The sequence below is a fragment of the Trachypithecus francoisi genome, unplaced genomic scaffold (genome assembly GCF_009764315.1).
Source record: "Trachypithecus francoisi isolate TF-2019V2 unplaced genomic scaffold, Tfra_2.0 Lachesis_group0, whole genome shotgun sequence".
NCBI lineage: Eukaryota > Metazoa > Chordata > Mammalia > Primates > Cercopithecidae > Trachypithecus > Trachypithecus francoisi.
Window position 1 is genome coordinate 193,052,539 of NW_022681453.1, and position 144,179 is coordinate 193,196,717.

Genomic DNA, 144,179 nt, shown 5'->3' on the forward strand with positions numbered 1-144,179 from the left:
ATTACTTGGATGGCATGTGTTCCTTTATCCACGCATTGATTTCACAAACATTTACCGGCTTACTCTGCGCAGGAGACAGGCCCCGGCCTGGAGTTGTCCCCTTACTCAGCAGACACCGAAGAGGCCCCTCTCTCCACCAGACGCCAAGCCAGGCACAGCCGGGCAAGGATGGGCCCAACACAATCCGGCGCCCCCAGCAGTGTCAGCGCACGCCCGAGAGGGAGGGAGCTGGGGAGGGCAGGCAGCCACAGGTTACAAATGTAAAGCTTAGTTTCGAGGAGGGCGGGGTGGGGGGGCAGACAGAGAGAGGAGGGATTGCGGACCCGTGAGAACGCAGAGCGCCGAGCGGGGAGGGGGAGGAGGAGGGAAAGGAAGGCGTGGCAGTGGGAGAGAAGAGGAAGAATGAAGAGTGGGGAGGGGACGGAGAGCAAGACAGCAGCAGCCCGTCTGGATTCCCCTCCGAGCCACATTCTAAATAATTAGAAGACTTTCCCATTGACTTCACCAAGAGCTCTCTCTCTGATTAACTTTCGAAAGAGCTGGCCAATTTTAATCATAGCAAACACGATGATCACGGTGATCAAGGCCTGAACAGCTAAAAGCAGAAAATAAAACCCCCAGAACGGGCTATGATCTTGATATTCGCCCGTGGCCACGGGCTGGGGCCACATCCAGGGTTCTGAGCTGTTGGGAGCCAAGGCTGGATGGACAGGGGTTTCCGAGGAGCTGTCCGCAGCGGGGTGGGGAGGCGGGCCCCGGGGGCCCGGGCACTCCGCGTCAGCCCCCGGCAGGGCCCAGAGCGGCAGGCCGGCGAGCTTCCCAGGGCCTGCGCACCGCGGGGGCTCTTCCAGGCCCGCGAGGCCTGCGTGCTGCCGAAGCCACCCCAGGAAGGGCCCCAGGCCACAGTCGCAGCGCCAGGGGTTGTGCCCCAACAGGACCTCCTTCAGCCGGGGCAGAGCCCCAAACGCGTCGCCAGGCAGGGTCTCCAGCTGGTTGTGGTCGAGCTGGACGCTCTCCAGGCTGCTGAGATTGCGGAAGAGCGCGCGGGGCAGGGCGCGCAGCCTGTTGCGGCGCAGGGACACCTGGCGCAGCCGGCCGAGGCCGCGCAGCAAGCCGTCGGGGAGGGCGGTCAGGCCGTTGGAGTGCAGGGAGAGCACCCGGAGCTCGCCCAGGCCCTGGAAGGCGCCCTGCGGGAGCGCGCTCAGCCGCGGGCTCAGAGTCACCCCTAAGGACCGCAGGCGGCTCAGGTTTCGGAAGGCGGCGGCGGGCAGGGTGCGCAGCTGGGTGCTGTTCAGCCACAGCTCCTGCAGGCCCCCCATCTCCCCGAAGAGCACCCCCGGGAGCTCTGCCAGCGGGTTCTCGAACAGAGTCAACAGAGTCAAATTGTGCGAATGAAGAAAGAGCGCAGAGGGGAGAAACGCAAGGTGGTTTCTCGAGAGAGTCAAAGAACTCAGGTTTGGGAGCCGGTCGAAGGCCCCGGGTGTGATGGAACGGATGTGATTTCGGTGGAGCTGCAGTTCCGTCAGGGCACCCAGGCCGTTCAACAGCCCCGAATCCAGGGACACAAGCCGGTTCGAGTGGAGCAGAAGTCTCTCAAGCTTAGCCTGTGCTCCAAGCAATCCCCTGGGCAGCTGGGTCAGGTTGTTTCCCGATAAATCCAACAACTTCAGGTTCCCCAGTTTCGTGAAGAGACTGGCAGGAAGGAAATCGAGCTGATTCTGGTTCAGAGCGAGCTCCTGCAGGTTAACCAGTTTCTGAAACATGTTTTGGTCAATGCCCCTTAGCGCATTGTGGTCCAAAAACAACTGCTCCAGGAGCACCGTCTTATCCAGCAGCGCGCCTGGAAGATGAGTGATTTTGTTGCGCGACAGCCTGAGGGTTTTCAGTTTTACCAGGTCATTGAAGGCACCGGGGGCAACGGCGGAAATGTGGCTGTCGGAGAGCATGAGGCGCTGCAGGACGGTCATGCCACTGAAGCTGTGGTTCTGCAAGACGCCGCGGCCCATTCCGAAGAGCAGGATGTGCGTGAGGTTGGTGGGCAGACCCAGCGCGGCGATGCGCGCCACGTCGCCCCCCGAGCACTGCGCGGCGTCCCGGAAGACACACTTGCAGGCCGGCGGACAGGTGAAGGGCTGGGCGCGCAGAAGCCCGAGCACCGCGCACAGCAGAGTCCTCCTCAGCATGTCTGAAAATGCAACAGTGGGAACGTGGTCAACACACGGGAGCGTTCGCGCCCATTCTGAACCCTGGGATCCTGCACTTTGTGCAGAGGCACAATCCTTTGGCCAGAATTCTCACTCCCTCTTTTCTTAGGACTACAGATTTCCCTACGTAGTGAAAAGACATTCATTCTACACACTGCGTGGTTTCATTCTTTCGCTTTATTGATTTTCTACTCTCAGTTTAAAGCATTGAGATTAAAGCGTTTTCAAGCTACTGAATAGCCAATACTTTAAAATCCTTACATAGAGAATTAATTAAAATAGTCATTCCCACATTCAAGCTCACAGACATCACAAAGCAGTGTCCATTGTGAAAACAGCTCTGCTCTTGACTTTATAACTTATCCTGCATTGGCTATAACCAACAGTCAAGAAGGGAACAGCAAAGTCTGCAGCCACCACCATCTGATTCTTTTGCTCACAATCATGCTACTTCCACAGTAAGAAGTTACTCTATTAAAACAAAGGACATCTCCAAAACAGCGAACACCTTCAATCAACAGCCAACAAAAGCCTATAATAGTTCCTATCAGTTTACGCCATGCATTGTTCTCAGCGCTTTATTTATACTACATGCATTTAATCCTTACAATAACCTTAGGAGGTAAGTAAGTTATCCCTGATTCAAGGATGAAGGCACAAAGGCACAGAAAGGTTCAATAGTGTAACTAGGGTCATATAGAATTCGGGGGGTAGTATTTCTGACTTAGCCATAAGTATAAAGAGCCATAAGTATATCTAAGATGCTTAAAGGTAATACTCATGGCACTGAATTTTCTGTGAAATGCACACCATGCTACTCATCTGCCCAATGGTTCCCAAGTGCACTTTTCCATAAATTGCTTCTTGTGCAATTTTACTTCTCATGCACACACAGACTAATGGAACCCTCTAATTTCCTATACTAACGTTTAAAATATTTGCCCTTACCTGAAATGGTTCTGCACTCCAAAGCAACTGAAAGACTTAGCGCTTTGCATGTGATTCGACACTTTCCAAAGGAAGGGGGTGGTATCCTTGCATCCTGAGGATAAAGACTTTACCAGAATAGGTCAGGAAAGGACCCTAGCTCAGAGCCCATGTTCTGGTTTTTAATGACAAATATCTTCAAACTGAGAGACCATATATAACCCGATTCCTCCTGTCAAAGCCAAGAGCAGTGGGGAGAGTTTTTCCATAAATGGCACACTGTAACTGTGATGCCAGGGAAGTTTAGTGACAGCTGGATCACTGCAGTAGCCACACCCCTAGATAGACCACACTTCCCTTGGGTCTTCCTTTTCATGCCATATGGCCCTAATTTTCCACCCAGGTTTTTTTTTTTGTATGTGTTGTTTTTCTTTCTTCACTTAGCAATAAAGCTAAGAACATTCTCAAATGCTCCATTTTTTGTTTTTTTTTTCCTTTTGGGACTAAGGCTGAGAACATCTTTGAACATGTTCAATAGGTGGCAGGGTGCTCACTTGTTCCTTTTTTGGCGGGGGAGGGGGCTCTGTCGCCCAGGCTGGGGTGCAGTGTTGCCATCTCGGCTCACTGCAAACTCTGGCTCCCGGGTTCAAGCAATTCTCCTGCCTCAGCCTCCCGAGTAGCTGGGATTACAGGCAGACACCACCACGCCCGGCTAATTTTTTGTATTTTAGTAGAGACGGGGTTTCACCATGTTGCCCAGGCTGGTCTTAAAACTCCTGAGCTCAGGTGATCCACCCGCCTTGGCCTCCCAAAGTGCTGGGATTACAGGTGTGAACCACCACGCCCAGCTGCTCACATGTTCAGTTTAACTTGGGAACATCAAACTGCTCTCCAAAGTGGTTGTATTGGTCTACAATGCCACCTACCATTTATGAGAATTCCTGTGCTTCCTCTCTGCCCACACTTGGTCCTTCCTAATTTTTGCCATTTCTAAGAAAGATATCTCAGCATGGTTTAACTTTTCCTTGCCCTGTTTAATGATGAACTTGAGCACCTTTTCACATAATTAAGGCCCACTTGCCCTTCATTTGAGAAGGCTGGGGTTTCCTTTTGCCCATTTGTCTATAGGCAAAGCGTGTCTGTGTGTCTTTTGAGCTCTCTGATAATGCTGTCTGCATTAAGACTTCTATCCTTCAAGACACCATAAAAAAGGGGAAAAGATAAACCACGAACTAAAGATATTTGTAACACCTATAACTGACAAAGGCTTAATACAGAATACATAAGGAATATCTGCATCATGGGATCCAATCACCTTCTGATGTAGCCAAATGTAGTCAGAGCCCAGTACATGCTGAGTTGACTGAAATTACCTTCAAAGTCATGCAGTCCTGGACCGCAGGGAAGAGCCACTGCCTCTGCCAAGTATTGCAGGAGGTCTTTCAGTTCTGATCAAGGAATGCAACTCCAGAGCCCAGAGCTGCTACACTGGTGACCTGGCAAGTCTGTCATGCATAGGCACATCACGTGAAAGCTCCCCCCCGCCACCGCCCTTGCCCATGAAAATGCCAGGGAGCCAACCTGACAGCCTGGGAAGGCGAGCTGTGAAACAGTAAGCTGCTGCAGGCTCAAACTCCTGTGGCCCTTCTTTAGCCGATTTCCCCAGGAAAACCTCCAGTCAGAATGGTCTCTACGTTTTGCTCCTTAGGAAGACACTCTGATTGTCCAGGAAGGGAAAAGTAGGTATGGAAGTTGCAGAGAGTGGGGGGAACAGTCTTAGTCCATCCACTGAGCAAGCTGATGAGGTAATGAGAAGTGTTTGGAGCAATGAAGTTGACAGCTCCAGTGCTTCCGGTCTCAAGATTCTGTGTCCATTATCAGGTCAGAAGTCTGCTGTCAAACAGTGACCTGGCTTAAGGGGCTTGGCTATTCAAAAGCAGGTCTGCCTGGGTGAGATAAGCCTCTTTCCTCTGAGGGAGACTCAGTGGGCAGGGCACAGTAGGGAGCAACTGCACCCCAGCTTGGACCACAGACAGTCTCACTCAAGCCCCTAGGACTCCCTGTCCCTTCCTGCAATATACGTTCAAAACAGAGCCCTTGGCAGCAATACAGGGGAAGGAGAGACATGCAGAACTGTGCCCACACCAGCAGGCTGTGGGGACAAGATCATACATGCCGCACAAACCATAGCGACTGCTAAGAACTTGAGGTAACAGCAGGCAGGCCCTCACCCCCCGAATTCATCACACCACAGCCAGCCACATTTCCCTAGCAGAGGCGCCATGCCTCCCGAAGCTGAGCTCCATGGAAACAACTCCCAGCCACAAACAAACGTCCTGTCTTCTCTGGGATTTCTACAACCATTTTCTCTCTCCATGGTATTAGCTTCTGGTTTGATTCTCCCAACTATTAATAGATTTTAAGTCCCTACTCTTCTGTTTCACCATTTCCCTCAGACCTCCTCGCGTTTAACATTTGGCTCTACACTACATCTGACTGAGGGGTTTCCCCAGGATGCTCACACACACGGTATGATATGCGGAATGTTATTTCCTTTTTTTCAAAAAAAAAAAAAAAAAAGAGGAAATGGGGAAGTACTAACAGGCATGAAAATAAATCCGCAAAGGGCAGTATTCATGTGACTAAAAAGCAAACAAATGTATCAAGACACAGAACAAAAGTGTTATTTCATTCATTAAAATTTTTATTTTGAATAGCTTCAATCAAAAAAGGTTTCATAAGATTATTTACAATGCTGAATGTACAATTATGAATGTATGCCTTTTTGACAAGAGGGTACCATTCTTGAGCAGCAATACAATTTTAAAAATATAAAGATGCAGTATCATTTCTGATATAAAGTTACTTAAAAAAATCCAAGGTCTTAGGGAATTCACAAATCATAACCAGAAGTAGCTATTTTATTAATTTAATGTACACATAATTACCAAATTTTAATACATTAAAAATGTGTAAATGCCCACAGACTGTACAAAAATTAACACCCCATTTTGTTAAAAGTTCCCAACCACCTCCCACCATAAATATACAAAAATCTATTTTTAGATATGTCAAAATTGCATGCATATTTTCTAAAGCTTGAATTTTGCTTTTCACTGGATAATGTTATCTATAGCTGTTTTTGTAACAGACTACATAAAACATTGATATATTATTTACCATGCCTTTGAAACTGTGCAGGACTTTCACAAACATGGGGAACAAAATAAATAAAGTAAAAACTGCAACAGTTTTGTTTAGATGCAAGTGCAATTTGGAAAGCTTTCGAATTTAAGGATTACAAAACTACTATAAAAAGTATTTATTTTGTTGTTGGCTTAGCCACTTTTATTCAAGCATTATTTGCAGCATTGCTTTACAGCAGTTGGTGCTAGAAGATACAAAACATATAGTTACCACTATTTAAACTTGAGGGAGAAAAAAAACTTGAAACAACCCTGAGGGAGACACACATTAAAAATCTTGTTATTTATTTAAAAAGTTAAAAAGTTACATATCATTATTTAACAATTACTTTCCCAGACATTTCTGTCCTTTAAGTATGTGCATAAATAAAATTTAAATCAGCAATATTTATTCATCTTAATACATTAAAATAATATATGTACAGATTTTAAAATTTAGGTCTGTATAAACTCAAATAATTTAATGTGAAATTCAGAATCAAAATTACTATGTAATGGTGGCCTACAAGAGAAGACTCAGTCTATCTATGGCACTGAGTAGAACCCACACCTGGCTTCACAGGCATTCTTCAAATAACATTCTCAACGTGAATAACTCACCTTGTCTATATTCAAATCTAACTTCCTACAAATGCTTTTCCACCTACCTAAACACCTCATTCCTTTGAAAACAATATGGACAGAAGAGATATAAAACCCTTATTAACTCTAAATGTTAAAAAAGTGGGGAGGGGGTTGTCAAAAATAGCTCTTTATGATCATGCTCTTAAAGATGTTAAATACAATCTGATAATTGAATTTTTAAGCTGCTACTTAGCAATTACTTTCATTATATGCTTCAGTACTTAAACCAAAGAATAAAATGCACAATTGTGGAAATCACTGAAGAATAACACGAGCATATTTGAAATTAATATGGAAATTATAAAATGATCCAGAGAATAAGTAACTATAGAAAATAGTGCTAATTCACAGCTCAAGAGGTCTAAGATGCATAGCTTCATAGAATCACTCATGGAACAATTGTCATCATCTAAAGTGTATTAATAGCATATTATACATTTGATGGAAAACTTCGATTATATTTTTGCAGGAATCATCAGTGGCCATAGCAGTTAACAGTGATCCTGAGTGTAACTTCTATTTTTCTATAGTTACCAAACATCATCCAGGTCTTTGCAGCATAAAGAGTGAGAACCATTTGGTCCTAAAATTCTAGGTAAAATTTGGTAAATTTGTAAATATACGTTGGGAAAAGAATGATCAGCTAGGAGTAGAAAGCACGAGCAAGCATGTTACTGGCTATGAAGAACAGAGAACAATGTCACACTGTTTTAATAGTTTAGTGTCCATTTTATAGCACTATCAGTTTTCTGTGTTACGATAACTGTGGGCATTGCCAAACTGCTGGATCCTACCTACAAAAGGTGTTTTTTAAAAGTTACCTTAATTTTGGCAAGAATTTAAATGTTAATCAGGCCAAACAGAAAGGTGAAAAATGCTTCTCCACATTTCTTTTGGCTCAATGAATGTCAATTTTTTAACTTTATTTCCTCAATTTTTTTGTCTCCCAGAAATTTCCACATCAAATATGCTTATTTGTAACAATTCAAAACAGACATGCTCTGACCTCTGGCGCCACCTAATGGCACAAAACAAACTCATCAAATTCATATTGCTTTGAAAAAACGGCAGCCATTCAAATCCAATATTTTTAAGCCTCATTATTGACAAGACAGAGACATACATCAAACCTCAAAAAAATCTTATGAGGTAAAATTCTAACTTAAAAAAACTATTATCCTATGTCTTTAGGTAACTAAAAACAGAAAAAAATTTAAAAAACCATTTAAAATAACACAAAGCCTGACAGAAACACATTTGAAGAAACATTAAAAGATGAATCTACATCTACTGCCAAAAGAAATGAATCTTATTTCCTAGTGAAAAAGGTTCTACAACATTTAACAGAAGCAAATTAGACTACTGACACCACACACAGCACAGGAGCCGTTTAATAGCTTTGAGAGGCGTCTCAAGAAGGCAGTGAAGCACCTTGCTGATTAGAAAAATAAAACCCAGGCAGTTTGTACAGAAAATATAAAACCAGAAATGGAAATTACCTGAGTTGTTCTATAAGAAACACCATAAAAACTCATTCCTAACTCTAGACCATCTTAGGGTATTGGCATATGTTTATAAAGAATTCTTTGGAAGAAATCTTGGAATCAAATGAAAACAGGCTTTCAATATATTTTCACTGGAAGCTAATTAACACTCACTTTCTTTTAATCAATCACAAATTTAGAGCCTGTATATAAATACAGACTTTTCTAATAAGGGAGTTGTGAGCATAGATGTGAAGAGGTAAACTGGTCTCAAAAACTATTGTTGAAAAACCTACCAAACTTCTCCTATACCCAATATAAAGAATATCACTGAGAGTAACAATCAAGAAAATTCTGGAAATGTATGTAATATTTTGGTTACTGAATGAAGATGCAGGACTTGATGGATTGACTGTTAATTTAACTCTTAGGACGATATCTTTTTCTGTTTTCATGTTTAAGAAAGAGCAAAGCTCTCAAATAAGCGACTGTATCAGAAGGGACATAAACTGAAATAGTGCCATTCTGACACACAGGATCAGAAACTCCTAAAATCATGTATTCCTGAATACTGTTATCAGCGATACCACTGAGACTGATTCACTGCTATGTTATGGTGATGATTTGACATGATCCATTCTCCTTAACTAAACCTTTCGCTTCTGTGGTTGTCTGCGGTTTTGGTGGCCACTCGGGATCAACCAAGAGCTCCTGCGCCAGATACATGTACTTTGCCTTTGGTGTCTTCTTTCCACAGCCTAGGGCCCAGGGTAAGCAGCATTTTCCCCACCGATCCATGGACTCCTAAGGAAGTAAGAAAAAAAAACACCCCAGTTGATTAAAGGCTTGTTGTTTTAAACAGCACACATTAGCAGAGAGAAATAAGAGGAGATGACTTCTGAGCACACCAAATGGGGGGAGAAAAAAAAGGCAGCTTTGGCCGGGTGTGGTGGCTCATGCCCGAAATCCCAACATTTTGGGAGGCTGAGGTGGGAGGATTGCTTGGGCCCAGGAGCTCGAGACCAACCTGGGCAACACAACAAAACGCATGTTCTTTTGTTTTATTTTTTAAAGGCAGCTTTCAATTATTTAGGAACTGATTATTCTTTAGATTTTTTTCGGGGGTTATCAATATGATTTACTTCATTTAGTTTTATATACCTATACTCTTGTATACTAATACATTTTAAATAACTTGCAGATATGGATTCTTTAACACAATATCTAGTGTATTAAGAAGAACTTTAAGCCATTCAGAAAGAGAAAACATTTTTAATTTTTAATTTGAAAATCTTCACATTCTGTCCCAAGCTATCTTTCCATACTATTGCTCCTGGCAACTTAGCCGCATGATCGTTTTTGGAAGAAAGCTGTGTACAAGTAGCCTCGTTACTGTTAATGTCATCTCTCAAAACATGAAGTAAGTATCGTTTGGTCAAAATTAGGTTCAATCATGTTTAATGACAATTATGTCTTTTAAAACCTCATCCTTACACATATAAAAAGAATACTGTTTTATAACGATGGTCCCACAACTGGAAAGGGTTTGTATAAAACAAGTACTACTGCTTCGTATTATTTCATTGCAAAAAGATTCACTGTCACTGAAATTCTTCTGATCAATCCTGATGTTTTTAGTGAATGTGGCCTTAGAGAAATGATCCTTGGAGAACAAGAAAGCAAAGTCCCTGGTTAATGCATGGAAATGTAAACTCAACAGAGGGCTGAGAAGGGCCCTCAGAATTTGTCTCAACTGAAATTTGAAGTAAATGTAAATGACTATACCGGGACTCATAGTAGTTACATTTATCTCTAAAGAACAGCCACTTCTTAGTTATTCTGGCTGCTGCTTCTCCAAAATGAAATTTAAATTCCAGGTCATTTTGTTTTGCCAATCAACATATAACCCAGGCTACCACCAGCTCTACATGAAGTAATCTCACAGAGTAGAGTATAACATACCTGAGATACATATTCTAATGTCATCTAAAATGCCTCATGATTTAAAAAGGCAAGTTAGCTAGAGATGTATTTTGAAACATGTTTCTAAATTAGCCAATGCAGAAGAGCAAAAATACTTTAAAATCAAAGCTCTTAAAGTTTTTACATAGGTCACTTGATAGCTCTTTCTCATCCAATTGAAACCACCATCAGGAACCTACTACTCTTCTTCTCTTCTCCCCAACCCGCTGAGAGCATGGTAAACAGTAACTCACCGCTCTCAATGTTAAAGGTCCGCTAGCTTAAGTTTGTCAACAAAACACAATAAGCTACACTGCTACCAAGAATTTAAAGGCAAAAACGGTGTACAAAAGCAAGCTACATCTGGGGTGGGGGCGGGGGAAGTCTGAAGATTACTCGCCTAGTAGCCTTTCCACTGTCATAACTAAAGAGAGTTATATTAGTATCACCTTAAAAAAAAGTCCACAGGAAACCATTTAGCATTAAGGTACAGAAGTCACTATTTATAGGATTCTTCAGGTGATCCAAAATAACAGATAATGCCTTTCCAGTACAGGCACACAACAAACATAATATTTCATCTGAGATGATAATTTACTACTTAGATCTTACTTTTTCCCAAGGTGTCATTTGTCAATCTAATTGTGGAAAAAATCATTGTTCCTAAATCAATTCGAAAGCTGTCACTTTTTTTTTTTTTTTTCAGATGAAGTCTTGCTCTGTCAGTCACCAGGTTGGAGTGCAGTGGCGCGATCTAAGCTCACTGAAACCACTGCCTCCCGAGTTCAAGCGATTCTCCTGCCTCGGCCTCCCAAGTAGCTGGGATTACAGGCATGCGCCACCGCATCCAGCTAATTTTTTGTATTTTAGTAGAGACAGGGTTTCACCATGTTGGCCAAGATGGTCTCGATCTCCTGACCTTGTGATCCATCGGCCTCGGCCTCCCAAAGTGCTGGGATTACAGGTATGGGCCACCGTGCTCAGCCAAAAGCTGTCACTTTTAAGTAGCACTGTTAGATTATCACAGAAAATAAGCTAATGTTGACTGTTGACTTTTTTTAAAAAAGCAGAAACATAATAGGACTTGTCTGTCCAAAGAATCTGCCAGGTTGAAGGGCAATGTGTAGCAAGCTGAGTTAAGGAAAGCCAAACACACATATTTCAATTCATTGCTCCCTACTTGTGGAAAGTAAGTCAACCAATAAAATTAAAATTAATTTAATTGTAAATAGAACAACAACCGAATAGGATTCTTTTTATGCATTGAAAAAAAATCCTCACAACCCTATTACAAATAATGTACACTTGTCACAATTTTTAAAAAGTCATGAAGAACACTAAGGATCCCCCTACTGTACCATAATTGAAAACATTTTGTTCCTGTACCCTTACCTTCCCCAAGTATCATACACAGAAAGTACACTATATGCAAGCATAGGTTTGTTAGTTTACAAACACTAACATACCACACACATTCTCAAACACAATATAATTCAGTAGAAGAGAAAATAAAAGGTGCTACAGGCATGCTGGAATGAGAAATCAGCCAGCGGGGGGATGATGATGGTGCAGGGAGAAAGGCAAGCACTGTGTAACACAAAGGCCATGAACCAGGGCATCGGGCACAGGGTGAGCACGTGGGTCTCCCCAAAACACCTACAGCACAAGTCCCTAAAGCAGGACACAGTAGCTATAGCAACTGCATCTTTCGGTTTGTTTCTGAAAGGAATGCTTAAGTGACCAAATTTATCCCCTCAGAGAAGGAAAGAGGCTATCATGCATAGTTTAGCAGAGAAACTAAAAAAAACTTTCAAAAATGTCAAGTTTACGCTTAACAATATCTTTCAGGAAATGTTTTCATGGGTAGTATATAAAACAGAATGCCAAGCTTGAAGGAAAAAATGTTACAACGGTGCTGTGGTTTTCATAAGTCTTCTTCCATACCAATTCTGAATATAAAACAAAACAGAAAATCAGAATAAACATTCTAGCTATGCAGTTCAAATAATATTCTAAGTGGCATAAAGACTACCACTACACCATAAAAACTACTTTTTTGGATTTTTTACCAAATAAGAAAACATGAATTGGGCACAAATCCCCAGGCATGATCAGATCACAGGTGGTATGATCTAGTTCCACTACTAAGTACCCTCAGTTTACAGACACAAGGTGGGCACAAATGCTCCTAAAGAGAAGATGTGACACAGATCTCCTCAAACAGGGGTAAAGCTTTATAGAAAACCACAGATGACAGGGGTCTCCACTGAAGACTTCCATCCAGTAGGCCAAGGGTGGAGTTCAAAGCATTTCTGATGAATAATCTTGCTTGAAAATCACTGTTATAAATTTTTTTTTTTTTTTTTTGGTCAGAGAGTAAGTATGAACACCTGGGGCTGCCAACTGTGACAACCAAAAGTGTCTCCAGACACTGGCAAATGTCCCCTGGGGGAAATCATCTCTGACTGAGAACCTCGCTCGGCCTTACGGCAATATGATGAACTAATGACTGGCTCTCGAAGGGCCACAAACATCAACAGTGAAGCAACACTACACACAGAAGTAGCAGAGAGTGAAAGCATGCCACTTTGTGCTGGGAGGTTGTAAGAACTCTCTTTCCTAAAGCTAGTAAGTTTTTTAAAAATGCACCTTAATCATGACCATAGAAACGGAAGACTTCAATTCTCACCTACTATTTGATGATTCTCAGAATCAGCTGACACACAGGGTATGCTGGGGCCCACCTGCTCTGGACCACTCTCTACCTTCACTCTCCCATGAACGCTTTAGAGGCAGAAACACAAACTCCTAAAAATTAGAAGGGCGGGCCGAGTGTGGTGGCTCACGTCTGTAATCCCAGCATTTTGGGAGGCCGAGGCAGGCAGATGGCTTGAGCCCAGGAGTTTGAGACCAGCCTGGGCAACATGGCAAAACCTCCTCTCTGGAAAAAAAAAAAAAATTGCTGGGCCTGGGATGGCATGCACCTGTAGCTCCATCTACCCAGCAACATGGTGAAACCCTATCTCTACAAAACAAACCAACAAAAATTGCCAGGCACAGTGGCTTGCACCCGTAATGCCACCTACTTGGGAGGCTGAGATGGGAGGATGATCTGAGCCTGAGGAGCTCGAGGCTACAGTGAGCCATGATCACGCCACTGCACTGCAGCCTGGGTGACAGGAGTGAGACTCAGGTCTCACAAAAGAGAAGGGCAGATATTTATTAAATTTTTTTTTAGAAAACAGAGACAAATAAAAGAATTTTCTGTCATTTAATTTTGGTTGAAAAGCAAGAAGAGACCCCCAATCCAAATATTTTTAAGGGGTCTTATGATACCTACTTTCAACTAAACCAGGGTATTACTCCCCTTCAAAACATGCAATTTCTTGTTCAGATCAATAGTCAGAGATCTCTTTGGAGAATATAAAAATCTAAATGTTTTCCTAGGCCTAGGAATACAATACAAATATTTCACATGAGAATTGATGATATAAGCCAAAAATAACCTTCTGAAGTAATGCAGTGAGGTAACTATATATACGGGGGTGGGAGGGTTGGGGTGCTGGGGTGTGTGTGTGTGTGTGTGTGTGTGTGTGTGTGTGTATACACAGACAAGATTTTGCTAAAGGACTTGAGCCCCTTGTACAACCCTAGTCATACCCACTACTAGGGACAACTGGTATTACACTGCTTTCAGGAAAAAAAAAATGAGGCTGACTCCAGATGCTGCTGCATTCCATCATTATTCACCATAAAGCACTAGAAAACAGAAACAGCGCTCTGCAGGCCCTCTTTGAAAGCAACCCTGTGGCATCACACCAGGGCATCAGGCCCGCTGGATTACCAAAACAGAGCTCAGGAAGTCACCACTTAGGTCAAAGCTGGCTAAAACGAAGTGGGTAACCCAACTCAAAAATGCCAGGGAGTCCTCTTCACCACCACCAGCTTCCTGCGGCTCAAGGCTGAGTGAAAGACTCAGAGCTCTTATCTGTAAAGCATATCACCCATCTCTAAAGAAAAGTGGGTAAGGCAATGAAGGGATGAGATTTTATCAAATTCTCTATGACGAAAAAGCTACCTCAAAGAGCTCTGACTCACAGCATGGGTTTAAAAAATAAGTCCAATCTGTATCTGTATCAGGAGCTCTACTTGAACACCCTAACACTAGGAAATGCGTTTTATTCTTCTGTGTCTCTTCTCTCTTTACCACAGAACTTGTGATACCTTTCAAATGATAGGCTATTTAACAGACCCAAAAAGTCAAACGTCCTAAACCATGGTTTGTATGAAAAAAGGCAAATCATCTTCTGAATGAAATGGTATATAATGCTGGAGAAAGCCAAAAAGGCACTCCAAATTAAGGGACAGTAACTGACAAGAAATCAGGAATAATTCTTCAAAATTCTGGCCTTTGGACTCTGATCCAAGAAGAAACAATTTTCACTGCAAATTTTGTTTATATAAATCTCATTTAGCTTCTAAGGGGACTCATGAAAAACGAAAACATAAAATTGATAGTAGACTGAAATGGAAAAATGAACTCTCACCTTTGAGGACAAGCCTTTTACATACAGAGAGGATCAGGATTGGCATGGAAAGGAGACTTGTGAAATTTCTGGTCTCAAAAAGCCTCTAACAAATGTTTGCCATGAGTTTTCTAGGACTTCTTATAAGAAATGAAATGCCAAGCACAGAGAAAAAGGCTGAAGTAACACGTAACAGAACAAGAACACGCCAGAGAATAACATGTAACAGAACAAGAACATGCTAGAAAATACAGCGTACACAAGCAAAGAGTCTAGACAGACAGGAAGAATTGAGAACTGAAGTGCTGAGTTCCAACCTGTGGTGGCTGTGTGGTGCTGAACCGATACTCTCCTTGTTTGTCTCGATTGAATACAACTTTCCAAAGGACCATGTCAAGGAAGAAGCTCTGAGAGATAGTCCAGCGAGTTAAGAATTAACAATGACTAAGTCATTTTTTATTAATGTGCACCTTTTTAATGAATCACACAATGCTGCATAATTGATGAAAAACATATTTTGATTTTCATATACGGAATTTCAGTTAATACTGCCAAAGGATCAAGAATGACAGGACTTTTGTAACAAATATAAATCATCATTAACATTCTTGATAAAATGAGACTTCTAAATTTTCCATGAAATATGATGGCTTATTGTATAAATAGGTCTTTCCCATATTAAAATGATGCTTATATAATTTGAAGTCTTTCTTCACAATGCTTATGTTCACTGAATATCTAGTATTAATTCTATATCCATATCTATAGATATATAATTTAATCAGCATCCAACACAAACCATTCTTTAGATAGTAAGAGTAAGTAACATTTCTGTGAAAAGATGAACTTATACTGTAGAAAAAGAAACACTTTAAGAATATCATATCTTACATGTGCTTCCTAGTACCCATAAAATAGAAAAAAAAAAAAAATCACATTGCACTGCGCAACTTCCAAAGGTCAGTACCATAATATACATGCTGCCCATCATATCTCAAATTTAAATACCAAGTCATCCTTTAGGGGGTAATGAAATTAAGCGTAATTTCTAAGTCCAGAACTATTATCACTAAAATATATGGATATATATTTCTCAAAAAAATGACCTTTATTTTAATCCAAAAGCCTGTGCTACGAAACTCTTAACTTAAAAATCACAACTGTATCTCCCTCTTCCATTTCTTAGAGTTACTGTAACAGTCAATTACGATAGTAGTTCTGAGAGCAGACAAAAGCCACCAATGAGAACTTGCTACCTCCTTTTAGAGACTAACCTAAAGGCAATCCTAAGGGAGGGTAACTACACAATATACAATGAATCAAAGGGTACTTAAAACCTCTAGAGGTCACTCAAAAGCAAATATCAAGGAGGACGTTCTAGTAATCCATGCTGAAATTAAGTAAGTCCATAATGATAATTATTTTATACTTTCATTAAACTCTCTTGCTATTAATATTCACTGTGTTTCCTGGAGCATGGCCCCCCACCCCATTCTTTCCTTCCTTAAATGGGAGATTTTACTGTACATCACAAAACACAGGTGGCACATGCCAACTCTGATTTCACAATCACTGAGTCATCAGTTCATGGGCCACCGAGTCCCCGAACTTCTCTTCTTTCTACTCGTCATTACTTTTTATTATCACATTGCTTATTTTCTCCTGTCTGTGTGAGTGCAACTAAGTCACATCCCTTAATATGACCACTATCAATTCATGGAGAAGTTTCACAAGAGAATGCTAAATGAATTTGCCTAAGATGAAACTGAGACTCTGTGGCTTTCCATTATATTACCTGTCCTCTTCTCCCATTTACCATTACATCACCCAAGAATTCCAAAGCAACACGGTAGCCATTTGACTATGGAAGTGCTTACCTCCACTGTGATAGATACAAAGGCATTGACAAGAACAATGATGAGCATAGTTACACGCCACTGATATGGTACACACACTATCTGTAACGCAAAAACATTTTAAAGTTAAAATTGCTGTATGTCGTCAATATTATAGCACTATATCATAATTTCTAAAAGTATTGAATTCCTATGATGTCCCAAACACCTTCATATATCTTAATAGATCTACTGAATCCTCAACACTGACTGCCCCAGGGTATATATAATATTCACTTTCAGATGATAAAACTTAAAGTGTAAGTAACTCAAGGTTAAAGCAAATATTAAGTGACTGAGGTTAGAGTCAAATCCTGTTCACTGAGATTCAAAAGCCCATGCTCTACTAGATCATGAATGTCTAACAGTTTCTATTTTTAAAATAAAAGTCCATCTTTAAACAATGAGGTACCAGCCGGGCACAGTGGCTGACGCCTGTGATCCCAACATCTTGGGAGGCAGAGGCGGGCAGATCACTTGAGGCTAGGATTTTCAGACCAGCCTGGGTAACATGGCAAAACCTCATCTCTACTAAAAATACAAAAATTAGCCAGGTGAGGTGGTTGTGTGCCTATAATCCCAGCTACTGAGAAGGCTGAGGCATGAGAATCACTTGAGCCTGGGAAGCGGAGGCTGCAGTGAGCCGAGATCCTGCCACTGTACTCCAGCGTGGGTGACAGAAGACTCTGCCTTTAAAAAAAAAAAAAAAAAAAAAGAGGTACCAATCTAATAATGAAGTACTGGTCAAAACTCAATTATACAGACAAATTCATAAAAGAACTATACAGATGAAGTTAAGAAAAAACAATCTACCTGTTCACTTTAAAATCTGATTAATTTCTAAGGCCTAAAAAATGGGATAGTAGTAAAGACAGAAAGAGGTTTAGAATAAGAAAACCAAAAGAATCTAACAAATGGCTGGCTACGGACGGAGGAAGAAAAGGCACGGATAAACAGACACACATGTACACACGCACGCACACTTCTGACTTGGATAAATAGTGGTACCAAGAAACAGAGAAGAAATAGGGTTGAAGGAGAACATGATGAGCTTAGTTCTTAAAATGTTGAAATTGAGGGATCTGTTGGATGGAACACCCAAGTAATAGTCAATATATCAGTGTACATGCAGGTCTACAGCTTAGTAGTGAGTCAGGCGCAGGGTATACAGGTTGGGAGCCTTTGGCATATAGATGGTAATTACAGGTGAAGCCATGACTCTAGGGGACATCACCAGAATGTACTGAGTGACCAGAGGGATAAGAACAGAAATGTAAGGAACTCTAACATTTAAGGAATGGGCAGAAGGAGTGGAACCACAGTAGAAAATGAGACTGAAGAGTAATAGAGGTAGAGAAAAGGCCAAAAGACAGCAAAGCATCACAACATTTTAGAAGAGAGTATCTTAAGAATGATGACATGGCTAACTCATCAAATACTGCTGGGGAGTCAAGTAAGACTGGAAAAAAATAAATTAAGGAGAAAAGTCCATTGGATATAACCAGTAAGAGGCTAATGGCCTTGCTAAGGGCAGTTTCAGTACATTGGCAGGGGAAGATGCCAGACTAGTTGACAAATGTGTGGGAGGTAAGCTGAATGTGGTACTATTTCAAGAAAAAGTTGGTTGTAAAACCGAAGACATGTGCAGCAGAAGAGAAATAGAATGCATTTTGTTTTCTTCTTTTACTGTAAGTGCTTATCTAACCCCCTCAACGAAATATGCAGGGACACAGACATACACTGATGGTAAGACTACAACCTGGAACACCTTCAAAGTTCAATAATGCAAAATTTATGATAATTAAATTTATAAATACCCTCAGACCAAGCAATTCCACTTTTGCATATTTAGCCTATAAATATATATTTGTCTGTAACTGAAGTGTGCAAGGATTTACAATACCACATTGTTTCTAATAGCAAAACATTGGAACCAACAACCTAAATATCCAGCAAAAGAGGACTAAACAAATTATGAAAAAGTCCATGCAATGGAATACTCACTTCACAAACTTTGTAAGTTTAAGTTATATAACTTTAAGATCAAACCTGTCCATAACACACAAGAAAGGAAAATTAAATCTGATCTCATTTATGCAGAGGCAAAAATCCAAAACAAAATCATAGCAACCTAAATCCAAATTTCAAAGTCTGCATCATGACCAAACTGAATTTATTCTAGAATTGCAAAGTTAGTTCAATATTTGAATACTGATCAGCTATAATTCATCACATTCTTCAGGGACAAAAACTGCGTGACCATTTCAATAGCTGCAGAAAAAGCATTAGATTGGCTGGGCATGGTGGCTCACACCGGCAATCCCAGCACTTTGGGAGGCCCAGGCAGGTGGATCATGAAGTCAGGAGTTCGATGCCAATCTAGCCACATGGTTAAACCCAATCTCTACTAAGAATACAAAAAGTTAGCCAGGCATGGTGGCGCATGCCTGTAATCCCAGCTACTTGGGAGGCTGAGGCAGGGGAATTGCTTGAACCTGGGAGGCGGAGGTTGCAGTGAGCCAAGATCATGCCACTGTGCTCCAGCCTGGGCAATATAGCAAGACTCCATCTCAAAGAAAAAAGCATTAGATAAAAATTTAAAACCATTTATGTTAACAACACTGTACAACCAAGGAAGCTTCCTTAACCTGACAGACTATGTACTAGAAATACACAGCAAACAGTATATCTAACGGTGAACTATTAGGAACATTTCCTTTAGAGACAAGACTAAGACAAGAATATCACTATCACTGTAACCAATATATTAAGACATGAAAAATACAGAGAAAGCATATAAGGACTGTGAAATGTCAGAAACAAACAGCTTGTAATTACTTATATATGATGCCTCTCTAAACAGAAAATCCTAGACAATCTAAAATGTGTCTGAATAAAGTCTGACAAGGCTTTTGGGAACAAGACGATATCTAAAACAATTGTATTGAATTCAACAACATAAAAAATTAGAAAAATGTCATTTTAATTATAATTTATCAAGGGATCAAAAACTGTATTACTCCAGGAATCTAACAAAAAATGTGCAAAAACCATTAGGGAGAAAACTATCTGACTTACTGAAAGACATTAGGTCAAGAAGACAGAAACAGAAAGAGATACTGTTTGTGGGAAGGAAAACTAATCAATTCACCCTCAAAATTTATTGATCAACTCAGTGTAATTCTAATAGTTCCAAGAGGGCTTTTCCTGGTATTTGACAAACTAAACTTAAAAGTTAAGAAGAAAAGCTTGGCTGGGCATAGTGGCTCACCAAGGCAGGGAGATCACCTGAGGACAGGAGTTCCAGACAAGCCTGGCCAACATGGTAAAACCCTGTCTCTACTAAAAATAGAAAAAATTAGAGCCAGGCATGGTAGCAGGTGCCAGTTACTCGGGAGGCTGAGGCAGGAGAATCACTTGAATCCGAGAAACGAAGGTTGCAGTGGGCTACACTCCAGCCTGGGCACCAGAGCCAGATTCTGTCACACACACACACACACAAAATAAAAATAAAAAAGGGGCCGGGCGCGGTGGCTCAAGCCTGTAATCCCAGCACTTTGGGAGGCCGAGACGGGCGGATCACGAGGTCAGGAGATCGAGACCATCCCGGCTAACACAGTGAAACCCCGTCTCTACTAAAAAATACAAAAAACTAGCCGGGCGAGGTGGCGGGCGCCTGTAGTCCCAGCTACTCGGGAGGCCGAGGCAGGAGAATGGCATAAACCCAGGAGGCGGAGCTTGCAGTGAGCTGAGATCCGGCCACTGCACTCCAGCCTGGGCGGCAGAGCGAGACTCCGTCTCAAAAAAAATAAAAATAAAAAATAAATAAATAAAAAAGGAAGAAGAAGAAGAAAAGCTCAAGCATAGCCAAAAAGGTCATGATGAACAACAATGTATGTGGGGGTAGGAGTCCTACCCAACCATGTATCAAGATTTCTTATAAAGTCATGGTCAACATGGACAATATAGTACTGGCACAAATAAAGAGAACTAAAGAACAAAATATGGAGTCCCTAAAACACTATTAGTTATATATATGCAAAACTGTGGCCAGACGCCATGGCTCATGCCTATAATCTTAACACTTTCAGAGGCCAAGGCAGGAGGATCACTTGAGCCCAGGAGTTGGGGGCCAGACTGGGCAATACCGTGAAACCCCATTACAAACCCCATTTATAATTTTTATTACAAAAAATTTTTAAATTTGCTGGGTGTGGTGGCACACACCTGTGGCCCCAGCTACTCAGGAGACTGCGGTGGGAGGACCACTTGAGCCCAGGAGGTTGAGACCACAGTGAGCTGAGATCATTGCACTCTAGCCTGGATGAGGGAAGGAAGCAAGGAAGGAAGGAAGGAAGGAAGGAAGGAGGGAGGGAGGGAGGGAGGGAGGGAAGGAAGGAAGGAGGAGGGAGGGAGGGAGGGAGGGAGGGAGGGAAGGAGGGAGGGAGGGAGGAGGGAGGGAGGGAAGGAAGGAAGGAAGGAAGGAAGGAAGGAAGGAGGAAGGAAAGAGGGAGGGAGGGAAGGAAGGAAAGACGGACGGACGGACGGACGGAAGGAAACTGATATAGGACAATGGTATCACTGAATATCAGCGGGAAAAGACAAACTTCAATAAGCAATTGCTGAAACAAATGGGTATGCGTAAGAGAAAAAAGAAAAAGAAATATGATCCCTATTCAAAAGCTATACTTAAAATTATTTCCAGATGGATTAAAGACCAAATGTGAGAGTATCTTTATAACTCTGAGATGGACAAGTCTGCCAAACTGAGACACAAGGAACAAATAAAGAAATTAATAAATTTGCCTTGTCAGATTATAAATTTGTTTTTTAAAAACAGGTATTGTAAACAAAGTAAAAAGACAGGCCACAAACTGGGAGAAGATATTTATCACTATACAGTCAAATATAATACATTAAGAACTCTGAAAACTAAGTTTTAAAAAAAGGCAACATCCTAGTAGAAAATATTGGCCAAAGGCATGAATAGGCAGTTCACAGAGAAAATTAAAATGGCCATTAAACATATGAAAAAATGCTCAACTCCATTAGTAAAGTTAATTGGCAAAGTAAAACCATCATGATGTAACATTTTACACCCACTAGACAAGATGAAGTGTTGGCAATGATGTAAAACAACAGGATGTCAAACCCCGATGGACGACTGATAAAATCACTTTGGAAAACAACTTGGCACACGGTAGCTGAAGAGCAGTACATGCTCATCATGATACCAGATTCACCAGAGGAAACTTCTGTCCCTAGTGGTTTGCCAGGGGTACTAGTGGAAGGACTATACTACCACTGCAAGTGTTTGGAATTACCAGCACATGGCAATATTTAAAAAGCAGATGGACTTCTACTGGGCTTAATTACTTTTTGCAAATTCTTTACAGCATCGCACCACTGTCTCACTGCTTGTACCTGGGATAAACCACTCCTACTCCACTCTGGCACACTATTACTTACCCCCATACACTGAAAGACATGTAAAAATATGTTCATAGCAGCAATATGTTCAGTAAATATTTACCAACAGAGGATGAAGAAATGAATTTAATATATTCCTACAATTGTATACTATAACGCAGTGAAAATAAAATACATGTATCAACAAACAATGTTGATGGGAGAATGCAAGTCACAGAAAAAAGGGAACAAGTTAATATTTTCATAAAGTTCAAGAGCACACAAAACTATCTTTTATGACTGCAAACATACATGGTAAGTATATAATGAAAACAGGGAATGACAGGAAAAATCATCGAAACAGGTACATGAGAGTGCCTTATTGATTGGCAATGATACCTTTTTTTGTTTTCTTTTGTCACTGACTTGTGCTCAGGTAATGTTCATTTTTTTAGGCTGGATGATACACTCAGGGTGTTATTTCTTTATCATGTTTTAATTACAGTTAACAACTTAAATATGTGCGCATATTCTTTCGTATGAAAAACAAGTATTTCATTACTCATAAAGTTTTTAATGAAAAGAATGAAGAACTAAATGGCCAAAAAACAAAAGGGAGCATGTGCAGACTACTCAAGCAGCAGACTGGTAGAGAAGAGAGGAGGAACAGGTACCAGGATCAACGCTTTTTTGTTTGTAAAGACCAAGGGCTATTTAATTTGTTTGCAGACAAATGAAAATGGAACCAGAAGCAGAGATTAAACAGGTATAGCTAATAAAAGCTGCTATTTTAATTAGGTTCTTTATTCTTTGTAGAGTATCTCTGAGTTAATATAACAGCATCTTAGAATAGAATATATAAAAAGAAGAGATCCTGGAAAAAAAGAAACGTATACAGGTTAGTCTTTTTCCCCAAACAAATGATGTGCTTAAGTCTTACCTGAAGAACCTGGTCAACAGAGGCAACTGGATACAACATGATGAATAATATAAAAACATATAAAAAAATCACAGAAAAAACAAAAAAATCTGGAAAAGAAAGTGCAAGTAAAACAAGTAAATTAGGAAATTCCTTTATATAAAAAGGCATCCAATAACAACTGGCATACTATCATTTCTAACTCTGGTTCTGAATACTTTCACTTCGGTTGATGAAATAAAGTATGTGCTCTGTTGTTTCCTAGAGTACGAGACATTGTTCGGGGCACCCAAAGATTCATATACACGATGTGATGTTATATTTAAACTCCACTAGCTTTAACCATAAAAGTACTTCAGAAAATAATCAGCACTTAAAAAAACAAGACTCAGACCTTCATGGACATCTGCATGTTGCCCAAATGGATAGCTGCTTTGTAAGATAGTAAAGTCAATATATAATGTACAAATAAGAGACTAAACTATGTGTGGCAAAATGAGATTATCATTTAAAACATGTATTCAATGACAATTACTATTGATTGTAAAAATGCTGAATAACACTTATTTTCAGTATTAGGTATGTCTTAATCCTAAACAGAGGCATTCTAACCTAAATGTGAATATATTTCTAGTAAGTGAATCCCATTTTTTCACTGATTTACACTGTGAAAATGTTTCACAGAAAAAGCCAAAAGCCAAGAGACCGAGTTGATCCACTATTTTTTAAAGTGGGCTGACCTTATGGCTTGCTATGGGAGCTGGGAACAGCAAATCCACCCAGTAGTACTTTGTCTCACTTTTCTAACTCAAAAACCAAACTGCTTGCTCCCGGCCATTTTCTTAAGTGTGTACATACACACATATACATGCATGTATATAAGCATATACTTGTATAATAATAAGCCATAAAAGCGGCTCCAAAATGTCCTAATTATATTGATAGCCCAAACTTTTTCCCGTTTTCCTTTGATCTGGACATTTATTTACAAGTTCCTATTTGAACTTCACTTCAAACTCAAACTTTCCTAAGACCACATACAAAAACTTTACCACGAAGCCTCCAGACTGGGTAAAGAAGTCACTCTCCTTCTACTGACTGGAAATGAAGGGTCTCAGTGCTACTTTTAAACGTGGAAGTTATTTGTAAATATAAACTTCGTTAATATCAATTCAAAACTACAGGTAAATATTTATCATTCTACAGAAACTATACTATATATTAATCATTTTTATGTTTATATATACCAGTGTGTAGGGGTATATATACATAGTTTTAGTAGCTTAAGCTGAAACTTACACGAACACTTATACCAAAAGTGGAGACACTTTTTTTACTATGCGCCACTGACCAAAAGGATTAAGAAAAACATGGGGCCAGGTGTGGTGGCTCACGCCTATAATCTCAGGATTATAGGCGTGAGCCACCACACCTCTGGGAGACCGAGGCGGGCGGATCATGAGGTCAGGATATCGAGACCATCCTGGCTAACACGGTGAAACCCTGTCTCTACTAAAAATATAAAAAATTAGCCAGGCATGGTAGCGGGTGCCTGTAGTCCCAGCTACTTGGGAGGCTGAGGCAGGAGAATGGCGTGAACATGGGAGGCGGAGCTGGCAGTAAGCTGAGATCACGCCACTGCACTCTAGCCTGGGCGACAGGGCGAGACTCCATCTCAAAAAAAAAAAAAAGAAAGAAAAAAAAGGCGGGACTTATATTGCGTAAAAAGCAATTCTACTACACTGTAAATAGGAAATGTGACATCCTGTTTCACAAATGCAGCAACTAAAGTATCATATAAGTTCTATGGTCACTTAAGTAGTTATGGTCAGATAAGGAAAAAGTGTTTAGAAAGTGGTGGTTGGAAGTATATAAAAACAGAAAAGAAAAAAGACAAAATCAGAAAAAGTACAAAAAGCAATGGTCAGAATATAAATGGCAGAGAGAAACAAAGAGACTAAAAAAGAATTTCAATGAAGTAATACTCATACTGCATGTTTTTCAAATCCGACTGCAGTTTTCAACCCATAGCAAAAACAGATTTGCGCCTGGTTCTTGACATGTGCGTTGTTGGCCAAAAAACAAAAACAAAAAAATAACTTACTCAAGCACAGAAGTGTCTTTACATCTACCTAAACAATGTTTGTTTCCCAAATGTTCATGTCTCTCCCACAGCCACCTCTTGGATCCCACCTCTAAAAATCTGCCAAGATTTCCATGTGAAAGAGAAAATAAGTAACTGAATCTATCTTTGTTTAGCCTGGAGAAAAAAAAAGGCACTGTTCAAAAAAGACACTAAGTGACAGGGGAGAAGGATGGCTGGTAGACATATAATCATACCAAATTTTAAAATCAATAAGGATTTCAACCAAGAATAGAAGAATTAGGTATTCACTTTAGAGAGGTATGAATTTCTCGTAGACTATGCTCTCAGCTCCTAGATTCTCCTAGCATTATAAGCAATGGCTTAGTAATTCTACTAACGTGTAAAATAAACATTCTTCACCAGAAGACAGTTATCAAAACAAATTGTGTGTCACTAGTGACTGCAGGCCAGGGACAAGGGTGTTCCTTAAGATTTAGATTGTTTTAGATTGATTCTTCCACAAAGCTATGTGAATCTGAACAAGTCATTTACAGTCAAATTATTTTATCTATAAAATGGGGATATAAAGATTCCTTAGGAAATAGTAGATTTTTAAGTATTCAAAGTATATAGCAACATTAAATTGAAGTTATTATGAAATATTTTTCAGCTGTGGCAACATATGATGTGCTGTTCATGATACCAGATCCCACCGATGGACTATGGTATCAAAATAAGGTACCAGAAAGGATTTCCTTCATATTCTCCTTAGTGACTCTGAAATAAGGTAGACACACATACAATATTCATCCCTAATATATATCTCTTTGTTCCTTCCCCAAACAATAACTAGGACTAACTAACCTACAGCCACAAATCTTAAGCCTTTTTATTCCTATCCCTCTCCCTCATCCAGTTATGTCTTTTAAAGGTCACCTTATTCTGTAGGGCCTCTAGGTATCTGAACTGCTTCAACCAATTTAGGCATGCTAGATGAATAGGAAAAAGATACCCAAGCCCTGAATAGGAAAGATACTGGCAATTCAGTAGTAATGCCTTCATAGATAGACAAAGGGATTAGGTAGCACAAGCAATAAACTGTAGGGCTGATCCAACAAGAAACTGCATTAAAAATTGAAGCCAAATCCAAGAAATCATGACTAGTTAAAGGAGAGTGTTAAGAATTAAGTGCATATCATCCTTGAAATGAAAGCAGCTGAATGAGAAAACGTTAACAGTGAAGCTCAGGTTGAAAACAGAGAACCACACAGACTGAAGTAAGTTTAATTTAGATTGAAAGTGAACCAGTACAAGCAAGGAAAAAACTCAAAAGAGAGTTTCTTAAATGCCTAAGGATGAGATTAATTCTTAAAAATGTAATTTCAAAACACATTTAACACATTACACAACATTTATAGAGAGCAACAACTGGCAGGTCCTAGCAAAGGACGCTGCATGGACTCCCGCGACAGACAGACAAGAGGTGAAAACTAGCAGAATGCCTGCATCAACTGTACTGCTCCTTTTGTGCTTTTGAGAAGGCATGTTTTATAACAGAAAGTGCTTCTGTTTACCCACTGAGAGAAGTACACTAGCTGATAATAGGAAAGGCAATCGAGTTTTATGCTTATATTTCTGCTAAATATAATAATACATTTTTAAATCATCCAGTGGCCAACAATAGTGTTTATTATTTATTCTGGTACATTGGAAATTAAACGAGAATACAAAATTTCTTAACGCTTTTTAAAAAAGTTTTCCAAACATATAGAAGATGCATTTTTAGAAACAGGCAACTAATATTTTCCCTTTCTCTTTTTTAATTGTAACAGTGTGGATAGGGTAGATCTCTAAAATTAACTTTCTTGATAGAGCTGTTTTGCTTGCAAACCAGTCTGAATACCAGTTTTCTTCAAATAAAAAAAAAAAAAAGCAATGTTTTTTCATAGATGTTTTTAGCTACTCTTAAATGTGTTCAATATTTCCTTGAAATTTAAAAATGTTGAACTAAAAATAAAACGTATACCAATGTTAATGATTAAATTCACCTTATAATAAGTTATCTGTAGTAAAAAATCCTTTTAGAAATACCATGGCAAACCTTCTATGGAAGGTTTTTCATCCCAAAGCATGGTTCTAATACGGTTCTTAGTAACATAGTTATTAGTATGGTTATACAGCAATATATAACTAATAAATAATAACAGTTATTTTTTAAAGTTATTTTGTACAGTTCTTAGTAACAGTCATTAGTATAGTTATATAGCAATATATAACTAATAAATAAGTGATAATATAGTAATTTTTAAAATAAGAAACATCAGTTCCAAAAAGAGGGCAAATAAAGGAAAAATTACCAGTAAGATCAGATTTTAATCTTACCTGTCCAAAATAGAAAGTAATAAAACTTGCCCTACAAACCAACAGGGTAGAAGTGACAAATAAGATAACATATGAGAAAATGCCTTATAAATGCTAATATGAGACAGAGACACTCACAGTTGTGACTCCTACGACATACCGATACCTGTGACCTGGCATCTTGCCAACTAGAACACTGCCACCTCGTCGTAACTACAGCAAAAGAATAATTGCTATTCGCTCCAAGATACTGCAGAAGTCTAAAAGTTTTTCCATATATTAGTGTATTCTCCATTTTTTTTTAATTGGCAATTTATATGTAGTAACTGATTTTTTCCATAAACTCTAATTTTGATCAATCAAAATGGTATATTCTACTGCCATAGACAAGTCCACAAGGGCACAGGCCCCCATTCAGCCTGTGCTGAATGACCCTTTCTTCAGTAGCAAAGACACTAGAAACGAAGAATCCCAGAGGTGAACACAGGCCGTACCGGTGTCGGAAATGAAGAAGATGGCCGATGCTGTGCAGCCCGCACCGGAGGAAAGTGTAATACCTACTGTTCCCACTGAGGAACCTCTGTCTCTGCTTCCAACCCTAACTCCCTCCGCAAGGGGTTGAGAAACCTCTGTCTCTGCTTCCAACCCTAACTCCCTCCGCAATGGGTTGAGGAACCTCTGTCTCTGCTTCCAACCCTAACTCCCTCCGCAATGGGTTGAGGAACCTCTGCCTCTGCTTCCAATCCTAACTCCCTCCGCAATGGGTTGCAGAAATAAAAGCTGCAGCCAGAGGCAGTAGGATGTGAAAAACAACAGTGTTTAACACTGGTGACTTTAACTTTAAATTTAGGGTGGCAATTACCAATGAAAGTAAAACAAAACAGTAAACATCTAAATCACTAAGTTCACTCTATCTGTGAAGATCTGGTTTACTGTGGAAAAGACAGTTATAATTATTCTCTTCTACATTAGTTTTAAAGGGGCAAGGCAGGGTGGAAATCACAATAAATGCCAAACTTACAATTTTTGTAGCAAGGTTGCCTGAAGGGTTTTCCTTTTGAAAAGGCAATTGCCACTATGAGGTACTGAAAACTGGAAATAAAAAACACTGTGGTATTTTCATAATTTTGTATATTATGTTCATCCAGTTCGGTTTCGTTGTCTAAGTGTGAAGAATTCCAAAGCAGGCTTCCTGTTGTATTACAAGCACTAGAACACATGCAAAAAACGCTTGCATTAGTAAACATAATACTCATTTCCCAAAAGAAATCAATCTTACTTTAATAGCCCTGAATCACTATCATAACAAACAGAAATATGATGATATTTATAGCAAAAGGTCCAACAATATCAAAATAAGATATATAAAACAGGTACAAAGGTACAAAGAGTATGAAGAGTTTTCTCTTCAGTCAGACATCTCGATCACTTAAAAAATTAGAATCAAGTAAGAAATATTTAATAAGCCTCCCTCAGTTTTTTAATTTTGGGAGGAATTTTAGCAGAGTAAAAGCAGACAGACAATGGGCTTGACCCAAGCTCTATCACTTTTCAGCGCGAACTGAGGAAACAGTATTTACTCTCTCTGAGCCTACCTCCTCGCTGGTCAGTGTTGGTACCTACATCACAAGTTGACATGGGGACTAGTAGGATGACTTGTGCAAATGCCTAGCAAGCCCCCAGTGCTTGATGGCCCTCAGTATTCTCCAGCTGTGGCTCTCCCTCATTTCTACTTTCAGGTAGGCAGGACCATGAGGCACACAAACAACTCATTATGAGAAGTCCCAAACGATCATTACTGAAGCATTAACTATAAACACAAGTAAGTGCTCACAAAATGTGATTAACATTAACAGATGATGCTGCAAGTGAACTATGAAAAGATTCTCAAGAAAATTCCACCTCTTTTCTTTTTCTCATGTGCAGTGTTTTTATGCACACATAAAAAATGTAATGTTAAATCTCTTAAAATCTTCTAAAATGTTTAAAGATAATACCCTTCAATTAAGCAAACTAGAAATAAATGTTTACATCTGAAAATTTAATTCTACAAAATTAACACATTTAACTAAAATGATGTTATAATTTGTGATCTATAGAGCACTCTACACTCTACAAATAGCAAATGCACCTAATTTATTTTTCCCCATAAGTTTCAAAATGCCATTTCCTAAACTGGGCGAAGAGAGATTAGAAGTACAAAACACTCTGGGTTTAGAAGAGGCCCCAGAGATTAATTCCAACTTTCTTCTTTTACAGATAAGTAAGGCTCAATATTAAGAAACTGATCTAAGATCCCCATCTTGGTAGTGATTATTAGGTTTTTGCCTGAACATCTCCCCAAAGACAGGAGTGACCGTGATACACAGGCAAATACAGGCCAAATTATGCAAGTGTTTAAAGCAGTCGGCATGCAAACTTTGTCTCAAAAAACAATCTCTTGGCTCGCTGCAGCCTCTGCCTCTCAGGTTCAAGTGATTCTCCTGCTTCAAGTCTCCCAAGTTGCTGGGATTACAGACAGGCACCACCATGCCTGGCTAATTTTTGTATTTTTAGTAGAGACGGGGTTTCGTCATGTTAACCAGGCTGGTCTCGAACTCCTGGTCTCAACTAATCGAACTCCTGGTCTCAAGTGATCTACCTGCCTCGGCCTCCCCAAAGTACTGGGACTACAGGTCTGAGCCATCGCACCTGGCACAAACTTTTATATAAACTTCTACACTCATTTTTATATCATACATGTTGCACATATTTTATATAGATTTTTACACAGATTGACCAACTTACTCTGATTTTGGATGCCACACTTCATACCAAGGTTGCTGCTTGACCCAAAAAAAACCCAAAGATTGAAATCCAATGCAGATGATAATCTGAGACAAAACGGAGAAGAGAAGGGCCCCAGATATAAGACCCGAAGGTGGTCTTTGTGCTACAAGTTCCTTCCAGGCAGGATTTAAACTCACTATATTGAAAAGAAAAAGAGGAAAGGTTTGTATCTACATTCATCTGTCACTACATAAGGCATAACTAGATTCATTTATGAACTTTAAAAATTTGTTTTTGCCTAGCAACTCTTTAATATAAAAAATCTCCAAAAACCAAGTCACACATCGTACACATTTACATAATCTGTAAAAGTAAACAGTGTAGGCTTTTTGAAAAATGCCTCAGGAAGAATTTTTACATTTCTATTGAAATTCAGCAGTAATATTAACAAATAAAAGTAAAACTAGGCCAGGCATGGTGGCTCATGCTTGTAATCCCAGCAATTTGGGAGGCCATAGTGGGAGGATCACTCGAGCCCAAGAGTTTGAGACTCGCATGGGCAACATAGTGAAACCCCATTTCTACAAAAAATAAATAAATAATTTTAAATTAAAAAAATAGTAAAACTAAATATAAACACAATAACTATAAAGTTGATCATCTCATATATTTAAGAGACCATTATTTTCCGAATCTTTAATTGCAAAACTACAGTTAAAATAATACATACTTCTTCCTCTTACGATATTAACAATGTTTGAAGCAATATAAACACAGCAGAAACAGTTTTTAAAAAGGCTTTCATTACTTATTAAGGTGGTATACAACACAAGTTTTCCACTATAAAGTTTCTGTTTTTCAGCTGGGCACAGCGGCTCACGCCTGTAATCCCAGCAATTTGGGAGGCCGAGGCGGGTAGATCACTTGAGGTCAGGAGTTAGAGACCGGCCTGGCCAACATGGTGAAACCCTGATTCTACTAAAAATATAAAAATTAGCCGGGCATGGTGGTGTGCACCTGTAATCCCAGCTACTCAGGAGGCTGAGGCAGGAGAATTGCTTGGACTCGGGAGGCAGAGGTTGCAGTGAGCCGAGATCGTGCCACTGCACTCCAGGCTGGGTGACAGAGCCAGACTCTGTCTCAAAAAAAAAAAAAGAAATTTCTATTTTTCCTTTTGTAACCAACACCTTGTGAAAAGATACTTTGAGATGGTGAAAATCCTGCTCCCTATCAAACTTTCACTAGTTTTATCACCTACTAAAGATAAGTGGTTCTCAACCAGAGGATTTTTGCACCCCAAGGGAGTATGTGGCAATGTCTGAAGATATTTTTTGTTCTAATCTAGGAGACTATGGGAAAATAGGCATAAAGGACATTGTTGAGACTAATGACAAAACCTGAATATGGGTTTTGGACCAGATAATATTACATCAATGTTAAATTTCCTGATCTTTACAACTGTATTTAGTTACATAAAACAATGGTTTTGCTTTTAGAAAATATACACTAAAATTGTCAGAGGCAAAAGAGCATACTGACTCAAAACTTATTTTCAAATATTTCAGGGAAAAAAACAATAGAGACAGAACAATAAAAAAAAACTGGGGCAAGATATAAACAGCTGGTAAATATATTTACAAGGAATCTGGAGAGGTGTGAGCTATGTTACAACTGTTGATGTAAATTTACAAAAATTTAATAAGTCACACATCAGAATTTCATACACTTTAAAAATCAATAGCAAAGCAAAATACTCACTTGTAAATACCACTACCAAAATGATTGCCAGATCAATGAAGAGAAACTGGAAGTCTCCTAGGTTACTTAAGATCTATAGAAGTAATTTTAAAAACATTATTAGGTTTTTGGAATTATTTTTATAGTGTCCCCAGGTTTTATTAATAGTTTGGATTTTCCCAAAAATGACAACTTAAAAATGACACTTGGACCTGCTTAAAAATTGAAATATATGTGTCTCTGAAATTAACTATAATATATATTTGCAAATATTTGATTTAGTATATTAGTATAAAAGGCATCTCCTTAAAATTCGTTCAATAGGCCAGGCACAGTGACTCACACCTGTAATCCCAGCACTTTGGGAGGCCGAGGCAGGCGCATCACGAGGTCAAGAGACGAGACCATCCTGGCCAACACGGTTTTTTGGCGAAAAGAAAACACTAACATTTACTCAAAATATTCAACGTTGTAAATTAGTATCCTCATCTAATACCATCCCTTCTGATACTTTCTACAAATGATAAAATGGGATAGTGTCACCATGAGTCTTTAGGATGTCAGAACACTTTGATTATAAAATCTGACAGGGTACCTGTGGCCATTGCTGTTTATACTTTTTCTCCAAATGCAAACCATTCCCCAAATTCAACAAACCACTGTTGAAACATCTTTTCTCATTTTAACTTTTTCAATCTGCTACTCAAACTACAGTAAACTGAAGGTAAATTTATAGGTACTACTCACATTAACAATTACTAATGGATGCACTCAAAATCAAACATATATACTCAACATCTTAATTTACTGTGCACATTAAGTGTTATCTCTGCACACAATGTTAATACTCACAGAATACAGGAGAGTAACACTGAAGTACTGGATAATGCTGTACAATGCCATAAATTTAAACACACAGAAGGAAGTTATTAAAGCAGCACGGCCTTCTCTGTGAAAAGAAATCAAATACTGGCATATGAATAAAAGCCATTTTAAACTCCTTTTCCAAACCACAATTTATCTTGACACATGAACATCAACATTCAATGGCTACAACAAAGTGCTTACATCCACCAAAAGAACTAAACCAAATGAGGAGTAGCAATCAATCTGTTACTAATAAGTTATAGCTCAAATGTGCTAATCTGCTAATATTAAACAAATTCACATGACTTTTTGTAATTTTCTCTTCTGTATTATTAGAGCAGGAGAAAAGGGATGAGGAAGATTGTAATTTGTACTACCTGATAAGGTTTGGCACACAGGAAATACTAGGAGTTTTAGAGGTGAAGGGAGATGCCACTGAAGCTTCGAGCTCTGATAAGGAAATGCCTCCGTGTGCCCTCTTCAAAGCCTAATAATTTTAAGACAACTGGTTAAGTTTTGTGAATATGATTTAGGCTAGAGTAAGAACTACAAAAGTAAATCACAAAAACCATACTTACGCCACAATCATTTGCACCATCACCACACATCCCAACAAAATAACTAAGAGACAAAACAATGTTAAGATTTTAATTAATTTCTTAAACTACAAAACATTTAACTTACTAAGATTTTTCTATTACAGTATTATCAAGAGCTAACACACCAAAATTGCCCCAGTGGAACTACTGAATCTTTTTATTATAATGAACACAGGCGTGCTGCTTTGCAAATAGCACCAGACCGCAAGTGAAATGAGCTAGGTTATTGTCCTATTTGTCACATTATTGGCAAATCATTTTGGTGTCTCAATTTCCTCATCTTCAGAGCAAAGCGCTTGTGCCTACAGTCTTTAGTATGGCTACTTTTAAAGTTATCAGTGAAAATTTATCCCTTAATAACCTGAAACATAACTGTTTACTAAAATGATTAGCCACTTCTATCAAGATAGAGCACCTGAAAGAATGAAGTCACAGGTAGCACCTGGAGAAAAAACTGTGGCTACTGTACTTCAGCTAAATAAAAAGCATATGAGACTTTTTTAAAGAAGCACTTAAAGTTCTCGTCTACCTTACAGATCACAATTATATAAATATGAAATATTAGTATAAAAAACATATATAAAAATTATTTTTCTGATTTTGAAATGAAACTATAATTCATCAAAAACAAAAAACAAAAAAGACACCAATACTTACTCAACATTTTGCAATGCTTCTATCAACTGTGTCTTCTGATCAGGTGCCATACGAGCAAACACGGTGCCATGTAACATCAACTGGAAAAAAATCAAATACATTTCTTAAAAATATTGCTCACGATGTAGTCATGTGAACACATACATACACCCAAATTACTTACCTTAGGAACAAGGTCTTGAAAATGCTCCAGTATCACTGAAAATGATTTTCCATTCATTGCAAAATGGTAACGAGTCATTTGAAGATCCTCTAAGCTATCATGGACCAATTTAACTGGAATAGCCTGTGTATGAGACATTGGGAACAATATTTAGGCAACCAAACCAAGTAAAAACAATTCTATTTTAAACATATTTGTTCTAAAACCGAATTCTTTCATTTGATATGTTCCACAACATACTGAAAGCCTGACATTTATTCAAAGTAAAAAGAAACTCAATTAAATATCAGTTTCAATTTGAAACGATGCATGAACTGAGTATGATGGACCACCTGCATCATTTACCACTAGTTATTTGAAGAATATGATAAACATCTGGAATTCTTGTACTTTAAAACTATGCTTCTCATCTCAGCTAAATATCAGAATTTGAACATTGAGATTCCTGGGTCTGCCCCAGTCCTAATGAAATATAATCTCTGAAAAAATAGCCCAGACTTCTGTTTTCATTTAGTTTTTGCTTTACTGTGTTTTAATGCACCACTTTTTTTTTTTTTTCCAGACTAAATTTAAACCAACAAACTTTAAAAGGGACGATCAATTTTGACCTTACCTCTGAGGCAATTGCTGATGGATGACTGCACTGTGTGAGGGAGTCTGCATAATGCCAATTTATTTTGGCAACTTTCCCATCCTTTGGAGGTAATGCTTCAGCAATAATCACTTTATCCTGAGGTAGAATCATTCCACAGTCTCTGGCCACAGAGACAGCAGTCAACATATTGTCACCTAATTTTCAAAGTATTTTAAATGCATTAAAATTAAAATGGAAACGTGAACATTATCAAACAAGTACTTGCTGAGAATCTACTCCAGTCTCCACGCCTGGGCTGGCGGAATCACGATAATGTATGGTTCTTCCCCTTAGAGTTTAAAAATCACAAAATTGGAGCGTACTTAACAAAAGAAGCCTCAAATAATTCAAGCATGCATATGCTAAAGACAACATCTCATCCACAATTTTTAAAGCCAAATGCAATTCTCGGTCTTTTCCAGTCACGCACTATTTGTATCTACACAATACCTGGCACAGGGCTACACACAGATCAGGTGGCTCAATAAGTCTTTACCGAAATAACTTGGTAGTGACTAGTGGTCTGTGCAAGAACACCAGCACTATACCATAGGAAAGGATGAATTACAAAAGCAAGATTATACAAAACAAAAAGTTAACAAAGGTAATAAGAACAGATGTAAATGAGAAACGAGAGACAACTTCTCAGTCATGAGAAGAAAGAACAGAAGAGCAGCAAGAACAGGATCTTAAAGGAGAAGCAGGCAAAGGTTTGCGGATCCCACTGCTACCAAAACAGAAGAGTGAGATATTTCTTTCCTCAATTTCCACACATTATTTCCAAGAATATCCTCCTATGACTTTTGGTGTACAAAGTCATATTCTGGCAAGGGGAAAAAAATTAAAAAATAAATGAATAAATAAAAGAGGAGGACAAGGAATGGGTGAAAAGTGCCTTGACAGAGAAGACACAAGAACTAAGAATTGCTGGGATGTTAACAGACTTAGTTATCTTGAGTTATACGGTAAAATTATGTTATTAGATAGATCTCAAGAGTCTAAAACACAAAAATGTATACAGACTTTCTTCATATTAGTCTTACTGAACACATAAGTGCCCTTAAGTATCTTAAATCTGATTATCTGCTAAGGAAAAAAACAAAAACCAGCTACCACAATTTTACACAGCTAAGGAGTAAGAGTTATCTAATATTATTAACCGTATAGTAACATCAGGAGAATCCCTTAGATGTACTAGAAAAAAAAACAAAAAACAAAAAGTAGGCTACTTCACCAGAATTCAAGCTAGGGTAATAAACAATATCTTACATATAAAAATTTCATGCTATCAAATATCTATTAATCATTTTCTATGTACTCGACAGTTCTAAAAATTGCAAAGGACCCCAACATGAGTAAAACGTAATCCTAACCCTCAAGAATCTTATATTCTAGTAGAGAAAACAAATCTACAAATAACATAAGGTATAATAAGTGGTGTAAGAAATACATGAATAAAGACAGAAAACAAAAAGGATTCAAGTTTAAATTTTTACAACGTACTTTTACTATTCTACTATATTTTCTATAAATAGGATTTGGTAGACCTCAAAAAGAATATGACAAAGTTATCTTGCACTTGGGAAAATATTCAGAGCTAAAAGAGAACTTAGGTTGAAACCACTATAGAATCTATAATATTATTTTATAACTGATTATCCCTCAATATTATATAACTTCAACTCTGTCACACTCCATTTTGTTCTGTGTTCTTCGATAAAGTCTAACCTGTGACCATGACGGTGCGAATGTTGGCTTTATGCAAATCTTCAAGTACTGCAGGGGTTTCTTGCTTTAATTTGTTCTGCATTATAATTAATCCCATAAAATCCATGTTGTTCTCAATTGCATCTCTGAAGAAGAAGAAGTTTTAACACATAATGGTTTAGTCAAGTGAGTAAGCAACTTATGTACACACACTTAAAATAGCTAAGCAATTAAAAATGTCTAAGTTATAACACAGTTTAAAATATATATAAATTAAAACATTTTATATGCTGAATAAACCACGTGTTCAGGAGTTCAATATCTCAATATAATAATCATTTGGAAATGTACGTCACTGCACACTAAACAATTCTAGTACTAAGGAATATTCATCTTGTATATTATCCAAAAATGTGTAAGCATAAATATACTCTTTACCGCCCTCTACAACATATCCTAATTTAAATGTTAAGTGAAAAAGAAAAAACTGTGCCACAAGCACATTCAATAGTTTTCGTGGATTCGTTATCAAGTCTGAGATCAATTCTATAAAACAATTACTGATCCTGAAAATGTGACACAAGAGCCATTAGCAACAATGAGACCTACTTGGGACTCAGAGATGGGTCTTTGAAAATATTACTAATATAGTTATTTATTAATTGATAACTAAAATAGTTTATTATTAATTGATAACTATATTAATAATATAGTTATCAAGATGCTATTCTTTAAATAACTGAGTATCAAGAATGCACCAGGCACTATGCTAGTCACTGGGAGGTTAAAGACAAAAAGGGATGATCTCTACTCGCAAGAAACTTGGGTGGGGAAACAGACATGCACCCAAAGAGATGCACACAAAAATAGTATGTGCTTTAGCACTGTAAAAGAGATGAAGTCTGCTCAGTAATAGTCACGTTCTTAAGAAATCTCAGGTCAGGCATGGTAGCTCATGCCTGTAATCCCAGTACTTTGGGAGGCTGAAATAGGAGGACTGCTTGAACCCAGGAGTTTGAGGACAGCCTGGGCAGCATAGTGAGAACCCATCTCTACAAAAAATGAAAACACAATTAGCTGGGCATGGTGGCCTGTGCCTGCAGTCCCACTATGAGGAAGGGCTTGAGGAGCGAGGGTCATTTAAGGCCCAGGTGGTCAAGTCTGCAGTGAGACGGGTTTGTTCCACTGCACTCTAGCCTGAGTAACAGAGAGCACGCCTATCTCAAAAGAAACAAACAAAAAAGGAAAACAAACAAAAAACACCTCAACCGACCTAAACTATATCATAGAAATTTTTTTCTCACTGGGGAAGGAGGAGGGTTTGAGGTCAAAGACTAGAAAATTTCAGACTTGGAATAACCAAACGATTTTTCTAACAAAATTCCAATAAGAGTTGCTTGAAGTATGTATCTATGAAATCTAAAATCTTTGAAACACCTAATTTCTAACAATGGGTGGTAAAGATATTAGAGAATAGTTGAGAAAATTAATATAAATGGGCCGGGTGCGGTGGCTCAAGCCTGTAATCCCAGCACTTTGGGAGGCCGAGACGGGCGGATCACGAGGTCAGGAGATCGAGACCATCCTGGCTAATACGGTGAAACCCTGTCTCTACTTAAAAATACAAAAAAAAACTAGCCGGGCGACGAGGCGGGCGCCTGTAGTCCCAGCTACTCAGGAGGCTGAGGCAGGAGAATGGCATAAACCCGGGAGGCGGAGCTTGCAGTGAGCTGAGATCCGGCCACTGCACTCCAGCCTGGGTGGCAGAGCAAGACTCCATCTCAAAAAAAAAAAAAAAAAAAGAAAGAAAATTAATATAAATGAAACTGCTGGTGGTAACAGCACAAAAAAGCCTTGAAACCTGAAATTGTATTTCAAAGTGCAAAGCTGTATCAATGTGAAGACACTGTGTCAAAAGCACTAAGCCATTTTCCTTCAGGCACTAGTTTCTGGCTTCAGCTCGTCTCCTAACTCTCTCATACCGTATGAACGATACAGATCATGGAAATCTTACCCTCTAGTTAGTGAACAGTCCAATATTCAAGAATAAAGGCTTAGGCTATAAGAGAAATGCTAAAACCCATTCCTACAAGGTAAAATGGAAACACAGAGGTCTCAGTGGAAGGGTAAAGAAGAAAGGGAGTAGAGAAAGAGAGGAAAGTTAACAAGGAGGGACAGAGTATCCTCAGCACAAGGAACGGTCTATCCAATGGCATGGAAGGATGTCTCAAGATGACATGCTCAAGAACTATAGGCGACTGGATGCAGCGGCTCACACCTGTAATCTCAGCACTTTGGGAGGCCAAGGCGGGCAGATCACGAGGTCAGGAGTTCGAGACCAGCCTGGCCAACATAGTGAAACCCCGTCTCTACCGAAAATACAAAAATTAGCCAGGCATGGTGTTGTGCACCTGTAGTTCCAGCTACTCAGGAGGCTGAGGACAGAGAATCACTTGAATCTGGGAGGCAGAGGTTGTGGTGAACTGACATCGCGCCACTGCACTCCAGCCTGGGCAACAGAGCGAGATTTCGTCTCAAAAGAAAAAAAAAAAAAACTGTAGGCAATTCAATAATTAGTGTTTATGGGAGAAAATGGCAGAGGCATCCATTTTCTTATCCCCTAGCACCCTTGCTGGTGTGAAGCTATAAACTAAGAAGAGACTAGCGTGTCCTCAGTAGGAATTAGGATATAATACTGAATACATTTGTGGTTCCCGACATGCATATGAATCACGTAATTTGGGTAGAGGTGTTTCTTTTTTAACTCATGCTTAGACCATCTCCCCCATATAGGCAATTTAGCAGGACAGCCAAGTGACACTCCTTTCTGCTTACAAAAAGCTAGGTACATCATGAAGTATTCCTAAACAAAAATGCTATCCTCAAAGGTAGGTCTGTATCAGTTACAGTCAAAGTGACAAAACTTGAATATGACACTGTCATTTGATGGGGGGAATGGAGAGCACTGGGGATTAGGAAAGAAGTGGAGTAGAAGGAGCTTGGTTACTATGACTCATTATATTCTGACTGAATTAGTAGTTAGATCTAACCCCTGGGTAAAAGTGAGAAGATCAATTGGAGAAAATAAACTTCTATAAAATTACATTTACTGTTCTTGGAATGCGCCTGACACACAGTGGGCACACAATAATTAACAAATTGAAAATAGTTTCAAAGAGCTTTAAGAAAAAAACATATGATGTCACAATAACATAAGGAAACAGAGGTCAACAGTCAATACAGAAAGATCACTTAAGGCCAGGAGTTCGAGGCCAGCCTGGCCAACATGGCAAAAACCCCGTCTCTATTAAAAATATAAAAATTAGTCAGGTGTGGTGGCACACGCCTATAATCCCAGCTACTTGGGAGGATGAGGCACAAGAATTGCTTGAACCTGGGAGGCAGAGGTTGCAGTGACCTGAGACTGAGCCACTGCACTCTAGCCTGGGTACAGGGTGAGACTGTCTCTCAAAAAAAAAAAAAAACTCAGAATGAAAGGAAATCAGGCAGTGGGGAAAATGTACTTTTACTTCAATCACCTAAAACAATATTGTATTAGATATCTTTTCATACATTCAATAAATACTCAATTACATGCAAATTACTGTGCATGAATGATATAAACATGAATGATGATGACTGGGAAACTAGGAAAGCCATTCAACCTCACCTGCTAATATTCTGTACTTTATGCCACGTCAGTTTTGACTCTAATTTTCTGTGTGCAAGAGCAATCACACGGAAGCCCTGTTTAGTGAAGTCTTCCAAAACGTTCTGAAAATCGACAGGAACTTTTTAAAAGAAAGAGCAAATGTCATTGTTAGAGTTGCTAATACAAGTTTACACAAATACTAGAATTTTACCCAAAGCACAGATATTTCCTTACCTGTTTCAGGTTTACAAAGACTGGCAATGACCTCGGGCGCTCCTTTCATGTAGGCATCCATTTTCTTATCCCCTAGCACCCTTGCAACCACACTCATACGTTGCAAAGCAGAAGAAAATGGAAACTGGCGAACAATTCCTATCTCATAAACAGCCTATACAATTTCAAAAGATGCACAAGCACTTATTATTCTTAAAAAATCAAAACAAATATACTTAGGTAACAAGTAAACATTCTTCACTTACTGGAAGTTCAAACAGCTCCTAAAAACGAAACAAAACAAGAAGAAATAGTACAGATTAATTCTATTAACATACTGAAGTTAGAAAAAGTTTACTAAGCATCCACAAAACATTATTTGGAAAAGAAACAAGCGACTGTTTTTCAGAGTCAGGATTCAAGATTCCTTCCATACTATTTCCCATTTTTAAAAAGTATGTTCTTAAAATATTTTCAAATGTTCTGCTATCCTGAAAATATTAACATTCAAGTACTAAAATAAAATAAAGGGTGCAAGCAAGTGTACATACCAAAAAACAAAAACTAAAAATTAAAAAAATAATAAACTGGCCAGGCACAGTGGCTCATGCCTGTAATCCCAGCACTTTGGGAGGCCAAGGCGCGTGGATCACTTGAGGGCAGGAGTTCGAGACCAGACTTATCAACATGACGAAACTCTGTCTTCACTAAAAATACAAAAATTAGCCGGGTGCGGTGGTGCGTGCCTGTAATCCCAGCTACGCAGGAGGCTGAGGTGGGAGAATCGCTTGAACCTGGGAGGTGGAGGTTGCAGTGAGCTGAGATCTCACCACTGCACTCCAGCCAGGGTGACAGAGCGAGACTCCGTCTCAAAAAATAATAATAAACTCTGGAAAGAACAAATATAAACAGGAAGGAAAATGAATTATCCAGAATCTTGCCAACCAGTTAAACAAATAAGATAAAGTGGTGTTTATTAGAATCTTGGTAAATTTCTTGAATATGTAATAGTTATACACGTAAAAAAATTTTCAGGTAACTTAAAAAACAATAATAAACTAAGGGGAATATATTTGAAAATTCACCTGAAAGTAAAGCCTTTCATACATACTTTTTATTAAATTCTAGGAATACAGATGCAATTTAAGAGGATTAACCACCAGCTGTATAAATCACAAGGCACTAAGCTGCTCAGTAAATAGGAAGGAAAAGTGATAGGACTGAAAATTAAATCTCAACATAGAGGTGTAGTTTCTGAGAAACGCAGTTAAAATATTCCTATCTCTGCATGAGAGTTAAAGGACTTGTGACTTCCTCTTCTAGCAACATTTCAAAATGAGAATTAAATGTAAGTAAGCAGGCTGGGGGCGGTGGCTCACACCTATAATCCCAGCACCAGGGGAGGTCAAGGTGGGGGATCACTTGAGCCCAGGAGTTTGAGACCAGCTTGGGCAACATAGCAAGACCTCATCTCTATAAAAAATAAAAATTTAAAAATAAATATAAGTAACCACCAACAGTTTTATTTAGCTTTAAGTGATTTCTCACCATTTCTTGGTTTCCTGCAGGGGTAGATTCAGGAAGCAGCTGTTTGGGAGGACGAACCACTGTGGGCATAATTCGATTATGAAGTGCTGTTTCTTCTTCAGTTGCTTCTTCCAGAATCTGGGGAGAAAAAACAACAACAACAACAACAAACAACCATTCAAGCCCTGCTTCATAAAATTGAATTCATGGTTCCATTTTTAAATGGAACATTATGGCCATTTTCAATAATTAAAAAAAAAATGTATGTCCAAGGAACAGAAGAGCACTACTGGATCACTAACATAAGTAAAAGAAAATATGAACAAAGATGTTGAGTTAGATAGCTAGCAACCCATGGGAGAACGATTGCTTCATTCAGGGTTAGAAGCAGAATAAAGAAACAGAAACTTATCTTGCTTCACTCTTACAACTTGTTGGGTTTAGAGACTAGCTCTGCGGCCGGGCGCGGTGGCTCAAGCCTGTAATCCCAGCACTTTGGGAGGCCGAGACGGGCGGATCACGAGGTCAGGAGATCGAGACCATCCTGGCTAATACGGTGAAACCCTGTCTCTACTTAAAAATACAAAAAACTAGCCGGGCGACGAGGAGGGCGCCTGTAGTCCCAGCTACTCGGGAGGCTGAGGCAGGAGAATGGCGGGAACCCGGGAGACAGAGCTTGCAGTGAGCTGAGATCCGGCCACTGCACTCCAGCCCGGGCGACAGAGCGAGACTCCGTCTCAAAAAAAAAAAAAAAAAAAGAGACTAGCTCTGCAAAAGACAAAAGGTCTTGCAGTCCCCAGAATTTTCAGTCTCATCCAGGGATTCCCTTCTGCTACCAAGGAAGGATTCAAAAGTACACAGAGCTCAGATATGGTTAGCAGAACCGCTGGGCCAAGAACGGGCTAAAGTACAAAGATACGAGTTTAGAGTTTTTCAGCTTGAATACTTCTAGTTAAGCTACTACTTTGAAGAACCTTTTTTTGGTGAAAAACGTTCAAAGAAAAACCTATATTAAACACACTATAACTAGTGGGATCAATAAATGAGAAAATGATAGGGAACTGTGAAAAATTAGTCAATTTTGTACAATTCTAAGACACTTTTTTCGTATCTTAACATCTCTAAAATTGGGATGCATCTTGTATCATATGACATCAATCACATCAAGTCACAGTTGTGACTGGCTATGTGAAACCATTTCATTGATAAGTAAGCTCTGGTAGGATCAAGCATCAAAGCAACTCAAGGCCAATGAAATATGCCATTATACAAATCTTCTTAATCAATTTCTTTGAAGATCCACCAACACTGAACACTAAATCTACTGAAAATCTATTCAGTTGGAGAACAGTTTAGAGAAGAAAGATAAATCAGCCCATTTTCGTTATTCTCTCTACAAATGAAGTGAGGCCTCCTTTTTGGAATTAAATGTCAAGAGTGTTTACCGTGGACTTTCAGTAGTTGGCAGATGGAGCACTTATCCAGTCACCTCTCCCTCTCTCCCTTTCAAAATGTGGGGAGGGAGGGAGGGGGTTGAGGAGACAGGGAAGAGGGAGGGAGGATCCGGTAAATGTAAACAGAAAACAAACCTGAAGGAAGGGACTTCAAATATGGAAACAAAGGGCAAACTGAAACCTATGGATGGATACAAAGGGGAACGAAACAGTAGACCAGAAAAAACACAAGATACCAGGTGAGGCAGGAACATTTATCAGCCAGAATAGCTGAGCTAAAGAAAGCCAAACAAAAAACTAGGGAGTCCTCCTCCAGAGACATAAACTGAATGTCTGACAGGAGCAAAGGCTTCTAACATGAGGGTGAGGATTCCAGAGTACAAAGCTCCACATGTGCCAGCATGGTGAGAATGGGTGAGGAAAGCATCGGAAAGGCTAACTCTGAAACTATTCCTTTGAAACTTTAAGAACCCCCGTCGCTAAGACCCCACTAGACAAACAGCAAGCACCATCCCCCACCCCCAACAAGCCTTCCCGAGCAGAGAGACACTTCTCAGAAACACTAACATACATACGGGCAAGGGTAAAAGTTTAAGTAGCTCACTGCAGCTCTGCAGAATTACCAAGTCAGATCTTCATTTTTACAGTAAAAAAGTGCCATCCAGATGTACAACGAAAACCAAAAGCATGAAGGAGAGACACCAGGCATGGGGTGGGGGCCAGAGGAGACCGTAACCCCAGAGAAAATAAATAAATAATTAAGAAGCCAGAATGGAACTCTAAAAATGAACTTTGTATTTATAAAAGAAGAACTGAATGCTGTAAAATGGAGCAGGCACTCAGAAATTAAAAGTACCAATGGCAAAAATAGAAGGAAGTTATAAACAAACAAAAACATGTGCATGTGTGTGGACACAGTAAACAAAAGACAGGTAAAAAAGAACAATGAAGACAGAGGACTTTATACTCCTTTGCCTGTGGCCAAGAAATTGTATCAGTTAAGATCATCTTACTGGCTCTGCTCTACCGCCCCAAGTTGCTGACCCCTGCTTTATCTCAAACACAAAGCAGGCGCCTGAGCTGGTCAACCTCTATTAAAGGAGTACTAAATGGGTTAACGAAAAGTTACTTTTGCACGATTTTAAAAATATTTCTCTGGTGATATAGCTTTAGAAATTACATAGTTCCTTTTAGGGTACAAGATAGACTGTCATTAAAACAAAAAGCAGAAATAATCCTTCCATGAGGTAATTTAATTTTTAACTACTATTTTCCTAAAGTTATTTGTATTTTAAAATATTTGACTTACCCATCCAATGGCCTCAAACATTTTCAAATCAAGTGGATCACCAGAAAGCACTCCTTCAATTTTTGTAAGTGAATGACAAGTAGCCAAACAAGCAACAAACTGGGATTTTACCAACATCTCATTGCACACATTTTCTTCTGGTGAAAGAAATCTAAGCAGAAGATACATTGAATTAGTTTCATAAATCCTAAGATTCAAGATAATATTCTGATAGGGCTTTTCTGGTTTTGTAATTTTAAAAATATATATATTTTAAATCCCAAACTGAGCTTCTAAGAAAGAGAAACTGCCAAGTGCTAGAAATACCAGGAAAAGAAAACCAGAGGGGTAAGGAACTTGAGCTGACGCTATGGCTGCTGAGGGAATGAAGGCAGGAGGCCATCTCAGGAAACTAAGAACTTGGGATTTAACACCCACAAAAGGACAGGAAACCAAGTTTGGCCCCATGCAAAGTGGGAAGCTGGTACTGAAAGGATCCCTCTGACTCAGGAAAGTCAGTACTCTTGAAGAGCTACACACTCTTGGGAAAAGGGCTGACAAGAAAAAATTCACCCACAGACCTAAAGGCATTAATTATGAATAAGCTTGTCTATTTCCTCACCCAAAGTCTAAGAAAATAGCTAATACCTGCATAATATTTACTATGAACCAGGCATTATTCTAGGAACTTTAAATTTATTGACCCATTATCCTCACACTATACAAAGGCGTTTTATTACCCCCATTATAGATGAGAAAACTGAAGCAGGGTGTTTAAGTGACTTGTCCCAGGTTACACAGCCCGTAAGTAGCAGAGCAAGGATTGAAACACAGGAGGTCAGTTAAAGCCTGTATGACACCGTTGATTACCACTGGGGCTCTTAGCCAAGCAAAGTCAGAACTTCTCCAGAGGGGAGCTCAAAGAAAAATTCTGTTAAGAATGAGTCCATAATTTAAAGATGTGCTAGCAAGCAATTCACCAAGAGTGTCAACAGACATAACAAAGACAGAATTAGAATCCTATAAATTTGGCCAGGCACAGTGGCTGATGCCTGTCATCCCAGCGTTTTGGGAGGCTGAGGCAGGAGGATCATTTGAGGCCAGGAGTTCAAAACCAGCCTGGGAAATATATCGAGACACCCATCCCTACTTTTAAAATAAAAAAAATAAAGAATCCCGTAAGTTTAAGATAACAGAATGGCAAATCTGAAAGAACGCAAAAAGAGCATTTTAAAATTAGACTTAGAAAAAGAATAAGACACTGTAAATGCGAGAGTGGGGGTGGGAACAGACTTGGAAAGAACTAAGTAAACTGTCTCGTCCAACACATGGTTAGGATTCCCAGAAGGAGAGAAAAACAAAACACAAGGAAAAGGCCATAATAGAAGTAAAAAAGGCCTGAAAATTTTCCAGAATTTATGAAAAACATGAATACATGAAATCAAGAAGCTTCATGAATCCTGTACACACAAATAAAAAGATCACGGTGAATCTGCAGAAATTAAGGGTGAATAAATATTCTTCAAGCCACCAGAGAGAAAAAAGATTACTAAAGAGACTAAGATTTATCAGTACCAATTAACAAGAGGTATTAAGAGAAATGAAATCACATGTTCAAAGTACTGAGCGAACACAAGTGTCAAACCTAGAAATCTGTACAGTTACACGACCACCCAAGAGTGACAGTGGGCTGCTCTGCCTGTGGAGGAGCCATTCTTTAGTCCTTCACTTTCTTAATAAACTCGCCTTCACTAAAAAAAAAAAAAAAAAAAAAAAGAAAACAGCGACAGTGAAACAAAGCAAATGAATGTAGTTACAGAAGATGGCAATTTATACAAGATGCAATGGTTAAGATATTTGTATACCTAGGTAAATCTAAGCATGCAGAATGTGTAAGACCAAAATCATAATCAGAAAATATTATGCAACAAATACATATAGGAATAGAGGAGAATAACCAAAAGTATTTTACAGTCCATAGGTTTGTTTTGGGGGGCAGGGGGTTGGTTAAAAGGCAGTATTGACACCCATGAACTTTAAGTATAAATATTGATAATGTAAGAACAAGCAGTGTTAAGATTAGGATGCATAAACTGAGAAAAGGAGAGAAAAAATGAGAATATGAAAATGTGTATGTAAATTGGGGGAGCAATGGTAGAAATAATTTCAAATATATCTGAATAAATGTGCACATCATGGCACAGAAAGATTGAAAAGTAAACAGGTGACAAAACACATACTAGGCAAACATCAGGCAAAAGAAAGCTGGTATAGAGCTACATAATTATAAGACAAGAGAGAATTGAAGGCAACATGCACTACTAGGGATAAGAAAGGTCGCAATGTGACATACTATTTTCCAAGACATAACAAGTCTTGAAATTACATTAGCCAAACAATACTGTCTCTCAAGCTATATAAACCAAAATTTAGCAGACTTTTGGGGCGGAGTGAAGACATAAACAAAACTACCAGAGTAAAACTTTTGAGCTTCAAAAAGCAACAGAAACAAAAGTAAAGAGATGAGCCAGAGACTAGTGGGATAATTTTCAACACACAGTATTGAAAAAGATTACTATCCAGAAAATAAAAAAGACCGCTAACAAATGAATAAGATAGACTTCACACGAGGATATAAACACACAATACACAGAAGAATGCTAAATGACCCTCCCTCCAAAAATGTGAAAAGATGCTCAATTTTATAAGAAACGAGAAGAATGTAAGTAAAACCACAATGTAATACTCATATCCATCCATCTGGCAAAAATTACAAGTCTGACAATATTAAGTTTGGCAAGAATGTGGAGCAAAAAGATCTTTATCCACTGAAAGAGAAAGTAGAAGTAAGCTGAAGCTGTGCCCATGCTCTGGCCCAGCATTTCCATTGACGGGAATCTAGCATACTGAAACTCAGCCACATGTCTTCAAGGAGTTGTGTGTAAGAACTTTAATTGCAGCACCATTTGTAACAGTGCAGAGAAAAAAGAAGAAAAAACAGAATTGTCCCTTAGTAGAAGGTCAGACAAGGTTTAATCATACAGTGGAATAAGACAGAGCAGTTAAAATTGATAAACTAGATCTGCACATATCAACACGGATAAATCCTGAAAACAACATTTAGAGAGGGGAAAAAAGTAGCAAAACATATGTACAGTATATCATTCGTGGATACTTATTTATAGATTTATACTTAGAAAAAATATAAAATACGCAAAAATAATTTCAGAATTGCAGCAGGAATTGGGGAAGGGATAGAGTGGGACTTTGGCAATTTCTGTAATATTTTAATCTTTTAAAGGAAGAGATCTGAAGCAAATATGGCAACATGTCCACAGTTTAATCCTGGTGTGGGTACATAGTTGTCTATTACATTACTTCCTTTATGTTTGAATGTTGCATATGATACAATATTAAAAATAAACTAATAAACTATCAAGTCTAACTAATATTTACCGTGCATTTTCCACTCGTTGAATCCCCCAAAGATCTAAACCATCTTCAGTTAGAGTTCCAGTCTAAAAAACAAAAAAGCACACATGCACAAAGTATGGATGATGCCTCAAAAAAACCCAAAACAGAAAAATAAAAAACCACCACACAGCATTAGAAACTATGCTACATATAACATGATGGAGTTCTACAGAGTTAAAAAAAGAAACAGGTGAGATCCCTGATAGAGAATGGCTTCCAGGACATACGGCTAAAGTGGGAAAGGGGGTGCAAACAACGCTCACAAGTCTTCTACATAAGGGGAAAGGGGTATATATTTATGTGCTTATACTATCAAAAAAAATCAATGGAAGGATGCATCAATTAACCTATCTTATCAATCAATAAAGGATGCCCATAAAGGAAGGAAGGATTACTGTACAGGGAGAGCCAAGAGGAACAGGTTAAAGTCTATCAGGAGGAAGCAACTGGCCAAATCCACAAGGTAAATGACCTGGTTTCTTCAACAAAATAATTGGAGATAAGGGGCAAGTAAAGGCAAATGTTACATGTTAATTGTAAGCAATGCAATCCCTATTTGGATTCTGACTGAAAAATCAATTAGTAAAAATTTGAGATTTGAGGAAATTTCAACTGGATATTAGAAAAACTAAAGAACTGCTAATTCTGTTGAATGGGATAGTGGTATTTTAAGTATCTTATCCTCTACACACATATTGAGGGAGTTATGGGTGAAATAATTTGTCTGATGTTGTCCCCTTCAAAATGAGCAGATAGATAAAATAAGATGGACAATGTGTTAATAACTGATAAAGCTGGGTAATGAGTAAATGAGGGTTTATCATACATGCATCTTTTCTCCACTTTTGTCTGTTTAAAAAATTTAGTACAGTTTCCAAAAAAGACAAGCATAAGTGAAATTTTTTGAACAGATAAATATGAAATAATCATGGCAGTATGTGACATATTTTTTTCTAACAGAGCATGTTTCCCATTTTTTCTGTAATAATGAAATGCACAAAAATCAAACTCGTATCACATCAATTACCCAGAAAGTTTGATAGAAGATTTTTTGGTCAAAGTTTAATTCTCAGAAAACCTTAAAGAAAATTCCAGCTCAGGAAAGGCAAAATCTTTCTTTTTTTTACTGAGACAGACTCTTGCTCTGTCGCCCAGGCTGGAGTGCAGTGGCGCAATCTGGGCTCACTGCAAGCTCCGCCTCCCGAGTTCCCGCCATTCTCCTGCCTCAGCCTCCCGAGTAGCTGGGACTACAGGCACCCGCCACCTCGCCTGGCTAGTTTTTTGTATTTTTTAGTGGAGACGGGGTTTCACCGTGTTAGCCAGGATGGTCTCGATCTCCTGACCTCGTGATCCGCCCGTCTCGGCCTCCCAAAGTGCTGGGATTACAGGCTTGAGCCACCGCACCCGGCCAAGAGGAGAAACCTTTCTAAGAGGCAAGTTATACTTCACACAGGTACATAATTTGTCATTTTCACATCAAATCAGTGATCTTCATAATTCTGAGACATATTCAATAAAATCATACAGCAAATACTAAACATACACACTTACAAGCCAATAAAATCATAATATATAAATATATGTGTATGGAACCTATTGTGTTAAATAAGAATTACTATCCAAAAAATTAAAGATCATATAATCTTTACTACTACTACTACTAGTACTACTGGGCCTAATTCTGGATATAATCAAGTTAACTGCAGCTCTGAGCAAATAAGCAATATCCAAAGTATTAAAACTTGAGAAAATAAGAAATACAGCATGTCCTCAAATACCACTGTTTTGTTCGTTTTTTATAACATGATGGGGGCCAGTGGTGGGGAGAGCTGAGGCCCAGCCGCGACTACTATCCACATGGAGTTTGCATGTTCTCTCCCTGTCTACGTGGGTTTCACTCCAGGTACTTCGGTTTCCTCCCACATTCAAAGCTATGCAAGTTAAGTGAACCAGCATATTTGAATGCTCCCAGTCTGAGCGAGTGTGAGTACACTCTGTGACACGATGGCATCCTGTCTAGGGCTGGTTCCTGCCTTGTTCCTTCCACCAGTTGCTGAGATAGGCTCCCACTACCCATGAGCCTAAAATAAAACAACTGGGTAAATAATTACCTTACTTGTTTTTATTTCTTTCTTAAATGAATGTATAGCTCATATTTATTTCAATGATTAGTATCACAAGTGTTTTAGATCCTTATTTAGAAGTTTGGTGATTTTCTGTTACCGAAATATGGCATAGGAACCGAAATCGCATTTGTATCAAGTAGCCTACGGTAAAACTGGTTTCATTGCATTGAAAGTTGCAGTTTCCAAGAACCTATCAGTAATGTTAAGTGACAACTTACGGTATAGAAATACGATGCATATACCAAGTAAGTTGAGGAAAAGGAAAATCAGAGGAACATGACAGAATGTGTGCAAATTTGTGACAAAGAAAATAAAAAACATTGATCTAAATATTTAAATGCTATAATGTAACCTTTGAAAGTAACTATTAAACTGAACCAACCTTATCAAAGCAAACAAGATTCAGCTGTCCACAAATATTTATTCTTTGGGGACTGATACAGAAAATACCGATTTTTTTCAGTCTTCTCTGAGCATACACAATACCAGCAGTCATTGCAGCGGGAAGTGCGGGGGGCACAGTGATTGTGATAATATCAAGAGACTCGATAATTATGACCCCAACTTGTACCTACAATTAACACAAAAATAAATGTCAAACCCCCAATATTATTTGCTGATTTAATATGGGTATTTCTTTAGTGAAAATATGTAAGTCATTTTCAATTGTGTATTTCATTTTTATGTATGTGTGTGTATATACATATCTATTAACCATTTACAATTTTTTCTTCAGGTATTTCTGCAAAATAAAAAAGCTCAATGGATTATAGAATGACAGCTACTTTCAAAAGAAACTTATCTCATTTTCATAGCACTACATACTTCACACATGACACACTTCAAAGCCGGTCAACAAGCTTTATCAGATATTGACTCAGCATGCACACACCTTACTGTGCCAGTCTCCGCTTCTGACAAGCGGTGCCTTCAATGAAATAATCAAAAATCATTTTAACACTGTATATTACATCTCAGAGGTAAAAAAGAGAAAATAAGGTTTTTGGTGAGTATGTGGGTTTTTTTTTTTTAAGTCACAAGACCAAGTAAAAGACCATCTAAACCAGAGCCATCCAAAAGAAGTGTCCTTTACAATGGAAATGTTCTATAGCTGGACTTTCTAATATCATAGCTACTAGTCTCATGACTGTGTTAGCATTAAATTAATTAAAATTAAATTAGTTTAAAATTTCAGTTCCTCATTCTCACTAGCCACATTTCAAATCCTCAATAGCCGCATGTGATAAACAATTGAGGTTCAAACCCTATTAAGAGTCCCACATATATACCTCATTTAAAATGCTGTTAATAATAGTATAGATAAATCCAATGCCAGCAACTGCCACAAGACATAGTAGAAACAAGTAGGCATCTCTGTAGAGTTTAAAATCAGTTGGTTTAGGATACAATATGGAACGAACAAGCTGTCCTTTGGAAGTACTAAATCCTATCAAGAAAAGAAAAGAATTATTTATATTTTTATAAGAAAATGAGAATTATCTCCCATAACAGAATCTCTTTTATTTATTTATTTATTTATTTTTTGAGATGGAGTCTCGCTCTGTCGCTCAGGCAGTGATAAAATCTCGGCAATCTCGACTCACTGCAAGCTCCGCCTCCCGGGTTCACGCCATTCTCCTGCCTCAGCCTCCCGAGTAGTTGGGACTACAGGCGCCCGCCACATCGCCCGGCTAGTTTTTTGTATTTTTTAGTAGAGACGGGGTTTCACCGGGTTAGCCAGGATGGTCTCGATCTCCTGACCTCATGATCCGCCCGTCTCAGCCTCCCAAAGTGCTGGGATTACAGGCGTGAGCCACCGCGCCTGGCCCAGAATCTCTTTTTAAACATTCAGTAGGTATCAAATACGCTGAAACATGCAAAAAGAGATTAATTAAGAGGTTTCTTACCTGTTCTAACTACTACGGCTTTGACGAGTTCCCCGGTGTAGAAGCGAGTCTGAATAACAGTTGTCCCACAAAACAAAGTATGTCGTTTATGTGTTTCTGGATTATATAATTCAGCTCCTATTCCTTTCACATCCACCGAAGGATTGGGCAAGTTCGTCTTTGTCACTGGAACACTTTCTCCTTTAAAAAAAAAAAAAACAGCTTACAGATTATTAAACGAAAGCACAGGAATCAGTATCAAACACCAAAAAATACTGTTAAATATTTTTAAATGCTACTACACTGTTTACAATAATCACTAAGAGTTGTATATGTGGATAACATGACTTAATTTTTTGTCTACCAATTTCCTCACAGAGAAGTATCAAATATTATCTCCCACAATAATTCCAGAAAGTGATTTGTGGCTCAAAGGTAGTATTTGTTTATATTTAGAAACAGTTGTGTTGTTCAGTTTCAAATAATTTCAAAAAAGTAGTTGCTATAGTCCATGCACCTGTTTTCTTATCTCTAAGAACTAATGGTAACAGTGGAGAGCACTGTACAAAAGAGATGTGAGGGCCTACCCCTGACCCACCCCTACACACACATACACACACACACACAAACACACACACACACACACACACACACACAGAGAACAGAAAAGACAGGCAAAAAAGAGATGTGGAAGTGAGTAACATGGTGGTTCTCTCAACCACAAACAGTTAAATTCTTTTTAAAATTAATTCTCTGTAGCATTCACATTTCTTGCTTCAAAGAAGGCATGTGTATCAGATTATGTAAAAGTTTGTGTGTGAGACATGTATGTGTTTGTGTGTTTTAAGACATGACTTAACAGTTTCAAAATGTATTACATATAAATCATTTTCTAACCAGACTATGACAATTAAAAAAAAACTCACACGATTGAAATAAGATCTTGGACAGGCACAGTGGCTCACGCCTGTAATCCCAACACTTTGGGAGGCCAAGGTGGATGGATCACTTGAGGCCAGGAGTTTGCAACCAGCCTGGCCAACATGGTAAAGCCCTGTCTCTACTAAAAATGCAAAAATTAGCCACGCATGGTGGCACACACCTGTTAGTCCCAGCTACCCGGGAGGCTGAGGCATAAGATTTGCTTGAACCTGGTAGCGAAGGCTGCTGTGAGCCAAGATCGCACCACTGCTCTCCATCCTGGGTGACAGAAAAAGGCTGTCTCAAAAAAAAAAAAAAAAAAAAAATCAAGCTCTATCTCAAGACCATGAATTTCCAAAGGGAAGTCATTTTAAAGTCTGTATCTCCCCAGTTCAAGAAAAACATAAAAATCTTTCTTTATTCCCACTTTTTACATTTCAAATGGGGAACCAAATACTGTATGCCACATTCTCTGTGGGAAGAGGCCTTCTTTCCACTTCCCTAACCATAAACCATTTCCTAGGGTCCAAAGAGTAGCCGGAGTCAGGCCAAGAGATGTGACCAATACTACAGCACAGTATCTAGTATTGCAGCTGAGTATAATGCAGAATTTGGCCTACTCAGAATTTTAAATCTCTAATATACAACATACTCATGAGTAAAGACACAAATGATATAGCTAATTTTGAAAAGGCTTAATCAGTAACTACTTAGTCATGATATATCATAAACAACTCATGTTGATATTTACTCATTTAGTTTACCTGTTAACATGCTTTCATTTACAATGCAGGTACCATTAATAAGTACAGCATCGCAAGGCATTATTGTCCCATTTAATGGAATGACCATGACATCTCCTGGCACAAGGTCGGTAGAAAAGATTTCTTCTATTTCTGAATTTAAAGAAAGAAAAATCTGAAAAAGATATTCTTTACTTTGGAAAAATACAGCAAATACTATTCAGAAGTCATCTGATCTCAATAAGAAGTTAATAATGTAATGGGGCAATAGAAAAACCCAATGAATGGCAAGTTGTAACAAGTAAGATTAGCAGGCTAGCAAAAGCACGCTGTGTCAGCCAGTCTCCCGCCAGGACCCCAACTGCGCACAGGCGATGCCAAGTACCCTCGGACGAAGCGAGCAAGTGTGTTTCCACATTCATGATAACTGTCCATGATAAATGTTGACTATCAGCCTACGGAAGAGACACAAAGAGTACACAAAGGAGATTCCTGTGAAACAGGACAAACAAACTCGGATTTCTATAATCCCCTGAAAACAGAAGGAAGCACTAGGAAACTTAGCACATTTTCTTTTCAACAGCGTTATCTATAGTCCTTCTCTCACTGCCACTATTTATAACCTTCAAGTCTCACTGCCTCCTCAATATTCCTAAATTACTCTTTTTAGATATTATTTTAAATATGAGTAAATTCATTAAATAAACACTGTATATTTTATCTAGTTCATTATTTCCTTACAAATTTAAGTTAGTGAAACACTTTTTTAAAAGATCTTCCCTCTGGTCGAGTTGGTGTTTGAAAAAAAGAAAAATGAAAATGAAAAGATCTTCCAAAGGGTAAAAAGGTTTTCTTTAGAGTCACCTTATATGTAGGTATTCTCTCTCTTTTCCTCTCATTCTCTAACACCCTCCCTCTCCCTGCCCAAGTTTAATACTGTGCTCAGAAGACAGTCACACTAGTTTATAAATGGAGATGGATGAGAAGAAATCTATTGTCCGTGATGTTAGCCTGGAAGACAAATACTCTCTTTCCTTCTTTTAAAAAAGGAAGTAATTTACTAAATTATGAGGGAAAAACTTTTAAAGAATGACATTTAGTACACAGTAGATATATCGATCTTCATTTAAAAACTAAGATCCCAGGCCGGGCGCGGTGGCTCAAGCCTGTAATCCCAGCACTTTGGGAGGCCGAGACGGGCGGATCACGAGGTCAGGAGATCGAGACCATCCTGGCTAATACGGTGAAACCCCGTCTCTACTAAAAATACAAAAACTAGCCGGGAGAGGTGGCGGGCGCCTGTAGTCCCAGCTACTCGGGAGGCTGAGGCAGGAGAATGGCGTAAACCCGGGAGGCGGAGCTTGCAGTGAGCTGAGATCCGGCCACTGTACTCCAGCCCGGGTGACAGAGCAAGACTCGGCCTCAAAAAAAAAAAAAAAAAAAAAAAAAAACTAAGATCCCTTCTTTTAAAAATTCGGTTTTTCAGCCGGGCGCGGTGGCTCAAGCCTGTAATCCCAGCACTTTGGGAGGCCGAGACGGGCGGATCACGAGGTCAGGAGATCGAGACCATCCTGGCTAACACGGTGAAACCCCGTCTCTACTAAAAATACAAAAAAAAAAAAAAAAACTAGCCGGGCGAGGTGGCGGTGCCTGTAGTCCCAGCTACTCGGGAGGCTGAGGCAGGAGAATGGCGTGAACCCGGGAGGCGGAGCTTGCAGTGAGCTGAGATCTGGCCACTGCACTCCAGCCTGGGTGACAGAGCAAGACTCCGTCTCAAAAAAAAAAAAAAAAAAAAATTCGGTTTTTCTTTAAAAAGAAAATAAAACATTCCTCAGATGGGAAGAAAAAAGTAAAAATTCGACTTTTCTTAAAGCTTTTAAATGCCACTTGGAAGTTCTACTCCTTTTAGGTGTACCAGAAAACAAGGTATCGATGATATGTAAGACCATACAGAGTGGGAAAGGAAGATTCAAGTTGAATAGTGTCTGCCCTGGCGTCCCCAGTATCTTCAGCAACAGCAGAACAAGAAGAGGAGAGGCATCAGTAAGCTACACATCTTAGACTTCAACTAAGGGAGGCAGATCTTCCCAGCTAGAGTAGCAGGTGGCCAGGAAGCACAGGGAAGGAAGCAATCTCTTGGGTGTAGTTTGAGTCAAGAAAATGGAGACTGATTTGGTGTTCTGAGTAAATCAAAGCGGCTTCTGCCTCCAAGGCCCATGATGCTGCGCTGCCTCCTTTACCTCTTCAACATCTTGCCAGACAAGTTACATGTCCAAAACATTACCCTTCTTACCAGTCTGCTTCTCTTCCAGAGTTTCCTATTTAACTAAATAGTACCAACATCCATCCACCTAGCCAGACACCACTCCATGGCCTCACATACAATGAGGTAAATCCTGTTCAATAGTCACATTTCAGTATCTTTCGAACTCATTTCTTTTAATCTCCACAATCCCTACCTTGATTCGGGGGGTGGGGGGGGGTCATGCCTTCAGTATTACTCTCCTTTAAACCAGTCTGAATGTGGACACCAGAATGATTTTTTTCCAAAGGGCACGTACTTTATCACTCCTCTGCGTAAAACCCTTCGATGGCAGCTATGCATAGTGGCTCATGCCTGTAATCCCAGCACTCTGGGAGGCCAAGCCGGGCAGATCACTTGAGGCCAAGAGTACCAGACCAGTCTGGCCAACATGGTAACACTGTTTCCACTAAAAACACAAAAATTAGCTGGGTGTGATGGTGTGCATGCCTGTAATCCCAGCACTTTGGAAGGCCAAGGCGGGTGGATCACTTGAGACCAGGAGTTCCAGACCAGCCTGGCCAACATGGTGACACCCTATTTCTACTAAAAATATAAATACTGGCTGGGCGTGGTGGCACATGCCTGTAATCCCAGCTACTTAGGAGGCTGAGGCACAAGAATTCCTTGAACCTGGGAGGCAGAGGTTGCAGTGAGCCAAGACTGCCACTGCACTCCAGCCTGGGAGGGAGACTCTATCTAAAAAATAAAATAAAATAAAATATAAAATAAAATAATAATAATACCATTCAATGGCTTTCCACTGTCTTTTGGACTGAGCCCAAATCCCTAACATGTCTCAGAAAGCTAGCCATCATTTATAGTTGCTATATTTGTCATACTAAATTTCTTCTTTCAGTTCTCACAATGTCCACACAATCTCTAATTTCTAGGCCTCTGGGTATTTAGAACCCACTTCTCTCCTTCTCTCAGCGTCCCCTTATCAACTTCTCACCTATCTCTTATTTGGCTAATTCAAATAATCACCACTTAAACGCACTTAATCAAAGATGTCATCCCTGATACCTACAGTAAATGAGCTCCTCCTAATATATAAGTTGGCTGACTTCTCCTTATCATAGCATTTATCACACTTCACTGTTACTGTTATTATTGTTATCTCTACACCGAATCCCCAGAGCCCAGCACAGTGCCTGTTACATAGAAGAAAAATACAATTTTATATAAATAAATGAATTTGATACAAACTCAGGAACTGAAATACATACTTTTAGTTCTTAAAAAATGAATGTATGTGCAAGGCAGAGTGGCTCAAGACTGTAATCTCAAGACTTTGGGAGACTGAGGCAGAAGGATCTCTTGAGCCCATGAATTCAAGGTGAGCATGGGCAATACAGTGAGACCTCACCTCTCTAAAAAAAAAAAAAAAAATTTAGCCAGGCATGGTGGCACAAGCCTGCAGTCCCAGCTACTTGGGGAGCTGAGACAGGAGGGTAAGTTGAGCCACTGCACTCAGGCCTGGGCAACAGTGAAACCCCATCGACTTAAAACAAAAAAAAAGGCCAGCTGCAGTGTTCAGTGGCTCAAACCTGTAATTCCAAAACTTTGGGAGGCCCAGGTGGGCAGATCACTCAGCCCAGAAGTTTTGAGACCAGGAGACCAGCCTGGGCAACATGGCAAAACCCTGTCTCTAAAAAAAAAAAAAAATACAAAAATTAGCTGGGCATGGTGGCACGCACCCGTAGTCCCAGCTACTCGGGAGACTAAAGCGGGAAGATTACTTGAGTCTGGGAGGTCAAGGCTTCAGTAAGCTGAGATTGTGCCTTTGCACTGCAGCCTGAGTGACACAGACACTGACTCAATCGACTGATCAATCAGAGAATATATATGTATTAAACTTTGGGCTCACTTCACACATTATGCCTAACAGGTATCTTTTTTGATTTATTCTTCCAACATTCACTTCAATTACTTACCTTCATTTACTCTACAAACTGAAACTCTTACAGTGCTATGGGTTGCCACCATGTCATGCAACATAACATATTGCTGAAAGAGAAAAAAGAAGTTAAAAACTAGCCAATATGAACCCACTCAAGAAAAAAGCCAGAGTGCTAAAAAGTAAGTTAATTCAATAAATGTGTATCACTCCATCTTTATAAAATGTCGAGTCAGAAATTCAGATTATTCATTGTTTTAGTTCAAGACAAAACAAGAAGCACTTTTAACAGGATAACCCTGAAAACAGTACCTTCCAGTATTCCAGTCTGTGATCAGCAACCACAGATCCCTATGGCCTCTAGACAGTCAAGTGGTAGAGTCGTGACTCTAAAAACCACCTGCCATCCCCAACCTCCTACCCCGCAAAACAAAAAAGGGAGGGGGAGAAGGAGCACATATTCATGCAACTAAAATAATGACTGCATTGAGAATTTACGTTGTGCCGAGTACTATTCTACACACTTTAGATGTTATTACAAAACACAAATAGAGTTGTGAAACCCATAATAAACTTGAACTTACCTTTCTAATGGAATACAGTGAGCTTACGATTGATACTATGGACATAACCACAATAGCTAGAGCATAGTAATAGTATTCATCAGTGCTCCACAGTATAACACTGAACAGCTGGAAAATGTAAAATGGGTTGAGAACCTAAAAAACAAGATTTTAAAGTCACACTGAATGAGATATTAATGACCATACAGATTGTCCACCTTTTCATTTGACAATTAACCAAAAAGATACAAATATGTACAGGATAAGTTCCATAGTATTCTACAGCAAAATGTACTTCCCTAAAAAGTAGGGCAGGCTGGGCGCAGCGGCTCACGCCTGTAATCCCAGCACTTTGGGCGGCCGAGGCGGGCAGATCATGAGGTCAGGAGATGGAACCATCCTGGCTAACATGGTGAAACCCTGTCTCTACTAAAAAAATACAAAAAAATTAGCCGGGCGTGGAGGCGGGCACCTGTAGTCCCAGCTACTCAGGAGGCTGAGGCAGGAGAATGGTGTGAACCCAGGAGGCAGAGCTTGCAGTGAGCCAAGATCGTGCCACTGCACTCCAGACTGGGGGACAGAGTGAGACTCCATCTCAAAAAAAAAAAAGTAGGGCAATGTGCTATCATACTCTTATTATTATTAAACTATAATTTGGCTAAATAAGGTTAATTTAAATTACTGGCATCCATTTAGATTCATACCATCCAAATATAGACTCAGCTAGAAAAGGCTAGTAAGTGTATGATTTTAGCTATTCTGCAATCTGCCTTGGCAATAAAGGACATTTATTTCCAACTACTGTGCTCTGGGCTAATAGAATAAAAAATTTTAATGAAACTGAACAAATGTTTGCTTATTATAAACTCAAAACACAAATTTACTTATATGTCAAAAGTTCACTGGAGGCCAAAGGAAAGACAAATGTGAGTTAATGAGTTATGTAACTTTGCTTTCTCTAAGATAATAACTAAGTATTAATTCCTGAATGAAAAAGAGATAAAGGGAGCCCTTGGCAATGAACTTCACCTACCCAAAGGTCATCCACACCCCCCCCCACCAATGTCTTAAAATTGATGCTTCTGTACTTTTCAAAGCACTTTCATATAGATATAGTTAGATATAATCTCATTTTACCTGGAAATCAAATGAGATAATTAGAAAACACTTATCCCAAGTTAATAGTTAAAGGAGCAACAGAGAGAATGTACTAAAGATCAGAGCTAGTTACTGATAGAACCACATTACAAATCAGGCTTTCCAATCCCTAATCACTACACTATGCTATGCTCATAAGCAACATTACATGTCCACTCTCAGGAACTGATGAAAGACAATCTTACTTCTACTACTGAAAGTGTTCACCTAATACAACTAACTCTTGAGCTTTAGCCAAAAACCAGAATGAAGATTGGTGAACCTAACTCTGCTAGACATTCAACAGGTAATAAAAGCAAAACTAGACAAAATTTTAAGAATACATGCCCCAGATTCTTTCTCTATCAGAGTAAATTTCTTCGTCTTTACCTTCCAAGTAAAAATATGCAAAAAGAGGTTAGGAAAAAGAAAACCAAGAATATCTTAATCACGACTCTTTCCAAATTGACAATTCATTGATCATGACTGTTGAGTTATATACAATAAATAGTCTTACCTCTTTAATTAGAAGCTTAAAAACAGAAGGCACTTTTACAGCAATTTCATTTACTCCATAAAGCAGTTTTCTATAACAGGAAAATACATTAATACTATTACATTATATAATAGTAGCATAATTTATGAAAGGCATTGTATTAGGTAAGGTTTAAACCACAGACTGTTCTTATTCATGTCTCCAAACACTTGTCTTCTATAATTCAAACTCTCTACCTACAGAATTTAAAACAAAGAAGTCAATAGTAGATACCTATACTGGTAGCATTTAACTTCATTTTGTCTCACATCTTTATGTGTGACAAGTATCTTTCCCACTAGTCTATAATACCATGTGAGCAGAAGGTTCTCTTTTGCATCCTTGAACACACTAGATCTTAACAATTTTGAATTACAATTAATTTTTTGCAAGAAACCAAATAAATTGGAGGGATCTTATTTTTTTAATACTGCACTAACAGTGTTTAGTTCAACACACTGTATGTTCGACTTTAAAAGAAAATGCTTTTAAAGTTTAAATGTTTCCACTTAATTCCTTATGTTACAGTAGTATTTTCTATATGACAGAGTAATAGTAATTCTTGACTTTTACGAAGTGTAAGTCTAAATGAGTGAATTTTATGTTCTACCCCTTTGAAAGAACATGCTACAGAACTATAAGAAAATTTCCTATTGAATTTCAAAATGGCATTTATCTTTAAAATATGCAATACACTGGTGTATTTTTATGATTTAACAAAGAATAACACTATGAAGAAGATTACATCTCCCAATTTACAACTTTTCATTACGGTGAATTTGAACCATCAATTGTAAGGCATATCATTATTATATGATCAAGAATGACACTTCACCAACTCTATGACACATCCCAATTTCAGAGATGTTAAAAGGTGGAAAAATGTGCACCTGGGAACTGATGAAATATGGTATAATTTCAGGGATACCAACTCCAAAATATCAGCTTTCACATTTTTATAATTCTTAAACTGACAAGACAGTCTTACCCAAATAAAATATCAATAAATTCTCAACTACTATGTCTGTAATATTTAAGTATCTGTTAATATGTACAACTATATGGTAAAGGGTTGACTATGTATACTACTGCTTTCAGGAATTTTGAGAAGATCTAACTTTAGTTGGATAAAAATTACCTGTAGGCATGCATCCCCTTTGTCAGTCCTGCACTATGCTTTTCATAAATTGACGTACAAGAAACACCTTCATCCAGTCCCCTAAATAAATCCAAAGTTTTTACTTTAAACAAAGTTTAAAATATCCAAATTTCTTAACGCCTCATTTTTCTATATGCCTGATTTTATAAAGGTGTGACTTCCTTACAAATGCTTAGAAACCCTTAACAAAAATTGAGATACCAAATGAGAATTTTTAAATCTCAAATTCTTAAGATAAACAATGACAAATCTAAGTCTCAAACCCAACTTCAAAACTATTCAATGTATTTATTGCAGGATAGATGAGATGGCTCTAAATACTCAAGTTTATATAATAATATCATTATCCTTAAGACTGTGCCAAAGCTGTAATGACTAAAATTAAACTTTAAAATTTTAAGATAAAGTATAACTTGGAATTCTAAACCAAAGATGAAAAAATTTTATTTTTTAGCTACACAGTTTCTCCTTTTCAATTTCAGAGTCAGACTAAGATTTTCTATTCATTGTCTTCCATCTCCATAAAAGCATCAATTCAAACCCTTCCCTAATGCATACCTGGCCTGAAGTGCAGAATTTATGAGTCACAGACAATGCCTAAAATCTGTAGTAACTACAAATGGGATTCAACTAACATATCTACTTTTTCCCAAAATATCTTAATTATGCGTTTTTTTTTTTTTTTTTTTGGAGACGGAGTCTTGCTTTGCCGCCAGGCTGGAGTGCAGTGGCACGACCTCAGCTCACTGCAACCTCCGCCTCCTGGGTTCAAGCGATTCTCCTGCCTCAGCCTCCTGAGTAGCTAGGACCACAGGCACATGTCACCACGCCCAGCTAATTTTTGTATTTTTAGTAGAGAAGGGGTTTCACCATGTTGGCCAGAATGGTCTCAATCTCTTGATCTCAAGTGATCCACTTGCCTCGGCCTCCCAAAGTGCTGGGATAGCAGGCGTGAGTCACCACCCCATGCCTTAATCATGCTTATTTTAACTGAGATACCAGCTATAAAACTCTAAAGCAAAGAGAGTCTTACATATACGTAATTTCAATCCTTTTTCACATTTTCCACATAGGAAAGCTAAGCTTCATAATTCACTGCAATCAGTGGAATAAGTTTAAATTTTTAAGTTTCTATGGCTGGCAAAAGACACACAGTAAATATGTTTGACATTTCTTCCCACTGAATTTGATGACTTCTCCAGAAGGCAGCAGGGGCCAGTGCCAAGTAAAAAAAAATTTTTTTTTTTTTTTTTTTTTTTTTTTAAACAAAATGACAGCCCATTGGCAATTTTCTTTGTTTTTTTGAAACGCAGTTTCGCTCTTCTGCCCAGGCTGGAGCAGAGTGGTGCAATATTGGCTCACTGCAACCGCCGGCCCCCCGGGTTTGAGCAATTCTCCTGCCTCAGTCTCCCAAGTATTTGGGATTATAGCCATCCGTCACCAGGACCGGCTAATTGTTTTTTGTATTTTTAGTAGAGAAGGGGTTTCACCATGTTGGCCAGAATGGTCTCAATCTCTTGATCTCAAGTGATCCACTTGCCTCGGCCTCCCAAAGTGCTGGGATAGCAGGCGTGAGTCACCACCCCATGCCTTAATCATGCTTATTTTAACTGAGATACCAGCTATAAAACTCTAAAGCAAAGAGAGTCTTACATATACGTAATTTCAATCCTTTTTCACATTTTCCACATAGGAAAGCTAAGCTTCATAATTCACTGCAATCAGTGGAATAAGTTTAAATTTTTAAGTTTCTATGGCTGGCAAAAGACACACAGTAAATATGTTTGACATTTCTTCCCACTGAATTTGATGACTTCTCCAGAAGGCAGCAGGGGCCAGTGCCAAGTAAAAAAAAATTTTTTTTTTTTTTTTTTTTTTTAAACAAAATGACAGCCCATTGGCAATTTTCTTTGTTTTTTTGAAACGCAGTTTCGCTCTTCTGCCCAGGCTGGAGCAGAGTGGTGCAATATTGGCTCACTGCAACCGCCGGCCCCCCGGGTTTGAGCAATTCTCCTGCCTCAGTCTCCCAAGTATTTGGGATTATAGCCATCCGTCACCAGGACCGGCTAATTGTTTTTTGTATTTTTAGTAGGGATGGGGTTTCACCATGTTGGCCAGGCTGGTCTTGAACTTCTCACCTCAGGTGATCCACCCACCTTGGCCTCTTCAAGTGCTAGAATTACAGGCATGAGACACTGCGCCTGGCCCAATTTTCTTTAAGGCAATAGTTCTTAATCAGGAATGGTTTTTAGAACTAGGCATGTAAAAATGCCCATGCCTATTCCAGAATGTTCCAATTCTTTAGTGTATCTGAGTAAAAAATCCAGGCATGAATATTTTATTTTTTACTTCCAACAGAAACCTACAGGTATGAATATTTTAGATGTTCATAACATGATTTTCTTTTTATTGCTAAAATTAAGAATTCCTTTGGCACTCTAAAGCAACGATATTAATGAGTATTTATAATAATCATTCTAAGAGCAATAAAATAGAATCTTAATTTGTAATTATATAACTTAAATCCTCAATTAAAAATAAAGGAATTACTACAGTTTGCCCCATTCTTTATTTACATAGTAAAATTAATTTCTATTTGCCTATTACTCTACTCCTCAAGTACCACAGGCTCCAAGTGTCAGTAAACTAACAGGTAATGATCCAGATATTCTAAGTTAAGATACAGGCTACGAGGTATACTCAAAATCACTTTGAGGTGCAACAGGTAAGAACTCAGACTCAGTAGACTTTGGCATCATACTGATTCTAAGTTTCATGTAAACGCTGCCATGGTGCAAGCTGCGGTGGGACTTATTTTAAAATGGCTAATGAGCCTTCAAACAGCAACAGGGAGTTGTTAATTAATACGTGAATAGAAATTTAAAACCTCAGCAATTTTATGAATACTAGAATGGACTCTCTTCTACCTAGAACGGTTTCAGGATATTCAAAGTATAATCCAAAGAAAAGGAAGACACTTACTTTAAGAAATCAAAATTGTGAATAGCATCATTCCAGAAATATTTTACACTATGATGGGTGAAATAACGAATCTGTGGAACACAAATAAATGTTACACCAAAAAGCATATCATCACTTGTGACAAGTAATCTGTTACTCCTATTAACAGCTATATATAGGATTATATATAGCATTATATATAGTAATATGTAATATTTTATATGCATTTACATTTATCTCAAGCATTAACTGCAAACACAAAATTATAGAATATACATGATAGCATAAAATGTAACAATTCTGATTTTTAAAGAAACTTTGACATTAAGATCACAATACCTGTTGTGATTCAGCCTGTGAATATTTACTGATCCCGTGCCTATTTTCTTCAGTGGGATTCTCAATTAAACAAACTGCATGGCCATTTGAAAGCTTATTAGACATAGATTTTGGACTTGAAACTGGGTGAGTTTCCAAAGAAAGAATGCGAATTTTTGCACAAAACCACATTTTGAATTCATCCTTAAAGAGAAAGGGTAAGGGTAAGGAGTCAATTTTACATAAAACTGCCTGTATTTTCATTTAATTTCCATTCTTCACAAGACATTATTTCCTCATCTCTAATTGAGGAAACATCATTCTTACTAAATATTAAACCATTTCATGAGGATGCTTAAATTCAAACATAAAGTGCTTTCCATTGCTCGTGGTTTTTATGACATATTTTACCGACAAGTACATCAATACTTCGTAAAATATCATGAGTAATTCCTTAATTAACCTATATATTTGGACTAGATTTAAAACCTCTTAAAATATGCTTCCAGTTAGGATTTTTAAAAAAGAAAAAAGGCTGAGATGTATCAGCATCACACGGCAGACAGGCAGCTGGCCTAGTGACTGAGATCTGGACTACAGTCCTAAAGGACCAGTAGCCTTAACAGACAAGTATCTAATCTAATCTCTCAGGGCAAGAAGAGACATGAAAGGAAGGGGGTGAATTTGATCACCTTTTAAGATTCCTTTAAACTCTAATCACTATAATAATAGTTAATTCAAATACAAATCCTCTAGAAATACTAGAATTAGCATTCCTCATTTTATCCAGGCAGCGATGTTCCCTTCATCTATTATTCTGAATAAAGTATACACAGAGACATTGTTTTACTCCTTAAATAATCAGTTACAAGTAAATACATAAACTTACAGTAGTCCTCAGCAGCACTACTTCACAGTCTTTAATTGCAGCTCTGACACAGGTCGCCTTCACCCGCCACTCAGGCATCCAATAGAGGAGGAGGAGGAGAAACCCACCAGTGCAAATCACTCCTAAAGAAACTATGGCAAGCTTCCAGCGACTCAAATTGTAACCATAAATCTCCTGCATGGACACAGCAATCACATGATTAATTATCAAATGTTATGGCAGACAAATACATTCCAAAGTTCTTTGTTTCCCAGATAGGTATTAGGGTCTTGTCACATAAACTGTATTTTCCCAATCCATAATTTACCTCTAAATTTTGTTTCTGACCAGTTTATTGTCAGTTATATTTTAAGTAAATTTGTTGGTATTTACACTTTGATTTTATATTTAATTTACACCTGGCCGGGCGCGGTGGCTCAAGCCTGTAATCCCAGCACTTTGGGAGGCCGAGACGAGCGGATCACGAGGTCAGGAGATCGAGACCATCCTGGCTAACACGGTGAAACCCCGTCTCTACTAAAAAAATACAAAAAACTAGCCGGGCGCGGTGGCGGGCGCCTGTAGTCCCAGCTACTCGGGAGGCTGAGGCAGGAGAATGGTGTGAACCCGGGAGGCGGAGCTTGCAGTGAGCTGAGATCCGGCCACTGCACTCCAGCCTGGGCGACAGAGCGAGACTCCGTCTCAAAAAAAAAAAAAAAAAAAAAAATTTACACCTAATACGTTCTTTCCCACTGATATAGTAAATTCATATTTGGTACACTTTCCTAGAATGTTTGCAATTTCATTTTTACATATCTTTTTAATTCTTCTTGAATTTATCTTGTTATGAGGTGGGCTTTTTTTTTTTTTTTTTTTTTTTTGAGACGGAGTGTCGCTCTGTCGCCCAGGCTGGAGTGCAGTGGCCGGATCTCAGCTCACTGCAAGCTCCGCCTCTCGGTTTTACGCCATTCTCCTGCCTCAGCCTCCGGAGTAGCTGGGACTACAGGCGCCGCCACCTCACCCGGCTAGTTTTTTGTATTTTTTAGTAGAGACGGGGTTTCACCGTGTTAGCCGGGATGGTCTCGATCTCCTGACCTCGTGATCTGCCCGTCTCGGCCTCCCAAAGTGCTGGGATTACAGGCTTGAGCCACCGCGCCCAGCCAGAGGTGGGCTTTTTTTTTTTTAATTAACATTTGATTTTGAGATAAATTTTAGATTTATAGAAAAGTTGCAAAAATATCATGAAGTTCCTGACATCCTTTGTGCAGTTTCCACTAATGTTAACATTTCCTGGTACATTTGTTAAAAATCAATAGATTAACACTGCTGTATTACCGTTAACTAAACTCAGTTTTAGGATTTCACTAGTTTTCCACTAACATGTTATTTCTGTTGCACGATATAATTGAGAGTATCACAGTACATCTGGATGAACAGATTTTAATTTACTGTTTCCCAAATGATTTACTAATTGTCCCAATACCACTGAATGATCAATTTGATCCACTGACAAATTGTCTCATAGTTTCAGGTTAGCCCCCCCAACAAGCATTGCCAGATTTAACAAATGAAAATGCAGGGGGCCCACTTAAATTAAAATTTCAAATAAATAATAATCCTTTTGTCTGTCCCATGCAACATTTGGACATATTTATACTAAAAATTTCTCCCTTGATTATGTGACTTTTACATTTAACAGGGCATCTTATACTTTACCTGACATCTTTCTGGCTCCCACCAACAAAAAGTAGAGAAAGCTGATTTTAGAAAATTTTTGTAAGTCAAAATGAGAAATCTTTATTTGGGATTATACTTAAATCTTTTATTTAGGATTATATTAGCCAATGTTACCTCTTAAATCACCAAATGCAAAAACATTCTTCTAAGTTTTAACAGACCACAAGTAAAAACAGAATTATACTAAAAGCAACTAATAGACATACTACACAATCCCAATTCAAAAGCACAGGATGAAGAAAGAAGCCCATTGAGTTAGCTGCTGCTGCTACTGTTAATTGTCTTTTTCTAGTCCCTAAAATAATAAATTGCAGAGAGAAAGTCTTCATACTTCACAAGTAAATTAGAACAGCTGGTTACCATTTCATCTTCTTGACCCTGATTGATGATCTTCCTTTCTTCCTTGTCCATACCTACAGTGGTTTAAAGGTCTTGTGCTTCAAAACAATGGAAGATCACTGAGGGGAAAAAAGGGAACAAATGTTAGCAAATTATTTTATATCTTAGCAGACAATACAACTTCATTCCATCAACTGTCTATTATACAAGGGGTCCCCAACCCCTTGGTCACGGACCTGTCAGGAACAGGGCCACACAGTAGGAGGTGAGTGACAGGCAAGCAAGCATTACTGCCCCAGGTCTACCTGCCATCAGATCAACAGTGGCATTAGATTCTCATAGGAGCACGAACCCTACTGTGAACCACGCATGGCAAGGGATCTAGGGTGCACACTCCTTATGAGAATCTAATGCCTCAGGATCTGAGACGAACAGTTTCATGCCGAAACCATCCCTCCCCACCCGTAACTGTCTTCCATGAAACCAGTTCCTGGTGCCAAAAAGGTTAGGGACCGCTGTTTTATACCATTGAAGTGTTCTTTTAATATTTAATAAGATTTTGTTTAAATGTGAATTCTTCCAAAGCAGTGATGCATTCATCACTTCCTCATGGGATGTATCAAACTTTAGATGACGCGTAAGTAGTTTCTAAAGTGCTAGCTGGTTCTAATGACATTTTCAATGGGATACCAGTGCTCGAACCTGCATTACTTAACTACCACAAAACATGGCATATTTCATTAATTCGTTCAGACTAGCAACAACTCTGACACAGAACAATTTATATTCTGAGAGGAACTACTAACAGAGTCTTCCTTTTTCATTCCACAGATTCAGAAGTAGTCTAGTTTAAGCCTCTTGAGCTAAAAGTACTTCACACAACTCAAATTTATTCCCTGTAGCATAGTAAAGAGCTATAGCACTAGCAGTGAAACCAACCCAAAAACTTCTCAGAGAGTATTCATCATCCAATAAATACTGACTGAGCACCAATTACACAAACGGCAATCCCTGGCCAAGACTCAATCGCTATGGCAGGTTTACTCCTACTGGAGAGCACTCAGCTGACTCCCGCATTCAATCCCAAGCCCACTGGGCAACCTTCTGATTGCTTCCAACTACCTAGAAAGCTTGTCCAGGGAAAACATTGAGCCCACTGACATAGTTTTCCTTTTTTTTTTGTATTTCAAATATTAAACATTCAGCTACACATTACAGAAATTTGCAAGATGTAAAACGATGCCAGTTTTCTAACTTTCTGTTTTTTCAGAAAATATCTTCTAAAAATGTTATTTAAAATGTAATTATTTTATTTTTTTAATAAATATTTAAAATATCAGTTTTAATTCATATATGGTATCAATAGCTATAGTCCACATAAATAAAAGCTCTTTAGCATCCACAAAAATTTTCAAGACGGTAAATGGGTTTCAGCCCCCCGGGTTTGATAACCACTGCTTTAGATGAGGCTGATCTCACGATGGGAATATTACTGCCTTCGTTTCAGATCCCATACTCTACTCATCTACCCAGTGCACAGCAGGCTTCACACACGGTACATGCTCAAAAATGCTTACTGAATAAATGACCTGATTTTTAAAATGTGCACCAAGTAACAACACCTATTTATTTTAAGATGATATAAATTAACAGCCAAGTAAAAATCAAATGCAGAATTTTAAAGTAACCGCATACATAGGATTGTTGAAACTTCTTGATGTTCTATCATAAAGTAACCAAAAAGAGGGGTTTACCTGCCGGGCGCGGTGGCGCACGCCTGTAATCCCAGCACTCTGGGAGGCCAAGGCAGGCAGATCACCTGAGGTCAGGAGTTCAAGACCCGAATGGCCAACATGGTGAAAAACCGCATCTTTACAAAAATACAAAAATGAGCCGGGCATGATGGTGGGTGCCTGTAATCCCAGCTACTCAGGAAGCTGAGGCGGGAGAATTGCTTGAACCCAGGAGGCACAGGTTGTAGTGAGCTGAGATCACATCACTGTACTCCAGCCTGGGCCACAGACAAAGACTTCACCTCAAAAAAGAGACGGGTCTGTCTGTACAGTTACTTACGTCGTTGTAATAATTTCACTCCTAACTACGACATTCTTATCAAGTATGTGAATACATAAACATTGGTACAAGAATAAATAACCCGCAAGATAATCAACTCAGTGCCATTGTGGAAAAGGAGAAACCTTACACACTATTGGGTCCAACTTCCTCTAAACAAGCCGTATGACCAGACAAAATCTTTTGGGCATGGTGACAAGGTCTTCTCCACCTAGGGCAGTGTAATGGTCCTAGAGCATATGACCAGAGTTAGTCCACCATAATAATGTTCCATAAAATCAAAACACTTTTGGGTGTCAGTTATTCTCAAGGGCTGCGCCTGCTGCTAGAGACTATGGTGAGAATAAGCCCAACCTCTTTCCCTGTAGAGAAGATCAGCCGTCACCACCTGAATGTGTAAAGTAACAATGCCGTACAGGCCTACTATCAAAGGATAAACCAAAGACCCTTTGCTTTCACGCTGTCCCGGCTAAACAATACTAGTCTGAGGTTCTTAACCTTTAGTCTGTGATTCTTCCTTAAGGGCTCAAAAATGAATCTTGTAGTCACCACTCAGCAGTCACCAGGGTCAGTTTTGGTTTGGGTTTGTTTGTTTTCTTTAAATACAGACAGGGTCTCACTATGTTGCTCAGGCTGGTTTAGAACTCCTGGGCTCAGGCAACCCTCCCACCTCAGCCTCCCAAAATGCTGAGACTGCAGGAACGAGCCACCACATCGCATGGGTCGTTTTTGATAACCAATTCTGGTCTCCAGTTCCAATCACCACCACCTAAAATATGCTTCCTCAGGGAAGGGATTACTTCGCATTCTCATACGGAGACTTCTGCTTCCAACCAAGTTGAAACAAAAGGGATAATACTTGCTCTCCTGCCCTAAAGCAACAACAAATTATATAACCGTTTTCAAGGAATTGTACATCAGGCAATGAAGAAAACTGATAGCTGAGAGATCAAAAAAACAACTAGGCAAGCCCTACAACCGTCCCACTTTACTGACGGAAAACACTTTACAGGTCACAAAAAGAGGGAGGACAGGTCGCTCAGAGGGAGCCCAGCAGTTTCTCTGAGTTTGGGAGATGAAACCGGAAGTCTGGAAAGCACCAAAGCAATGAGGTTTGCTGATGAGATCACCAGAAGAGTCTGGCCCACTAGGAAGACAACTGATCTGCAAGACGGACTCCCTCAAGCCTTCAGCTGCGTACTGCTCAGCACTCGTGTGTGAAGAAACTACCGAAGGCCAGGGAGAGAACCACCCAAAATGATTAAGGGGATTAAACTACCAGGGCTCACAAAAGGCTGGGAATCATACCCATTTTTACCAACCACAGTGGAAAACCCCATTAGCCACAAGGAATTAGGAAGAGTATTCAGGTTTTTGCTTTAGCTAGTGGGATAAAATTTGCCTCAAACAAAAACTGCTCTGGTACTGCCTAACAAAGCTTAAACCTAAGACCTGAAACAATACAACTGTTTTCAAGGCATAAATAAGGCTAGGCGCAGGCTCACATCCATAATCCCATCTCTTTGGGAGGCTGGGGCAGGCAGATCACCTGAGGCCAAAAGTTCGAGACCAGCCTGGCCAACATGGTGAAACCCCATTTCTACTAAAAATACAAAAAAAAAAAAAAAATTAGCCAGGCATGGTGGTGCACGCCTGTAGTCCCAGCTACTCAGGAGGGTGAGGCAGAAGAATCACCTGAATCTCAGAGGCGGAGGCTGCAGTGAGCCAAGATCGCGCCACTGCACTCCAGCCTGGGCAACAGAATGACGCTCTGTTTCAAAAAAAAAAAAATTACAAACTTTTAAAACACCAATGGGTCAAAGTCGTCAAAGTGGAAAATACAAAGTATTCTGAACTGAATAAAAATGATATACTGAAATGTGTAAGATGTCACAAAAACAGTACTTAGAAAAAAATTTACAGCACTAAATTCCAGTATCTGAGAGAAGAAAGGTCATGACCTCAGCTTCCACCTTAAGAAAAGCAGAGAAAGAATAGCAAATTACTCCCAGAATAACTGCTATAGGGAAATAAAATTCAGAGAAAAAAATAAATGAAATAAAAAAACAGAAATATAGAGGAAATGTCACTGAAACCAAAAAGGCTGGTTCTCTGAAATCCATAAAATTGTTAACTGCTACCTAGACTCATCAAAATGAAAGAAAATGGGGAGGGAGAGGTGCAAATTACCAATATCAGTAATAAGCAGATATACCACAACAGACTCTGCAAGTATCAGAAGGCTAATCAAGGAACTTAAGAAGCAATCTGACACTAACACACCAACTTTTTTGTAGGTTTAAAGTTACTTCAAAATTAAAAATTTTTTAATTAAAAAACCCATCTTTATTGACCAGGGGATGGCCATGAGTTTGATAACTGCTAAAGCTAAGTTAAAAGCTGAGTGAATGGGTACATGGGAGTCCATTATACTAGTCTTTCTACTTTTTAATGTGTAGAAATTGTTGATAATAGAAAAGCTTTTCAAAAAATAAATTAAACAGCTGGGTGCAGTGGTGCACGCCTATAGTCTCAACTACTCAGGAGGCTGAAATGAGAGAACCACTTGAGCCCAAGAGTTTGAGTCCAGCCTGGACAGAATAGTGAGACTCCATTGCTAAAAAAATAAAAAATTTAAAAATTAATATCCACCCATTTGAAGCTTTTAGATAGAAGAAAATTTTCAGAAGACATTTATTTCTGGCAGAGAGGGCCACAAATACTGAGGACTCTGCCTCTAGGGGTCCAAAGTCCACTGACTCAATCTACTGTGTACCAGGTATTAACCATAAACTCAATTCACCAAACTTCTGTCGGTTTTTGAATCTTACTCTTCTTCACCCTTGTCTTTTATCAGTTTCCCACAAACCTATAGACTTCCCACTCCTGTAAATCCAAATTTTTCAATGTAGAATGTATGCATAAATAGATGAATAAGCATGTTTTATAACTTTAGAAAGGAACTGCTGTTAAAATCCAACGGTTTCATTAAGCCCATGTACTTAAATTTGAAATTTTTTCTCCAAATATCTATAGAAAGAGTTCGTTCACCTTAGTTCAGCATAATTATATTTTTCACTTCATCTTCTACAGTTAGACCACAGAAAGAACTATTCCAATTAGTTTTAAATGGGCTTATTATTGGTAGTTCACTGCCTATAGCAACCTATTTTCATACTTTTAAAAATACAATTTTTAACCATATTACACCATTACTCTTTTTATAAGTGTAATTTCTCTAAAATGTAGTTGGTTTTTAAAGCAAATTAAGTCTTAGCAAATTTTACCAAAGTGCTAAAAATAAATAATTCAAATAAAAAGTTGCTCTAAAAACCTCCAATATATTCACTTTGAGTACATTATATACTTCAAAGGAAATTACCCAAGAATTCACTTTTCACATAAACTTTTAGTCAACTCCAATGTGACAATTCCAACAGCTCTTACATTTATAACATATGTATGTTATAAACATATTTAAATTTTAAATGTACATAAGTTAAAGCCCTGATTATTTCAACGACTCCAAGAGGATAAAAAAAACCACATAAACATATTTAAAATACACCGCTTATCAAGATAAAAATACATATTAAATACAATTCTACTATATATCTAATTAGACATTTGAAGCATGAATACCAAACTGATAAACCCATTACTTACAGAAGTATAACTTCTGCAGACTGCTGGAGCCATGGTTTTAATCAAGTCAAATTCTATGTCAGAGAAAACAAACTGAAGGGATTTTCTCACCAATAGCACTGTGTCATCACTCTTCCCAATTCCTGACATTAGGCGGCTTTCAGAAGCTGGCTCTTAAGAATAAAAATAATACTAAGCACAAAAATTTATAATTTTATGCCAAATATTTCTGTTTTGGTTCCGTTTGAACTGCTTTCAAAATGATGAAGATATTAAAATTTAGAATTTTGTAATTCACCAATTTTTAGTAAGTTTTCAGAAGATGTGCCCTTCTGCCATCTGTCACTGGTAGAGCTCCTATTATTTGAATGAATCCTAGCTAGTTAGCTCACCGAAGTTCCTATTCCACAGTGCACGCCTGAGTCTTGATGTTATCTGAATAGCAAGGAGCTCATAGGCTATTGTGCTTAACCAAACCCTTCCTTGAATTTATAATAAACTTGATTTGCTGTGTGAGTCTAAAAAAAAAAAAAAAAAGAAAAGAAAAGAAAAGCAGTATGGGACAAAGTGAAGCTACTGGAAAAAAATCTCACTAAATTAAATACGCTAATTTTTGAAAGTTTACTATTTTTTCACATTATGTAATTACTACAAACAATTAAAGTATAATATTTATCCTATACTATGCCACAAGTTAGTCAGATTTCTTTCCTTAAAACAAGATGAGTTGTTTTCAGACACAGAAATCTCCAAACCTCAAAGACATCTTTGCTTCAAACCTGAGTTTCTCATGAGCTGTAACAATATTATAATAGTGAGGGTGGACTGTGTTGAATTTTTTTAAGGATAGTCTATTTATGTGCCTACAATTCCAAAGTAGGTAATTTCACAAAGTGATTTAAAGAATGACCTGTAATCAAGTAAAAGTTCAAGCAAAGCAATTTTGAGTAACACATTTTTTTTTTTTTTTTTTTTTTTTTTTGAGACGGAGTCTCGCTCTGTCGCCCAGGCTGGAGTGCAGTGGCCGGATCTCAGCTCACTGCAAGCTCCGCCTCCCGGGTTTACGCCATTCTCTCGCCTCAGCCTCCCGAGTAGCTGGGACTACAGGCGCCCGCCATCTCGCCCGGCTAATTTTTTGTATTTTTTTAGTAGAGACGGGGTTTCACCGTGTTAGCCAGGATGGTCTCGATCTCCTGACCTCGTGATCCGCCCGTCTCGGCCTCCCAAAGTGCTGGGATTACAGGCTTGAGCCACCGCGCCCGGCCGAGCTGTAACAATATTATAATAGTGAGGGTGGACTGTGTTGAATTTTTTTAAGGATAGTCTATTTATGTGCCTACAATTCCAAAGTAGGTAATTTCACAAAGTGATTTAAAGAATGACCTGTAATCAAGTAAAAGTTCAAGCAAAGCAATTTTGAGTAACACATTTTTAACTTAATTTTTTTCCTTCAGTCAGTATTTGCCATCTTCAGCAGTACTGAAGTAAAAAACTAAAATTAAAAACGCATTCTTCACCGAGGCGGGCGGAATGCCTGAGGTCAGGAGTTTGAGACCAGCGTGGCCACATGGTGAAACCCCATCTCTACTAAAAATCCAAAAATGAGCCAGGCAAGGTAGCATGCGCCTGTAATCCTGGCTACTCAGGAGGCTGAGGCAGGAGAACTGTTTGAACCTGGGAGGTGGAGGTTGCAGTGAGCCAAGACTGCACCACTGCACTCTAGCCAGCATGACAGAGCAAGACTCCATCACACACACACACACCAAAAAAATGCATTATTCAAAATTCACAGCTAGGTGCAGTGGCTCACGCATATAATCCCAGCACTTTGAGAGGCCAAGGCAGGAGGATCACATGAGGCCAGAAGTTCGAGACCAGTCTGGCCAACATGGTGAAACCCATGTCTACTAAAAATACAAAAATCAGCCAGGTGTGGTGGTGCACATCTGTAATCCTAGTTATTAGGGAGGCTGAGGCAAGAGAACTGCTTGAACCCGGGAGGCGGAGGGCTGCAATGAGCAGAGATCACACTGCACTCCAGCCTGGGGAACAGAGTGAGACTCTGTCTCAAAAAAAAAAAAAAAAAAAAATTCACAAAAATAAGTAAGTATAAAAGAAATTCAAGTAACTGAATTTCTCAATGGTGTTTAAGTTTATAACATATATAATTCTGGAGTTTTAAAAATTAAAACTTCACTGAGACTTCTGTGACACCTTGTACTGCTGAATGAGAGAAGGAATTATCCTGCTTTGTTTTGTAGTCCTAAATTTTTTTTCTGAGAATTAAACATACCTACCAATGTTAAATAAAGATTTGATAAACCCATCTTTAAAGACCACACAAGCCAAGAGTGCTTTAATGATCTTGAAATATAAACAGCACAGCTAGCATTCTAAATATTATTTTATTTTCAAACTTGTAAAATTTATGGCAACTGAGAAGATAACCTTGTACAGTTCAAAATCAGTTCTACTTTTTGCTGTTGAAATAAAATATGCCCCAATACATTTAAAGTCCTAACTCTACTCACTAAACAATTTCAATTTTAATACCTATACAAATATATATAAAAAGAATTTTTCAAAAATCAGAATTATCCAACTATAATAACCAAATTGTGACAATTCTTTATGAGGGCAAAACTTAAAACTTCAAGTCAGCTCCTAAAAATAAGAATGACATAATATAATTTAATGAATACGTGGAAATTTTACAAGGATACCAGCTAAATTTTAACAAAGCTCTACTCAATACCCACTTTATCACTTCCCATCTTGGACTTTCTCTTATAATATGCTTTTGTTTCTGTGTTTAGGCTTAAGGAAGACCATTGTATCCAACATACACCAAACCAAGACTGTATTTACATTTGTAAAGTGGAGTCTTTGTATAATTATACTTTTTTGTATGTTACAAAACAATGTGATAGCTGTAACAAAATAAGTTTTAATTAGGAAAGATAACCTAATTACTTATACTAGGATCAGTATGAAGAAGAGTTTGGCCTACACTCTACCATTCATTCCAGGATAGGTACTTTATTACTTTTATTATACACACTATTTAAAACACAAAATCAACCCTTTTATTCAAAGAAATCCCACAGAGTTTTGTCTAACTGCATAGTATTTGGCAAAAAGGGGTAAGTTACCTTTGGACTGACAAATGATATGTGTATTTTACTCTCTCTTTATAAAATAAGAAAATATGCAAAATATCATTTATATGCAATGTAATAAAACAGTTTGCATTCTCAAAATGTCCACTTACATCATTGAGAGATTTTCTATTTCAATTATTCAAGCTACTACTGTGTTCTTAAAACTTTCATACTTTTCCCTAAATTGTTTTCAAGTCTGTAACTTTAAAATTCCACATTCAAGGTTAAGAATTATACGACTCTCATGGTTGCTAGATAGATTTCAAAACATTACTACTATCTATGATGAAAAATGCTGCGGCAGGCAATAGGAGACAGTGGTAAGTCCCAGACTGAATATTCAAAACTGGCAGAAGCAAAATGGCTTAGAGAGAAAACTGGCACCTACCCCTGAGATCATCAAAAAGGCGAATACATCAATAAATTGGTGACAATAGCTATCTCTGGGCTGGGTGGGTGTGAGGAAGAGACATCAGTGCCTTTTGAATGCCTTCCAGAAGGAAAACGGAATAGTTGATTGAATATACGCCTAAACTTCTAATTCTACAATGCAAGGCCAAGCCTGGGTCTCAACCTGCAGGAACCTTTGAAATACATCATGGTGCTCTATCAGACCATTCTCTTTGACTGCATCTTACCCCAGACAAGAGAAAGTTGTCATTCTGACGCCTCCTTTAACAAGTATATTTCTATTAATTAGATTTAGTTCTACCTCCTCTACATTTTGGCCTAGCTGAAAAAGCATGTGCCCATAATACAGCTTTTAAGTAACAGCAAATTGAAAAAAAAAAACCACAAAACTTGAGACAGCATCTTGCTCTGTCTCCTAGGCTGGAATGCAGTGGCACAACCTTAGCTGACTGCAACCCCGCCTTCCGGGTTCAAGCAATCTTATTGCCTCCGCCTCCTCAGTAGCTGGGACCACAGGTGTGTACCACCATGCCCAGCCAATTTGTTGTGTTTTTATAGAGATGGGATTTCACTATGTTGCCCAGGATGGTCTCAAACTCCTGGACTCAAGCAATCTGCCCACCTCGGCCTCCCAAAGTGCTGGGATTACAGGCGTGAGCCACCACACCCAGCCCTCAGTTATTTTTATCAAACTAATTCCCCTAAGAATTAAGTGTGCATCTTATGCCAGGTTCTTTACTACATTATAACAGTAGGATTTACAACTTCATCCCCAAAACAAACAAAAATAAATGAAAAGAGCACAAAACAAGAGTCAACTTTAGATTCAGTGGCTGGCTTCATGGAGCAACAGTGTAGTGGCTTTCAGGTGGCTGGAGGTGACTCGCAATTTGCAGTATCTCTGAATTCACTAACAGGTCAAAATGCAAATCTTTGTGAAGACCTTGACCATCACCCTGGAGGAGGAGCCCAGTGACACCACTGAGAATGTAAAGGCCAAGATTCAGGGTACAGAAAGTATGCCCCCTGACCAGAAGAGGCTCATTTCTGCAGGCAACCAGCTGGAAGATCACACTCTTTCTGATTACAACATCCAGAGTCAACCCTGCACCTGGACTCCACCTGAGGAATGGCTGTCAGTTCTTCAGTCTCCTATTCACAGTGCCCAATAACGGCATTAACTCTGCACCGCAGCCATTTGCCCCAATTTAAATTTAGAAATGACCAGTTTCAGTGATAGCTGAACCTGCTCAAAATGTTAATAAAAGTTTTGTTGCACAGTAGCCAAAAAAAAAAAAAAAAACCACAAGTCAACCTTAACTTTTCCTTAAATGACAATTAACTCAACATGAACTATGAACTATGATGCAAGTTCCTTCACGCTGGTCTCAATTTCTTCTCCAGTAAAACAAGGCAGGTGGAATAATTTCTGTAATAAGTATCAATCAAAAAGGTTTGGAGCTACACAAGCATACACAGCCTTTGTATATGGCCTGCTGGTACACTCTTTCACCACTAGGGGATGTTCCAACATTAGGAAGGAAAAAAGGCTGAGTTACAACAAGACTTAATAAACAGAACTGTTGCAGTTAACCGAAGTGATCAAGAATGATTAAAGATGAGAAATTATCTCAAAGAACTAAAAATAGAACTACTATTCGACCCAGCAATCCCATTACTAGGTATATATCCAAAGGAAAATAAATCGTTCTACAAAAGACACATGCACTCGTATGTTCATCACAGCACTATTCACAGTAGCAAAAACATGGAATCAACCTAGGTGTTCATCAACAGTGAATTGCCTAAAGAAAATGTGGCACATATACACTATGGAATACTATGCAGCCATAAAAAAAATAAAATTATGTTCTTTGCAGCAACATGGATGCAGCTGGAGGCCATTATCTTAAGCATTCAAATTAATGCAGAAACACAAAACCAAATACTACATGTTCTCACTTACAAGTGGGATCTAAACATTGGATATACATGGACACAAAGATGGGGAAGAACGGACACCGAGGACGGCCAGATGAAGGAAGGGTGGGGCTAGGGTGCCTACTGGGTACTTTGCTTACTACCTGGTTGATGGGATTAATGATACCCCAAACCTTGGCATCACACAATATCATCCATGTAACAAACCTGCACAGGTTCCCTGAATCTAAAATGAAAGTTGAAATTTTAATGAGAATATTTTTATTTTAGTACCAGCGGAGATCGTGGCATGGAAAGCAGGAATTGCCTTTGTAAAAGATGCCCTGCATTCATGTGTCTCAACAAAAAATTAAGATACGCAAAAAAACACAAAACAAATGATAATGGGGAGGACAGAGGCAGCTATATTAACACTCCCTTTACATTCTAGTCTAACAAAACTAGAATTTAGGGATCTTACAAAGTTGTAAAGCAAGGGAGAGAACAGTAACAAAGAGCAAATGAACCTATTACAGAACAAGACAATGTATTTAAAGTGCAAAATTAAGTTGTAAGATATTATTTGCCCATTAAACTGGTGGGAAAAAAAAACACACACACACAAAAAAAATCTGACAAGGAGCAACCTTATATATTGGTCTTAGGAGTGAATCTGTACTACCTTTTTAAAAAACCGATTGACAAGACATTTAAATTTTGTCTACGGCCATACCACTCTGAACGTGCCAGTCTCATCTGATCTCAGAAGATATTTAAATTTAAAACCTACATACTTTGATCCAACAATCCCAGTTTTTAAAATCTATGACATATATATACAGGTACACAGGTACAAAACATATATACTGCAGCACTGTTAGCAGCATGGGGAAAAATCCTAGAACCTGCCTGAACGTCCATCAATAGAAGGACAGATGAATAATTTATGAAATTAAGGAGAATGAGTTAAATCTATGTGTAGAGACCAAGACAGATCTACATAATATATAAAAACAGGAAAAAAGGAGTATGTCTAATACATTATTTTTATAGCAACCAAATAACTCTTTGGATATGCGTTTTTAAAAGACCAAAGAGAAAGGTGTAAGATATACACCAAACTGCTAACATCATCTCATATTGCAAGGCAGAGGGTACCATTAACAGTTTCTCCAAATTCCTCTGCATCTTTAGACTTACCAAGTAGAGTATAAAAGTTTTGTGCTTTCTTTCCTTTGGGGGGTGATAGTACATATTTAAAGCAAAAACATTAGAACAAATAAAAGAGTTTTTTGGGTTTTAAGAGATGGGGTCTCACTCTGTCACTCAGGTTGGAAGACAGTGGGACCGTCACAGCTGACCATAACCTCGACTCCTGAGCTCAAGGGATGTTCCCTTGAGCAGGAAGGGGCTGCGGGCCTGAGCCACCACACCTAACTAATTCCCCCAATTCCCCCATAAAGATGAGGTCTCTTCATCTTGCCAGGCTGCTCTCCAACACCTGGGCTCAAGGGATCCTCCCACCTTGGCCTCCTAAGCTGCTGGAAATCGGAGTATGTTAAAATACGCAGAAAAGAAATTGTGCGGCATGGGTATTTAATATAATAGGAATTGACAAATCAAGAGTTTCATTAACAGCTTGTGTAAACAAACCAAACGGACAAAAGAGCCTAATTTCCCCAAACTAAAAATTATACTTTTAAGTTCAGAGTTAAGGTAAAGGATTTTGTTGAGTAATATGTAAATTTATGTATGTATTCCATTATAATGTCAATTAACAACTATTCATTTGAAACTGTAATGCTTTAATGAAAATCTCAAGTAACTGCTGACATTTCAGTCATTAATTTAAAGATGGTCTTTGAAATTTAAACATTCACGAATTCTCATTTTACCATATAGCTGAAATCAAGACACTGCTGAGATGAAACCTTACAGCTGCTGCCGGCGAGTGACTGCTGTGATGCAGTCACTGTACATTCATGCTTCAAACTGGCCACACTGCTCAGACTGTGACCATTTCAGCTAAGTAATGTGCACTGTTGCTAAGACTGTATTGAGTTTAAATTACTAATGAAAGTATTTGAAAAGATTACACTGTAGTTGCGTAATAAAACAACAAGTAACATTCTGCATAGAAAGATGCTGAAATAGAGCAGCACAGTGGAGAGGAAAAGGTAGGATGAGAAAAAGAGGAGGCTAGGGAATAGTATAGGAATAGGGAAGAGTAGGGAAGAAAAAAAGAAGAGTAGAAGAAAATTTTCCAGAGGTTATACTTCCAAGTCTTCAGTGTGTTAAAGAGATACATATAAACCTCAGAAAAGTTTGTTTTTTCTTATTAATAGCAAACCCAAAAATAATTTTTTCATTACTTCTGTATGGTTCACTTCAGAATTACTCTACAATTTGAAACAAAGCAAAATTAGTTTTCCTCATGATCTATACTACGGAATGACTCACATTTCACTCTTCCAGATTCTGATTTGAAAATCCAACCACAAAGAAGCACAAAATCACTAGGAAGTTATTCTGTACAAAAAGTACAATCCTGCAAATCTATAACTGTAACTCATAGGTCCTTGGGTCAACTTTAAGTTACATGAATGTGGGTTTTTCTACTTGAGTCCTTTGTCTAATGTGAAACCCACCCATGCTAACTCAGCACAGACAATACAAAGCCCGTAACATTTACATCCAATAAATATTTCAAAAATACACTAATATAAGTTACTATTGAATAAGTTAATTACCTTATTCATGGTACAACCATCAGAAAAATGTTACCTTTCTAACCTCTTGTAATTGTCTTGTATACCACTAGTCAGGATTTAAAACACACACACACACACACACACACCCCACAATCAATGTATTTAGGTACTATAACAACCATAATAGTGACATCTGTATGGGAATATTTAGTTTACACAACACTTTTATGGGCATTATGTATCTACTTACCAGAACACTGTCTTTCAAAACCAGGAAAAAATCATCTTTACTTAATCAAGATTAGTATTTTTCATTTTCCGCAGAAAGTCAAGCATGGGGTGACTTTACATGAAAAAGCCTCACCAGCAAATCAAGGAATGACATGTAGGCAGCACCATCTTTCAAACAACAAATTCATTTAAAAACCAGTTCTTGCTCCAAATGTGTTTGAAATACATTTCTCCATAAGGAAAATAGTGTCTAGGTTCCTAAGATAGCCCACAAATGCCCATTTTACCTCCTACAACTCTGCTGTGCTGCAGTTCACATTACACTAGCTTGGGTTGCTGGGCGGGTAGCCAGGTTACCAAGCCTCCATTTCCTCTGCCCACTTCTTAATTATTAATATTCCTCAGGCTCTTCTCTTTGTAACAATCTCATCCAGGTGGCACTACTGGACTATCTCGATGGCAGCTACCAATTCATTTTCAGCACTGATCTCTCATGTGCTTCAGACCCACAGATTCAACTACATGTTTGCAGACAGCTCAAATTCAATAGGTTCATTTTATCTTTCTCCCAAAAAATCTGCCCCACCACCCAGCCACCACCGATTCCCCCTACTCCTTTAATAAGCATGACTTGCCTAAAAAGCCAAGCCAGGAATTTAGAAGTCACCTTTGAACTCTTCCTATCTCACACCTTCTATATCCAACCAGACACTCATCTTATCATGACTACCCTTCTCAAATCCACCTCACCATGCCTATCTCCATCAGCTTTGCCTTGATTCAGGTCCTGAGCCCTCATCTCCCTCACTCAAGTCTGTATGCAGCCAGATACGACCATTTCTCTCTCTCCGTAAAATTTCAGTAGCTTCCCATTGTCGGTAGTAGCAATTCCCAAACTGCTAAAAGAGTGCCTTTAAAGTAAGTTTTTTGTTTGTTCAAAAAAATTAAGTTGAACTAGATTAAACAATATTAAGCAGGCCTCTCACTAGCAAGGTTTTGAAGTCTTACAACACACAACATGATGTATTTCCCTACCATGAGGAACTGCGGTGGAAGGGAGCCCCAACTGGGTTTCAAGGTCAAAGCCAAAACTGATTGCAAGACATGTAAGATCCTACAAACTCTGGCCCTGCCTAGTTGTCAACACCATCTGCCATTCATCAATGGTTATCATTCGCCCCTTACAAACCTTCCATGTCACTCATTTAGAACACACTCTGTAACTGTTCCCTGACTCCAATTCTTTATATAGAATATTCCTTCTGCCCAGAATGCCCTTCTCTTAGTCTGGCTAAAGAGCTCCTACTTGCTCTTCCAGGACCAGCTCAGGCTACTAAGCTTTGATTGTCCCTTCCACCTCCTAGCAGAGGACTGCCTCCACCTTTCTCCCACCTCTGCAGGTATCAGAGCACTTGTCCAACAATATTGAACTTACAGACTAAAAACCTCAAAGGCTGGGAACCAGGCAAGCATCCAGCAGTGCAGCTGAATAAAGAAGACAGGGCAAGACTGGGCGAAGGAGGGGTTGAATCCCTCTTCTTTTTCCGGGCAAAATTTGACAACAAAGTAATTTTGTCTTTGGCATGCTCCCGCATCTCATCCCTATTCCCCTTTCCCAGTTCTCCCAATATCCTGTGTTCCCAGGTCCCTTAGTGATCTCATGGAACTCTACACAACCTCCACCACAGCACTATGTTCTTCAGATCAACCCTCTTAACCAGGATCCTTCTGTTCAGAAGTTAATACATAAATTAGTGACAGCTTCTCATAGCTGTTAACCTAAGATGGATCGCTAAGAAACAAAATTTTAAAAGAAGTATGGAGAGAATATGGGGAGTGGACACTCTACCGCGCAGAAAGGCTGGCCCAGAAGAGTCTAGGAGTCTCTTCCTGACTGGGCCTCCCAGAAGTGTTTCCACTTCACTTCATTCATTCCTACAGATTAGCTGCAATGAGTGCTACAGGTAGACACAGAGCTGGGGCCAGCGCTACAATCCTACAGATCATCCATTTTCTTGGGTTGAATACCTCTGTGTATTTGTTTTAGTTTGAGACCACTTACGGTTAATTCCTCAGCAGACAGAAAGCTCTCACCAACATGTTCACCAATGAACTTAAAACAGTGTCTTCACTCTAGCCAAGCAGTTCCCTGAAATCTAACCCCAACTACTGCTTGACTAGAAAATAGTAAATTAAATCAGAAAACCAAGATGTTGTCAAGTATCCTAACATTTCAAATAAATCTGTAAATGTTAAATTAGCATTTCCAGCAATAATCATTCTGGTTTATTGCCAATTTGATTTCATAAAAAGTCATTTGTTAGAATGGTATTGCCTACCATGTACCAACTAGTGGTCTAAATGCTGGAGCTTACAAGATTAAATTTCTAACCCTAAGGAATCACATCTAGTAGGCTAGACAAATAAGTAAGCAAACAAATATCAAACAACATGGTGAGCAATGGCAGCAGGGAGAAAGAGAGGAGAACCAAGAACAGAAAAGACTTCAAAAAAAAACTATCCCTTGATCTAAGACCTGAAGGATGTAAAGCTGATCAAGCAAACAAGCAGTAAGAGGAAAAATATGAGGGGAAAAAATAGAGAGATGAAACCTAAGCAGGGGAACCACCATAAGCAGAAGTACTATAGTGAGAGATCCTAAAAAATGCCAGGATCACAAGTTATTTAAACTGACTGGTGCACAGGGTGATGGCCTTTGAGGAATAACTACAAATGGAAGTTTAGAAAGACAGGACAGGATCGGATTATAATCAAGGGTCTTGTTAGACATGATAAACAATAGAGATTATCTTTAGGTGATGGAGATTCTGAACTTTTCTCACCTGAAAGAGATCCTAGGCCAGGCCAAGGAGCCACATTCCTAAAGAATACAACGTGAATGGTATCCTCTGGACTTGTGCAGTGCGACAGCACAGTGTTCACCTGCTGGAGTGTGTATGTGTGACAGAGCAGAACTCATTCACCGATGTCTCCCCAGCATCCAGCCCTGTGTTTGGCATGTACACGAACTAAAACACTATTGAATAGTGAGATGTATCAACTCAGTCCTAAGGGCGTAACCAAGAGGCCCTAACCAAGTCCCATTCCTTGCTACCTATAAAATCACAACTCTTATGCAGTACAATAACTTATCATTGCCACAACTATTAAGGGAACATGAAGAATGGTGATTCACTATGGGCTGCACCAGAGATGAGAAAGGATTGGGGGAGGTGGTACTCTTTAAGATGCTTCTGAATCTGACTAAATTAAGGAGTTTATTCTATTATTTTCACCAAACACTGAACAGAAAACCATGGGTTAGCTTAAAATTATTCTTCAATGAACTCTAAGGCAGTGCTGACAACTATGAAAAGTACATTTTCATATCAAAAAGACCCATTAAATATTTCAACTAAGAGTTTGCTAGGTTAGTCTAGTCTTTCAAATAAGTAAGTGCCAGGCCGGGCGCGGTGGCTCAAGCCTGTAATCCCAGCACTTTGGGAGGCCGAGACGGGCGGATCACGAGGTCAGGAGATCGAGACCATCCTGGCTAACATGGTGAAACCCCGTCTCTACTAAAAATACAAAAAACTAGCCGGGCGAGGTGGCGGGCGCCTGTAGTCCCAGCTACTTGGGAGGCTGAGGCAGGAGAATGGCGTGAACCCGGGAGGCGGAGCTTGCAGTGAGCCGAGATTGCGCCACTGCACTCCAGCCTGGGCGACAGAGCGAGACTCCGCCTCAAAAAAAAAAAAAAAAAAAAAAAAAAATAAGTAAGTGCTACAGACAAAATTATGTCATTTGCCTGTTGTACTTTACATTTTACTTAGTATACTAATCTACTTATTATAATTAGCATTCAATAGGTTTCTATCTTTTGTGCTTAGGAAAATAAGAAACATAAACATTAAAAAAAGGAGAAACAAGGAAACTACAGATGAAAATTGTAAATAAGCTTAGAAAACTGGTGGCTTAAGAAGCTAAGGCATGATCTAGACATGAATGAAAAATCTTTATATAAGGAACAAGTGACTAGGATTCCATGTTTAAAGAAATCTAAAGGTCACAAAATTGAAATATAATTCAAAGTCTTCTTTAAAAAAAAGTAGAAATATTTGACTAATCAGAATTTTTAAATGAAAATAAGGCATATGAAGTCCTATAAAATAAACATAATTACAGATAGATTTAAATTTTATAATGTGGTCAGAGATAGAGACACCGGGTAACAGTAACACAGAAGATGGGAGAGAAAGCAGACTGCAAACATACCAGAGACACAAAGTGAAAAACTAAAATATACATAAAATGTATATGGGAGATACATGAGGGTAACATCTTGAGCTTTTGAGGATGTTGCAACTAAAGATAAAAAATCACGGAGTGTTTTCGACATAAAAAGCCTGAATACAACATTATTGCCTGCTTTTCCAGTTAACAAAAAACCAAAAAGCAATCATCAATCACATCCCCCACACACATCTGACTTGTTTTGAATATCTTCAATGTTACTAAGCTAACAAATAATAAGTTACCCTTCACTCAGATTCGTATCCTTACAATTCTCTAAGGTACCCTTTATCACCTCTATCTGGCAAATAAAAAAGCTCACAGAGGTTCAGTGACTTACTTAATCCGGACTACAAGACTGGTATGTGACAGAGCTGTAATTCAAAATCACTATGGCTGTGAAGCCCACATTTTTATCCAATACACCATGCCCTCTCCCAGGACATGAGACTGTTCAGTTTTTAGCCACCATCATGTTTTTACACACTCACATTTTCTTACTGTGCTATCCCCAGAGTAATATTTAAGTTCAGATACTTTAAATTTTGTGGAATCCTTTAACAATTTATATAGCTCCTTTAAAACAATGCAGATCTTGCTAGCAGTAAGGAAAAAGTTTATTCTTTAAAAAAAAAAAAAAAAAAAACACTCAGTAGTTGAGTATCCCCTCAGAATGATAGAAAGTACCAATAATCCCCTAATATTCTCAACTTTATTACCTAGCCTTTTAATTATACTAGATCTTTTTGTGGCATAACCTTAGGGAGATAGCAGACGTTCATAAATACCTAAGTTATTTCTCCATTATTCACACTGTGGGGTCATATCATATATGCACTTAATTAAACCAGTTCAACTACTTATACTCTGGGGAGAAGCAACAGAGAAAAATAATTTAAATAATGATGATAGTATGCCTTCCTTTATATCCCTGTCCCAGACTGAGCATGAAATGAAGACTAGAAATCTGCTATGCTCAGTCAGTCTAAAGACCCATTCACCTGTCAAAACAGGTCTCACATAGCTGATGAGGATTCCAGCTCACCAAAAAGGGACCTCTATAAAACTACAGGAAAACTGGCAGCTGGAATTCAAAGACAGACTCTCAGTTTCCAACCAGTTTTCAAACTGGTGCCTTTTTAAAAGACTTTTTCCACGAGTAATTTTGACGTCACAGGATTTTTATCTCAGAATTTAGGCCCAAAGGCCCCATGAACGGTGGTTTCACTTTACTCAGTGAAGTGAATTTATTTATTTCACTTTAGATCAATCAGAAAAAAATCAGGACCTAAAACACTTGTCTTTTATATCAAAATAAATAACTAAAATATATTTCATCCTCTTTCACAAAAGGGGAAAAAAAAAAAAAACAGCACAGGGATGCTATAAAGAAGCCACCCTTAGACACGTATGTGGGAGCAATTCCATGACTCATTTTAAACAAACTAAATATAGTTGTTTTAAGAAGTCTGTCAAGCAAGCAAAGGCAACCCTTAAAAGTTGGCTCTCACTGGAAAAAAAAAATGCCAGAGTTTTGAGATGTGCCATTACTACAAAGTACAAAATTAAAGCAAGGGTGAAAGGAACACCCCAGGTAGAGCAAGGATCTGAGGTTCTCACCCCACATCCTTTACGCTGTCACTGACTTCACTTTCCTCTTCTGTAAAAAGGAACTAATCTAAATAATCCATGATCTCTCCGCATTATTTTCCAGTCTCACATCTCTTTATTTCAATGTTCAACTCCTTTGTGAAAAAAATAAGAAAAACTCACTGAGCTAGAACCATCTTTCACCTTACCATCCAACATCAGTTACAAGTATTTTTACTTAAAACTTGAGAAAGATTCTACAGACATCAGCAATTTCCAGACCACGTAACTAGGAAATTCTACTTTACATAGTTAACTCACTTTTTCTGGAGATTTAATTTCTTATCTAACTAGTCTCTGAGTGTCAATTGATCATTTAAAACCAAGATCCACAGGGAGTAAGCGTAAGAATCAACAAAAAAGACAAAATTCTGATTAACAGATTAATTTCGTGGTCTTGACGTTTACTATTTGAGTTAATGTTCTACCATCTCAGACTCCAGCAAAGGCTCCAATACGGCCCTGCGGGTCTAAGATGTTAACAGATATGGTATTGGCATAGTTCCCTCTAGAGAACCGTTTTATGGAAACTTTTCAGCAATCCCCATCCTCAAACAACTTTCCTCAGTATCAGAAATTTATTTGGACAGTTCTCTCCTTTATTCCATTTTTCTCCCTTCTTACTGATTACCATTAAGTCATTTTTTTTTTTTTTGAGACAGAGTCTTGCTCTGTTGCCCCAGCTGGAGTGCAGTGGCACGATCTCGGTTCACTGCAAGCTCCGCCTCCCAGGTTCACGCCCATTCTCCTGCCTTAGCCTCCTGAGTGGCTGGGACTACAGGCGCCCGCCACCACGCCCAGCTAATTTTTTGTATATTTAGTAGAGACGAGGTTTCACCGTGGTCTCGATCTCCTGACCTTGTGATCCGCCCACCTAGGCCTCCAAAAGTGCTGGGATTACAGGCATGAGCCACCGCGCCCAGCCCATTAAGTCATTTTTTAAACTATCATAACAGTGATCATTTTTTCCAATTACCATTTACTCATGTCATCTCATTTTACCTCTATTTTTTACCCTACTAATACAAATTATTTTTGGTTCTGTTTTAAGACAAAGTCTCGCTTTGTCACTCAGGCTGGTCTCAAACTCCTGCCCTCAAGCCATACTCCTGCCTTGGCCTCCCAAAGCACTGAGACGAGTCACTGTGCATAACCTACTAACACAAATGGTTTTAACTCCTTTTACAATCACTAATTATGTAGTGATAACTGATTACCTTCAGGACCTTCTTCTATCTTACAAATATCTACTTTTCTACAGACTAGTTTGAGCCCAGAACTTTTTCATTTTTTTAAACCTAAATCTTAATCAAAATTATGTGCCAGAAATCTGAACCTCTCTTTATTTCTCTACTCTCAAAATATGATGATCGACAAAACTCAAACAAGAACCTAACAATCTCCTTGCTTCTTGCATGCTACCTGAACGTAAGAGGTTAATTAGAACACGGTTTTGGCTGGGCGAGGTGCCTCATGTCTGTAATTCCAACACTTTGGGAGGCTGAGGCATGAGGATCGCTTGAGGCCAGGAGTTCTGAGACAAGCCTGGGCAACAAACTGAGATACTCATCTCTACAAAAATTTTTTTTTTTTTTTTTGAGACGGAGTCTGGCTCTGTCACCCAGGCTGGAGTGCTGTGGCCGGATCTCAGCTCACTGCAAGCTCCATCTCCCGGGTTCACGCCATTCTCCTGCCTCAGCTTCCCGGATAGCTGGGACTACAGGCGCCGCCACGTCACCCGGCTACTTTTTTGTAGTTTTTAGTAGAGACGGGGTTTCACCGTGTTAGCCAGGATGATCTCGATCTGCTGACCTCGTGATCCGCCCGTCTCGGCCTCCCAAAGTGCTGGGATTACAGACTTGAGCCACCGCGCCGGGCCTCTACAAAAAAATTTTAAAGGCCGGGCGTGGTGGCTCACACCTGTAATCCCAGCACTCTGGAAGGCCGAGGCGGGCGGATCACGAAGGTCAGGAGTTCAAGACCAGACTGGCCAACATGGTGAAACCCTGTCTCCACTAAAGATACAAAAAATTAGCCAGGCATGGTAGTGGGCACCTGTAATTCCAGCTACTCGGGAAGCTGAGGCAGCAGAATTGCTTGAACCCGGGAGGTGGAGGTTGCAGTGAGCAGAGATCTTGCCACTGCGCTCCAGCCTGGACGACAGTACGAGACTCTGTTTAAAAAAAGAAAAAAAAATTTTTTTTTTTAATTAGCCAGACACGATGGCACACACCTGTTGTCCCAGCAGGTGGGTTGCCTGAGGCCAGGAAGTTGAGGCTGCAGTGCGCATGGCGCACTACACTCTAGCCTGAGTGACAGAGCAAGACTCTTTCTCTAGGAAAAAAAAAAAAAAGGATGGGTTGTAGTGATTAATGCTTGTAACCCTAACACTCTGGGAGGCCAAGGCAGGCGAACTGCTTGAGTTGAGGAGTTTGAGACCAGCCTGCGCAATATGGTGAAAATCCACCTCTACAAAAAAAAAAAAGAAAGCTGGGTGTGCTGGTACACACCTGTGGTCCCAGGTACCCTGGAAGCTGAGGTGGGAGGACTGCTTGAGCCCAGAAGGTCAAGGCTGCAGTGAGCCACGACAGAACCACTGCACTCCAGCCTGGGAGACAGAGCAAGACCCTGTATCAAAAAAAACTCAACATGGTTTTGATGACTACAGATTTACTCTCTCCACAGGCAAATTAGCTTCATTTTCACAAAAACTATGTTCCAAAACCAAGGCTAAATCCCATCAGCTACCTCTTGGATCCAGATGAGATACGGCATATTCAGAATACATTTCATCACTAAGATTCTGGTGATACATCAGAAATGACATCTTAACAGGTATCAGACACTAGATCACCTTCTTTTAGCACACAACTGTGACATGTTTTAACTGTTTTCTTTGATAGGTGATAAGCTGCCAACTCCTATTCCATTTATCATCCATTCAAATATAAGGTCTCCCACTTGATACTTACATAGTTAGTTTAGGTCACCAAATATACAGCATACAGAATCCACTTTGGATAAACCACATTATCAAGCTCATTTTGAAATCCTATTTCTGTCTTCAAGATTTTCGAAATTATAATCCACTTTGCTGTCATTCACAAGTATGAAGTTCTTATTTCCACCATCACTCAGACTGAGAAAAAAGACAGAATAAAGACAAAGTTCCACAGGGTGTCCCCATCACTGCTCATTCTCATGAGTTTGACCACTGAGTAGGTTGTATATCTATAGTAATATGATCTAGTGCCTGTCTCCTAAGATTACTATTTATCTTAGGAATAAAGCATATTCATATTCTAAAACCTCATATTCACAGTAGTTACAAAACCACTGCGTTATGCAAGCATAGTCTGATTCAGTATATGGAACGGAAGAAGGAAAGAAACCATTATGTGCCAGGAAGAGTGCTCCTTTCTTTACATATGGTCTCAACTAATCCTCAACGCTTTCAGGTATCAGTATTCTTCTTTGTTAATAAAAAAGAAAAAAAATGAAAGAAGTTAAGCAACTTACAGTATAGGCGACTTTGAAGACAGACAGAAACCTAGCTCCATGTTAATGTGCTTAACATAAAGGTTTCTGTCTCTGGGTTTAGAGGTTAGTTGTACGTGACTAGGCAACATAACATCTCTGAACCTCAGTTTCCTCATCTATAAAATGGAGTTGAAGTGAAATAATTCATGTAAGGTGTTTAATTCAGAGCCTACTATAAGTAAGCTCATTCAATAACTATTAGCATTGGTCAAACTCGAATTGCTAGTTAAGAAAATCAGAAGTCAAACTCCGGTCTGATTTCCAAGTCCATGCTCTTTCCACTACAACATGCTATAGTTGCCAATATACACTTCCTATCCACACAAGAATCCACACTTAACATATGACATAGATGGGAAACTGCTATTACCTAAATGAGGTAACTATCAAGATCTAACTAAACCAGGCCGGGCGCAGTGGCTCACACCTGTAATTCCAGCACTTTGGGAGGCCGAGGTGGGTGAATCACCTGAGGTCAGGAGTTCAAGGCTAGCCTGGCCAATATGGTGAAATCCTGTCTCTACTAAAAATACAAAAATTAGCCGGGCAGGATAGTGGGTGCCTGTAATCCCAGCTACTCGGGAGGCTGAGGCATGAGAATCGCCTGTACCCGGGAGGCGGGGGGTACTGTGAGCTGAGATCACGCCATTGCACTACAGTCTGGGTGACAGAGCAAGACTCCATCTCCAGAAAAAAAAAAGATCTAACGAAACCAGAAGTATTTTAGCTCTAATATCTCATAAAATACCGTTTAGAAAACTCCTCATAAGACACCGTTTAGACTTTCAGGTATACAGAGTTTTGTTCCAAATTCCATGAAACTAGTTTCCTACCTATGTAGGAATTTATCCTATTTATCTGAAACCAGTTGTAAATCAGAATTTTAATTACCAAAGGTCCCTCTAAAAAGCTTACTCAGGTGACCTGAACAAAATGTCCCCTAGGGCAGGTATGGTGGCTCATGCCTATAATCCCAGCACTTTAGGAGGCCAAGACGGGAGAATCACTTGAGACTAAGAGCTCAACATCAGCCCCAGCAACAAAGCGAGAACCCATCTCTACAAAAAATTTAAAAAACGAGCTGGGCATGGTGGCTTGCGCTTGTAGTCCCACCTACTTGGGAAGCTGGCAGGAGGATCACTTGAGCCTGAGAGGTAAGGCTGCAGTGAGCCAGGATCGTACCACTGCACGTACCACTGCACTCGAGCCTGGGTAACAGAGTGAGACCCCATCAGAAAAAAGGAAAGAAAGAGACAGAGAGAAAAAAACGAAAAGGAAAGAAAGGAAGCAAAAGAAAAGAGAAGAAGAGGGGAAGGAAGGAAGGAGGAATGGGCCTTCCTACAACAATCTGAGCACTGCATCAACTTGAAGCTCGTCAATTTTACTTTCAAGATCAACTGCTACTTAATATTTTGTATTTAACTGTACCACTTTTAAATTAAAGCAACCACCAAGCTCGGTGGCTCACGCCTGTAACACCAGCACTTTGGGAGGCCTAGGCAGGAGGATCACCAGAAGTCAGTAGTTTGAGACCAGCCTGGCCAACATGGTGAAACCCTGTTTCTACCAAAAATACAAAAAATTAGCTGGGTGTGGTGGCACACACCTGTAATCCCAGCTACTTGGGAGGCTGTGGCAGGAGAATCGCTTGAACCCAGGAGGCAGAGGTTACAGTGAGCTGAGTTCACACCACTGCACGCCAGCCTGGGTAACAGAGCAAAATGCCATCTCAAAAAACAAAAAAAAATTTAAAGCAACCAAATAGTGTCACTTTTCCCACCCAATCCCCTGACCAAAGCCAGGCACTGTTGTTCTAACAAGGCTCAAAAATCTCACTTAACTATTTCACTCTCTGCCTGATCTAATAGTACGATAATGCAAATCAAAGATAGTAGCAAAAGTTATGTTCTACAACAATCATTACTAATAGGTTTACTATTTCGAACAACTTCCAAGCACTGATTTGCCTTAAAGGGGGTTGCAAACCAGCATGAGATGCCCACATACATTGATTTTTGGCAACTGCAGTCTATTCAGCAAAGCAACAAACCTCTAGCGAAAAGAATGCCACAGATTCCAGCGAAACAACATTAATACACGTGCCTTGGTAAAGAGGCTGAGTTCTAAGCAAAGCTAGAGCACTGTTCATGATGTACTCACCCTTCAAAGAAACCAAATGGAAACACTTTCATTTCAGCAACGAAACTTTTAAAAGGCTTTATTTTGCAATAATTTTTCAAGTCCCCGCATTTCTGAGATTCTTTAAATTCTAACTTCCTGCCTCATAGATCTAAAATAGCCAAGACATACCCAGGTATGTGCTATTCATTTAGTTAGAATAGTGTAGAGGAGCACAAGTCTGTGTCTAGGGGTACGACTCCATACCCATTCATTTTGCACTAATATAACCACTAAATATAGCTCTAAGACACCGATGATTAAAAGCGGTTAATTATGTGATTCATACCTTCTATGTCCAAACACCAAGATTCAGGGATGTCTGTCAGATCTATGGGAAGAGGGGACAACAAACACCTGTCACAAAGCTTTTTTCCAAACCGGGAAGCCCCCAGCTGAGTTCCTGCCAATCCCAACCCGATTCTCTCCCCTTCATCCCTATCCCTCACCTCCCCAAAAAGCTAGAGGTCATACTTCCACCAGTACCTGACTTTGTGAAGGGAATGGAGAGACAGGCCATAACGAGAGTAGCCACGAGAACACTGCTGGGGAAAGGGCCCTGGGTTTTTCTAGTCCGCACTGCCACAGAGTCCGAACGGGAGGCCTCAGGGAAGTCCGGAGGCACTTTTCCCCCACGGGACTCACTCATTTTATTTGTAAAATGCGGAGATGGCAAGCAGCTCCATACTCCACGGCTGAGGACGAGCTAGGGTCCCGCACAGACCCATCGAGGGCCCTGCCAGCACCCCTACCGCCTCCGCCCGCAGGACCTCCACCTCCCCCAGGACTTGCCGAAGGGCTGACTACCAACCAGCCCGCGCCCGGCCCCCACGCTCGCCCCGGCAGGCGGCGCGTCCCCCCAGGCCTTCGCCCACCGCGTGGGCTCCTGCCCTGGCCTCACCTGTCCCCGACACTCCAAGTCCCCGCGATGCCCAACTCCGGCCCGAGAAGGCTGGCTGCGACCTCGCCCGGTACCCGCCGCCCCGACACCACCATTCGCCTCCTCGACTTCCCCCGTGGCCGCCGCCCACCCGCCCCTCGCCCCGCTCACCGGGGCCGCTCACTGGCCGCCGCCGCGCCGCCTCCTCCGCGGCCTCCCTCGCGACCGGACCAGCCCCAGGGGCCGCGGGGGACCCGGCCGCCGCTGTCGCCGCCGCCGCCGCCTCGCCTCAGCCCAGCCCCATTGCCCTCGGCCGGCGCCGCGCGCTGCGGCTCAGGGTGAGGGAAGGAGGCGCCGCGGCGGGGCCGGGCCGGCCCTGGGACCTCCGCGCTCTCCTCCTCCTCCGCGCCCGCGGCGGCGGCGTGCAGCCGGGCAGGGCGAGAACAAGGGAGGGCGGCGGGAGGTGGGCAGGGGAGGGGGGCGGTCTGCACTCCGAAACGGCCCCCCGCCGCCAGCGACGTAGCGAACCCCCCTCCCCTCCGCGGCGGCGCCCGATCACGCTGCGGAGAGAGCCGGCGGGCAGGCGGGGGAGCGCGCGCGGGCTCAGGACTCCCGCGCCGGATGTGAGGTCACGTGGTGGCTTCATTCCCCGCGCGGAGGGCGGAGGACGGAGGGGCGCGGGCGACGTCAGGAGGCGGGGAAGGGGCGGGGCGATTCCTAGGCCCCGCCCACCCATCGCCTTTGCCACCCTCCAGCGCGCAAAAGAAAGAGGCAGGTAAGGGGGGGCCGTCCAAAAACGCCGGGTGTCAGGCCAGGGTGGCTAATGGAGGGCGGCTTTTCTGGTGAGATGAAATGGGACAGCAAATCCCACTTCATCCCCTTTGGGCTATGACAACATCATAGTCTAAACTCCCGTTTTATAAATAAGGAAACTGAGGCTCACTGACTAGACAGACGTTGCCCAGAGTCATGCATGGAAGAAGCTTGTGCTGGAATGGTGGCGAGGAAACCAGAGCCCAGCTCCCAATGCAAGGCTCTTTCGTTCCTTTAGCCACCCCCGCCCCCGCCAAAACAAACAAAACACTGTCATTCGCATATGACGACGGACTCTGCGCGCCGGCCCGCAGGCGGAGGACGGGGAGGAGCGCACACGAGAAAGCTCCCACGCGCCCGCGGCTCGCCTCCGACAGGAAGGCGCCTCTTCCGACCGTCCTGAATGCCAATTAAATACTTCCCTCCGCAGAAGACTTATCTCGGGGTAGGGCCGCAGCCAGATTTCCAAATCGCGGGTTTGATTTTCGCGGCGTCCACTCCGCGACGCGCGCAGGGAGCGCGCCCGGCCACCTGCAGCCTCGGCCTGCGGCCATCTTTCCGCCTGGGGCCACTTGGCCTGAGCCCTTGGTGCCCGGCCCGCTCCGTGACTGTTCTTCTTGCCGCTACTTACAGAACTCAGCCGCCTCAGCGTCTTAGAGTAGGGGACAGCATGCACGCGGACCCTGTCCACCACACCTGGAGAGCAGGGAGCACTTAGCCCCTGGACACTTACCAGGGCCGCCACCCCTGGTCCACGCACGTGATGACATCTCACCTGGGGCAGCACACCGCCCAGAGTCTGCGACACTGATAACACCTCCCGGGGGCAGGAAAGCGCCACAGCCACCCCGGTCCCCTAGATGGTGTGAGGCTGGCATTTCTGCATGCCTCTTGGTGTGGACAGCACGCTGGACCGAGATGGAGCCACAGCTTTCTCTTCCCAATCCCTGGCCTCACCGTTTGTTTCATACCTCACCGTTTGTTTCAAACCTCGTGGTGTTGAAATGATTAAATGAGATAAGGGGTGTGGTAGTGTTGGGCAAACCGCAAGAAAGCGATCTGGGTGTGGTCAGGCCCTAAAATCCTCCCCCACCTCCCCGGCTTCCTTGCCTGGCTGTTTCGTCTCAGCCTTTAAACAGGCTGGCCTCTCCAAGTCCTAAAAACAAAATTATCAAGCCAACCTCCTCCTGAAGTGCCCCCTCGAACTAGCTTCCAAGTGTTGCATGCGGACCTCAAACAGTGGTCTTCCCTGGCTGCCTCTGCTTCCTCATTTCTCAAGGCTTGGCATTCTGGCTTTTCCTCCCCGACTCTGACCCTTCTTCACCCTGCTCAGGCAAGAGTAACTCATGACTTTCATTTTGCCAAACCTTGCAAGCATTCCTCAGGCCTTATCTCTCTGGTTCTTTCTGCTATATATACCACCTTGCGATGGCGCTCACCTTCTGGAATCTCTCTACTACCTTGGTTTCAGAAGAGTGAACCCTCTCAATTATCGCAGGAAGGTAAGTAAAGCCTCTGCCTCCCTTGGTAGCATCCATTTGTGAATCTGCACCTTAAATTCAGGATTCCACGCTAAGCCATCAAGAGGCAACATCCTCAACTTCCTGCCCGCAAATCTGCCCATCATCGTACATCGGCCCCAGGGTCTCTTCCCACTCCAGAGGGGCAAAGCCTCCTCCTAACAGAGCTAGCTCTCCACGAAAATGACCACTGTTAGGCCAACTCCTGGGGCTAGGCCTCCCCGGAATATGACTGTTGCCAACTCCGGAGGACACTTTGCAGGCCTTGTCTTTCTAGTTCTCTCAGCAGCATGTGTCTCCTACTCTTGAGACACTTTGCTGTTCGTTTTGATAACATACCTATTTTGGAATTCCTCCTCCCTGTTTCTCTCTGTCTACTCTGTCTCAGCCTCCCCAGGTGCTTCCTGTATCCTGTCTCTAAATGTTGCTATTCCCCAGGGCTTAACCTAGGACCCATTCCTGTGTCTACACAAGGTTTGTTGTTTTTTGTTTGTTTGTTTGTTTTTAATTTGACATCTCTTGACCATACAAGAGTTGTGGACGGGCTTCAGAAGGATCTATAAGCTCCTTAAACTTGGATGCAAATACTTTTAAAGGAAGAAGTGGAGCTTTTAGCAGCTTCCCAGAGGTGTCTGGGTCCCCCAAAAAAGATAAGAGGACTGAACCACATGCTCTTCCCTGATGGCCTCATCTGCCGTGGCTATGGCTGTCATCTGCATATACATTAATAACTGTCAACTGAGGCTGGGCGCGGTGGCTCACACCTTTAATCCCAGCACCTTGGGAGGCCGAGGCGGGCGGATCACCTGAGGTCGGGAGTTTGAGACTAGCCTGGCCAACATGGTGAAACCCCATCTCCACTAAACATACAAAAATTAGCTGGACGTGGTGGTGTGCGCCTGTAATCCCAGCTGCTTGGGAGGCTGAGGCAGGAGAATCACTTGAACCTAGGAGGCAGAGGCTGCAGTGAGCTGAGATGGCACCATTGCACTCTAGCCTTGTTGACAGAGCAAGACTCTATCTCAAAAAAAAACCAAAAACAAAAACAAAAAACAGAACTGTCAACCATATGCCTGCAGCCCAGGCCTCTCCTCAGAGTCCCGTGGCCATTTCTCCCTGTCGTTTTCACACGGTGTTTCACCGGTGCCAGATAAGTTCACTTATCCCAAACTCAACTCCTGCCTTTCTTCCCCAAACCAGCTCCTCTCCTGGGCCTCCTGACCTTAGCAAAGATGCTCCTTCCCAAACAACTGCTGAAGCCCAAAACCTGGGAGTCATTCTTTACACGTCCTTCTCCTTCCCCACCCATCCAATCCAACACCAAGTCCATTTCAAATCCTTCCCCACCCATCCAGTCCAACACCAAGTCCATTTCAAATCCTTCCCCACCCATCCAATCCAACACCAAGCCCATTTCAAAGCCTTCCCCGCCCATCCAATCCAACACCAAGCCCATTTCAAAGCCTTCCCCGCCCATCCAATCCAACACCAAGCCCATTTCAAATCCTTCCCCCCCATCCAATCCAACACAAGCCCATTTCAAATCCTCCCCGCCCATCCAATCCAACACCAAGCCATTTCAAATCCTTCCCCGCCCATCCAATCAACACCAAGCCCATTTCAAATCTTCCCCGCCCATCCAATCCAACACCAAGCCCATTTCAAATCCTTCCCCCCCATCCAATCCAACACCAAGCCCATTTCAAATCCTTCCCCGCCCATCCAATCCAACACCAAGCCCATTTCAAATCCTTCCCCGCCCATCCAATCCAACACCAAGCCCATTTCAAATCCTTCCCCGCCCATCCAATCCAACACCAAGCCCATTTCAAATCCTTCCCCGCCCATCCAATCCAACACCAAGTCCATTTCAAATCCTTCCCCGCCCATCCAATCCAACACCAAGTCCATTTCAAATCCTTCCCCATCCCTCCAATCCAACACCAAGTCCATTTCAAATCCTTCCCCCATCTTCACTGCCGCTAGAATAACGCATGACCCCTCCATCTTTCACCTAGCACTAGTGCATTCGCTCCCAGTTCCACTGCCACTAGAATAACGCATGCCTCCTTCATCTCTCACCTGGCATGCCACCTCCATCTTTCACCTGGCACTAGTGCATTCGCTCCCAGTTCCACTGCCACTAGAATAACGCATGCCTCCTCCATCTCTCACCTGACATGCCACCTCCATCTCTCACCTGGCACTAGTGCATTCGCTCCCAGCGGGTTCCTCTGCTTTTACTCTTGCCCACCTTCAGTACATTCTTGCACAGCAGCCAGAGTATTAGTTTATGTGACTTCAAGCAGAACTACTGATAAAAGCGTTCACTTGCTTCCCATCTCACTTAGAATACTAGATGAACTTCTTGGGTCCACAAAGTCCAGTGCAGGATGTGACCTGCCCACCACTTCCCCCTTCACTGGCAGTCCTCTGCCCTCCCTGTCTTCTCACCGCAGACCCCTTCCCCAAGTTACTCCAACTCCACTAGGCCTTCTTTCAATTCCTCAGATGCACCAACCTCTTTCCTGCCTCAGGGTCTTTGTACCATCTGTTCTTACCCTTCCCTTTTTTTTCTTGCCTGACTAACTTATAAGTTGAACTTGGGGCTTAAATCCACATACATTTGTCCCTCGATATCCACAGGGAATTGGTTTCAGAACCTCTGTGGATACCAAAAGCCAAAAATACTCAAGTTTCTTGGATTAAAGGGTATAGTATTTGCATATAACTATATACATCCTCCCGTGTACTTTTTTTTTTTTTTTTTTGAGACAGAGTCTTATTCGGTCACCCAGGCTGGAGTGCAATGGCATGATCTCGGCTCAGTGCAACCTCCGCCTCCCGGGTTCAAGCATTTCTCCTGCTTCAGCCTCCTGAGTAGCTGGGATTACAGGTGCCCGCCACCACGCCCGGCTAATTTTTTGTATTTTTAGTAGAGACAGGGTTTCACCATGTTGGCCAGGCTGGTCTTAAACTACTGACCTCAGGTGATCCACCTGTTTCAGCCTCCCAAACTGCTGGGATTACTGGCATGAGCCATGACAACCCATCATCTATACTTTAAATCATCACTTGATTACTTATAATACAATGTGAATGCTATGCAAATACATTTTTATTTATAGTATTTTTATTGTGTTGTTGTTATATTTATCTCAAGGCTGTGATTGCATGATACTCATGTAAGATTGAAAAAGTAATGGTTGTTTATTTTTGTAAATATGAGAAGGACTTTTGGGATTATGGGAAAGGGGTGCATAAAATATCCTTCTCACCTGGGCACAGTGGCAGGTGCCTATAGTCCCAGCTACTTGGGAGGCTGAGGTGGGAGGATTTCTAGGATTGCCTAAGCCCAGGAGTTTGAGTCTACAGTGAGCTATGATTGTGGCACTGCACTCCAGCCTGGGCAACATAGTGAGATCTCAGCTCTCAGAAAAAAAAAAAAAAAATCCCCCATCCCCACCCAAACCATCTCTTTGTGATGCTTCTGGTAAGGAATAAGTCAGTTTGGTGTATCACTATAGACCCAGCACTAGATGAAGCCTGGCATGTGGTAGACACTCGAATATTTGCACCTGATGGATGACTGAATGAATGAATTTACAATCTCAGATATCATCTCTAAATGCCTTCCCTGACTCCCAGGCTAAGAATCCCTCTTTAGCTGAGTGTGGCGGCTCACCCCTGTAATCCCAATACTTTGGGAGGCTGAGGCAGGTGGATCAGTTGAGGTCAGGAGTTTGAGACCAGCCTGACCAACATGATGAAACCCTGTCTTTACCAAAAATACAAAAATTAGCCAGCCGTGGTGGCAGGCACCTATAATCCCAGCCACTCAGGAGGCTGAGGTGGGAGAATCGCTTGAACGCAGAGGTAGAGGTTTTGCAGTGAGCCAAGATCGCACCACTGCACGCCAGCCTGGCAATACAGCAAGACTGCATCTCAAAAAATAAAACAAAAAGAATCCCTCTTTAGCGCATATTTGTCTCACTGCATTTACAACCTTGAATAAATACCTATTTAGTGTTTGTGTTTTCCGTGAGTCTACCTTATTCGTGTTTTTTTCCTAAGGTTCTAAATACTTTCATGTGTTATCTCATTTAATCATCACAACAATGCCAACACTAAAAATAGTAGTTACTATTCATTTTTATAGATGAAGAAACGGAAGAAACTTTACATATATTATCTCATTTAATCTTTGTAACAATTCTAGGAAGGAGGTACTATTATTATTTCTGCTTACAGATGAAATTGAGGAAAGCTTAAAAATCCCATTTTACAGAATGGAAAAAGATATGTTCAATAACTCACCCAAAAGCACAGCCAGGATTCAAACCCAGACACTTTGCTCCAGAGCCAAACTCTTGACCAGTATAACCAAATGAAGCCAGAGTGATTCACCATCTCACATCCAAACTCTGGATTATCTGTTCAAGCACCCAGGCTTCCACCTCCTCATGAGCCGGGACCTTCCTCAGTCACGTCTGGATCCTCAGCCCCCCACAGCACACAGCGGTAGTCAGAAAGTATGCTGAGTAAGTGGAGAACAAGATAGCATTGATTTTCACAACCACGATGTCAGACTAGCAATGGAATTGTTTTGATTCGCCTTTTATAGAGAAGAAAAATGAGATTCACAGCTTCACACGAGGGAGCGTCTTGTCTAACAGTCTCTGACTGAGTTCAGCCCTTGTTTGTATCCCCTCTGCTGCTTCCACGAAAGGGTAGAAGTCACATGTTTAGATTATGAAGACCTTACCTTAAGAAATGGCAAAACAAGCAAACAAAACAAACACAGAACTCATTGCCTTTCCTAGAAAAACTGTCCATTAAAAGTACTTTGAGGCTAGGCACAGCGGCTCCTGCCTGTAATTTCAGCACTTTGGGAGGCCGAGGCGGGTGGATCACCCGCCTGGCCAACATGGCAAAACCGATCCCTTCTAAACATACAAAAATTAGCCAGGTGTGGTGGCACGCGCCTGTAATACCAGCTACCTGGGAGGCCAAGGCAGGGGAATTGCTTGAACCTGGGAGGTGGAGGTTGCAGTGGGCCGAAATTGTGCCACTGCACTCCAGCCTGGGCAACAGAGGGAGACTTTGTCTCAAAAAAAGAAAATAAAGTACTTTGATTATGAGTATGATGTTTGCCCAACAAGCTTGCTCTCTCTTTCTTTTAGTGCCTCCTACGCCATTCAGTTCCTGTTTAGCTTGACCTACGCAGGCCACTGTGTGTGTGTGTACTGGAATGGGAACAGAGAGCAGGACTGTTTAGTCAGATGTCTACAAATCAGAGTCCAGGGCCATCACTGACTTGTTTCTGTCTCTAAACAAAGCATGTAAAAGCTGTTTGCCTCTGCCATGAGGCAAAAGCATGTGCTTGGCATTTTTCTGAGGTCATGGTGCCCTGGGATGTGATGGTTCACATGACACTGAATATTGTTTACCAACTAACTATTTAGGATACGGGGTCCCTCCTGGAGGAGTGCTTACTGCTGGCATAGGGCCAGTGTGCTGATAACCTGGTTCTCCAAGAGATTGAAAGCCCTGACTGTGTGACACCTGCCAATTTAATGGTGTAAATGCTCCCACCACAAGCAGTTTCAAGCTACCAAGAGTTTCCCTACTGCTTCACAAAATTCCTGAAAATATTTATTGATTGATTGATTTTATTGTTTTTGAAATGGAGTTTCGCTCTCATTGCCCAGGCTGGAGTAAAATGGCACCATCTTGGCTCACTGCAACCTCCGCTCCCCCGGGTTCACGTGATTATCCTGCCTCAGCCTCCCGAGTAACTGGTACTACAGGTGCCCGGCACCACACCTGGCTAATTTTTGTATTTTTAGTAGAGACGGGGCTTCACCATGTTGGCCAGGCTGGTCTTGAACTCCTGACCTCATGAGATCCTCCCACCTTGGCTTCCCAAAGTGCTGGGATTACAGGTGTGAGCCACCACACCTGGCCCAAATTCCTGAAAATTTAACAGTCAGCACTAGTGAGCCAATACACACCAGCCCCAGCACGCTGCTATGTATAATAATTCCTTGTGTGGGTGGGAAGAGAAGAATTACAAGTAGTCCTTTAAGATTTGGCTTGGCCAGGAGCAGTGGCTTATGCCTGTAATCCCAGCACTTTGGGAGGCCGAGTCAGGTGGGATCACAAGGTCAGGAGTTCGAGACCAGCCTGGCCAATGTGGTGAAACTCCATCTCTACTAAAAATACAAAAAATTAGCTGGGCGTAGGGGCGGGCGCCTGTAATCCCAGCCACTCGGGAGCCTGAGGCCAGATAATCACTTGAACCCCGGAGGCAGACATTGCAGTGAACCGAGATCATGTCACTGCACTCCAGCCTGGGCAAGAAAGTGAGACTCCATCTCAAAACAAAAAAAAGATTTTGGCTTTAGAGGCCAAGGCCTGACTCATAGTCTGTCATAGGGAATTTCCCTGCATTTTGATGTAATGATTTGTTCTCTGATGAGAAAAGTGCAATCTCTAATTTTTTTTTTTTTTTTTTTTTTTGAGACAGAGTCTCGCTCTGTCGCCCAGGCTGGAGTGTAGTGGCCGGATCTCAGCTCACTGCAAGCTCCGCCTCCCGGGTTCACGCCATTCTTCTGCCTCAGCCTCCCAGTAGCTGGGACTAAAGGCGCCCGCCACCTCGCCCAGCTAGTTTTTTGTATTTTTAGTAGAGACGGGGTTTCACCACGTTAGCCAGGATGGTCTCGATCTCCTGACCTCGTGATCCGCCCGTCTCGGCCTCCCAAAGTGCTGGGATTACAGGTGTGAGCCACCGCGCCCGGCCAGTCTCTAATATTAATATTAGAGATGGGGAAACTGAGTTTGAGTCGTAGCCTTCTTCTGTCATGTATATCTTTCTTTGAATCTAAATCGAAATGGGAATAATATTGCCCATGGCAGAGGTTGTTTAATTATCTAATAATATTGCCCATGGCAGAGGTTGTTTAATTATCTAATAATATTGCCCATGGCAGAGGTTGTTTAATTATCTAACACACTCTGCTATAGCACTTAACTACCTGGTAGGCACTATTTAAGTACTTTACGAACTTATTTAATCTTTATGACAACACTGTTAGATAAGTACTATCACTAATTTAGAGATGAAAAGACCAAAATACAAGGAAGATAATGAAGTCCTTTGCGGTTGGAGCTACAAGGTGAGAAAGCCAGGATTTGAACCTGGCTTCAAAGTCCACGCTCTTCGGCCCCAAGCCAAAGCCAGCTGTCTGTTTTTGTGGTTTTACTGGAACACAGCCCTGCTCATTCATTTACATGTTGCCTGGCTGCTTTTTTGTTACAACAGAGAGTTGAATCCTTGCGACAGAGACCATATGGTCCACAAGGCCCACAATATTTACTGTCTGGCCCTTTACAGAAAATGTTTGCTGACCCTGGCTCCATAGTATCCTGTCTGTTTGTTTGGAGTGAGACATTGGTTATTATGTGGAGCCTGATAGTCCCCAACGTCAAGCTGGTTGCTGGGCCAATAAGATAAGCAAAAAATAGTATCCAGATTGTAACTATACTTTCTTATTTATACTATAACAATTGTGTCCGTGAAATAGCATTCTCAAGCATAAGGCGTAAACTTCAGTAACAAATGATCCATGCAAATGTGTATTAATAGAAATATGTATCTGGACTTAAGTATCACCTGCCTTGGTGATACTTAAGCCAGCAGTAAAGCAAGGATTGAGGCCGGGCATGGTGGCTCAAACCTGTAATCCCAGCACTTTGGGAGGCCAAGGCGGGCAGATCGCCTGAGGCCAAGAGTTCAAGACCAGCCTGGCCAACATAGTGAAGCCTCATCTCTGTTAAAAATACAAAAAGTAGCCAGGCATGGTGGCAGGCACCTGTAATCTCAGCTACTCAGGAGGCTGAAGCAGAGAATTGCTTGAACCCAGGAGGCAGAGGTTGTGGTAAGCCAAGATCACATCACTGCGCTCCAGTTTGGGCGACAGAGCAAGACTCCATCTCAAACAAAGAAAAAAGAAATATGTCTGTGACTTCATAGGATCGCAACATCTCAAGGTTGAAATTAATTCAGAGATGACTTATCCCAACCTTAACTCCTCTTGGGAATATTGCATCGAATTTCTAAAGTTAATGCTGTAGATTCCTCTTAATCATTCCTTGAGTCCTGCAAGATGATTCCTCTGTATAGAAACGGCCTTTTTGCCAGCCTGGCCAACGTGGCAAAACCCCATCTCTACTAAAATACAAAAATCGGCCGGGTGTGGTTGCGGGTGCCTGTAATCTCAGCTACTCGGGAGCTGAGGCAGGAGAATCCCTTGAACCAGGGAGACAGAGCTTGCAGTGAGCCGAGATCACACCACTGCACTCCGGCCTGGGGGACAGAGCGAGGCTCCCTCTCAAAAAAAGAAAAAGAAAAAAAAAAAAAAAAGAAATGGTTTTTTTGCAAAGGTATCTATTTTATGGGACTGAGGAATCAGGCTCACATCACCACAGCTGTCATTCTGTCTCCAAGGCAGCTCCTCCATGTGCCTGTTTCAGATGCCAAGAAGAGAAGCTTGTCAAAGCCTGTCATTCACTGGCCTGGATAGTCGTTAAAAACTTTCCCTGACCTTTGCGGCTACTTCCTGTGAGCAGCCCAGGGACGGCCAGTCACTTGTGACCTATTTTCAGAGCTGGCAGTTCTGACTTCTAGAACACACTCGGAGCAAGCCCATCTGTAGCTGGTTGACTGAGTTTCCTTTGGGCTCCTGGCACCAGAAAGAATTGCTCCCTGGAAGGATCGTAGGTGGCACTCCTGTTTCATTGCCCGCTCAGGTGGGCAGATTTTCATAGCCCTATAAACCGCAGTCAACATCTCACGATCTTCAGAAGGATGTTTATGATCTTCTATTTGCTAAAGACAGTTGCTTCCTTATGGTAATTTCTTTAAAAGGTGGGGCACAGTGGCTCACATGGGACCTCATCTCCACAAAACTAAAAAAAATTTGCCAGGTGTGGTGGCGTGCATCTGTAGTCCCATCCCAGCTACTCAGGAGGCTGAGGCAGAAGGCTCGCTTGAGCCCAGGAGATCGAGTCTACGGTGAGCTGTGATGATGTCACTGCATTCCAGCCCGGTGATAGAGCAAGACCCTGTCTCTAAAACAACAAAACAAAACAGAACCATTAGCTCTTCTTTTTTGTCTTGTTTTGTTTTGTTTTGCTTTCCTCAGAGCAGAGATGCCTCACTGCAATAGGTAAATTAAGGTGATCCTGATTGCCAGCTCCAGTGTGGAAGTCCCAAGGCCAAGGAATTTCTTTCGTAAACATTTCAAAAGTGAGTCGATCCAAAATGCACCTCCACCATGAGATTACCTGTAATCTAATTCAACCTAGAAGATGGAGTCCAAACAGCTTGAAGTTCTGCAAATTTCACAACAGCAGCAACCACAAAATGAAAGTGAACAAGGCTTTGGCTGGGTGCTGTGGCTCACGCCTGTAATCCCAGCACTTTGGGAGGCCGAGGCGGGCAGATCACCTGAAGTCGGGAGTGCGAGACCAGCCTGACCAACATGGAGAAACCCCATCTCTACTAAAAATACAGAAGCAGTGAGGCGTGGTGGCGCATTCCTGTAATCCCAGCCACTCGGGAGGCTGAACCAGGAGAATCGCTTGAACCCAGGAGGCAGAGGTTGCGGTGAGCTGAGATCATGCCATTGCACTCCAGCCTGGGCAACAAGAACAAAACTCCATCTGAAAAAAAAAAAAGAAAGAAAGAAAGAAAGTGAACAAGGCTTTAAGGTGGAGCACACCAGAAACATCTTGCTATTTCCACATATCTCTTTGTCACTACACCCCTTAAATACACTTAAATAGCTCATATTACCAGCAGAGACAACCAACGTAAAACCTCTTGGGGCTTTATAAAAAGTTTCCTAACGTTAATGCTGTAGATTCCTCACGATCATTTCAAAACTAACGTGATTTCTTTAGGGTACCTTTAATTACACTTATGACTTTGGTTTCATTTTTAAAAATATACATACATTTAAAGAAGACTGAGAACCCTAAGGATCTCAGATATCCCTTCAAGGGGTACCTAATAGCTATTTTCGATTCCTGAGATACTTGGTTTTATCTCTCCTTCAGAAACAAAAATTATGATCAGCTCTACCCTCGTCCAGCTCTACCAGCTCTACCAGCTCAGATATTCACAGGCTGATTTCAAGCTCCAAGAGAAAAGGCAGAGTCACATTTACTTTTTTATCCCCGACAACATGTAGCCATGTTCCCTCCTCAGTTCTGCATCCTCAGATTCAACCAACCGGGAATCAAAAATATTTAAGAAAAATAAATAAATAAAACAATAAAAAATACAGTTGACCCTTAAACAATGTGGGTGTTGACCCAGCAGCCCCCATGCATTAAAAACTCTAAGTATAAGTTTTAACACTCAGACCTGGCACGGTGGCTCACACCTGTAATCCTAGCACTTTTGAAGGCCAAGGCAGACAGATCACCTGAGGTCAGGAGTTTGAGACTAGCCTGGCCAACATGATGAAACCCCATCTCTACTGAAAATACAAAAACTAGCTGGGGACCTGTAATCCCAGCTACTCTGGAGGCTGAGGCAAGAGAATTGCTTGAACCCGGGAGGCAGAAGTTGCAGTGAGCCGAGATGGTGCCACTGCACTCCACACCGGACGACAGAGTGAGACTGTGTCTCAAAATAAATAAATTAATTAATAATAAATAAAATGTACAAAAAATTAGCTGGGTGTGGTGGCACGCACCTGTGGAACCAACTACTCGGTAGGCTAAGGTGAGAGGGTGCTTGGGCCCAGGAGATCAAGGTTGCATTGAGTCAAGATTGAACCATTACACTGGCCTCGGCAACAGAGTGAGACGGCCCTGTCTCAAAAAAAAAAAAAAAGTTGACTCCCTAAAAACATAACTACGAGTAGTCTACTGTTGACTAGAAGCCTTACCAATAACATAGTCAAATAACACATAGACTAGTATCTACATATATTTTATACATTCAAGCCATACCTAACATTTTCTTAATTTTTGCCATATTTCTAGTCTATGTGGTTCACCTGCAGGGTTTTTCAAATTGTTACCAATTTGAAAAAGGAAAAAAAAAAGACCATCACATTCCTGAAATACCTACTTTGGAACTTTGGAGGTGGCTTCTTACATATGTATATTCATTTTCTTTCCCTATTTTTCACAGAAAGGAACTAATAGAAAATATTTCTTTATTTAGAACAGTTCACATCCTCTGCCCAGATATTTCAGTGATAGAAAGCAGTCCTAATTATAACATAACCTAGACACTCAAGAACAAATTACCATTCCCACATTACAGATGAAGAAATCCAAACACAAACAACTTGTCCAAAGTCACATAGCTGGGTAAACTGAAGGACATGGTGTTGCTCCAAAGCCACTTCTACTAACTACTGCCCTATACAAAAATCTAAAACAGAAAATTCTGCTTATATGGAGATGCTCACACGTATATATTTCTTTTCTTTTTAGAGATGGGGTTTCTCCATGTTGCCCAGGATGGTTTCAAACTCCTGAGCTCAAGTGATCCATCTGCCTTGGCCTCCCAAAGTGCTGGGATTACAGGCATGAGCCTGGCCAATATCATTAATAATGGGAAAAAAAATGGAGGTGGGGGTATCTAAAGCTCTAAAATATCAGCAGATATTCAGAAATATCTAAAATATTCAGCAAAACTGGGATATTATTTATAACACATCCAAATGATGGGAATACTATGCAAACATTTAATAGCATATTTACGAGAGAAGGAAATAATAAAGATAAGAATAGAAATAAATTAGAGTATAAAAAAAGCACCAGAGAAAATGAGTGTAACCAAACCTTGATTCTTGGAAAATATCAACAAAATTGACAAACATTTAACTAAACTGACCAAAAATTAGAGAGAAGACTCAAATTACTAACATCAAAAATGAAAGAGACCTCAGATGTTTTTGAGTGACAAAGAAAGGAAGGAGGGGAAGGAAGGAAAAAATAAAAATGTACTGGTGGCCGGGCGCGGTGGCTGACACCTGTAATCCCAGCACTTTGGGAGGCCAAGGCTGGAGGATCACAAAGTCAGGAGTTCGAGACCAGCCTAACCAACATGGTGAAACCCCATCTCTACTAAAAATACAAAAATTAGCCAGGCATGGTGTAATCCCAGCTACTCAGGAGGCTGAGGCAGGAGAATCACTTGAACCCAGGAGGCGTACGTTGCAGTGAGCCGAGATCGCGCCACTGCATCCAGCCTGGGTGACAGAGCGAGACTTCATCTCAAAAAAAACAAAACAAAACAGGTATTGGTGGTACAGGGCTGTAGTCCCAGCCACTTGGGAGGGTGGGCATGGTCATATGGGTAGTCCCAGCCACTTGGAAGGCCAAGGCAGGAGGATTGCTTGAACCCAGGAGTTCAAAACCAGGCTGAGCAACATAGTGAGGTTCTCTCTCTAATAAAAAAAAAAAAAATTAAAGAGAGGAATTATTGACTTTATAGAAAAGAATGATAAAGAAATATTATAAGTTGTGGTTTGCAAACAAATTAGATAACTAAAATGGATACATTTCTAGAAAGGTACAAACTAGCAAGACTGACTCAAGAAGAAATAGAAAATCTAAATTGATCTAAACAAGTAAGGTGGTGAAATTAGTAATCAAAAAACTTCCCACAAAGAAAAACCCAGGACCAGATGACCACTGATGAATGTACACAATTTTAAGGAAAATTGGTACCAATTCTTCACAAACTGTTACAAAAAAAAAGAGGAGGAAGTACTTCCCAACTTATTCTATAAGGCCAGTACCAACCTGATACCAAACGCCTTGAAAAGACATCGCAAAAAAAGAAAACTAAAATTCATCTGCAGATACAAGGGAGCAGAAACAGCTAAAACAATTGTTTTTGTTTCGTTTTGTTTTTGAGACAGAGCCTCACTCTATTACCCAGGAGGAGTGCAGTGGCACAATCTCAGCTCACTGCAACCAGGATCAAGCGATTTTCCTGTCTCAGCCTCCCTAGCAGCTGAGACTACAGGCACATGCCACCATGCCCAGCTAACTTGTATATTTAGTAGAAATGGGGTTTCACCATGTTGACCAGGCTGGTCTTGAACTCCTGACCTCAGGTCATCCACCCCCCCCCCCCCACCTTGGCTTCCCAAAGTGCTGGCAATACAGGCATGAGCCACCGCGCCCAGCCTAAAACAATTATTTAAACAAAGACGAAATTTAAAGGACTCACTTCCAAATTTAAAACTTACTACAGAACTGCAGTAATCAAGACAGTGTGGTACTGGCATAAATTGGCATGTAGATCAATGGAATAGAATTGAAGATCCAGAAATAAACCCTTACATTTCTGGTGAACTGATTTTCAACAGGGGTGCGAACACAATTCAATGGGAAAAAGAATAATCTTTTTAACAAATGATGTTGAAACAACTGGATATCCATATGCAAAAGAATGAATTGGACTCATTCTCATACCATACACAGAACTTAAAATGGACATGATCCCAGAAACACAGGAAAGGCATAAATAGGCAGTGACTACTAATGGATACAGGGTTTCTTTTGGGAGCAATGAAAACATTCTGAAATTAGATAGTGGTGATGGTTGCACAACTCAGTGAATATACCATAAACTGACTTTAAAAGGCTTACTTTTTAGGATGCATGACTAATATCTCAAAAATATCATTATTTTAAAAACAGTATATTTACAAAGCATTCAAAATAACATAATAAAGGCTCTAGGCCATGATTCAGTTATGCCTTTACTTAAACTTTATACTCCCCCAGGGTACCATAATTCAGAATTATCAAATTAGACCGTGAGAAGGCTCCATGTGGAATCCTATTAATATAGTCCCTCACTGAATCACCTTAACAAAATTTCATCTGAATATTTCCCTTATAGCTTTAATCAAAGTTACGTTAGTAAATACCTATATGGAACGAACTTCTACATTTTTGCGCAATTACTGAAAACATTGTCCCTCCCATCAACATATCATTCATTGTTCCCCATATTATAAAAAAACTTTATTATGAAAATTTAGCTACAATTTATTTTGGGAAAAGCGATTCTCCTTAGGAATTATCTTTTCTCATAATCAAAACTACAATTGATTCTGATTTCTTTTTAGCCATAGAGGAAACTCATTTGAACCATAGCAATTATGTTAATTGAAATAATTAACATATTTATTTCTTCTTTTTTTTTTTGAGACAGAGTCTCACTCTGTCGCCTGGGCTGGAGTGCAGTGGCCGGATCTTAGCTCACTGCAAGCTCCGCCTCCCGGGTTTACGCCATTCTCCTGCCTCAGCCTCCCGAGTAGCTGGGACTACAGGCGCCCACCACCTCGGCCGGCTAGTTTTTTTTTTTGTATTTTTTAGTAGAGACGGGGTTTCACCATGTTAGCCAGGATGGTCTCGATCTCCTGACCTCATGATCTGCCCGTCTCGGCCTCCCAAAGTGCTGGGATTACAGGCTTGAGCCACCACGCCCGGCCCAAACCCTGATTTTCAAAGGATTTGTCAAGGAGTCTTGTCTAAGGTTCAGTATTTAATTGAGCCTCACATTAAATCAAGGTTTCTCTAACTAGGCACCATTGACATTTTGAGCGATATGATTCTTTGTTGTGGGGCTAGGGCTGTCCTGTGCACTGTAGGGTGTTCAGCAGCATCCTTGGCTTCTACCCAGTAGATAGCAGTAGCAGCTCCTTAGTTATAATGACCAAAAAGTGATCAGACAGTGCCGATGTCCCTGGAGGGCAAAATTACCCCCAGCTAAGAACTACTGCATTAAATCATCATTGAAAAACTGACCCCCACTACTATTTCAGTAACTCTTGGGAAGTTCATCATGAGGTCAGGTATGGTGGCGCACACCTGTGATCCTAACATTCTGGGAGGCCAAGGCAGGTGGATCATCTGAGGTTGGGAGTTCGAGACCAACCTGGACAACACGGTGAAACCCTGTCTCAACTAAAAATAGAAAAATTAGCCAGATGTGGTGGTGGGCGCCTGTAATCCCAGCTACTCGGGAGGCAAAGACAGGAGATTTGCTTGAATCCGGAAGGTGAAGGTTGCAGTGAGCTGAGATCGTGCCATTGCACTCCAGCCTGGGCGACAGAGCAAAATTCTGTCTCCAAAAAAAAAGAAGAAGTTCATCGTGATAGATAATGGATAGCTAGCTAGGTAGATAGATACATAGATAGATATTCACACTTGGTTCACTTACATGAGATGAATTGAAGGTGTGTCTGCACTTACTATCAATTCCTAAAGCAGAGCCACTTCTAGCTTAGTTTACATAGAAAGAATTTTCTAGGGATGGGCTGGTGGCTCATGCCTGTAATCCCAGCACTTTGGGAAGCCAAGGCAGGCAGATGGCTTGAGCCCAGGAGTTCAAGAGCTGCCTGGGCAACATGGCAAACCCCTGTCTCTACAAAAAACACAAAAATTAGGCAGGCATGGTGGCGCACACCTGTAGTCCCAGCTACTTGGGGGGCTGAGGCAGAAGGATCACCTGAGCGCAGAAGGTTGAAGCTGCAGTGAGATGTGATTGTGATGCTGTACTCCAGCCTGGGCAACAGAGTGAGAGACCCTGTCTCAAAAAAAAAAAAAGATTTGCCAAGAACTACAGAACTTCTCTTGAGAGAAATGGAGAGCTACAAAATAATAATAATAATAATAATAATAATAATAATCTGTTATCTCATTTGAGCCCAATAATCCATCAAAAATAAAATTATTATTATTTCATTTTTGAGACGAGGAAACTGAAGTCCAGAGAATAAAAATGGTCAACTTCCACACTAAATTCCAAATTCAGTGTTGATCCTTTCACAGCTAGGGAAAATGTGTCTCTTTCTCTCCCTGTCCCTGTCTCTATTTAACCACAAATCCCTCCCTAGGTGATCCTCCCTGGCGATGGAGTCCTAGAAAGCCAAAGACAGTCTTCTAAAGAGCCAACAGCCTAAATTGGCATTTAATCCAGCCAACATCTAGAAAATGGATTACTACTTCCCAGATTATGTTGTACTTTAATTAAAACTCGCAAATTACTTTTAGATCTAGTTTCTCCTTTGCAAGGAATGTGGGGGATAGAGGAACAAGTTAGGGAACACTAGCAGGGGACAACCAGTCAAATCCAGATGCGGGACATTCTATAAGACATGGTCTTTACAGAAGGAGCAGGATTGAAAAAAAAGACAAATGGTCTGAACTCTTCTGAAGAGTCATTATCATGAAAATAAACAATCAAAAACGAAACCCTGGAGGGATGGTTTCCGAATAAAATAGACTAGCAAAATGTAATAATCAAATGTAATATGTGAACCTTGATTGGATCCTCGTAATGTGTAAAAGGAATTGTGTTGAAGGAATTCTTAGAATGAAGGGAATTTGAATGTGGCTGGATATGATCATGGAGTCAGTTTGTTAAAGTTGTAAGAATCAAAATGGAGTCACTTGTGTTTAAAAACAAAACAAAACAAAACAAAAAACTGACAAATAGAGCCAGAGAAGCTATGAAGAGAGGGTTCTCACGCATAAGTGCCTGAAAACAAAAACAAAAACTATCACAGAAGACTGCAAAAATTGCAACCTTGCATGCAGGTCATCGGGGCCTCACACAAAAAATACTTCTGCCAGGACATCTGCCGAAACAACTGGCTGTTCACCCTCAGACTGGTGCCACCCTTGTCACTGATCTTCGTTGCCAAGGATAATTATCTCAAAACAATTATATATTCCTCAGTTTTCCTTTAAAAACCTTTGTCTGCTTTAACCTTTACATAGTTCACTATGGCATGCATATTCCCCTTGCAATGATACATACTCAGATGAATATTTTTTTTTAGAGTGCCTCTCTCTATTTGATATTTAGGTCAACTAGTGTTAGTTTTGTGGTATAACAGGAAACTGTTATTCTTAAAAGATACAGGCTGAAAGTATTTTGGGATAAAGTGTCATGATAGCTGTAACTTTCAAATGGGTCAACAACAATGAAACGATGATAGGTAAAGTATTACATATAGAGAAAACACTAACATTTTTAAAAATTTAAATGAAAGATGTACAGGAGTATGCTGTACTGGTCTTCAGTTTCTCTGAATGTGTGAAACATTCCCATAATAGAAAGTTGTGGGGAGCCAGGCATGCTGGCTCACACCTGTAATCCCAGCACTTTGAGAGGCCAAGGCAAGCAGATCACCTGAGATCAGGAGTTCAAGACCAGCCTGGTCAACATAGTGAAACCCCGGTCTCTACTGAAAAATACAAAAATTAGCCAGGCATGGTGGCAGGCACCTGTAATCCCAGCTAGTCGGGGAGACTGAGGCAAGAGAATTGCTTGAACCTGGAAGATGGAGGCTGCAGTGAGCCGAGATTATGGCATTGTACTCCAGCTCCGTCTCAAAAAAAAAAAAAAAAAAGTTGGGGGAAGTGACCCCAATGCAGGAAATGACCCTTAATGCAGGAAATCCCTGCATTAAGCCTCCTTAATGCAGGGATTCTGAATGAGCAGCTCGTGGCTCACCTTGCAGGGAGCCCCATGGTTGTGCTTTAAGGACGCTGTGGACTTCCTACAATGTCAGCAACTGCTGTGTGCACGTGTAGCTCTCCATTTCTCTCCAGAGAAGTCCTGTAGTTCTTGACAAATCTTTTTCAAAGGGGTCCCATCACTCCAGAAACATTGAAGTCTTGAGGCTTGCCTGGAGATTTGAGGTCTGGTGGCTGCAGATGCATAATGAGATTTTTGGACTGCAAGATATTTCACTACTGTTCAAATCACGTGTTGGAGACGACTCCCTAAAGTCATAGGATCTCAAAACTGAAAGGCGCCTTAGGAATAATCTAGTTTTCAACACTGAAGAGAAGTTCTCAAGACTTTGTCAAAGGTCAGGCAATTAACTTAATGGCCACAAGAAAAGCAAAGTCCAGGTCTCCCCTCTGCTTCTTCAAAGAACCAGTTCTGTTGGTCCAATCACTTGACTTCCTACATGAACCCCAGAAACCAGTGAACATCGTTCTGCAGACAATAAAGCACTACGATCTGCTTCCCTCCCTACCTCCTTCTCCTGACATCCCCTTCTCCTGTCCTGCTCTGGTTCACTCCTCGCCCACTACGTGGTCTGCTTAGGGCTCCAACACAGCAAGCATGTGCCACCTTAGGGCCTGCACCCTGGCTGCTCCCTCTCCTCGCTCCTCTTCCTCCCAGTATTTGTTTGGTTACTGCCCCATCTTCGTCAAGCTGCCCATGTGATTTACCCTGACTGCCCTGTTTAACACTGTAACTGCCTCCGCCCCCACCCCCTACCCCACCAACAACACTCGGTTCCATGGCTTATTTTTCCCATATCATGTGTCACCTTCTAATACCCTATACAATTTGTCAGTTTTCTGCATTTGAATATAAGCTCCACCAGGGCAGAGATCTTTTTCATTTGCTGATATATCCCAAGAGCCCAGAGCAGTGCCTGGCCCAGAGAAGGTGCTCAATACTGAAAACTTTTTTTTTTTTTTTTTTTTTTTTGAGGCAGAGTCTCACTCTGTCACCTAGGCTGGGGTGCAGTGGCACAATCTCGGCTCAATGCAACCTCAGCCTCCCAAGTTCAAGCGATTCTCCTGCCTCAGCCTCCTGCGTAGCTGGAACCACAGGCGTGCGCCGCCACATCCAGCTAATCTTTTTGTATTTTTACTAGAGATGGGGGTTTCACCATGTTGGTCAGGCTGGTCTTGAACTCCTGACCTTAAGTGATCAGCCTGCCTTGGCCTCCCAAAGTGCTGGGATTGCACCACACCCAGCCACAGTCCTGAAAACTTGCTGAATGAATGAATGAATGAATGTTCTGTCTCCGAAAAGCAGGACATGATTCCAATGTAAGTCTGGATAAAGGGAACCACAAAGAGGCAAAAGAATTAGGCAGGAAAGGTTGGGGTAGTGGTTATACTAGATGCTTTACAGTTATTTATGTGGCAGGAATTAAACTCTTGGTTTGATAGAAGGAGCATGTAACTGGTAGCTCAGCTCTGTTTTGCAAAGTGTCAGCCAGCCCTTCTCTGTACACAAAACAGATTAGTAACATCTCTTTCTGCCAGAGGGCTTACATGTTGCAATTCTCTTGTAAAAAGTTTCTGAATATTTAATAGTTGAAGTTGAATGACTTCCTAATAGGGTGTTGATTTACTACATCACGGACATAATTAAGAGACATCAATTCAGGTCTGTTGGGATTAAGTTTAAAGCCCCAAAGCTAAGCTTTCCAAGCCAAGCAAATCAGAAAACAACAAGCACATGATGCAGAGGAACATTCACACGCCAGCTGAAGCCTGCAGCTGTGTTTTCCTAAGATTCCCACCTTTGCTGCAGGCCCAGTGGGTGTCACCTTGTTCTGAGTGCCGGAGTGAAGCTAAGGTGAACCCACAGCGTTAAGCCCACGGTGGGGGACCCTGTGGTGGGGGGATCCCACAAACAGTCACCCTGAAGTTTTAAGCTTGGGAAGGGAACACTGACCTAGTATTTATGGCGGTGGTCTATTCTGATCTGCGAGTGTGGGTGTGGGTATTCATTACTAAATTTCACTGTAAACTGCCAGGAAGAAAATGTCAGCCTGTGGCAGCGAAACAGTCCGTGTGTTTCACTAGTAAAGACTTTCTCTCTTCTTTTTTTTTTTTCCTGAGACAGAGTCTTGCTCTGTCGCCCAGGCTGGAGTGCAATGGCATGATCTTGGCTCACTGCAGCCTCCACCTCCGAGGCTCAAGCGATCCTCCCACCTCAGCCTCTTGAGTAGCTGGACCTACAGACATGTGCCACCACACACAGCTAACTTTTGTATTTTTTGTAGAAAGAGGGTTTTGCCATGTTGCCCAGGCTGCTGTCGAACTCTTAGACTCAAAGATCTGCCCACCTCGGCCACCCAAAGTGCTAAGATTACACATATGAGCCGCCACTTCACCCGGCCTTTTTTTTTTTTTCTTGAGACAGAGTCTTGCTCTGTTGCCCAGGCTGGAGTACAGTGGTGCAGTCGTGGCTCACTGCAGCCTCGACCTCCTGAGCTCCAGCGATCCTCCCACCTGAGCCTCTAGAGTAGCTGGGACTACAGGTGCATGACACCACACCTGGCTAATTTTTTGTACATATATATATATACACACACACATACACAGTATATATATAAATATGTATATACACAGTATATGTATAATATATATATACACAATATATACTATATATATATATATATGGGGTTTTTTTTGTAGAGAAGGGGTTTCGCCATGTTGCCCAGGCTGGTCTCAAACTCCTGGGCTCAAGCAGTCTGCCTGCCTCAGCCTCCCAAAGTGCTGGGATTACAGGTGCAAGCCACACACCTGGCCTCACTAGTGACTTTTCATTGCAAGTGTGCGTGCACCTGGCACACTCCCACCTCAGGGCCTTTGCACTTGCTGTGCCCTCTGCCTCTACCAGTAGCCCTACGACTTGCTTCCTTACCTTTTTCAGGTCTTTGTTTAAACATCCCCTCCTCACTGAGGCCTACAGTTGAAATCCCTTCCCCTTGGTACTCGTTATCCCCCGTCCTGATCTGTTTTTTTTTCCATAGCATGAATCACCATCTGCCGTATTATAGATGTTTATTTATTGTCTATCTCCTCCTCCCCAGTAGAATGTAATGTCTACAAGGGCATTTTGCCCACTGTTCTCCATGTCTAGAAACTTACTGGCATATAGAATATACTCAAAAGATGTTTATCATTGAATGAATGACTCTTGCTCCACTCACAAAGTGTAAATGTGTCTCCCAAGCCTGTCCTGACCCTGCTTAACACTAGCCCTGATTATCCCCCATGACGACAGCTTGCCTGCGTGGACTCCTGCCTGCTCTCTGTGCCACAATCCTGTGACATGAAACAGAGTAGGTGCTTCATAAATGGGAGTGACACTAGGCATAGTGGTATGCATTTGGAGTCCTAGCTACTCCAGAGGCTGAGGCAGGAGGAGTGCCTGAGCCTAGGAGTTGGAGCTGTAGTGCACTTGGATAGCACCTATGGATAGCCACTGCCCCCCTCCAACCTGGGCAACATAGTGAGCCCATGTCACTAAAAAAAAAAAAAAAAAAAAGGTAGAAGAGAATAATTTGAATATTTCTAGCACAAAGAAAAGACAAATATTTAAGATAATGGATATCCCAATTACACAGATTTGATCTTTACAAATTATGTGAATGTTTTAAATTATCACAGCTGGGTGCAGTGGCTCACACCTGTAATCCCAGAGCTTTGGGAGGCTGAGGTGGGTGGATCATCTGCAGTCAGGAGTTCTAGACCAGCCTGGCAAACATGATGAAACCCCATCTCTACTAAAAATACAAAAAATTAGCCGGACGTGGTGGCGGGCACCTGTAATCCCAGCTACTCAGGAGCTGAGGTGGGAGAATTGCTGGTACCCGGGAGGCAGAGGTTGCAGTGAGCTGAGACCACACCACTACTTTGTAGCCTGGGCAACAGAGTGAGACGCCATCTCAAAAAAATAATAATAATGAAACTGTCACATGTAACTCCCAAATATGTGCATCATTATGTATCAATAAAAATAAATAATATTAAATAAATAAATAAATAAATGTGAATAAATGACTAAGAGTAAGAACGATGCCCTCCCTCCGGCACCCTTGCACTGTGGTTCTCCAGCACCTGCTGCTTAGGTTCCTTCAGATGCCACCTGCTCTGGGAACTATGCCTTGTTTCAGGATCTCAGTCACTGCCTTCAGCAGCCCACTATCTGATCCAAGCAGCCAAGGATTCTCTTCTGTCCCCAGTCACTCCTGTGCCCTCTTCCCTTTTAGGTTTTGTTACTGTCTTCAAACTTGCTTTGAAGATTTGAGCTCCAGTGTCACCAGGTCACCCTCCGAGGCGTCAGGACATGCCCTTCAAGTAAAGTCCAAATGAACGATTAAACACTCTGGGCTTAATTTCTCAGTGTCTCTCTCAAGAGCTAGACTATTACTTGCACTTCTCATCTCCTTGAATCATCAGTGCCTAGTGCTATCATTTAAAATAGGGAAAGTTATGAACTGGGTTAAATCTTATTATTATTATTATTATTATTTTGAGATAGAGTGTCACTTACTGCCTAGGCTGGAGTGCAGTGGCACAGTCTTGGCTCACTGCAACCTCTGCCTCCTGAGTTCAAGCAATTCTCCTGCCTCAGCCTCCCAAGTAGCTGGGGTTATAGGTGTTCACCACCATGCCTGTCTAGTTTTTGTGTTTTTAGTAGAGACGGGGTTTCACCATGTTGGCCAGGCTGGTCTCGAACTTAGGACCCCAAGTGATCTGCCTGCCTCGGTCTCTCAAAGTGCTGGGATTATTATGAATAATAATTCACCAAGCACATTATCATCTTTGCATGGTGCTTTAAAGTATATAAAACATTTTTGACAAATGAGATCTTATTTAACACAAAAAATGCCCAATAAATGTTTGCTAACAGGACTGATAATGATGATTCTGTGTGAGCTGAAATGATGATTCTGTGTGACCTGTTGAAGGTCAATGTGTCCTCTGTCATTAAGTCTGAGGACCAATTCAAGTTAAAACGAGTATGAGTCACTATATGTTAGAATTAATTTTGAATCCCTTAGTTTAATTCTTACATGTTGTCAATGCCTGAGGGAAATGATCTAGCCACAGGTGCCAGCTCATAAGAAAGGGGAAGGCCAGGCATGATGGCTCACATCTGCCATCCCATCATTTTGGGAGGCCGAGGCCAGCAGATCGCTTGAGGCCAAGAGTTTGAGACCAGCCTGTGCAACGTAGGGAGACCCCCCCATCTCTACCAAAAAGTAATTAGCCAGGCACGGTGGTGTGCCCCTGTAGTCCCAGCTATTTGAGAGACTGAGGCAGGAGGATCATGTGAGCCTAGAAGTTCGAGGCCGCAGTGAGCTATGAATGCACCACTGCACTCCAGCCTGAGCAACAGAGTGAGACCTTGCCTCAAAAATTAAAAAATAAAATAAATATAAAAATAAGAGAGAGAGGACACCATCTCTGTGGTACTGTTTAGCTGTGTTACATAACTGGTATTTTATTTGGGGAAAAAAAAAAAAAAACTCCTCCAAGGGGTTCATTTCCTCGGATCAAATGGTTCCAGGTGTTCGTATGCATTCGGCATGCGCATTCTTCAGCCCCAGTTATTCTGTTTTATTTTATGTAAAACTCTATTTCAAAATGCAGGTCTTCCCAGAAGAGTGTGTGCCCATTTTCCTTCAGGCTGTGCTAAGTGGAAGGTGCTAAACACCTGCCTGAGGCCGGGTGCAGGCCACACACCTGGGCAGGTGGCACTCCACCTCCTATACCCAAGTGCACCCTCTGGGTAAACACAAGCTCTGCTGGGCCCCAGCCACCACCAAGGGGTCTGGTTTCACTGTTGCTAAGGATAGTGAACTTTTTAAAACAACCTTCCCTTTCTTCTCTAATCTGGTAGAAAAACAAAAGCCCAGTCAGGAACCAATCAAGTGGAAGAGAGTGCGGCTAAATAAAATAAACATTGCACTTGACTTTCTCTGACACCAGTTCCCAGAATCTCTTGAGTCACCGGTGGGAGGATCCATGCAGAGGTTGTTTTGGAGAGCCTCGCCCAGGGGTCTCTTGCAGGGCCTGAGGTCCAACATTTAAGGGAGCAGGAAGAAAGAAGGAAGTTTCCTCTTCTCATATTGCTTCCTCTTCACATCACCTCCCCCAGAACTTCAAGAAAAGGGCTGGGTACAATGGCTTGTGTCTGTAATCCCAGTGCGTTGGGAGGCTGAGGCAGGAGGATCACTTGAGGCCAGGAGTTTAAGACTAGCCTGGGCAACATAGTGAAACCCATCCTTTTCTACTTTAACTTTTTTTTTTTTTTTTTTTACAGGCGAGGTGCGGTGACTCACACCTATAATCCCAACACTTTGGGAGGCCAAGGTGGGCAGCTCACTTGAGCTCAGGAGTTCGAGACCAGCCTGGGCAACATGGCAAAATCCCATCTCTACAAAAAATACAAAAATTATCCAGGCATGGTGGTGCACACCTGTAGTCCCAGATACTTGGAGGCTGAGGTGGGAGGATCACCTGAGCCTGGAAGGCAGAGATTGCAGTAAGCCAAGATCACATCACTGCACTCCAGCCTGAGTGACAGTGAGACTCTGTCTCAAAAAAGGAAAAAAGAAAAGAAATTTTTAAAATCTTTTTTTTTTTTTTTTTACTAAGAAGGCTCCTAAGAGCCAGGCTATTAGCACCATCATCCCTTTCAAGTGCTATATAGTGATCAGGTGAAACTGGAGAACGTCTGAGTTGGGAGAGAATTCTAAGATCTCAAGTGGAAAAGCTTAATTTCAGTGACTGAAAACTGAAGTCCAGAAAAGGAAAGAGGTTTTTGGCAAGGGACACAGCCAACTGGTGGCAGAGCTGGCAATAGAATCCAGGATCCTTTTGACACCCCCCACCCCACATACACGTACCCTCCCAAAGTGTGATCTCGCTCCAAAAAACTAGCTTCTCTCCGAGTTTTCGCGTTTCTATCAGAAGCCCCCTCGTCCTTTTTTTTTCTTCCCCCTTTATGGCTATCTATATTCTACAGGAAAGACAGAAGCCCTTTTCTTCTCAGGAAATAAGATTGGGAATCTTGGCTGGGTGCAGTGGCTCATGCCTGTAATCCCAGCACTTTGGGAGCCAAGGTGGGCAGATCCCCTGAGGTCAGGGGTTCAAGACCAGCCTGGCCAACATGATGAAACCTCATCTCTACTAAAAATACCAAACTAGCCGTGCATGGTGGCGCCTGCCTGTAATCCCAACTACTCAGTAGGCTGAGGCAGGAGAATTGCTTGAACCTGGGAGGTGGAGGTTGCAGTGAGCCGAGATTGTGCCACTGCACTCCAGCCTGGGCCATAAGAGTGAAGCTCCATCTCAAAATAATAATAATAATAGTAAATAAAAAGATTGGGAATCTTGAGAGACTAAAAGAAAAGGGCAAATAAGTAAAGAAAAAAGAAAAGATTGGGAATCTGAGAGTCATTCTTAAGTGTTTTTCTTCTCCCATGTATGCAAGTAATGAATCCTCTTGAGGCTTACTTTAAAATATCTTACTCTCTATTCCACCCTAGCCTTCAGTCCGTGCCTCCTGCTATCCCCTACCTTTGACCTCTCTCCAGGCCACCTGGTAGATAGCTTACATTGATAACTTACAGTTGCCATACACTGTACTGTGTTCTACATGTGTTATTTTATTCCCTTAAAAGACCCCATAAGCTGGATGCCTTTATTACCCCCATTTTATAGATGAAGAAACTGAGGCTCAGTGCAGTTAAATAATATTTGTAAGATCTCACAGCAAGCAAGGAGCAGAACTGGGATTTTATATATTTATTTATTTTTGAGACAGAGTCTTGCTCTGTCACCCAGGCTGGAATGCAGTGGTGCGATCTCACCTCACTGCAGCCTCCGCCTCCCCGGTTCAAGCAATTCTCCTGCCTCAGCCCCCAGGTAGCTGGGATTACAGGTGCCCGCCACCACGCCCGGCTAATTTTTGTATTTTTAGTAGAGACGGGGTTTTGCCATGTTGGCCTCGAACTCCCAACCTCAGGTGATCTGCCCACCTCAGCCTCCCAAAGTGCTGGGATTAAAGGGGTGAGCCACTGCGCCTGGCCAGAACTGGGATTTTAGGAGAACCAAGTGGTCTGGTGCCAAAATCCAAACTCCCAACTACTATACCATATTGCGTTTCTCTGAAGCACCAATATGACCATGTCACGCCTGTGCTCAGGTCTCTTCAATGGCTCCCTTCTGACTGTGTTGGGCATTAATTCCTAGTTGGGCATTAAAGGCTCTTTGGTGGTTTGCCTCTCCCTCTCCTGCAGGTAAGTTAATGAACTTTGTTGTGCCTCAGATTCCTCATCTATCACTTGAGTTGTGATAATGCCCTCTTATGAGGCTGTCATGAGGATGAAAGGAGGTCACTCAGCACAAAGTGACACAATTGGTATTAGTGATCATTTAGTCACCTTTGTACTGTTTCTCACAACTTACTTAGAGGACTCCTGTGGCCAGAATGTTGCTGCAAATAAACAATGCTTGTTGCTACACTGAATGCGAATGTAACTTTTCCCTTCTAGAAATGTTCCCCACTCCCATATGCCAACATCTCCAAATCCTTCCAAACCCAACCATCTTCCAATCACTCTACTTCAGTACCCCCATCCCCTGCCCCGGCCACCCCCTTCTACTAATTGAAACTCCCGGGACACTTACTCTTTTCTTTTTGAGGCAGAGTCTTGCTCTTTCACCTAAGCTGGAGTGCAGTGGCACGATCTCAGCTCACTGCAACCTCCACCTCCCAGGTTCAAGTGATTCTCCTGCCTCAGCCTCCCGAGTAGCTGGGACTAGAGCCTCGCACCACCATGCCCAGCTAATTTTTGTATTTTTAGTAGAGACGAGGTTTCATCATTTTGGCCAGGCTGGTCTCTAGCTCCTGACCTCAAGCGGTCTGTCCACGTCAGTCTCCCAAAGTGCTGAGATTACAGGCGTGAGCCACCACGCCTGGCCTCGGGGACATTTATTCTCATCATCCTTTTTTTCCACACCACTGTTTATTTGCTCATGTGTTAAACATTTATCCAGTGCTTACTCTGATAATAACACCTGCACAGACAGTCCCCAAGTTAATGGTGATTGACTTAATGATATTTTCAGTTGACGATGGGTTTACAGGGATGTAACCCCATCTTACACTTGCTTGGTTATTTTTTTTTTCTTTTTTTTTTTTTTCCTTTCTGTGGAGAACGGGGTCTTGCTGTATTGCCCAGGCAGGTCTCGAACTCCTGGGCTCAAGCTATCCTCCCACCTCCTCCTCCCTAAGAGCTAGGATTACAGGCATGAGCCTGTATCATCAGAAGCCCCCTCATCCTTTTTCTTCCCCCTTTATGGCTATCTTCCACAGGAAGGACAGAAGCCCTTTTCTTCTCAGTGAATACGATTGGGAATACTTGGCCGGCCCCAGTGGCTCATACCTGTAATCCCAGCACTTTGGGAGGCCAAGATGGGCAGATGCCCTGAGGTCTGGTGGATGTAACCCTACCTTAAGTCAAGGAGCATCTGTATTTGACTTGATACTTTACGAAGAGCTCCATACCACAGCTCTGTGTCTGTAAATCCTCACAAAAGCCTTGGAAGGGATCCCCATTTTTAGGCTGCCCTAGTTTTACCAGCTGGTGGTACACCCTGGTGTCAGCACCGGGGTTCCTGGGGATCCAGAGGTGATGCTGACAGGACGCCCATCTTCAGGACATGTATTGCTGGGTCTGTCCCACAGACCACGGCCGACAGATGAAATGAGTACTCAGACAGAGGTATGCGGTGTAAGAGCAGCTAGGTGACTGCCTGGCTCTTATGTCCAGAGAGCAGCCCAAGAGCTGGAGCTGCTTTGCTTTTATTCAGTGCAGGCACAATGACGAAAACCTGGAGCCAACACAACCTGCAGGTAATTAACATTTATCGTTCCCCTTTCAGGGAACACGATGCACACGGATGATCAATGGTCAGTTCCTGGTCAACGTAAGTAAACAAGCCTGTCTAAGATAAATTCCCCCACACTGCCTTGTACTACTCCTTGCCCTCTGCCTCAAGGTTATAGAACAGCTGCCTTCTGCTATTCTTCCCCGAGGCTCTGCAGAGCCTTCTGACCTTTCAGAAGGTTTGCGTCCTTTCTCTGTAGTTTTTCCACCACTCTGACCAATCCCCCACAATGTATCGCTTTGTATGCACAGCCAGGCCTGTCCATGCAGGGTGACAATCCAAGGTAGACAGTGGCAAAATCTGGTGGAGGCATCAGAGACAGTGCCATCAGTTCGCTGGAACAAGCGTATCAAGGAGCCTGGCAGATCTACACTTTACCAGACAGTGCCCATGGCCAACAGGGCAGGCCCTTGCTGGAGGGAGACACTCAGAAATCAAAACTCCTTGCTCTGCTGTCACGGACCTCTCCAGGAGATCCTCAATGTCATCAGAAGCTGAAAAAGCAGTGCTGAGAAACGTGGCCTGCCATCTTTCCAGCTAAGGGAGGTGGCCCATTCGACCCTGGGTCGTCCTCTGCAAACGTGCTGCTGCAGGTCGCATGGCACCATCTCCTGATTGCAGTTTGCTTTCCTGAGGGAATGAACTGACTGAAATTGGATGGTAATAAGTTGCTAGGTTATTTTCCACTTTTTAGTTTATGAGGCTTATTGATTTTGCTTTAACATTAACCACTGCCTTCCTTTTAAGAAGCTGGTGACGGCCGAGCGCGGTGGCTCAAGCCTGTAATCTCAGCACTTTGGGAGGCCGAGACGGTTGGATCACGAGGTCAGGAGATCGAGACCATCCTGGCTAACACGGTGAAACCCCGTCTCTACTAAAAAATACAAAAAACTAGCCTGGCGAGGTGGCGGGCACCTGTAGTCCCAGCTACCCGGGAGGCTGAGGCAGGAGAATGGCGTAAACCCGGGAGGCAGAGCTTGCAGTGAGCTGAGATCCGGCCACTGCACTCCAGCCTGGGCCACAGAGCGAGACTCTGTCTCAAAAAGAAAAAAAAAAGAAAAAAAAAAAAAAAAAGAAGCTGGTGAGGCAGAGCATGGCAGCAGGTTGCAAGTGGGGAAGTGGCACCACCTCATTTCAGTGAGGATTTGGGAGGGTAAAAAGCACCCTCATCTTCTCAGCTGCGTGTGAACAAACCACCTGTCAAGGTGGGTCCTTCATCTACAGGAGGATGATGTCAGCCCTTCAGGGAGGTCTCAGTTTGCTTCCTCCACTTCCCAACCCCTTCATTATCATTCCTTCCACAACAGAGTACGTTTCTTGAGCAAAGCCGCAATATCTAGCAATTTTAGATAGACATTTACCTTCTGACCTAGAAATCTCACTTCTACGAATCCATCCTAAAGACATACTCTCAGCTGGATGTGGTCGCTCATGCCTGTGATCCTAACACTTTGGGAGGCTAAAGCAGGAGAATCACTTGGGCTCAGGAGCTCAAGACCAGCCTGAGCAACATAGCAAGACCCTATCTCTACAAAAAAAAAAAAAAAAGATAAAAAAAACAGTCAAAAATTCAAAAATTAATCAATATACATAAGGCTATGTATTACAGAAACATTGGTAATAGCAAACGACTGGAAATAACTCAATGCCCATCAATAGGGAACAGAGTAAATAAGCTAGGATGCCTACGCATAATGGAGTGCCATGCAGCTTTGAAAGGAAATGAGGCCTATTTCTATGTTCTATATTGTAATCGCCAGCACATAACCTAATGAGTAAAAAGTCAGGTGAAGAAAATTCTGAGAGTATGCTATCATTGGGGAGGGGAATATGAATATACTGGTATATCACGTAGGAGGAGAGAGGGAGTAGAGTGAGGACTGGGATGGAAGCTAGGCTTTTCTAAATATAACTTGTTTTATAGATTTATGTTGGAAGTTTGTGGATATAGTACTTTAGAAAAGTATAAAACAAAATTAGACTTGACAAAATGGAAAAGTCAATCTGTTAAGTTGGTGGTGTAACTACACAGTGAGAAACTATTGCAAATGACCTTAACACTCAGGAATTCCACTGTATGTTCCTACTGGGAGATCCCCTAATGACCAAACTCAAACCCAGTCCAACCGAATCAGAAAACCTTCTAAAATATGTGAAACTGTTTTGGGTAATGAAGTGAGAAGTGTGGTAGTGTTGGTGATACGGTTTGGCTATGTCCCCACCCTGACATCATCTTGAATCGGAACTCCCACAATTCCCACATGTCGTGAGAGGAACCCCGTGGGAGGTGATTGAACTGTGGGTGTGGGTCTTTCCTGCGCTCTTCCCATGATAGTAAATGACAAGATCTGGTGATTTTAAAATAGGTTTCCCTGCACAAGCGCTCTCTCTTGCCTGCCACCATCTACATAAGATGTGACTTATTCCTCCTTGCCTTCCACTGTGATTGGGAGGACTCCCCAGCCATGTGGAACTATAAGTCCATTAAACCTCTTTTTCTTCCCAATCTCAGGTATGTCTTTATCAGCAGCGTGAAAATGGACTAATACATTAAATTGGTACCAATAGAATGGGGTGCTGCTGAAAAGATACCCAAAAATGTGGAAGCAACTTTGGAACTGAGTTATCAGATAGAGGCTGGAACAGTTTGGAGGGCTCAGAAGAAGACAGGAAAATGTGGGAAAGTTTGGAACTTCCTAGAGACTTGTTGAATGGCTTTGACAAAAATGCTGATAGTGATATGAACAATAAGGTCCGGGCTGAGGTGGTCTCAGATGGAGATGAGGAACTTGTTGGGAACTGGAGCAAAGGTGACCCTTGTTATGTTTTAGCAAAGAGACTGGTGGCATTTTGCTCCTGCCCTAGAGATTTGCGGAATTTTGAACTTGAGAGAGATGATTTAGGGTATCTGGTGGAAGAAATGTCTAAGCAACAAAGCATTCAAGAGGTGACTTAGGTGCTATTAAATGCATTCAGTTTTATAAGGGAAGCAGAGCATAAAAGTTCAGAAACTTTGCAGCCTGACAATGTAATAGAAAAGAAAATTCTATTTTCTGAGGAGAAATTCAAGCTGGCTGCAGAAATTTGCTTAAGTTATGAGGACCCAAATATTAATCTCCAAGACAATGGGGAAAATGTCTCCAGGGCATGTCAGAGGTCTTCATGGCAGCCCCTCCCATCACAAGCCCAGAGGCCTAGGAGGAAAAAATGGTTTCATGGGCCAGGCCCAGGGTCTCCCTGCTGTGTGCAGTCTAGGGACTTGGTGCTCTGCATCCCAGCTACTCCAGCCATGACTGAAAGGGCCCATGAAACCCTTTTTCATGCCTCAGGCCATGGCTGCAGAGGGTGCCAGCCTCAAGCCTTGGAAGCTTCCATGTGATATTCAACCTGTGGGTTCACAGGAGTCAAGAATTGAGGTTTGGGAACCTCTGCCTAGATTTCAGGGGATGTATGGAAACACCTGGATATCCAGGCTGAAGTTTGCTTCAGGGACAGGGCCCTCATGGAGAACCTGTGCTAGGGCAGTGTGGAAGGGAAATGTGGAGTTGGAGCCCACACAGAGTCCCAACTGGGGCACCACCTAGTGGAACTGTGAGAAGAGGGCCACTGTCCTCCAGACCCCAGAATGGTAGATCCACTGACAGCTTGCACCATGTACCTGGAAGAGCAGCAGACACTCAACACCAGCCCATGAAAGCAGCCAGGAGGGAGGTTGTACCCTGCAAAGCCACAGGGGCGGAGCTGCCCAAGACCATGGGAACCCACTTCTTGCATCAGCGTGACCTGGATGCGAGACATAGAGTCAAAGGAGATCGTTTTGGAGTTTTAAGACTTAACTGCCCTGCTGGATTTCAGACTTGTATGGGGACTGTAGCACCTTTGTTTTGGCCAATTTCTCCCATTTGGAATGGCTGTATTTACCCAATGCCTGTACCCCCATTGTGTCTAGGAAGTAACTAACTTGCTTTTACAGGCTCCTAGGTGAAAGGAATGTGACTTCTCTCAAATGAGATTTTGGACCATGGACATTTGAGTTAATGCTGAAATGAGTTAAGACTTTGGGAGACTGTTTTTGGGAAGGCATGATTGGTTCTGAAAAGTGAGAACATGAGATTTAGGAGTAGGAGGGACCGGGGTGGGATGATATGGTTTGGCTGTGTCCCCATCGAAGTCTCATTTTGAATTGTAACTCCCACAATTCCCGTGTGTCATTGGATGAACCCAGTGGGAGGTGATTGAGTTATGGGGGCGGGTCTTTCCTGTGTGGTTCTCATGATGGTGCATGAGTTGCACAAGATCTAACAGTTTTAAAAGTGGGAGTTTCCCTGTACAAGCTGTCTCTCTTGCCTGCTGCCATTCATGTAAGATGTGACTTACTCCTCCTTGCTTTCCACATCATTGTGAGGCCTCCCCAGCCATATGGGACTGTAAGTTCATTAAACCTCTTTTTCTTCCCAGTCTCAGGTATGTCTTTATCAGCAGTATGAGAACAGACTAATACAGTTAGTAAGACTGTTTACATGTATTATAGGATAAAGCAATGAGTAATTATGTTGTTTTGAAAAGTGGGATGTTTTATATCCCAGGTATGGGTATAAGATCAATAAAGTTAAGTAGAAACATTTTAGTCTTACCTAAATTTGAAATAGAACTATTAGTAAGAACCCATAAAGTATTTTCTTGTAAAAAATTATTTGTAGAAACCATCATCATTTCAAAAGCAAGCATTTCTTGCACACAGTATATGATCTCTAAATGCCATTTACTAAAAGAAAGCAGGGCTCCTTAGAAAAATGGCTGATTCCAGGCCGGGCGCGGTGGCTCAAGCCTGTAATCCCAGCACTTTGGGAGGCCGAGACGGGCGGATCACGAGGTCAGGAGATCGAGACCATCCTGGCTAACACCGTGAAACCCCATCTCTACTAAAAAATACAAAAAACTAGCCGGGCGAGGTGGCGGGCACCTGTAGTCCCAGCTACTCGGGAGGCTGAGGCAGGAGAATGGTGTGAACCCGGGAGGCGGAGCTTGCAGTGAGCTGAGATCCGGCCACTGCACTCACTCCAGACCGGGCGACAGAGCGAGACTCCATCTCAAAAAAAAAAAAAAAAAAAGAAAGAAAGAAAGAAAAATGGCTGATTCCAGATCTGGGCTCCTGGGAAAGAAATGTACAAGATGAGCCTAGAACATCACATTATATACCAGATAGTTAAGCATTTATCAAGGACAATAGGGTGATTTCAAAAGACAAATACCAGATATTATGTGCTTCTGATGAAAAGCATTAGTCATGAAGTAGTCTTGCCAAAATCCCTAACCTAAATCTGATCAGCTACTCTAAATCCAACTTCTAGTTTACAGGAAATGTCAAGGACAGAGAACATGTTAAATCATACTGTTGGTTGCAATCACCAAAATTATTGCCGTGGCTCACACTTATAATCCCAGCACTTTGGGAGGCTAAGGAGGGCAGATTGCTTGAGCCCAGGAGTCTGAAATCAGCCTGCAAAATATAGTGAGACCCCCATCTCTACAAAAAATTGAAAAATTAACCAGGCATGGTGACATGCACCTATGGTCCCAGCTACTCTGCAGACTGAGGCGGGAGGATCGCTTGACCCCAGGAGTTTGAGGGTCCCTTGAGCCATGATTGTGCCACTGCACTCCAGCCTGTGCAACAGAACGATACCTTGTTTCAAAAAAAAAAATTATCACAAAGACTTAGGTGCCTATAGTCCCAGCTACTCAGGAAGATGAGGCAGGAGGATGAGGCTGGAGGATGGCTTGAGCCCAGGAGTTCCAGTTCAGACTGGGCAACATAGTAACCCCATCCCTTAAAACAAAACAAAACAAAACAAAACAGACTCAGTCAACTTGAAGAGGCCCCCACTAACCAAAGAATAGCATATTTGAGCATCAGTAAGAATTATAACTGTGATGAATTGAAACTCATCAAATATGTTTAAAACCATGAATTCATGGTTTTTTAAAAAATTAAATCTATTGGTCACTTTTGGTGGGTGCTGGGGATCCATTTGTTATTTTGAAAATTGGCAAATGAAGAGAGAGAAACATTTATATTACCTTTCCAGTGATAAGTATATCTTAGGTTAACTGCATAGGTGATCAGGGAAAGCTTCTTTTTGGGGGGTGTATTATAGCTATTAAACAAAGAAAGACTAGACGGATTAAAATATCACCATTTTTCCATCTTTAGTAAATTAACAGACCTGGACTTTGATCATCAATGACGGTCAAATGACAAATACATTAGTGCCTCCCGATGAAAAACAATCATGAAGTAGTTCTTGTCAAAAATCACTAACCTAAGACTGATCACTACTCTAAATCCAACTACTGGTTTACAGGAAATGCCAAGGACAGGGAACATGTTAAATGATACTGCTGATGCAATCACCAAAATTCAGATGGTGAGAAATTCCATGAGGTAAATGACCCAGCCTCTTCAACAAATACATTACAAGGAGGGGGGACTTACCAAGTAAAAGGAATCCAAGAGGCATACTGAAGTCTTTATGGATGAAAACGATACCATGATATGATCCGCTTCAGAATAATCCAGGGAGATATTAGTGATGAAATAAGATTAGCTATGAATTCTTTTTTTTTTTTTTTGAGATGGAGTCTCACTCTGTCACCCAGGCTGGGGTGCAGCGGCATGATCTCAGCTCACTGCAACCTCTGCCTCTCGGGTTCAAGGAATTCTCCTGCCTCAGCCTCCCAAGTGGCTGGGACTACAGGCACATGCCATCACACACGGCTAATTTTTTGTTTTTAATAGAGATGGGGTTTCACCATGTTGGCCAAGCTGGTCTCGAACTCCTGACCTCAGGTGATCTGCCCACCTCGGCCTCCCAAAGTGCAGGGATTACAGGTGTGAGCCACCACGCCTGGCCAAATTCTTAATTATTGAACCTAGGTGATAGAATCATGGAAGTTTATGATACCATTTGTCTCTTTTTATGTTAGAAATTTTCCATAGTGAAATAAAACAAAAAATAAAGAAATAAAAAGGAAACTAAAGACTGGAGCCACAGAAAAGCTAAACAAACAAAATAAAGACTTTCTCTTTTTTTTTTTTTGGACACAGGGTCTTACTCTGTCACCCAGGCTGGAGTGAAGTGGTGCAATCTTGGCTCACTGCAACCTCCACCTCCTGGGTTCAAGTGATTCTCCTGTCTCAGCCTCCTGAGTAGCTGGAATTACAGGTGCTCGCCACCATGCCTGGCTAATTTTTGTATTTTTAGTAGAGACGGGATTTCACCAGGTTGGCCAGGCTGGTCTCAAACTCCTGACCTCAGGTGATCTGCCAGCCATGTCCTCCCAAAATGCTGGGATTACAGGCATGAACGACCGTGCCTGGCCTTGAGAATACAATTATTTTAAGTAATTAAATATTAGTGTGATTTTTTTTGTTCTTCCTTCACCTGCTGCCCAAGCTATAAACTTCCCTACAGGGCAAGAGTCTTCAAGATCTTTCTTTCTACCCAGGTGCCCAGAGCAGTGTCTGGCACATTGTAGGCCCTCAAAAAAATGTTTACTGCCTCGGAAACCTGACCACAAAAGGCCAACTCTATGTGGGGTGGGGAAGGGAATGAGGAGGGTTAACCTTTCTCCTCCACCTTCAGCTCTGTGTCAGATAATATAGCAGTGGAGACTGAATCCCGTAGATTTATAGTGTGTTTTCTGATGTATACAGACAGAGCTTTTTTGTTATAATTAATTATCCCATTTATACCTTTCAAAAATCCACAAAAATTCCTCATTAAAATTTGTTTCATACCTTCTCATTCTTTCTCTCAATAATGTAGAAGTGTTAGAATTTGGTCTCAATTCTCCATGGCCTTCAGGCAGCACTTGTCTGCTGGACACAGAGGGACAGGAATTCTCAACCTGGACACTGCAAGTTTCAACCACCCATGAATCCCTGATATTGCAAAATGGTATATATACATGTGTACCTATATACATTGTTTGTTTTTTGTTTGTTTTTTTTTTGAGACAGAGTCTTGCTCTGTCACCCAGGCTGGAGTTCAGTGGTACGATCTCAGCTCACTGCAACCTCCACCTCCCAGGTTCCAGCAGTTCTCCTGCCTCAGCCTCCCAAGTAGTTGGGATTACAGGTGTGTGCCACTACGCCCAGCTAATTTTTTATATTTTTGGTAGAGATGGGGTTTCACCATGTTGGCAAGCTGGTCTCAAACTCCTGACCTCAAGTGATCTGCCTGCCTTGGCCTCCCAGAATGTTGGGATTACAGGCCTGAGACACCACGCCTGGCCCATATATGCATTTTTGGATAGGGTGATGGTCTGTGATTTTTAAATCAGATGCTATCATGGGTTCCTGACCTAACAAAGGAGAAAGACTACATTCAGTAGAAGAGGTGCAAAATAATAAGAAACACTAAGCGTTCATCAAGAACCATTTTTTTTTTTTTTTTGAGATGGAATTTTGCTCTTGCTGCCCAGGCTGGAGTGCAATGGCGCAATCTCAGCTCACCATCACCTCCGCCTCCCGGGTTCAAACGATTCTTCTGCCTCAGCCTCCTGAGTAGCTGAGATTACAGGCATGCACCACCACACCTGGCTAACTTTTGTATTCTTAGTAGAGACGGGGTTTCTCCATGTTGGTCAAAGTCCTGACCTCAGGTGATCCGCCTGCGTCGGCCTCCCAAAGTGCTGGGATTACGGGCGTGAGCCACTGTGCCCGGCCTAGTGTACCCATTCTTTAAGGCCCCACTCCCGTGCCTTCTCCCTACCACTGTCCCTGCCTCCCCCTCAACCAGTTGTCTTTCTTTCTTGTAAACTCCAACATTTCACATTTATCTCTTGTTATATGTGGCTGGTAACCGTTGATCACCTTCTTTATGTTTGCTCACGTTTTACCTTCAGCTAGTCTGTGTGCTTCTCAAGGCTAGGATCATATTGCACATCATTGTATCTTCTTTGCCCCTGAAGCATGGCCTGCCTCGAGGGGATATTTGGTCATTTCTTTTTCATGGATTGGTTTTATAACCACCATAATGTTTGAATTCCTTAATGTGGCCTACATGGATTGGTCTCTGCCACCCTCTTTGGCCTCATTTGTGTCTCCTCCCCCTTTACATTTTATACCTAGCCATCCTCAATACCTGCCAGTTCCTTAGAAATGCCATGGGCCAGGCGCAGTGGTTCATGCCTGTAATTCCAGCACTTTAGGAGGCCGAAGTGGGCGCATCACCTGACATCAGTAGTTCCAGACCAGCCTGACCAACATGGTGAAACCCCATCTCTACTAAAATACAAAAATTAGCCAAGCGTGGTGGTGCATGCCCGTAATCCCAGCTACTCGGGAGGCTGAGGCAAGAGAATCGCTTGAACCCAGGAGGTGGGGGTTGCAGTGAGCCGAGCCTGCGCCACTGCACTCTAGCCTGGGTACAGGGTGAGACTGTCGAAAAAAAAAAAAGAAAGAAAGAAAGAAGGAAGGAAGGAAGGAAGGAAGGAAGGAAGGAAGGAAGGAAGGAAAGAAAGAAAAGAAAGAAAGAAAGAAATTCCAGCCATGACACCTCACACAGCTTCCTCTGCCGGAACACTCGTCTCCTCTTCTGTCTGCTTGACTCCTCTCAACCTTTGCATCTCAATCTGGGAATTACTTCCTAATGAGAAGTCTTCCCCTGGACTTCATTAGAAAGTACAAATCAGTAAGGTTGGGCCAGCAAAATGCATGTGAGAGAGCATTTAGCAAGAGGAAAAACGCGTCATGTGTGAGAACATTTAGCAAGAGGAAAAACGCGTCGTGTGTGAGAGCATTTAGCAAGAGGAAATGAGAAACATTCACATCCACTTAGTCATGAGCTTGCTCCAGCTTCTTCTTTTCCTGTTCCCTAGTTCCCTCTGGATGTGAGCCATCTGAAATTACTCACGGGACATCTGAATGCACTTTGCTTTTTCATACTTCCGTGCCTTTGTACACACTTTTCTTCCTTTTTTCTTTTTTTTGGAGGCAAGGTCTTACTTTGTCACTCAGGCTGTAGTGCATGGGTACCATTTCGGCTCATTGCAACCCCTGCCTCTTGGGTTCAAGCAATTCTCTTGCCTCAGCCTCCCAAGTAGCTGGGACTACAGGTGTGTGCCACCACGCCTGACTAATTTTTGTATTTTTAGTAGAGATGGGGTTTCACCATGTTGGCCAGGCTGGTCTCGAACCCTGACCTCCAGTGATCCACCCACCTCGGCCACCCACTTCTGGGATTATAGATGTAAGCCACTGTGCCCAGCCTGTACACACTACACATTTTTCATTTTTTCATTCTTCCTAGTATTCCATTTAATCCATGACCTTCCTTCCTTCCTCCTCTCTTCTCCTCTCCTTTCCTTTCCCTTTCTTTCTTTCTGTCTTTTCTTTCCTTCTTTCTTTCTTTTTCTTTCTTTTGTTCTTTCTTTCTTTTGTTCTTTCTCTTTCTTTCTTTTTTTCCTTCCTTCCTACCTTCCTTCCTTCTTTTCTTTCCGTCCCTCTCTCCCCCGCAACCTTCCTTCCTTCCCTCTGTCTCTGCACCCCCACCCCACCCTTCTCTTTCTTTCAACAGAGTCTCACTCTATTGCCCAGGCTGGAGTGCAATGGTGTGATCACAGCTCACTGCAACCTCTGCTTCCCAGGTTCAAGTGATCTTCGTGCCTCCGCCACCTGAGTAGTTGGGATTATAAGTATCTGCAACCATGTCTGGCTAATTTTTGTATTTTTAGTAGATATGGGGTTTCACCATGTTGGCCAGGCTAGTCTTCAACTCGTGGCCTCAAGTAATCCACCCACCTCGGCCTCCCACAATGCTGATATTAAAGGCATGAGCCACTGCACAGCCTAATTCATGCCTGTTCTTCACCTAATTTACTCCTAATCATTTTTCAATGCCCAGCCAAGGGGTCGGTATAATAGTGCAATTTTTGTTTGTTTGTTTGTTTTTTGAGACAGAGTCTTGTTCTGTCACCCAGGCTGGAGTACAATGGTAAGATTTTGGCTCACTGCAACCTCTGCCTCCCTGGCTCAAGCAATTCTCCTGCCTCAGCCTCCCAAGCAGCTGGAATTACAAGTGCACACCACCACACACAGCTAACTTTTTGTATTTTTAGTAGAGACAGGATTTCACCATGTTGACCAGGCTGATTTCGAACTCCTGACCTCAAGCGATCTGCCCACCTTGGCCTCCCAAAGTGCTGGGATTACAGGCATGAGCTACTGTGCTCGGCCAAATGGGGAAAATTGTAATAATTCTACCTCCGAGGGTTGTTGTGGGAATGAAGTGAATTAATGTCTATACAGTTCTTTGACTTCTTCCTGGCATATAGTAAATGCTAAATAATTTTTAGCTATTATCAGCAACATCATCTTCTCTTTCATCATTATCATCAGTATGTATAATATACAAGTCTCTTGCCATTTTTCATGCTATATATTGATTGCTTTTCATTGTCTGTCTCTCCACCATCATATATGCTCCTTTTTGACTGAATGATCCTCAAATAACGAGGTCATTCTACAGGCCCTAACAAAGCATCAATAGTCAAAGTTTGGAGCTACAGAAATCCTATGGAGAGTTGTGAAAAGAAAAACGTCAACTGGATGAAAAGGCTGTGGGAAAAGGAACATGTAAATAAGGTCAGAAAGAATGCCTTAGAAATAACCACAGGACTCATTCACCACTGATCACAGTGCAAGTTGACACAAGCTTATTTTGTCAGCCAATTTGGCGCTTCCCAGGAAGTATTTATTTATTTGTTGGAGACAGTCTTGCTTTGTCACCCAGGCTGGAGTGCAGTGGCACAATCTTGGCTCACTGTAACCTCTGCCTCCCGGGTTCAAGCAATTCTCCTGTCTCAGCCTCCCGTGTAGCTGGGATTACAGGCACACACCACCATGCCTGGCTAATTTTTGTATTTTTTTTGTAGAGATGAAGTTTCACCATCTTGGCCAGGCTGGTCTCGAACATCTGACCTCAGGCGATCTGCCCGCCTCAGCCTCCCAGAGTGCTGGGATTACAGGCGTGAGCCACCACACCTGACCAAAAATTTTAATTACATATATCCTTAAACAAAGAAATATCACTTTTAGAAGTCTATTCAATGAAAACAATTTCTCAAGTATACAAAGATACATGAAAAGGTTAACCATCATAACACTACTTGTAAGAATAAAAAATTTTGAGAGACTGAGGCGGGTGGATCACCTGAGGTCAGGAGTTCGAGATCAGCATGGTCAACATGGTGAACTGCATTGGTGAACAACATTGGCTCACTGCAAGCTCCGCCTCCTGGGTTCATGCCATTCTCCTATCTCAGCCTCCCAAGTAGCTGGGACTACAGGCACCTGCCACCACGCCCGGCTAATTTTTTTTCTTTTTTTCTTTTTCTTTTTCTTTTGTGTGTGTGTTTTTAGTAGAGACAGGGTTCCATCGTGTTAGCCAGGATGGTCTCGATCTCCTGACCTTGTGATCTGCCTCCTAAAGTGCTGGGATTACAGGTGTGAGCCACTGCTCCCAGCCTGTCTCATTCCAGTTTTATGAAATGTGCTATTGAAATGAGTGCTGTATAATTTTTAAACAACGTGCATACAATACTTCCATAGAAAGGGAAAAGTGATAAGGATATAAGGAAAAATTATCTGCTTAAGCAGAAAAAAAATAACTATACATAATAGCTGAAATACAACAGTAGAGAAATTTCCCAGGAAATATAGCAAAAAGATAAAGGGATATAAAATAGTAGACAAAAGGTTAGGAAGTTAAGGATCCTAGTTCAGGGGATCTTATATCTGAATATCAGTGTTTCCAGAAAGAAAGAAGAGAAAAGAAGGGGCAAAGCAATCGATGTCATAATTCAAGAATAGAATGAACTGTGAGATTTAAGAGCCAATAAGTAGCCTGCATCATTTTAGGGAGGAAGAGAAGATTTTATTGCCTCTAGAGATGAAAAAATTGGCTATATCCAAAGTTTAGGAACCAAAATGGATTTGTACTTCTCATCAGCAACACTAGAAGCCAAAATACAATGAAGCAATGCCTTTAACATTCTGAAAGATGGGCCGGGCGCAGTGGCTCAAGCCTGTAATCCCAGCACTTTGGGAGGCCAAGACGGGCAGATCATGAGGTCAGGAGATCGAGACCATCCTGGCTAACACGGTGAAACCCCATCTCTCCTTAAAAAAAAAATACAAAAAAACTAGCCAGGCGAGGTGGCGGGCATCTGTAGTCCCAGCTACTCCGGGAGGCTGAGGCAGGAGCATGGCGTAAACCCGGGAGGTGGAGCTTGCAGTGAGCGCAGATCGCACCACTGTACTCCAGCCTGGGCGACAGAGCGAGACTCCGTCTCAAAAAATAAAATAAAATAAAATTCTGAAAGATGTAACTTGCAATCTGGAATTCTATACCCAGCCACACTATCAATTGAGTGTGAGAGTAGAAAAAAACATGTTCAAGTATGTAAGGTTTGAAAAATTGTATCTATCATGCACCCCTTCTCTGTAAGCTACTGGAGAAGATACTCCACCCAAAGACAAAGTAAATCCAGGAGGAGACTCTAAAATAGGAGAGAAGCAAGGAGATTCCCTGGGAGGATCATAAAGGGAAATGCCATGATCATCGCTGTGTACAAGATGTGGAGAACAACTATTTCCATGTGGAAAAGTGTGACTCAGGAAACAGGTTGAGAACTGTCATCACCCAAAAATGCTCATTGATATAATACCTTGTTCAAACTTGAGGACAATTTTTCCATATTTGTCACACTTTCATCACTTATTACGGAAATTCCCACTCACCTCTCTATACTCTGCTGGTAGAATCCGCTGAGTGTATTCATTTCGTAAAACGTCCCCGTTTCTGAAGTGTTGTGCTTTGGCCTACTCTTGAGGGCTGAACATAGGCTAATGAGCTTCAAAGCAGAAAACACAAAGCATCCTTCCCCCTCTGACCCTCCTTCTGCAGGGTCTTCAGTGCCTGGCCCATACTGCAGACCTGCCAGATGCCCAGACACAGGTGAGCACTCATGGTTAAGAGACTTACCCACCTGAAACTAATGAAACGGAGGCCCTTTATTCATATGTGCCCTTCTCAGGGCCCTGTACCTAATGTAGTATTTGTAACTTTGAACTTATAATCTTACTAAGGGTCCTCCAAATTATATAATCTTCAGACCCTGCAAATCCTAGATCTGCTCCTGCGTATGATTTTTTTTCTTTTTTTTTTTTTTTTTTGGCTTTCTCCCCTCCAATTAGGAAGATAGATGTGTGTTTTGTTTGTTGGTTTGTTTTCTTGTTTTGTTTTGTTTTTGAGATGGAGTTTCGCTCTTGTTACTCAAGCTGGAGTGCGATGACATGATCTCTGCTCACCCCAACCTCTGCCTTCTGGGTTCAAGCCATTCTGCTGCCTCAGCCTCCCGAGTAGCTGGGATTACAGGCACACACCACCACAGCTGGCTAATTTTTTTGTATGTTTAGTAGAAACAGGGTTTCACCATGTTAGCCAGGCTGGTCTCAAACTCCTGACCTCAGGTGATTCGTCTGCCTCGGCCTCTCAAAGGCTTACAGGCGTGAGCCACAGTGCCCAGCCTTGTTTTTGTTTGGAAATGGGGTCTCACTCTGTTGCCCAGACTGGACCAGAGCTCCTGGGTTCAAGTGATCCTCCCATTTCAGCCTCCTGAGGAGCTAGGACTACAGGCACACGCCACCATGCCTTGCTCTTTGATCATGATTTTGTCCTCTGACCTCTCCAGAAGAGGCTTTTAAAGACTCAGGAACGTCGAAATCATGTTATAACCCAGCAACTCTGTTCGGCTTGTTTTCCCAGGAAGTCTCATGTAACACTGGCAATAGTGGGCTTTCCTTTCACAGCCAGATTTGTGCTAGCCACTCCGTCATTCAAATCCAAGCAGTAGGCCGGGCGCGGTGGCTCAAGCCTGTAATCCCAGCACTTTGGGAGGCCAAGACGGTTGGATCACGAGGTCAGGAGATCGAGACCATCCTGGCTAACATGGTGAAACCCCATCTCTACTAAAAAAATACAAAAAAACTAGCCGGGCGAGGTGGCGGGCGCCTGTAGTCCCAGCTACTCGGGAGGCTGAGGCAGGAGAATGGCGGGAACCCGGGAGGCGGAGCTTGCAGTGAGCCGAGATCCGGCCACTGCACTCCAGCCTGGGCGACAGAGCGAGACTCCGTCTCAAAAAAAAAAAAAATTCAAGCAGTAGATTGTTTAGGGATATGTCATTTAGGAGGCAAAACTATAAAGCAAACGGTAACGATTAACATTGAAGCTAGTACAGTGGTTACCTGGGGAGGAGGTGGTAGTCACGGAAAGCAGAGAGTGCAGGGAGGCACACAGCTGAGCTTCAAGGTACTAATTGGTGATAGGTGTTTCGTTATTATTATTATTATTATTTTTGAGATGGAGTCTCGCTCTGTCGGCCAGGCTGGAGTGCAGTGGCACGATCTGGGCTCACTGCAACCCCCGTCTCCTAGGCTCAAGCAATTCTCCTGCCTCAGCTTCCTGAGTAGCTGGGATTACAGGCGTGTGCCACCATGCCTGGCTGATTTTTGTGTTTTTAGTAGAGACAGAGTTTCACCACGTTGACCAGGCTGGTCTCAAACACCTGACCTCAGGTAATCTGCCCACCTTGGCCTCCCAAAGTCCTGGGATTACAGGCGTGAGCCACCATGCCCGGCCTATTTTTTTTTTCTTTATTTTGAAAGAGGGTCTTGTTCTGTCGCCAGGCTGGAGTGCAGTGGAGTGATCACAGCTCACTGCTGCCTCTTGAGCTCTTCCCACCTCAGCCTCCCGAGTAGCCGGGACTACAGGTGTGTGCCACTACACTCTGCTAGTTTTATTTTACGGTTTTTTTTTGTTTGTTAGTTTGGTGGTGGTGGTGGTGTCGTGTGTGTAGAGCTGGGGGTCTCATTAAGTTGCCCAGGCTGGTCTCAAACTCCTCGTTGTAAGCCGTCTTTCCACCTCAGCCTCCCAAAGTGCCGAAATTACAGGTGTGAGCTGCCACACCCGTCCTCATTATTTAATCTTTAGACTGTACACATACTGTTTTGTAAATATGATACATTTGTAATTTTAAAGCCTGGACAGGTGCCTGATGACTACTGTTTCCTCTCTTGGTTCAGGGCTGCAGCCAGAGAATACGTGCAGAGTCACTGTCAACAGCAAGTTAAGTATAAAAGGAAATAATGATTTTCTAACATTCGAATAAACCTGTGCTAGTTAGAGAGGATCCTGGTTACCGCAATAAAGTCCACTGATTGCACTGGGAAGGGGTAAAGTCCCGCTGCCTTTTTCAGGCCCTCCTGGTACAACAGCGTTTTTCTGGACCAGAGAGCATTCAGAGTCTGGCCCTCACTTCCGTGTGTCCAGAGACTTGATTTTCGCCACTCCACTGGGACTCCTCATGCTTGGAGGGAATGCCTGTGGATGATCAGTCACCGTGAGCTCCTTGAGGGCTGAGAGCATGCTTTATCCATCTCTACATTCCCAGCGCCTAGCAAAGAACCCACCTACAGCAACAGAGTCCAGGCACCTTTCTGGCAACTTGCATACTGGTGTGTTCCAGACAGAACGTGCATGCCTGCTCTGGAGGCACAGCTCCCTTCCTGGGGCCTGGTGGCCTGACCCCGAGGCTTAGCCCAGAGGTTAGGGAGCCTTCCACCAAGGATACACCACAGCTACCTTACTGCCAGCCTCCTCGTGCTGTCCTCTACCTGGGCTGGGACTGGCTGCCAGCCCTGGCACGGTGCCTTGCTCATAAAAAGGGCTCAGGAAATGGAAGAAGAAATACAGAAACCCAAGTCACAGACCGACTTTTTTTTCCCCAGACAGGCTACTTTGTGGTCTTTGCCTTATCTTCACATATAGGACCCCCTAGCCCAGCCTATAGACTTAGATATGAAGTTTCTTAGAAATGTTTTTCCGAGTCAGGTTCTGCTCTGCTTTTAGAAAGTGATGGAGAAAGGTAAGGCCACCAAGCCAAATACACTCATTAGTTGACCCAGCATTCGAGTGCGGCAGTCAGAATTTCAAACACTGGAGGAAGCAGTGAGGACAAAATCCAAAGCCACTGCCAGTCACGGGGAGTAATTTGACCGGTTAGGACCATGGTCTTTCTGTTCACAAATACACGCTGACTGCCTTCGGGACAAGCAGGTGGTTGCTTTGCCTGGGGAGCCACCAAAGCTGTGTAAGGCCTGGGCCACAGCCAGAAATCGTTTAGATTCCAAAAGCTCGGAGTCAAGGCTGCAAGAGCACTTGTTTAGTCCGTCAAGAAACAGATCAAGAAGATAAGTGGCTTAGAAAGACAGTGATGGGGTTGGGCATGGTGTAATCCCCGCACTTTGGGAGGCTGAGGCAGGCAGGTCACTTAAGGTCAGGATTCCGAGACCAGCCTGGCCAGTATGGTGAAACCTTGTCTCTACTAGAGATACGAAAATTGGTCGGGCACGGTAGTTCACGCCTATAATCCCAGGACTTTGGGAGGCCGAGCTGGGCGGATCACCTGAGGCTGGGAGTTCGAGACCAGCCTGACCAACACAGAGAAACCCTGTCTCTACTAAAAGTACAAAATTAGCCAGGCGTGCTGGTGCATACCTGTAATCCCAGCTACTCAGGAGCCTGAGCAGGAGAATCACTTGATCCTGGGAGATGAGGCTGCAGTGAGCCAATATTGCACCACTGCACTCCAGCCTGGGCAACAGAGTGAGACTCGGTCTCAGGAAAAAAAAAAAAAAGAGAGAGATACAAAAATTTGCCTGGTATGGTGGCACACACCTGTAGTCCCAGCTACTTGGGAGGCTGAGGCAGGAGAATCCTCGAACCCGGGAGGTGGAGGTTGCAGTGAGTCAAGATTGTGCCACTGCACTCCAGCCTGGGTGACAGAGTGAGACTCTGTCTCAAAAAAAAAAAGAATGAAAGACCATGATGGAAGCAAGCGTAGGATGGAGGACTCCCAACTGCCACACGTGTGTTATTTTATCTGTTACAGTCTCTGCATCTCTGGTCATTGCAGATCCCATGGTCAAGGGCCTTCCTCATGCATAGCAAGGTTTGAGTCTTCTAATTGTCATTCACATAAGGTTTATGTCTATGTAACTGCAAAACCAACCTTATTAGCTCAACTGGCCTGTTGAGTGGATAAATAGTGATTACTCTTTCCTGATTTTATCTTTGTAATGTGACAAGTTTGTGGGTTAGAAATTCTAATTTGCCATCTATTTTGCATTTATTTACATAATAAGCTCCCAAGCCCCTGAGGCTATACCATGCATTAATTAGTGGAGTCTGTAATAGCCAATTCCAATTCTGTGGAGTATTGGGACACCGACAATAAATAGAAATGCCTTATTCTTATTATTTTTAGCAATTAATATACCCTTAGAGGCATTAAAGCCTTTTCAGAACAAGGTGGGGTGTATATAAATGACTCTGTTATCCTTGTCCCGATTTAGGAAAAGAGATATTGTAGAAATTGAAGTCTGTTACCTTAAATGCCAAGGAGATTCGGCATTTCTGTCCTACCCCTGGCTTATTCTGAAATCGAGGTGAGATAGGGAGAAGGGTAGTGACTGAGACAGAAGGACAACCTGATTTCTAATCATTTATTCACTGGAACAGCATTGCTTGAGTGTAAGGCTATGTGTAAGGCTTTGTGTGAGGGGGTGATGGATCATTTAATAGGACCCAGGAGATCAGGCTTTGAAAAGCACCTGATATCTTGAATGTGGTGAAGAAAAGACGCCTGAGAAAGTGCCCGCTGACCCTGGAGTGGAAGGGCCCTCACCTAAAGGCCTCAACTCCTGACTTCTAGTCAAAGCTTCAACCCTCACTTGCTATGCGACTTTGGACAAGTCACTTCCTCTCTCTGATCCTCAGTATCTAGCTGTGAAATTAGAGGCAAGGAAGAACTCCCAGAAGGAACGCGGCGTATGTAGAAAGACCCAGAAATCCCTCTATATGTTTTAGTCTGTGGCTGTCCTCTCCATAAAGACAATTTCAAACCTTCTCCACTCTGCACAGCTCTCCAAATCTCCACCCGAGTCTCCTCTCTCTTAGCAAACTATCCAGTTTCCAACTTCATAAAGAAAATAGAAGTTTCAGGCCGGGTGTGGTAGTTCACGCCTGTAATCCCAGCACTTCAGGAGGTCAAGGCAAGTGGATCACCTGACATCAGGAGTTCAAGACCAGCCTGGCCAACATGGTGAAACCCCATCTCTCCTAAAAATAAAAAATTAGCCAGGTGTGATGGCGGGTGCCTGTAATCCCAGCTACTCAGAAGCCTAAGGCAAGAGAATTGCTTGAACCTGGGAGGCAGAGGTTGCAATGAGCCAAGATCGCACCAGTGCACTCCAGCTTGGGCAACAGAGCAAGACTCCGTCTCAAAAAAAGAAAAGAAAGTAGAAGTCTCTTGGTGTCTGGCTCATGCCTGCAATCCCAGCACTTTGGGAGGCCAAGATAGGAGGATCACTTGAGGCCAGGAGTTTGAGACCAGCCAGGTCAACATAGCAAGACCCTGTTCCTACAAAAGTAAAAAATGGAAATCTCCCGTGAGAACTGCCTCAACCTCCTATGCCGCATCTGCACCTCATGTTGATGGAGGGAGCACACTTTCTCATTGATGCTTAAAGTAAACACGTTCCAGCCATCCCCATCATGAACACAAAACAAACTAAAGACTTTGTTGCTCCCAAGTTCCCCTCCGGTTGCTCATGTGTCTT

At 41.4% G+C, this 144,179-nt stretch overlaps 2 protein-coding genes across 16 annotated transcripts in view; both read right to left on the bottom strand.

Annotated features, from left to right (window-relative positions):
* Window positions 1-3,464, bottom strand: part of GP5 (glycoprotein V platelet) — a 12,828-nt gene extending 9,364 nt beyond the window's left edge. For 2 of the 4 annotated variants that reach the window (XR_004437443.1, XR_004437444.1), the window contains exon 1: window positions 1-2,658. This exon is cut by the window's left edge and continues 714 nt beyond it. Coding sequence is in view for 1 of the 4 variants with exons in the window: in XM_033213077.1 (XP_033068968.1) it covers window positions 480-2,183 (1,704 nt within the window). In the remaining 3 variants the exon portion in view is untranslated. Of the gene's footprint in view, window positions 2,659-3,152 lie in introns of those variants that run through there. The other 2 variants (XM_033213077.1, XR_004437445.1) reach the window with 2 other exon arrangements.
* A 2,350-nt stretch (window positions 3,465-5,814) lies between these two features.
* On the bottom strand, window positions 5,815-96,237 carry ATP13A3 (ATPase 13A3). Of its 12 annotated transcripts, none has more exons than XM_033213081.1 (35): window positions 94,701-94,843; window positions 93,939-93,980; window positions 90,904-91,070; window positions 67,861-67,958; window positions 65,785-65,958; window positions 64,917-65,099; window positions 64,599-64,669; window positions 61,596-61,676; window positions 60,440-60,509; window positions 58,807-58,941; window positions 58,260-58,332; window positions 54,042-54,173; window positions 52,378-52,557; window positions 51,760-51,917; window positions 50,853-51,041; window positions 48,327-48,388; window positions 44,892-45,042; window positions 42,150-42,266; window positions 40,868-40,885; window positions 40,623-40,776; window positions 40,407-40,527; window positions 36,758-36,882; window positions 35,009-35,184; window positions 34,396-34,518; window positions 34,233-34,312; window positions 33,555-33,597; window positions 33,354-33,463; window positions 32,962-33,058; window positions 32,131-32,203; window positions 30,391-30,568; window positions 28,625-28,812; window positions 23,178-23,266; window positions 16,811-16,891; window positions 15,251-15,340; window positions 5,815-9,249 (listed from the first exon to the last, which is right to left on the bottom strand). In XM_033213081.1, the coding sequence occupies exons 4-35, from the start codon at window positions 67,909-67,911 to the stop codon at window positions 9,052-9,054; spliced, it is 3,771 nt and encodes a 1,256-aa protein (XP_033068972.1). In that variant the 5' UTR covers window positions 67,912-67,958; window positions 90,904-91,070; window positions 93,939-93,980; window positions 94,701-94,843; the 3' UTR covers window positions 5,815-9,051. The 12 variants fall into 12 exon arrangements, with proteins under 12 accessions (XP_033068972.1, XP_033068973.1, XP_033068971.1 ...); XM_033213082.1 differs by lacking the exon at window positions 94,701-94,843 and adding an exon at window positions 94,551-94,686; XM_033213080.1 differs by lacking the exons at window positions 90,904-91,070; window positions 94,701-94,843 and adding an exon at window positions 96,118-96,237.
* Between the last annotated feature and the right edge of the window lie 47,942 nt (window positions 96,238-144,179).

Excerpts from the sequence above, each read along its gene's own strand:
- ATP13A3 (XM_033213080.1), bottom strand. The coding sequence starts at position 67,911 with ATGGACAAGGAAGAAAGGAAGATCATCAATCAGGGTCAAGAAGATGAA. Across the intron at positions 60,510-61,595 it reads AAGGGGATGCATGCCTACAG|AAAACTGCTTTATGGAGTAA; the intron begins GTAATTTTTATC and ends TTCCTGTTATAG. Across the intron at positions 58,333-58,806 it reads CACTGTATTCCATTAGAAAG|CAATATGTTATGTTGCATGA; the intron begins GTAAGTTCAAGT and ends TTTCTCTTTCAG.